We start from the raw sequence: 144179 nt of genomic DNA, 5'->3' as shown, positions 1-144179 counted from the left end.
AGTAAAAAGAGAAAGAATGTAACGTGAGTTTTGGCAGTTTTTTTGGGGTTGGGTTAAGTTAGAGTAGGAGGAAGAGTTACATTAGAATGGTTTAGTTGGGGTTTGTGGGGGAAATGGTGTTAAGTTTTAAAGTGTTGATGCAATATGTGAGCACTCAGTCAATGGGAACTGGTGACAATATGTAACAATGCTTTAATGTCAGAGGAGTAATGCCATTATCTCCAAAGTGTGCATGGCACCCAATTTTTAAATTGCACTACTCCAAGCTAAAGCAGTATGCAATATGTGAGCATGGGAGCTTGTAGCTGTGCATCAATAAAAGTAAGAGCTTTGCTTTATAGCGTTCAATTAATTAAATACACTAATTAAGTGCCATTATAATCAAATCTATACATAGAGAGAAAATTTGTGGCAAAGAATAAGAGAACAAAAGTATTAGGGGGCGAAAAAAAGGGGGATCTTCTATGTAGGCCAGGGGAGGAGGGGCGGCACTAGTAAAATGCCACAACTGGATTAGCCATAAAACTTAATTAGAATATATAGAACCTTGTATAAATTTTAAAAAAACCAAGATAAAAAGTGGGCAAAAGAAAAGACCATAAGTGTAAAAATTAAAAGAGGGGGGCGGGGGGAGGGAGTAAATTAAATTATTATTGTGTATTAGAATGTGTGTGTGTGTGTGCACGCGCGTGCGTGCGCGCATGTGTGTGTGATATCGAAAGGCTTCTTGCATTGGGCTACATTGCTCCCACTCTATGGCCAGTTTCTAGAAACAAGTTGGTTCATAACATCTTGGATGTTGTTCCCCCAAACCATTCCATGTTTATTTTAGCTAAAAGCAACATCACTATTATTGCCTTCTTTGTAGATAGTCAATCTTACAACCAGTTTATGGAGAATCCAGCTACAAATGTCACCAAAAAACAATATTTTAAGATCAGGTCACATAAGTACGGGGTGAACTTTATTTAAAAATTATAACTTTAAATAGAACTAGAAAAGGTTATGCAAGAAATGACAACACAACATGGTACACTCCCTAAACCATAGCAAATGTTCTCTTTTGATTTTGAGAAGCTCAAGGAGTGAACTTTTCAATGAAAGCTTACTTTCATGTATGCGTACGAAAAATTTTACTATGTTTTAAAAGAAATGTTAATATCCTATACAATATGGTACACACATGCAAAATAAGATTTTCAATAGTCTAATGATCTCATCTAGGAACAAATTCATAATGCTTTGTTCTATCTTGAAATGTGTATATTAGTTTAGATGACAAGTTTGTCAAATTGCATTCAGCAAAACATATAAGTTGTGGATTGAGTGAAGTACCAATCTGCAATATATTCCTAAGCCTTTAAAAAAAAGAGGACCTCTTTGCTTTCATAAAAGTATGTGGCATGGTTTTAATGAATTTATATAAATCCACTACTATGTATTTCCTTTATATAATATTTGAATTCACCATTTAAAAATCCACTACTATCATTCAAAGAGTTTAGTGGATTTTATAAAATCCCACCACAATTGTCCCATCAAAATTATCTACAAATTCTAAATATTCACCATGTTAATTAATTATCTAAAATTGATGGTATGGTTAAATGCATCTATAATTTTTTTAAGAGTTCTCGTATTGTGTCCCATCATGCGAAGGAACAACAATGTTCTAATAAAGATCTTCCTATTTGCATAGAAATCTCATTAAATTGGAAGAGAGATGCATTAACCTAATGACATAATCGTTAATTTCAAAGTATATTTGAAGAACATAAATTGTTAATATATTCTTTGAGCATGTCAAGCTTTGAACTAGGGCTTCCAAGCTTCTAGCAATATTCAGTGAGCACTAATCACAATGCACCTACGATTCCTAGGCACTTTTAACAATCTCAATAAATTGAAATTAGACCTTTGATTTGATATGGTTGTTACAATCCATTATGGTGTTTCTTGTCTTCCCTTCACTTAGCTCGATTTGTGTTGCTAGGATCTTAGTGTTCCTAAAAGTAAATTCACAAGGGATGGTAATGCTTTGTGAAATTTTAAAAAAAATTTTGTTGTAGGGGTCCCTTCACTTGAACACGTGAAGATAGAGAAACAAGGCACATTTAGATTTGAAAACAAGGAGATTTTGGCGTTAAGTCAATGCATCCACATATGTTTTGCAAACATAATGGATGAGGTCATTAGGACATGGCACACATTATGTGCACATGTGCATCTATGTGTGCTATTGCACTTGTAAGACAATGAGAGAGAGAGAGAGAGAGAGAGAGAGAGAGAGAGAGAGAGAAAGAGAGAGAGAGAGAGAGAGAGAGAGAGAGAGAGAGAGGCCTACTTGTAGCTTCCAATACATGAGCTTATTTCTATGCATGGGTTAGCATAAATAAAGTGTCCTAGGATAAGATATCAAAATGTGGTACCTACATTGAAAGATAGACAGAACAAAATCAACCTTGAATTAGATTTCTACCTTTGAACAAAATTAGTGCCTATGTAGATAAACATCATATTATATTTGAAAACATGTCAAAACAAGTGGAGTGGATGTGGAATATATAGGCTCATTATGAGTGAATATCTTTATTGTTCATGATCTTAAAAGCATGTTTATACAAAATGCATCATTTAGAAATGATCTTAACAAGTGGCAGGGTTGAATCGAGCAAGAGACACGTGGTTGACATGAAGTATGTTTTTATCCATGTGCATGTGTGCATGCAAGCATTTGTTTTAAACAAACACAAATTAGTTGATTCAATTATATAGCCGCTTGTTTGATACTATAAAGTGGTCCATGTTTTGTTATATTGTGTGATATGAACAAGTATTCATAAACACTTTCTCTAATAGGCTTGGATAGGATTGGACCTTCACATATTCCATGACAAACTTGCAAACTAAGTTTCAGCACTTAGACCCCCTTGGAGACTCTTTATTATCCTTCGATGCTAATTAATCCTAGGGATATTTAATAAGCCTTCAGTCAAAATGTCAAAAAGCATGAATCTGGCAAATATTTTAACAATGATTCATAGACCACCCTTAAAGACTCTTTCTTGTTATTCCTAGGGCTATTAAGTAACCCTTCAATATAAAAAGTCAAAAGGCATGATGGAATACATTTCAACAATGATACATAGACTCCACTTAGAGAGTCTTCCTTATTCTTCCTGGGGCTAACCCTTCAATAAAAAGTCAAAAAGCATGATGGTATACATCAATGGCTTCTTGTTGGCTATTTGTTTTAATTAAGTGATACATGTAAGGTGATTTGATGTTTTTTGAGGAGCCTATTTCTTTTAATGAATTGTTATGTGGAGATTGCTTAAAATTTTGATAGATAGTACCAAGATATGGACATGTAAGTATGGGTATACCTTCTTCTTTCCTTTACTTTCCAACTTCTTTTCAAGATTCTTCCAAGTTGATGAGATATACAATATGCAAGTCTAGAGGAATCGAATAACAAATCCACTTACAAATTTGGGTAGGGTATGTTGAGGAAGGGGGACTATTTACGCATTGAATGGATAAGGTTGTGAGACACCCTATACAATTGATAAAAAACATGAGGAGACGGGCTTCAAGAGATGTCACTTTCCAAAGAAGTGTGGAAAGTTGCTAGTATTTTTGAGGGAGATGGATGGAGACACATGGCAAGCTGAGAGCACCATGTGAAAGTTGTTAGAATAATATTCACTGAAATGGGGTTGTGTGAAACTCATGGTTGATGTCGAAAAGGCTCATAGTTTGATTGCTATGTGATCATGGTTTCTCTTAATGGATGACAAATTTATGCTTTGTGTAATCATGAGTAGTTTTTCTTAAAGTTATGAATGCTCTAGGTGAACATTGACTTGGCCTTGTAAGGAATGAAATGTTTGACTCAATCCAAGGAGGTCTTGGATACCGTATCAAACAATAAAGCTATATGACCACTTATGCGCCTTCTTTAATTCCAAACCCTTTTAAATCCTAAACCTGTAAATTATATTTGGAGAAAGAAAAGTAAAGGAGATAAGTGGGACTTTTCATTTCTAGACGACACAAAATTTAGCACCAATTGTAAAATGAATTTTGTGACACTTCAAGGTAACAATCACTCTACAAGCCCTATTAATATCTTGAGATCTTGAGAGGTCTTTGTCTAAAATAATGAATCCCATGCTTTGCTTTATACTCCTACAAAGGCACTCGTGGAGTGTAGGCTCGTGAGAGAAAGCAATCCCACCTCTGAGGAGCATGGGCCCTTTTTGGAACATATTTGGGATTTGTAGAAAGGTAAGGCATTGGAAACGATGCTCTGGCACTAACCAGACTCTTGAGGCCTTTGATGAGAATGCGTTTATGTTTAGCACCGTGAGGAAAAAACCCTTTAACATGCACCATAGAGAACATGAATTGATCCCATCATTAGACCTATTTTTGTGAAAGCCTATATAACCTTTTGGGTTTTCTTTTTTAATTTTTACTCACACTTATCAGATCGAAACTTGTTGGAGAGGGGGAATGTCTCAATTATCGAGGCCCGCCCTGATGCCTCCTAGAGAGCTTCATGGCACTACTGCATGCCTTATGGACCGTTCCTGTTAATAGGGAGGGAGCGATAGTCACGTGTAAGCCTTATGAAACTACTAGAGTTTGTAAGTGGAAGCAATATGTATATTGTGAGTTTTATGTAAGAGAGCTTTCTAGGGGCTCATAGGGTCTATTCTAAATCGCAAAGGTGGCTCAATCGGATGAGGCCACCTGGCAACAATCCAAGGGTGTGGGGACGACACGCGGCCCGATGTGACAAATTGACGGGCGGCGGCCAGCCAATAGAAGTTTGACACGCGCGCAGGATTCCCCGAAAAAAGGTCCGTTTTGTCTGCGCTTATTTTTAGCCTTATTTAAATTTAGAGGGGGCGTGGAGTGTCCACAGCCGTTCATTTCCGTGAATCTCGACCGTGCAGAACGGCCCACGTCATCCAGCCTTTTCGACCCACGCCGCCCCACGTGGAGCGCCGCGCCGTTTTCGGCCACGTCGGACGTTCCCGCCGCGCTGGACTGGCACGGGTGACGTGGATGTCCGCGTCAGGGGCCGAGGTGGCAGAAAATATCGGCGGTCGGCGGAGAGACTTTCGTGTTTCTCTCTCTAGGTTTCTCTCTCTTCCGCGTTGAGCACTTTCCGGGTGATTTACTCTGTTTTTGCATCTTTTTCAGTCTACCTTCGGCTTTTCGAAAGCTTCCCTCCTCCATCGCCTCAGCCTCACATACAGCTCCTCCCCCTCTCCATCGCTTGCTTTGCAGCCTCTATAGACCCTTCTCCCCCTCGCACCCTCCCCTTCCATCCCGATTAGCCTTCACCATTTCCTTGTTGCCTCCGTTTTTGATCCTGATTGATTTGCCTGCTTGATTCCTCTCGCGCTCACCTGTAGATCCCGCACGAATAGATCCGGACTAGTGTGTTGCGAATGCTTCCGCTGCTGCGGGGGACGTGCGGGGGTACAATTCTTGGTACCTCTACGCTAGAGCCTAAGGTCTAAACGCAAAAGGGCGGCCTCGATAGTGCTACGGATTGCACTGGCTTGCTGCCGCGCACCCATATTTGGAAAGGATGGCCTCGCACAATAAAAGCAGTTGGCCGTGAAGCACTTCAGGCAGGCGCGTATGAAGCTACTTGGCGCCTCGCACGGTTCCAAGCTATGGACTCAAAGAACTCCAAGTTCGGAAGGATCTGTGTCTTTTGCGGAAGCAGCAGCGGAAACAAGCGTGTGTATAGCGATGCGGCGCTGGACCTAGGAAAGGAGCTGGTACGGTTGCTCGCTCTTCTTTCTGTTACCAACATGCAAGAGTGTCGATGTTATATCTGGCGTAAGAGTGAATAAGTTTGTTGCTGCTCTCAGACGCATACGTTTGTTGTTAGTAAATGTTTATTTAAACACTCGCCAACAGTGCACAACGAAATCTAGCGGCCGATATTTGCGATTTGGGTCCTCGTAGCATCTACAGTGCACACGCCTCGCATTAAGTTCGAGGTTCGACTCGTATTATTTATGCACTCCGATCGAAGGGCGTCGATCTGCATACGCCCGAAGTGCCACGGATAATTCTTTTGACAAAACTTGTACACAAAGTATAGCAAACTATACTAATTGAAACCTGTATGGTCTAGTCGGATGAATGATCTGTGAGGTTGCTGTTGACTACCTTGAGCTTGCAGTGCCGGTAATATTGTCGATATTGAACGAGCGAGGACTGAAGGGTTTTCGTTGCAGGTGGAGAGGAAAATTAATTTGATCTATGGAGGTGGCAGTGTCGGTCTCATGGGGCTGGTGTCGAAAACAGTTTATGAAGGCGGATGCCATGTAGTGGGGTATGAACCCTGCTTTAATTGCATGTTATCATTCTGTTCAATAGTGATAGGAAACCTTAAGGCTGCCTTGAGGAGTGCTGAGGTTTTTAAAACGAAAACTTTTTATTTGCGAGGTATCCTGACCACATGGTTTTTCCTTCTTCCAATTGCAGGGTGATTCCGAAGGCCCTTATGCCTCGCGAGGTACCAAATCACCATATCGCAAGTCTCCGTGTGTATAATATAAGGGTCTGCACTGCTTGGCATTTCGCGGTTCTACATGTCACTCGTGACCCTGTGCTTCCACTGAAGCGTCTATCCCATTTCTGAGCTCAAATTTTTTGTCCCTTTAGTTCCTTGGTTATGGAGCTTTTCTTTAAGCTTTAATGTACAGCTATGTAGACCGAATAGAAAGCCAAGGACTTTTTTCCTCGTGGAGGACTTGGATGGGACTTTTTAATTGCTATCAATACTGGTACCACATCTTTTCAGCCAGCATGCACTGCTTAGCTGTTAGTCCTATCATCCAATCAAGTGCAAGAGTTTTCATTCACCCAGTCCAAGCATAACTCGGGGACTTCTGTAGTTATATTCCTAGGAATAGCTAATGTTTATATCCTCAGTTTATTATAAGCTAAGCGTTGAGTAGAGGTCAGCATGGGGCTTTTTGAAGTGGGTATCGTGGAAGCTGGGCATGCATAGTCTATAGATTTGAATGGCTTTGTTTTGCAGATTTCAGGTCAGACAGTCGGTGAACTTAGGGTCGTTGCAGACATGCATGAGCGCAAGGCCGAGATGGCTCGCCAGGCGGATGCCTTCATCGCCCTCCCAGGTGCTCTTAATCTAGGTGTGCAGCGTTTTCCATTGGAGATTGTGAGCGGGTGAAGGACGCAGAATTTGGATGCTCAAGGCCTGTTGCGCAAACCTTACATACTTGTACGCTTCTAAGCTTTGCGAGTCTCATTACAGGTGGCTACGGAACGTTAGAAGAGTTGCTCGAAATGACGACGTGGTGTCAACTTGGGATTCATGATAAGCCGGTCTGAATTTCAGTTCCTGGGTTTGTGAAGCTTATCATAGAGTTCTTGGAAGGAATGCAAAGCTTGACGACATGTTGAGTTATTATGCTATGAATGGTTTTATTCTCTGCAGGTTGGACTGCTGAATGTGGATGGATATTACAACGCATTACTGGCATTATTCGACAAAGGGGTTGAGGAAGGCTTCATCAAACCTGCCGCTCGGCATATAGTGGTGTCAGCTTCAAGTGCACGGGAAATTATTAGAAAGATGGAGGTAGAATTCGAAGCCCAAGTAGCTAGGATGTGTGTCTTGTATAATGGTTTGTGATCACATATGTCTAGCTGGCTGGCTACAGGAATTCGAACCAGTTCACGATCGGGTTGCTCCAAGACAAAGCTGGGAGCTTGCTCAGTTGGGATACCCTGCAACACACAAACGGTGACCAGAATCCCAAAAGGAGGAAGGTGATATTCGAAATCTCGACTGGGGTCTCGGAGATTGTCATAGCAACACCGCATTACGCGCAATTTTTGTAAATTAAATAACATGGTCACGTCAACGAAGAATGAGATTCTTCATGTATGGTCACAGCGACGAAGAATGAGATTCTTCTGTGCCCACTTGGGAAGGGAATAAGAAACGGGAGCTTTTTCATCTTACGGCGGCAAATTCTGCTGATGTGAACGCGCATTTTGTCTCTCCCTGTTTTGCCTTTGTTTTGTGGTGAAGCATCCTTCTCTTTGGACAGCTTTTTCTGGATCACTGTGTGGGCTCAAGGGTTATTCTGGATGGCAGCAATTCTCAGGAAATATGTAACATAAGCGTAATCTTGTGTGTCCTCTAGTTGTGTTGTACCTTCTGTTCTACGGGTTTCTTCTGTGAAGAAATCTTCAGAGGCTCACCATCGGGGAGGCGCCGCTCTTTTATCCCGCGGACTTACAATAAGCGCACCCAACAAGGAACGGATCAGCTGGCGAAAGGTTTGCCTGCGCCGAATTCAATGTGCAACGCTGGGGGAAGCAGATGAGTACCGCTGGAGCAGAATGAAAGTGGTCGATTATAGATATATACGAGCGCCAGCTTTTAGTACGTAAGAGGAGGGCAGCTTGGAGGCGCAGGCGCAAAAGGTACAGCAGCAGCAAGGAGGAGCAAAAGTGGTGCAAAAGAAAAGAGGCAGAAGGAAAACCAGCTCAGAAAGAGGCCGACGTTTCACGTGGGCGGCTGTGAGGGGCTGCTGGAACAGAATTGAAGGGTTGCCGTGCAATCGTTTGTGAGAGAGAGAGAGAGAGAGATCTGAGAGAGTAGTGACTGCAGAGTCTCGTGAGTAGGCATTTTCTAAATTCTGTGCGCTTGCCAGCATTACTTTGTTTACGGTCTCCCCCTCACCTCCTTTCGAGTCTCGTCCCCTTCCAACTTTCAAGTTCGCCGACTCCCACTTCCTAGTACCTGCTGTCTTGTTGCATTCAGCCTCGTAGTCTGTTGTAGTACATAGCTTTTGCACTTGCCTGGCACCAGGTCGTGGATCATCATTACACAGAATGGGAGAGAGCCACTGCTCCCATGCATTGTTTGTCATCATTCGCCTTCGTTCACACTACTCCCCACCCAAGCGTCCACGGGAGACTCCACCTCACCCAAGGCGTTGGACGAGGCTCCAAACCTCTTCCACCATTCTTGTTTCCCAAAGCCCGGCGACGGATTCTGAGCGCCAACTCCCAAGCCTCCTCAGCTACAGCCCTAGCACGCCCTTTGCTCTTCTAGCACACAAATGTTGTCGATCAAAACCACTGAACCAACAAAAAGTTTTGGCAGGTGGCGAAGTTTCACATGAAGCTATTGTCTATACTCTCGCATTAAATCATGGGAAACGAAGTTCACCCTATCTGCATGCAGACAACGGTGACAATGCTCCCAAAAGTAAAAATTTGTTACCACGTCTAAACCTGTCCTTAAATATTGAAAAGCCTTTAAATACCATATATGCATCCATTATCTGCTCACGCACTTAGGTGCACGCATATGTATGTATGTTAATGTATATGTATATTCATATGTATGTATATACATACATAAGCAGGATATATATAATAGAGAGAGAGAGAGAGAGAGAGAGAGAGAGAGAGAGCAAAGAAGCCCCACCAGAAAAGTGGGAGAACACATGAAAACAACACAAAGAGAAATGGTACAAAGGGAGAGCACTAGGGAAGTAGCACAAAGAGACTCAAGGAAGGGGGTTGGAGAGGCAAAGGATGTGTGTGTGTGTGTGTGAGAGAGAGAGAGAGAGAGCACATGCTTAACCCTCACATAGCACAAATATAGGATCAAATTAAGCTTTTAGTATGTCTTGCAAAATAGTATAACTTCAAGTTAAATTAATGGTAGTCTATATGCTAAATCCACAAACGCGACTAGGCGCACAACAGTGATTGGAAGGTAGGCCAAAACCTTTTAGTGTCTTAACAGCACAAGCAATCACACCTTATGATCCCAACACATTCATATTCAAAGACCACACAAGTTCTTGAAGTTTTGTCACCTAGTTTATAGACAATAAGCTCGTGATTCTTCTTAGTCAAGGTTTTAAAACTTGGAGACACCAACCTTCTAAGCTTCTAGGTTGATTTCAGCAAGAGCTTATGGTTGCCCTTGTGGTCCTACATGTGTGTACACAATAGGTATACTTGCCCTCTTGAGGACCCTACTTGTGCCAAATGCAAACTTTCACCTAGTCTATATGGTTGCCCTTGTGATATGTGCACTCAATAGCTATGCATGTCCCTATCTTTGAGGGTTTGAAGACCGTTCTAGCAAGAGCCTATAGTTGCCCTTTTGGTCCTATATGTGTACTTAATGGAGGACCCTTCGTCATTGATGAATGGGAGTGGGTAAAGCATGACCCCATCATGAAATTGGTGAGCAAAATGGGCGGATGAAGCTTACTCAAGCATTCACCAAAGAGAGATATTCTTAGACATCTTTAAGGCAAAGAACTCTTTCTTGATTGTGCCTTTGGATTTTTAATTCTAGACAAAACAAAGTCGCGACTGTGATATATTTGTCACTTGTAAACTTTGTCAAGTCGATATGGTGGTAATGCTTACTTCCAAGAGCTCTACCAAGAATTCGAAGAGCCTTCTCATTCTTTGCTTCCCAAGGTGAGCTCTTGTCAGCTGTCTTGTTCTTGCCTAATTTTTTCTCAAATCTAGTGGCAACTAACCAAAAGCCCTTTCCCACTTGATAGAGACAAAGTCTGAGCTACCATGAAGGAAAGTTAGAGCCATGAACTTTGTGAGTTAGTCGCCCCTTCATGTGTAGCATCCATTAGCTCGACTCTCATATCAAATGTCAGACCAAAATTGGTTCAGAAGATGAAATTCGTAGAGAGATAATCCTCCTCAAACATACAACTCTTGTGTGGAGGGCGGCATGGTAAACTATATGTGTGGTACTTACATCAGCTTTGAGCTATTACAAGATAGAAACGAAGTGAGAGTCATGGGCGATGGAGCATGAAACTAGTTGAAAGTTATAGAGATGTTCTTGCCCCAAATGAAGGACCCACAAACCACTAAGAGGTTCAACTAATTGAGTCAACCACCTCGTCTAATATCAACCATGAAAGCATGCAATTGCCACATCCTCTATTAACCCATTGGTTGTATTTTTATTGACCCTAGCAAAGTTTTCTCTTCTAGACACAATGCTTGTAAGTAAGGCTAGCATTTCACTAGAAAATACTATAATAGTCTCTAAAAGAAGGGGAAAATATGAAAGAAGAAAAGGATAAGAAGGGAAAATTGATGTTGACCACAAGGACAAAGCAATAGAACAGAGTGGTAAGAGATGATTGAAGTGTGCCAAAACCTATGAAGAAGGAAGTTGGTGTGTCTAGCAAAGAGACGGTTCATAATAATTATGACAATGCTTATGGCAAGGCGAAGACATTGCATGTTATGGAGGACTAAGGAAGTGAGAAACTAAGGGAGGAGAGTTAGCTTCTAATGAGATATATGCCTTGCAAAGTCTAGAATGCAACATTGAGTTATAGGCTACATGTAAGGGTAAGAGCCATGAAGTCAAGAGTGGCACTCCTCAAAAAAACTTGATAAAGTGGAAGAAACCCCTCTATTAGTCTAAGATATTGGAGTTGCGAGATGGGGAGGCATGGTTGAGAAGGTAAAGCTCATTTCCTAAAGCATGTGTGGTTGTTGCAATTTAGTGTCATATCAATTTAATTCTTCAGCAAAAAGTTGATAGCCACAAAGTTCCTTCACTCTAAGGTCATGGGTAGCCTGTGTGAGGGGTAATGGCATGGTAGAGAAGACAAGGTTCATTTCTTGGAAGTGTGGCTATCGCAATTGCATTAAATGACAAAGTTGCATCAATTTAGTGCTCAGGATTAACAATGATGTGTTGTGGGGTGCTTTCAATACTAAGAGAAAAAAAAGATTATTATTTGTAAGTTGTCTTTTAGATCCTTTTTTCTCATGGAATCCAACTTTGTTCGGTTGTTAAGGACTCCCATGGTCGTTTTTATGACATTGAAATCCTTCATAAGTTTTCTTTTTTAATGGCCTTGAAAACATTCATCAAAATGTATCAGTGATGGACACAAAATAAGGCATGTCTTACCTCAACACTTACGATAGAGGATCAAATTATAGGTGAAGAGGAAGCTTCTGGTGAGGTCAATGCATGAGCCGAAGAGTGCGAAGGAATAACTTGACTTCCCTCCCTCTCTACACGGGAGGTGCAGAGTGTAAAATTATTGACTCAGCATTTGATTGAGCGATTGATGTGATTTGCATAAAAAGCTATAGGTTGGAAATGAAATATATTAATGCAATCCAAAGCCATGTGGATGGTACAAAGGACTTGATGATGTTAGATACATATGATGAAAGAGCCTGTTAGGAGTTTGAACTGGCCTTATGTGTAAAAGTTTGTCTAAAGTTGAAAATTTTGACCTATTGAATGACATAAGTTACCAAATCATTCAGAAGATATTTATAGGAGAGAAAAGCTAAAGAGCGAGAAAAGAAATAAACATGGGAAACAAGCATTTAGTTTGGACTACATCAAGCCAATGGCCAAAAAGGCCCAAAGGAGGATAATACTTGACCTTCATCTGAACGCTATCACCCTTCCTTGACCTCAAGGGCTGGCTTGCCTATGAGTATAAACTATCTGAACATTGATTAGTTGTTGTTTCATGAATGTTCCATTTGGGTAATTTTTCCAAGGCTCCTAGTTAATTGCATGGTGTTGTGGAACACCTAATGAATTTGTTTGGGAATATTGAACAATGTACTAAAATGGCATGGATCCTTTGGGACCATGCCAATGAATATATGGATCATTCTCATGGATGCTATCATTATGGTATGCTTCAAAAGAAGGGGGGAAATGAAAGAAGAAACGAACGAAGAGGGTGACAATGAGGGCTCAAGTGCGTCGATTTCCAAATCCTATCAAGGAGAAAGTTGGTGTGTCTAGCAAAGAGATAGTATATAATGGTGATGACAAAGCTTAAGGCAAGGAGAATGTTATGGAGGTATAAGGTCCTATAGAGGGTGACATGTACAGATTGGTAAGAAAGAAAGTGCAAATTGCTCCATAATCTTGTGAAATACTAGACATGAGCAGGTTGGAACAATCATATAATAGATGGAGTGCAAAAGTGAGGGAGTGTCAAGAAGGAGTCTTCTTGGAGGATTGATACTCGTGCAAAGAGTAAGAGAAACGTCAAGTTACGGATGGCATCTGAAGTTGAAATCCATGAAGTCGAGTGGTGCATGTAAAGAATGAAGTCAAGAGTGACGCACACCTAAAGAAATGACTCAAGAATGGTGCACACCTAAAGAAAGCCTATTAAAGTGGAACAACACCTAAAGAAAGCCTATTAAAGTGGAACAACACATTTTCCTTTAGTCTGAGAGCTTGGGGCTTCAAGATGAGGATCTATGTGTGAATCATAAGAAAAGGTTGTTTGAGGAGAGTGAAATGGACAATAAGAGCTTGGCAAAGCCATGAACAAGGAAAGGTTTGGATGAGATAGAACCCAAGGTGGAACAAAAATGGGTCTCTCTAGAGAATTCTACAAAATGAAAAGAAAGCAGGTTTCATATCATTATATAATAGTTAGAGAACATGAATTGATGAGCCGACTTGTGGAAAAGGTCACTTATGGGATAGCATTAAAGCGCCGCTCATGCATTTCACGTATTCATTAAGGTCGTGTTCCAAATTTCTTAGTTTAACACGTGTACACGATGGATCTCTCTAACAACAGTTCCTCCACTGCACAAGATATTGCGCGAAAGTCTACACAGAACAAGCACAGCTATCTTGGAAATAAAATTTTCGACTTTTCAAAGAATCAAAATGTCCTGAGCTAGCATTCGTTACTGATCAGACGCACTCCAAGAGAAGCGATGGAAACGCAAAAAGTGCAAGGGGCCTTACTCTAAAGATCGTGGTCAAGTCGTCTGCTGGAGCAGGAGCGGCGGGCTGCTGGGGCTCAGCAACTACGTTAGCGACGGCGGGGAGGGGGAAGTGCTTGCAAGAGGCAAATCCATGGAAAGGAGGGGATCAAAAGGCGGAAAGAGAAGGAAGGGGAAAGCAAGCAAGAAGGGAATAAGAGGAGGAGGAAGAAGAAAACACAGGAGAAGAGGGCACATTAGTTGACACTACTCCCGCCCAAGGGTCCAAGGTAGACTCAACCCTCACCCAAGGCGACGACGGCAGGCTGAAAAAGTCTTTGACCTTTCTTATTTCTCAAAGAAAGACGGCGAATTTTGAGCGCCACCTCGCAGGCCTACTCAACAAGAGCCCTAGCCCGCCCTTTGCTCTAGCACACAAATGTTGTCAATCAAAACCAATGGCCCGACAAAAAAAAATTGGGCGGGTTGTGAAGTTTCACATGAAGCTATCATCTATACATTAAATAAGGGGAGACGAAGTTTCATCAAATATAAACCATGCAAGCATGCAATCACCACATGCTCTACTAACCCATTGGTTGTATTTTTATTGACCCTAGCAAAGTTTTCTCTTCAATGCTTGTAAGTAAGGCTAGCATTTCACTAGAAACTAGTTTAATAGTTTCAAAAAGAAGGGGAAAATATGAAAGAAGAAAAGGATAAGGAGAGAAAATTGATTTTGACCACAAGGACAAAGCAATAGAAAAGAGTGGTAAGAGATGATTGAAGTGCACCAAAGCCTATGAATAACAAATTTGGTGTAATGATGACAATGCTTATGGCCAGGCGAAGACATTGCATGTAGAACTAATGGAGAGCTAGACCAACCGTCGAGCGATGACAAGCAATAAATAGTTTCTTTTTCTTTTGTTTCTTCTAGGTTTTGGGTCAGATGCGTTGGTGAACTAAGGGAGGAGAGTTAGCTTCTGATGAGAGGAGGTTTCTTAGAGGATATATGCCTTGCAAAGCGTAGAATGCAACATTGAGTTATAGGCTACATCTAAGGGTAAGAGCCATGAAGTCAAGAGTGGCACTCCTAAAAAAATATTGATAAAGTGGAGGAACCCCCTCTATTAGTTTAAGATATTGGAGTTGCAAGATGAGGAGCTCGTAGATGTGAATCATAAGAAAAGGTTGGAGGGGAGTGAAACGAGCCAAAGATGTTGCTAGAAATGGGCTAATAGGAGAAGAAAGTAAGTTTCACTATCTCATTTATGGTTGCAAGAGTCCTTCACAAAAATATGTTGTGTAGTTTGTGTATGTCAATTAGGCAGTTTGGTTGCATGGTAGAGAAGGTAAATCTCATTTCCTAAAGCATGTGTGGTTGTTGCAATTCTAGTGTCATATCAATTAAATTGTTCAGCAAAAAGTTGATGGCCACAAAGTTCCTTCACTTTAAGGTCATGGGTAGCTTGTGTGGGGGGTTGATGGCATGGTAAAAAAGAGAAGGTTCATTTCTTGGAAGTGTGGCTAGATTACAATTGTGTTAAATGACAATGCTGCATCAATTTAATGCTCAGGATTAACAATGATGTGTTGTGGGGTGCTTTCAATACTATGAGAACAAAAAGATTATTATTTGTAAGATCATTTTTTTCATGGAATCCAGCTCTGTTCGGTTGTTAAGGATTCCCATGGTCGTTTTTATGACATTGAAATCCTTTATAAGTTTTAATGGCCTTGAAAACATTCATCAGAATGTATCGGTGATGGACACAAAATAAGGCATATCTTACCTCAACACTTATGATAGAGGATAAGAGAAAGCTTCTGGTGAGGTCAGTGCATGAGCTGAAGAGTGTGCATGAAAAACTTGACTTCCCTCCCTCTCTACATGGGAGGTGGGGAGTGTGAAAATATTGACTCAGAATTTGATTCAGCGATTGATGTGATTTGCTAGAAAGCTATAGGTTGGAAACGAAATATATTAAGAATGTTGCACCTAATGCAATCCAAAGCCATATGGATGGTACAAAGGACTTGATGATGTTGGATACCTATGATGAAAGAGCTTGTTAGGAGTTTTGGCTAGCCTTGTGTGTAGAAGTTTGTTTAAAGTGGGAAATTTTGACCTATTGAATGACATAAGTTACCAAATCATTCAGAAGATATTGATCTAAGGAGAGAAAAGCTAAAGAGCAAGAAAAGAAGTAAACATGGGAAACAAGCATTTAGTTTGGACTACGTCAAGGCAAGGGCTAAAAAGGCCTAGAGGAGGATAATACTTGTCCTTCATTCAGTGAACGCTATCACCCTTCCTTGAACTCAAGACCAGCTTGCCTATAAATGAGATGTTTGAATCAATTTATGAAGATTGAGAAGGTAAAGACATCTAGAATTGTAAAAGTAGCTCATCTTGTGACAAAGATCTAAACAATGCTACTTGGAAGGCATCTATTGGGGGCCAAGCACTTTGATTGCAATGTAGAATGAGACAAGGGCATCAATGGGTACATTGAGAGCCCAAAGCTATTGAAAGAATATATATTCCCTATGATGAATAAAGTAAACAGTATTTAGAGTAAAAAACTTGTTCTAAATTTTGCAAATATGTATTTGGGTACATGTTTGTGTAGCCTTTTCGAATTTACCACATAGATAAAGACCTAACCTATACTAGATTTGACTCCATTCTTGAAGAAATTATATCAAAGCTATTAATGTACAAATCCATGCATCATAGAACTTTGCTAGGGTAGGAAAACTTGTACTTTTGAAAAGTACTCTCCCATATAAACCATAAATTATATTTTCTTTATTCTATTTCTTCCTATATCATCCTATATTAGTCAAAAGTGTAATCCGATCCATTCGCCAATCCCATCTAGACTATCGAATGACAAAAATTGTATCACACATATGGTTCCAAACTATTTCACATGTAATAAAAAGTGCTCCTTGGTATCCATGATCACGGGTCTTAGAATCTAGGAATAAAGATTTTGGGTATGGATTTCAAGGAATATGGGTCCATGCTTAAGTGATACTCAATGGTATGACTACTTGAAAACCCTATATATCATGTGTGCTCAAGAACTATTTAAAACCCCTTATTTGTAGATCTTAAGCCTTTAAAATGACACCTTTTTCTATACAAAATTATGATTTTTCCAATATCCCAATCGCAAAACCCTTTTGTAAGTATGTATTTGTAAGAATTTGTTATTTGAAAGCACCTTTTATTGAGCCCATGGCTTATATTTACATAGGATGGCTGAAACCCAAGGGGTGAGACCACTAGGTTGCCTTTGCTAGTGTGACTTCTCAATGCCTTGACTCTTCCAAATGGCCAAGGGCCCCATTTCACCATAAACCATACTACATGCACATAAAATATGCTACAAACATCGACATGCATCATGTTAGTAGCATACATTGAAATGAATGTGAAAGTGGAGAGGGAGAGAGTGAGTGAGAGAGCACACCACAGGAACCTACAATATATAATTCTATTGAAATGAATGTAAAAGTGGATAGGGGGAGAGAGGTAGAGAGGACACCATAAGAACTTACAATATGCAACTTTATTGAAAAATAAAGACAAATGGCGTTATATACAACTTTACCCTTTGGGGCTAGGGTTAGAGTTAGGGTTTCTCCATGTCCTCTTTTAGGGTCCTCTTTAGACCTTAGTCAATGGTGCAATTTAAACCATTTTTAACAGCCCCTTGTAGATTTTACTTGTTGTCAATGGCGATATATGAAGACATTTCTTGAATTTTTAAAACAAAAAAGTTACATTATGGCATCAAAAAGTGTCTCAAGACCTTCATTGGTATAGGCTCACCTTGGAAGTACTACCTATAACGATGTTGCCCACAATCTAGAAAGCAAACCAAACCCCTATATTGAGAGTGAAAGAGAATGCAATCATCATTAGGACAAGCATGGATTGCATTATAGTTCAAGCATGGATTGCATTATAGTTCATGCCAACACTCGTTAACATCTTATTTGCTTCATCCCTTCATTTAGGCATGGTATTTGAAGCAAACTATAACAAATCAAAAAGCACTTTATGTTGAAAGTATGATTAAAATGGTTTGGTAAATTAGATTACAAAAGCACTTGTACGTAAAATGGAAGATGATTCTAGAATGCTAAATTAGAATTCCAAAGCACTCATGCTCACCTCAATAAAGGTGACATACGTGTTTAAGCATTCCATATGTTTTTTTTTTAATTTAGGATCGAAAGTTAACTCAAAGCTTTGAAATAGGTGCACCTTTATATAGGGCTATTGATTGCCAGTCCCTCATCGTGCTCTCTAACTCAAACATTACTGCACATGATTGGATGTGCCTTTGAAAATTGCATCCATCATGTTGTTCATTCCCTCATCTTGTATATCATGGTAGCTAGTTCATGATGCATGTTCACTAGGTCTTGTATACTATCCTACTCCATGCTGCTCTACCAATGGATATTTCTTTATACTTATGTATGATATATGTGAAAACAAGAAAATATGCATGCCTAGCCTTGCAAATGATATCTAATCCACATAAATACTTGTGAGCACATGGATACTAGTCTTATTTAAGCACCTAAAAGCATAATACCTAGCATATACATACACGTTTGGTAGAAGCCCAATGATGCATATTGTTAAACACATGCATATACATGGTGAAAAACAAGAAAGCATGCATGATGCAAAACCATGCAAATGGTACATGATCCACATTAAACTTTGTGAGAATATGATTATTACTCACATTAAGGCATATGTACATTATCACAACCATCAAATATATACACATTGTCATACCCATCGGATACATACACATATGGTGGGAGCCCATCGATGTATATTTTTTAACACATGCGTAACCATGCAAATGATGTGTAACCCACATCAAAATTTGTGATGCTAGGGATGTTACTCACATTAAGGCTTCTACAAAGTACATTCCCATTGGATGCAGACACATATGTGTTACTTCAGTATCGGGTTATCATGTAGGACCTAGGCTAAGGCACTTTTTACTCTTGGTGGAGGGGTTTCCCCCCCATCAATTTTTATGATTAGTAGCACACACCATGTGACATGGGTATGCTACTATATGTCTTTGTACTCGTGTATCTTTTGATGTGACTAGTTGTCACTTCATTCTATCCTATCTAATCTACTTCATAACTACTTCAAGGCTATCTACATTCTTGCTTCCACAGTCAAACAAGTGGTATCAAAGCAAAGCACTTGATGATCCCCCTCTGCCCTTCACTCCCATTGATTATTAATGGTGAAAACCTCGCTTTGTTGACATCCAACATTGGTCGACATTTTTTTGTAAGAGAAGCTGCCATTTCAAGGGGGTGCTCGTAATTTGGAAAGGAGAGAAATTGGCATGACAACCATCACCATCAGAGCTATATCTACCTCTTTGCTAGACAAACTAGTGCATTGTTGCCTATGTGTGGAGAAGGAACTACTAAAGCTACAACCATATTTGGAGACACTGTTAATTTTTTAGCCTATGATTTCAAAAGTATGCTACCTCTATCTACTATAGCCACTTTTTTTGTGGAGTTTCTTGTGGGGGTTAAAGGCCACTGTATCTTAACCCCGGTTATGTGCAATACTCAAACACATATATATATGGATGAAATAGAAGATTAGGGTGTTCTGTACCCACCAAAACTTGTGTCTCTCAAGCTCCCTCTCACCCTCTCAACTTCCGTTGTGTCCTCACAACTGGTATCAGAGCTTGGTAGTAGAGCCTGGCGGTAGTGTGAGTAGCCCGGTGCAACCTCTAGTTCGGAGAGAGAGTGATGCATCCCAAAGATCCTTGCTCAGCAGGAGGAGATGTAGATTTTGGAGAAAGGAGCAAAATCCTCTTGGGCATTTGTTTTGTTGGGTTGCAAAGTTGAAGGCACATGATATAAGCAAATCTTTTCAGATACACATATGTAGTGATGCAAATATCTGGAGTTAGAGATAGAATTTCGATTTGAAGTTTTCAAGGAAGTTGTAGATTAGATTGAGAGCTACATTTTCACTTTTAACATATCTATCATCCGAGTTTTCAGCGAAAAGTTACAGCTCTTGCAAAAAGTGACGAAATTCATTTCCTGCGAGGATTTCGTGTGTTGGATCTCCATATCCAGGCCACCATTTACAGTTCTGATACTCCCAGTGGATCCAAAGTGGTCCAAAACTTCTACTTGAGAAGTTGCTTCTGGTTCCATGAACTTTTGAAGCTATGGTGAATGTCTGTCTACTTTAACGTCTTCGTTTTGCCATTTCCTGTGTGAGTGGGATCTCAATATCTGAGCCTCCATTTGCAGACCTATCTATCCCGTTGGATACGAGACTACCTGAAACATATGTCTACAAAGCTGCTTGCCATTTCGTGAAGAATTGAGGGAGTTGTGATTCTCTGTGTTTTTCCATCATCTCTTTGAAGGAAATTTCTCAAAGTTTCCAAGACCTTCTCATTGATTACCATGTGGCATTTTGGCTAAGGTTAAGTTTTCTAAGGTTCATTTTTGCAAGTAAATGCAAGGGTTGACTGGCTCTTACTCCATCCTTGGATGAGATTTTGGAGTTGTGGCAGAAGAGAAATATTTGCAGATTGTCTTGTTGAGTTCGATTATGCAGTGACGCCCATGTTTTGAGACATCCCAGGTTCTAATTTCACTAGTGGTCATTGCCACCATAAGGTTGTGATTTCTTGGATATACCTTATACAGATCACTGTGGTTGTAGTCTGAGCCATGTATGCTCATTTGTGGTTTGCATTGGGTTGTAATGGATGCTTTATAGGCCATTTGGATGCATTGTGATCCTTGTTGGATGCACTAATAGGCCTAGATTGCCTTGTGGGATGCTTTATTAATGGACGTTTAGCACACAGATGCTATTTTATGTTGAGGGACAGCTTTGACATATTGCAGTGGATGCACAGGTTGTGCTATGATCTTTTGGATGAGACATTATTGATGCTTATGCCCATGGACGGTGTTTATGCTTGAGGCATTTGCTCTTATTGGCATTATATTTGCCATTGTTTGGTCATTGTGGGTTGACATTTTCTTTTGAGCCAGATTTGCTCATATGGATGCATAGTATATGCACATGAGTCAGATGCATTTTGATGCTTTGAGACTTGAGTTTTTGTGACACTATCCTTCATTAGAGTAGACATATTGGTGCACCTAGTATTTGGTGTGATTTCTCTTTTGCAAGTACTAGCATTTGGGATTTTGTTTCATTTGCATCATGGCATCCTCTTCCACGTCTGAAAAGGAGTTTTTCGATATTAAAAAGTTTGATGGGAAAAACTTTTCTTTGTGGAAAGAACAGATAAGGGATGTGCTTATTCAAAAGAAGCAGATTAAACACTTGGCAGGGATTGAAGCTCAGCCTGGAGATATGTCTGAGGATGATTGGAATGAGGTGGATGCATTAGCAAAGTCTACTATTAGACTTCATCTTGCAAAGTCATTTTACGTCAGAGTAGTAAATGAGTAAACTACGGAAGATTTGTGGAAGAAATTGTGTGCCACTTATGAGAAGGAAACTACCTCTAATAAAGTTTACCTCATGAAGAGGTTGTTTGAGCTATAGATGAAGGAAGGGGTCTCCATTACTTCTCACTTGAATGAATTCAATATTATTTTTAGCCAGCTTTAGGCTCAGAAGATGAATTTTAATGCGGAGACTAAGGCAATATTTATCTTATGTTCATTGCCATCCTCATGGGATACCTTTCGTACAGTTGTCAATAACTCTGCACGTGGAGTACTGAAGTTTAATGATGTTGTGGGTAGCTTGTTGGCCGATGAGACTAGATAGAAGTTTATGGATGGCAACAAGCATGATGCAACCTTAAATGTGCAAAGAGGCAGATCATAGTTCAAGGGGAAGTCCCAAGAAAGAGGGAAGTCTCGTAGTAAATCCAGGCAATGGAACATTGAGTGTTACCACTGTGGCAAGAAGGGCCATATGAAAAAGGATTGCTACAAGCTGAAAGAGAGCAAAAGGATAAGAAAAACAATGCAAATTGGGTGCAAATAAGAAGGAAGAGAGTCCAAGGGAGGACACAGGAAAAATGAAGATTGAGGAGATTAATGCAGTCACTGATGATAGTGACAATGACATTCTCTTCATGTCTAGTCTACCTGCAGACTTGCTCACCACTTCAGATGATGCATATTCCTAGGATTGGATTTTGGATTCTGGTGCTTCATTCCATGTTACTCCCCATAGGGAATGGTTCTCCACTTATGACAATGGAAAGATAGGTTGTGTGCATCTTGGAAATAACTATGCATTTGACATAGTGGGAGCAAGTGACATAAAGTTTTCTTTTGCAAATGGGTCTGCATTTGTTTTGAAAAATGTGAGACGTGTGCCTAAGTTGACCAAGAGTCTTATTTCAGCAAGTCAACTAAATGATGCTAGTTTTCAGACCACTTTTGGCTTTTAGAGTTGGAAATTTTAGAAGGGCTCTATGGTTTTGGCCAGGGGTGCCAAGTGTGGGACTTTGTATCCCTTACATGTATCAGGGGTGTTTGATCATGTTGTTGCAATAACCGAGCAGCCAACTACTTCTTTGTGTGGTGGCATTGCAGGTTTGGGCACATGAGCCAGAATGGAATGAAAATCTTATGCCATTTGGGTTATGTACCGCATTTGAGTTTTTTTTATTTTGAATTTTGTGAGCACTGTCTCTATGGGAAGCAGACTAAATTAGCCCATAAAAGAAGGGGAAAGAAAGAGCTTGAAAGGCTTGATTTGGTGCATTCAAACATATGTGGTCCCATGCCTACACAATCATTAGGCAGGGCTAAATACTATGTGACATTCATTGATGATGCAACTAGGAAAGTGTGGGCTTATGCTATAGCTCAAAAGAGCGATGTGTTCCAGATATTTCAAATATGGTTGGCTTTGGCTGAAAATTAGTCAAGTAGAATGCTTAAATGCCTACGGACTGATAATGGTAGAGAGTATATCTCATCTGACTTTCAGCATTTCTATGATACACATGGGATTAAGAGGGAGCTCATGTCCCCTCCTACTCCAGAGTAGAATCCAGTTGCGGAACAGATGAACCGCACCATTCGGTAAAGGTTTCAATGTATGCTTTCCAATGCAAGTCTTTCTTGTGGTTTTTGGGTTGAGGCAATGAAGACTCCAGTGTATGTGATCAATAGATCACCTAGCAGGAGTTTGGATGGTGGTATTCCTAAAGAGGCATGGAGTGGCAAGAAGCCCTCTTACTATCATTTGCGTATATTTGGGTGTGAGGAATATGCACATGTGCCGAAAGAAGCTAGATCCTAAGTCTAGGAAATGCATCTTTCTGGGTTATTATGAAAGTGGAGAGACGGGCTATCGTCTCTAGGATCCAAAAGCAAAGAAAATCATACGAAGCCATGATGTGGTCTTTGATGAGAAGAAGATGCATAAGACACCCATAAGGGATGTGGAAATGAGGAGAATCACTTTCTAGGATGTGAATCCACCCGCATATGTTGATAGACAGCAAGTTGTCCATGCACCAAATGTGCAAGAAATGGTCTTGCCAGGTACTCCCACAGGTACACAATCAAGGGCAGATGATGGATCGTCTATTGGTGGCAATGATGAGCCAAATGTGGCTAATATGCAAGTGGGACAGCAAGCTGAAATGCCCTTGAGAAGAACATCTAGAGTGTCTAGACCACCTGAGAGATTTGTTCCAAGGGTAGACTACTTATTGATTGCAGGGAGCCTTCTTACTACAGAGAGGCTATGATGCATGAGGATCAGCACAAGTGGGAGTATGCTATGCAATCACAGATGAGTTCACTCATTAAGAATAAGCCTTGGGACTTGGTTTCTTTGCCACATGGAAAGAAAGCATTGCCACGGAAATGGGTCTATAAGATGAAGGTCACAGGTGATGATGTGCCTAAGTACAAGGCCTGTTTGGTTGCTAAAGGGCTTAAGCAAGAGAAGGGTGTGGACTTTGATGAGATATTCTCTCCGGTTGTGAAGATGACCACACTTCAATGTGTATTTGGACTTGTGGCAATAGAGGATATGGAGCTTATGCAGATGGATGTCAAGACAGCTTTCTTGCATGGGGATTTGCATGAGGAAATTTACATGATATAGCCGAAAGGCTTTGAAGAAAAGGGCAAAGAGAATTTGGTTTGCAAGCTGAAAAAGAGTCTATATGGCCTTAAGCAAGCACCTAGAGAATGGTATCACAAGTTTGATGCTTTCATTCGGTCCCAAGGTTTCAAAAGAAGTGAGATTGATCACTGCCTCTACACTAAAAGGGCTCAGGGTAATAGCCTGATACTACTGGCACTTTATGTGGATGATATGTTATTGGCTAGCAAGAACACTTATTAGCTTGATGCATTGAAGGCCAAGTTGCATGAGGCCTTTGACATGAAGGATTTGGGACCTGTAGGTCATATTCTTGGTATGCGCATCACACATGACCAGAGTAAGAAACTCCTTTGGCTTTCATAGAAGGAGTATGTTACAAAAGTGTTGCAAATTTTCAATATGGAGGGGGGGAAGGCAGTAAGTACTCCATTACCTCCATATGTTATAGGGATATATTTCTTGATATTTCAATGGTAGGTAAGTAAAGCCAACGTTTTCTTGGTTATAATGGCCAGATCAGGCAGATAGTCCCAAATCAGATGAGGAGAGAGCCATGATGGCCAAGGTTCCTTATGCATCAGCGGTTGGGAGTCTTATGTATGCTATGATAGCTACTAGACCAGACATTGCATTTGTAATGGGAGTTGTTAGCCCCGGAATATGGCTAATCTAGGAAAGAGGCATTGGGAGGTAGTTAAATGCATCATGAGGTACATGAAGGGTACCAAGGAGGTGTGTATCTGCTTTGGCAGAGGAGAGATGTGTGTATTTGGGTACATAGATTCTGACTATGTAGGGCTTGTGGATAGCAAGAGATCCACTTTTGGTTATCTGTTCACCTTTGCAGGTGGTACAGTGTCGTGGATGTCTCGTGCACAAAAGTGCATTGCTTTGTCTACCACAGAGGCCAAGATTGTTGTAGCGACAAAGGGTTGCAAGGAGGCTATATGGCTTGATCAGCTAGTGAGATATTTGGGGATTCATACAGATGTACTGACATTGCATAGTGATTCCATGAGTGCTATTCAGCTAGCATGGAATCTGGTCTTTCATGCAAAGACCAAACACATTGAGGTCAGGTACCATTTTATCAGGGAGGTACTTGAGGACAAGCGCATAGAGCTTGTCAAGGTTCATACAGATGATAACCCTACAGACAAGTTGACAAAGAGTTTACCTAGTCAACGGTTTGAGTATTGTCGTGTATTAATGGGCATTGGATAGTATGCTTACTGGTTCTCCCTTAAAGGCACATTGGCCTTTAAGTAGGAGGTTGTGGGGGTTAAAGGCCACTGTACCTTAACCTCGGTTATGTACAGTACTCAAACACATATATATATGGATGAAATAGAAGATTAGGGTGTTCTACACCCACCAAAACTTGTGTCTCTCAAGCTCCCTTTCACCCTCTCAGCTTCCGTTGTGTCCTCACATTTCCCACTGCTAGAACAAGCCATCAATTTTTTCTTTTGGTGGCTCTATTTGCAATTGCCCCCTATCATCACCAAATTTAGAGGAGTTTCAAGGCTAGCTACTATCACCAACTTCTAAGAGGCACTACCACTTAGAAAGGGCAATTACATGGTGACTTACTTCCTAGACAATTACTTGGAGATGAACTGAATGAGGGCTTTTGGAGGGTTCTCCTAAAGTTATTCTTTCTTTCTTTTTTCAAAGAAAGATCTTGTATTAATTCTTGAAATATTTCATACAAGACAACAACCCCAAAGGTGCTAAGTATGGAAAAAAACCGAAAAAGGCTGAAAGAAAGAATCAGACTATTCCAGAGAAACCCAACTCACTACCTAGGGGATCTCTAGTACTAGGGAACACAGGCATTACCTGTTTTCCCACATGATGCCAAATTTGTTCTAACAAATGGTTTTCTATGATGGTGACAAGTAAGTCGACCCTAACCTTAGAGCTTGCACTACCTAACGGATTCGACACTTTTTGTACCAATTTTATACATAGTTCATGTACACCCATATAATGAAAATTTTATTGTCTACCACTATTTGATCTTTGTGTGCCATGTTGTTAAAAGTTTTTATTTTTTAACACACACATACACACGCATTTTTTACTTTTACACACATGCATTGTGCAATGATCCTATTTTATATAATACACCTACGTATATATTCACACATGCACACACACACACACACACACTCCTCCCCTAGATGGAAGTGGGTGTCAATTCAATAGATCAAGACCACTTCATAGCAATTAGTAGCATGAATAGTCAGGCAAGCACCTCACAATACTATGAAAGCCTTAGGGACCTGACTATTTCAAAAACTATACCAAGTAAAATGCAACAATAGCCATGCCTAGACCAATCAAAGAATTAAAGATCAAAGAGACAAAAGAACTAGGGCGAAACCCTAGTTTATGAGGGTCTGTCAAGACCAAAATTTGAATCCTGCCCTGGAAGGAGAAGAGGAAAAACATGTGTACCTCGACAAGCAACTCAATAAAGAGGAAGAAAAAGAACTAAAAGCTTTGCTAATGGAATACAGGGGTCAGATGGCTTGGTCCTATAAGGACATGAAAGGGATCTCCCTTGAAGTTGCAGTACACACCAGCTTCCCACAGAGGTTCTCCTTCCTCCCATAGAGCTACTGAGCTTCAAGCATTCATGCACGCTCAGCTAGATCACCCGGGCTCTGATACTAGTTGAGAGTGCTCTCAATGGAAGTAAGAACGGAAGAGGGAGAGAGAGAAACAGAGAGCCACATAAGTTTTGGTGGGTGCAGAACCACCCTAATCTTCTTTTTCATTCATTTATATATGTGTTTGAGTATTGTACATAATCGGGGTAAAGGCACAGTGACCTTTAACCCCCACAAGAAAATGCACAAACCAAAAACACATACCTCAGAAAGATAATTCTCAATAACCAACAGGAACAAATACTTAGAGTTCGGAGAACAATCCTACAACGGAGGAAGATGGCACACAAGCTGAAAATAGGTTCGAGCCACATCGCCCTCATGAACCCAAACTCTAGGACGGAAATCAGATTTTTGATATCAAGCTCACCACGTAATTCTTACTGAGATGCTCGTTATACCTACACAAGTTTAGAGCAATTAAAATACACACAAAGTAACCAAAATACAACCAACCAAACGAGATACAAATCTAGACAATACTCACATGACATACTCTCCCAGTTCATCGCTGTCATGACTAAAATCCAACCTCATAATAGAATGCAGCTCCTTACCACCTTGTATGCAAAACTGAGAAAGATAGTAAAATGCAAACTGACATTGCACCCCATGCAGATGAAACATAGAAAAGTCAATATCATCTAAAACTCACTACTCCTCAATGATTCCTACAACAGAATCATTCTCCTTCGACTTAGGACCAAGCATGTATGCATAGGAAAAACAAGGCCAAATCCGCAAGAGCAAACCTTGACCAGTAGAAAAAGAGAAAATCAACCTCAAGGTCCACACCTAGATCAACTACCCTTTTGACGAGTAGGTGCGAATGGTAAATGTGGGAGCGTCATACACACCATGCATACTCAGAAGTTATAAATAATGAGATCATGTATCTTGCCTAGATCTAACAATGCTTGTCTATAAGATGTGGCCCGCCTGTCAGTTAAGACTCTTAGCAAACCTACATCCTCTAGATCAATTTCCGGTAGCATAATAGAATCATGTCTAAAGTGGGGGAGTGGTACCTAACATTGTGTGTGTGTGTGTGCGCGCGCGCGCGCGTGTGTGTGTGTGTGTGTGTCTGTGTGTGTGTGAAAACAAAAGGTATGATGAACTTACTAAGAAACATGAATGGACACCTGAGTTGTTTGAGGTGTTTCAAAATTCAAAAAGCCAAGCTATAGCCATGCCAATTTTATTTTATTTTATGCAAAGAAAGAAAACTTCTATTTATGCTTGAAAGATTCCGTACAAAACAGCAACCTCGAAGGTGCTAAGTATGGGAAAAACTGGAAAGAGGCTAAAAGAAGAAAAAAACAGCCTATTTTAGAGAAACCAAGCTCACTCACTGCCTTGGGGATCTTTGGTACAAGGGCTAACAGCTGGGTGGAGGGACTATACAACCACTGAATACCTTGCGGAGTGAAAACATAGAACTCTTCCTCCTTTCTCTCCTTTTTGGTTACTGGGTCTTGTGTACTCTTTCCATCACTAGACCTTCTCTTTTTTCTCTGATTTCTAGTTCATCTTGGAACCTTTTCTAGTTTTTTCTCTTTTCCTTCTCCAGAACTTGTATTTTCTTCTCTCTAAATCCCTAAATATCTCTTTCCTCTTCTTCTCCTTGCAAATACACTATTTCCTTCTTCTTTGTGGGCTATTTTTCGGGACTGTTTTTTCTCTTTCATCACTTTACATGTACCCCCTTTTTGGGTTCCATCTTCTTCAGAAGACATGGCTGAATACTCTTATGAGAAAACTTTTCAAAAGGATCGATCGGCTCAATGCAAAAAGCAAAAGCAAGCTGAGGGTCAGCATGACCCCGTGCATGATTCTGTTGAAGCACAACTGGTGTATGATGTCATGCATGAAGGATTTGCAGACACAAGGAAAGAGTGGAAAGACTCTGCTCCATCAGTTGGTCTCATGGTTGAAGTGGATGAAATTGTGGATCCAATTAAAGAATATGCCCAAAATGCAGTCATTTTATTTTTCCTAGGTCCGATGCCACCTACTATAGAGGTAGGCAACTGGTTGACCCGAACACTAGCTGGCTCGTTTATTTGTAAGGTACACTATGTAGCCAGAGGCTTTTTTGAGGTCATTATGGTAGATGAGGTTCACCAACAAATTCTTTTGGAACATTCGCCACTCTTTTTTGCGCAACAAATGCTACACATTTTGCCATGCTCCCCCACAAGGGATTATCAGGCTCTAATTTGACATCAATGTCCAGTCTAGGTTGAAGTTGTAGACTTTACGCAATGCATGGCTTCACTCTTGCCTAAAATTGCAGCAACTTTAAGCAAAGTGGTTTGCCCACTGCGGCCTAACGGCAACTCTAATCGATTTTGCATTCTCTGGGATACTGATAATCCCACATCGGGTTCTTATTCAGTCATGGTGAACAATGTTGACATGGGAAGTGCATTTTATAAATTGAAATGGGGATTGTTTGCAGGGGCTTGTTTTGAATGTAAAAAATTTGGGCACATGGCTTCGCAGTGTCTAATGAGTCAGCATAAAATGCCTCCTGCTACTTTGCTTGCTCAGATGCCCAATAAGGATGCTCCTACCTCTATTGGGAATACAAATAAAGGTAATAGATAGCTTTTTGTGAATCAGGATAAAGGCAAAGCCCTAGTTGTTTAAAGGGGAATGCTTCTTCCCCTTCACTTCTTGCTATTCAACTTTTAGCAAAAGGACCAAAAACTCCAATTGATGAATGGCAAAGTCTAAGAAAAGTTATTTGTATTAAAAAACCTCCACCCCCTTGCACTTGGAATGGTGCATCTTCTAGTGGAAATTCTCCAGAGGTCAACTCAGGAATTGGAATCACATGAGCTGCAGTGACAGCTAGCAGAACCCTCTTCCCTGAAGAAGAGGTTGCTACATTGCTCTCCAATCCTCAGGCGGATGTTTCTTCTCGGGGAAGAGGCCCTAACACTGAGGCGGAAATGCAAGATTGACATCCTGAAGGTTGCTACTGTAGATAACTGTTTTTTCCTATAAATATCTGTAAATATGCTTGCTCATATCAAATGCCTTACCTTAAATGTTCAGGGGATGTGCAACAGTAGGAAATGAAAATTTGTGTGGCTGTATATCAATCAATTTCAACCTGATATAGTGGCTTCAAGGCGAGGTGTTTGAATTTTCTTCTGTATATGCACCTCAATCTTCTCGGGATAGAAGTGCAATTTGGGATGCCATGCACTGATATCCATGGAGATATCATACCTTTATATGTGGGGATTTCAATAATGCTCTGCAACAGGGTCACAATACATCAGGAAATACTCATATGTTAACCTCTAAAAGGCATGCATGGTCTCAATTATTGATTCATCTTGATTTGGTTAATCTTTGGAAGGAATTGAAACCTTTGTCACCTAGATACACTTTTCAATATAATGCCCTTTCTTCTTACCAAGCACATCTGGATCGCTATTATAGCGTAGCTCCGCAACGAAATGATGATTTCACATGCAAAATGTGGGTTGACTATGCCTTTCTGCATTCAAATCATGCACCGTTATGGTGGATTCATGATATGCCAGATGATAGACTGCCTCAAAGGCGACATCTGATTGTGAACAATAGCTATTTGCAGCTTGTTACTTTCAAGGCAATGGTTACTAATGCCTATCAATCTCTATCTTCTCAGAGACACTTTGATATTGATAATGCATGGGATTCTATTGTTTCCAAAATGCAAGTTGTAATTAGAGGTTATGGCAAGTCTTACATGAAGACTATGATGGAAATTGTTGCTCGGGCTAAATTGACTTGCCAAGACCTCACTAAACTCAATCAATTTTGTCCTTTGTTCTTGCATGAGCAAACAACACTATGCCAAGCTAAACATTGTCTCCAAATCAATGATCATAGGAAACTTGCCAAATGGGAGACCAAAGCAAGACAAAGAGCTTTCATAAATAAAGGATGTTCTTCCAAACAATTTTTTAAAAGCTTGCATCAAAAGAGATTAAACACAAACATTTGCAGGGTGGTTATGCCTAATGGTTCATGGACTACATCACGGCCACAGCTTGCTTCTGTTTGTGTACATCATTTCTCTTAGCAGTTTGGTTATGCAGATCCTCCTTCATAGCAGGTTTTGTCTACAAGAAATTTGTCTTTACATCATGTTTCTCCTATTATCTCCACTACTCAGGCTTTGGAATTGGAGGAACCTTTTACTGAAAGGGAATTGTCAGATGCAATCAAATCCTATGGTAGATGGAAATCTCTAGGATGGGATGGTGTTGCACTTGAGTTTTTCTTAGAATATTAGCCTCTTTTGAAGCATACTTTACTGCATATGGTGAATTCTGCTTGGCAAAATCAGAAAATGCCAGACACATGGAAGAGACGTCTTGTTAAACTCCTTCCAAAAAAGCAAATATGTAAATCTTTGGCTGATTGGAGACCTATCATGCTTATGCCAGTTATTTACAAATTTACTACCAAAATGATTGTTGATCGAATAAAAGGCTATTTGCATGATGGGTTGCATCCTACGCAATATGGTTTTGTTTCTCGTAGGCATATCATAGACAACATTGCTAATGCCTATGTTGGAATAGAATATGCCAAATATATGCAGCAGGATGTTTTGCTATTGCAAGTTGATATTGCCAAAGCTTTTGACACTATTCAGTGGGAAGGGACTTTATTTCAAAAACAATGCAGGCCTTGGGATTTGGCAAAAAAATGTAGCAAGTTATCAATTCGCTATATCAAGATAGTGAAGCTGCCTGCATACTTTCAGGGGATATTTCTACAACCTGGACTTTTGGTTGTTCTGTTCGGCAAGGCTGTCCCCTTAGTTCATCCAATGCTTCAATATATGGACCACCTTTTGGACACTGGCATGTTGCATGGATTGAAAATTCTTGGCAGCCACAGCATCATCGCTCAAGCATATGCTGATGATTCTTTCTTTACCCCGAAAAATACTCAGAGCGATCTCTCCTTAATTATGCTTGCTCTTTCCACATATGGCTTGGCTATTGGTTTTCATGTGAATTTTCAGAAATCCAACTCTTGCTGTTGCATGCTAAAGATTGGCATAGTCTTTTGTGGCATGGGGAAATTGTTCCACCTTCTCAATTGATTCAACATCTGGCTATCCTCTAGGTTGGGGGCTCACTCGTTCTCAACAAACTGATTGGGTGCTCACAAAGCTAAGAAAAATTTTTGAATATTGGAAGCTTGCAACTTGGCCACCATTACATGTTCGTTTGTGAATAACGCAATCCATTTTGATAGCATACACACAATTCTATCTACCCCTCATTATGTTTACTAAGGCAGATCTGGCTTTCTTTGTCTGCTATCATGGAGATTTTCTGGTGTTCGAAAAATGGCAAGAGAAGTCTCAAATTACTCTCTATGCATCGTCTCTATTCTCCAAAGATGCACGGGGGTTTGAACATACTCAATATTTAAGTGCATATACTTGCTCACAGGGGGAAAATGATGTTGCAGTTTATACAAGGGGATCAAACCTTAGGCTTTCATGATCCACTCTCTTTTGTTGCATATTCATACTTCTGCTTTTGGGCATTGGCAGCCTACATAGTGGGATTTTCTACTTGGCTCTATTCAAGGCAAGATCAGAGGCTGTCCTTTTGTCTCTTGTTTGTTTCTTAATTGGAAGCATATTTTATCCCACTTGGAATGGAATGGCAGGGATTCTTTGTTGGGAAATTCCTTAAGAGCTGAGAATATTTATTGGTTCAAAGTATTCCACCCTCCTTTGGCTATACAAGAACTTAGGCATTCTTATTTTATATCTTTCAAAGGTATTGCTTCTGTGGCGGATGTACTTCAGGATGATGGCACTCTTCTTTTTCTGCAACTGCTAGTAGCAAGTATGGTTTGGGAGCTCATTATCGTCCTTTATGGCACAAAATTTAAAAAATGCTTCAATCTTTCTTGCCGGTACCTCATTTGGAACTTCAGGATAGGCTTAAGGATTGGACTCTCCATTCTTCCTCTTCTTCAGTCCGTCCTTTGAAGCTGTCACATATCACAGTGCCTTCTCTGTATAAAGTGTTGTTACCTCCGTCTCGGGTTTCTGATAGAGCCAATTCTATTTGGCACATGGATCGCCCATCAAAGTGGTGGAGAAAGCGGCTACGTCTCCTTTGGCATTATAAAGTCCCTCTTCGGCAACAGGTTTTCCTCTAGTGAGTCCTTGGCATTTTTCCATCTGGGTAGTTACTCGCGCATAGACATATTGCCTCGGCTATTTGCCACTGATGTCTACATTCTACTAAATCTGTGCCTCATATTTTCTGGCACTGTCCACATACTTATGATTTCCTCGCTCTCATTTGTCAAGGGCTTCGAGCAAGATTTCCCACTGTTACTTTTGGCAGGTTCTTCTCGTTATTTGGATTTCATCTAGCGAGATAGGGTTTTGATTTATTTTTTGTTTGGGTGTGCTAATGGGCACTTTGGACTCTATGGATGGACAAAAATCATAGTCTTTGGTGATCCTACTTTTCCATCTTTTATTTTTTTCAAATGATCTCTACGGCAATCGTTTTATGATTTCTTTCAAACTCATTTGATTGACCATGATGTATATATGGCTTATACTGAGATTTTTGGTTAAGTAGTAGTTACTCCGCTTTTGGAGTACCTATGAATGTAATTATTTCACAACAATAAAATATTATTCTCACCAAAAAAAAATGTGTGTGTGTGTGTGTAAGAGTACTTTTTATGGCCACAGCCAAAGGAGACACCTTCTTATATACCAATAAGAAGTAACTCGCGTGGCTAGGTAGGGCCAACCAACCCTCTACAAATGTGCCCCCATCAAGGGGGTATTTATAGATTGGAAAGTTGGGGGGGGGGGCTTCTGTTTGGGTCTACCCAAATCCTACTACAATCGGCTATATTAAGGGGCAGACATCCAACCCTATAGAAAGGGGGCCTTGGGGCCTCATTCCACATCCACCAGAGCAACAATCAACCCAACAGATTGGAGTAGTAGTAGGGCCTACTTCTGGAGATCTACAGGAGGCTGAAGGACTGCAGATAGTAGGGCTGCACACCTAGGCTGACATTGAGGGCAGCAAGGTGCAGGGATCAGCACACGTTGACTAAGGACCTTATGTCATGGAAGGGAAATACTTAAGAAATAGCTATTTCTATTTCTATTATGCTGTGCAAATGCACCATAGGAAATAGAAGGGAAATAGGGTGGGACCAAGGGAAATAGCACTCCATGCTCTAGACCTCAAGGTGCTATTTCCCACACTCTTGAGAACCATTGATGTGACGTTTCCTTTATAGCATGTCTCATTTTCCCTTGGATTATTACGTCATGCATAATAGGAAAAACATCAAAATTAGGCTCTTCCAAGGGAAAAGCATCCAAAATAGCCATCATTATTCCCCCCCTTTTTCCCCTCCATGACATAAGCCCATAAGTCTACAATAAGGTCCACGAGTGATTCCTAGGATGCTCTTAAGTCTCCCGCTGTGGGATATCCTCTGTATAGGTTCATTTCTAACATCTAGCCTACTGCTCTTCTGTCTCCTCCTCTGGTCCTTTCTTTGGTTCAATAGAGCTCCTTCCTCCATTTCTTGGTTTTGGATGTGTAGCAACCTACAACACCTCCTGCAACTGCTCTGCTACACCCTCTCCCTCCAAGTAGCACACAATAGATCCACCCCTCCCCCCCCCCTTTGGCTTTCTCTCTCCCCTCTCCTTTCTTATGTTTCACACTCAGCACCCACCCTCTTACTTATTATGTGTGTCTTTCAGATGCTAGAGTTTCATCCTTGTTGTTTCTCTTGAGATGTAACTCAATTCATATTGGTTTTTATCTCCAGTAGATGTAACTCAATTCATATTGGTTTTTATCTCCAGTAGATGTACTACTACTCCATTGGTCTCTCTTTGTTTCTTCTTCCTAATAGCAAGCAACATCATCCATCCATTATCTATTGATTCAATTATGTGCAAGCATGGTGAGAAACATCTCCACATGACCGTGTAATGTTGTGGTCAGTTGTATGTTGCACAATACCATCCATTGGGTGAATGGATTACAACTTTAATGACAAGATAGTGAAGTCAATCTTGTAAGGGGCACAGAGAGGGTGTGCCACTAGGGCACCTCAATTCTGGACTAGAAGCCACCATACCGAATAGAGAAAACCACCCCTAGTCACAGGTGGAGATGGACATGGACGCAAGGTGCAAGCTGTGGGAGATGATCGATAGCATGGTCAACTAGCACATCTGGAAGGCCCATTTCTGGTAGGTTCTTGGTAGAGAGGTGACGCAAAGTCTCAAAGCTTGGTAGACATTGGGATGAGATTATCCATGCACTCAAGGGCCATTGGGACCTAATACAAGGTAGCTCACTAGCCAGACAAGATTGAAGCAAGAAACAAGGGATTGTATACTTATCTTTTCATGGTTTATAACACCCCGCACTCCAACATGCCGTTGAGCCCATACCTTTCTCCAAATTAAAAAAAACTCCTGCTCGAGCCTACGATTCTAAATCATGAGCTATCCTCATTTTCCACTTGGCCTTCAAACGTTGCAAAGAGCTCCTTTTACCAACTTTTTGCATTGATTAGGAGGTCTAAGAGAGCCTACAATAAGGTCGTATACAGAAAGACAAAATAACCAAACTAAGGTTGTATCCTTGCCAATTGGATGGCTATCCTCATCTCAACTAACTTCGAGGGGCTTATAGGTGGACGAATTCTAACCAAGGGCCAACCAACCATCCATAACAAGTCCTAGAAACGTGTTGGGATTAGATGGATATGCTTGGCCTACCTAAGTATCTTCTAGAATAATACTCAAGGTTTAACAAGATGAGCCTATGACACAATTGGCACAATGCTTTAGTAGCTTTATTAACAATATCAAAAATCTTTTTTTATCACCAGATAACTATCGAGAAGGAGCTTAAGATTTTTATTGATAGATAACTGAAATGCGGAATCATAACAATAGGAAACATGGAAATGCATGGTACAACATATTACATTATATATCACAATACTATAGGAGATAGAGAAATTAAAAAACATCAACTGAGAACCACAGGGTGCTTCTTACATATGAAGTTTAAAAAATGCCTCTGCAAAGAGTGAACTTCCTTACATACAAGTAAAGGTACCCCCTCGTTTACCTTACATAAAAGTAAAGATACCTCCTCGTTTACCTCGAATTCTAGACTATTTAGTAAAGAAGGCTAAAAGCCTGCAAGTCCTGCCTGTACCCTTGTCCATGGAGGACAAGATCCTTTTAGAAACACGTCAGTTAGCCTATATAGCATTTGAGTGGTGAGTTAACAAAGTATAAAGGAATGCAAAAGTCAAAATATCCACATATTGTAAGCATCGTCAAAGTTCATGGAATAAGACTCTTTCATGCACCAGATTCCACTTTCATAAAGCAAAAAAGAACAGACTCGAGAGAGTTATATCTAAATTGAGTTTTTTGATTGGAAACCTTTGAAACACAAAAACGTAGCCTCACAGACATTAGCACCTGTTCGTAACAGAGAAGCATTGAGATATGTACAACAATATCGAAGAACAAGACGTTGACACCATTATCGGCCCTATCTCTCAAATTGGTAAACTTAACACAAAGGAAGACTTGCAGGTCTGTGCAATCGTTTGGCAAAGAGGCACCCACGCTTTGCAAACTCCCAAGCAGTCAGAATAATCAATCAGAGCAATCACAGGCAAAGCCACAGGTTACATGAACCCTGCAACCTAGAGAGGCTTTTCCACCCTTCTAGGATTAGCTAGTTCTCAACAAGTGAGAACAATAGGACTGATCACAAGCTAAAGCCATAGTCGCACAATACCCTGTAGTCTGAAGGGCTTTTCCAATCTCTGTATTGTTATCTGTATTGTTAGCCTTCTATAGCTAGCTGTCAAAGTGGGAAGGCTTTCTTTTTCTTTTTTTGCGAAAAGAAAGCATATGTATTATGAGAATGAGAAAGTAATGTTACAAGACTACCTCTCTTCTTGCACGGTAGAGCAGGTTTTTCAGCAAACAGACAGATCCAGAAAAACTTTTTACAAAATTTATCCTTCCTACGAAGTGATCAAGAACTCTGAGAGGGAAGGCAGTCTTTTATAGATTAATATTTACAGCCATCTGGGCTTAACCACAGACAACCCAAGGTTTGCTTACTCAAAAAGGGTAGTTCAAAAAACTTATCCTTCCTCCAAAGTGATCAAGAACTGTAATTCTTCAGGGGCACCATCTGTAGAGTCATATTTAAGGCACAACATCCCATCTGGCCTCAACCAGAGCCAACCCAGGGTCTGCTTCCTCAAAAAAGCACGGCATCCCATCTGGCCTCAACCAGAGCCAACCCAAGGTCTGCTTCCTCAAAAAGGCATGTTTACAAAATCTATCCTTCCTACCAGAGTGATAGAGGGAAGGCATTGGCATTCTTTTCAGGGGCACCATCCGTAGATTCATACTTAAGGCACGGCATCCCATCTGGGCTCAACCACAGCCAACCCAGAGTTTAATTCTTGGTCCTCAATGCACGGTAAATGATGCCATAAATCAAGAGCCACATCATACAACAGGGGAGGCTCACAAAAACCAGTCATGCAAACGAGATTTTCACTCACAATAAGAAATCTGAGTTGGCAGGCGTGGACTTCGCAGGGGAGACGCCACCAGTGCTTCCTGGGCGTTTTGGTTTTGGTCAACTCTACCCAAATTCCTGTGTCACCAGCCCGTTGCCATTCCCAGACTTGGAAGCCTTGGATAGCTTTCTGACCAGGCCACAAAGCGGCTAAAAACAAGAGTCGACGGTTGCATTTGAGGACAGTCGGATAAGCAAAAGCCTGGTTCCATTCAGGGGCCTGCACCATACTCCACTCATCCACCTCTGAATTGTAGGCAAGCACCATCTGCCTGGCTTTATCCTGCACAACCATAAATACATCCCCATCCACCACTTCCTCAACAGCAGCGACTCTAAATGCTTCGATATCAGTCCCGTGCTTCCACGACTCTGTCCTCGAATCATAGACCTGCAGGTCGGGATGCCAGTTATCCTCCTTATAACATATCACCCGGTGGGGATGACACTTACTCTGGTGTTGATACCATATCACCCGGTAGGATCCTGTTGCACGGTCAGCTACCATTGCCATGCGTAAGAGTCGGAAATTCTGGCGGCATTTTGGAAGAGCCGGCGGGAACGGGAGCTCCGTTACAGCATTCGTGAGGGGATTGAACACGAATGTCAGCCTGGCGGTGGAGAACATGCTGCAGGAGACGAGCCCGCCCGCACTGCCCATAACTACCGGAAAACCCCATCGGTGCTCGTCGCAATCAACAGTGCTCCAGATTTGTGGAGACGGAAAAGGAAACAGGCGCTTCTGGGCGTGACAGAACGCAGTGTACTCCCATGCATTACCACGAAATCTGACCATGACGATCCACGAGAAGGCGCGACGGAACGATGGAGGGATGCCGGACCAAGTCTGGCGGAAGCCTGGCGAGAGGGGCAAGGAATGCCAGGACTTGGATACTGCTTGGAGCTCGAGAAGCTTGAGGGTGGGGAGGTGAGAGAGGATTTTCCATTGGAGCTCGTTGGGCAAGCTATGCCATGGCGAGGGCGAGTGCTGCTGCTGCTCCTCGTCGTTCTCCTCCTCGTCCTCCTCCTGCTCTGCCTGCCTTCTGCTGTTCGATCTCATCATCATCGCGTGCTGCTGTTGCTGCTGCTGCTCCTCCTCCTGCTGCTCTCCCTCGTCCTCGTCCCCGTCCTCCTCTTCCTCCTCCTGCTCCGCCTGCCTCCTGCTGTTCGATCTCATCATCGCGTGCTGTTATTGCTGCTGCTCCTCTTCCTCCTCCTCCGCCTGCTGCTGCTGCTCTCCCTCGTCCTCCTCCTCCTCTTCGATCTCATCATCGGCCTCGCCTCTGCCCCCCCTCCTCCTCCTCCTGCCTTCTTCCCACCCCTCCTTCCCGCTGACCACCTTCCTTCCACATCCTCCGCCACCCTTTCCCGCTCCCACCTTCTTCCCTTCCATCGACCTGCATCTGCCTCGAGCTGCCCACCGCTGCTACCATCAGCCTGGAGCTGCTCCCAATCGATTCAACGTCACACATTCGCGCTCATGCAACTGTCGATTCACACAACGCAAGCATGTTTTCTGATGATTACACTGTACAGATAAGGCATTCTTTCTTTTGGCGCGGGAAAAGGAAATGGTAACGGTAAGTTGTTTTTTTTTTTGGGCGCGCGAAAAGGAAATTCTATTATTAAAAGAAAGGATCTGAGATGGATTTTATAAAGTAAAACAACAGATGTAGTATGTGTGTGTGTGAACTAACAACAAGGAGCTTTCTATGCCGAAATACAATGTCCTTTCGATGTCACCAACCGCCAAATGACATATTGGTGTTCAATCAACAAGGAACTGTCTCCCAGGATTTGTGCCCATGCTAACCAGCCGATGAGGCTACGCCTAAGTGAGCTGGTGACTAGAAAGTTTTAAAATGAATGGAAATGGTTCTCCAAAGCCACACAGCAAAGACAACAAACTAAAGAAATGTGTTTCCATTTGTTGACACAATCCTTGGTAGGAAATTTGCACACCAAAGTCCTCCATACCATAAAGTTTAGCTTAAGGGATGATGTAGCCATCCAAACTCTGCAGAGTCTGCACCTTTACACTACCATCAAATCAAGGGGGGCGAAAGGCTTCCAAGCCTATCGGGTGTAATGAGCAATGACACCAACATCATGTGGCACAAGATAAGCCATCGTGGGGCAAGTAATTGCCTTTTCGCAATCCGTTACCCAGCCCTTGAAATCCACAAGCCACCACTCCACTAAAATGATGAGGTATTCTTGATGGAGAGTCTGGATAGAGTTGCATTCTTAAACCTCATAAGTTTAGATAGACTTATAAGTGAGCTTCAGTCTTAAACCTGATTCTTACCTTCCTTGGCTACTCTTGGAAGCTGAGTTGTATGGTGTTTTTCAAGCATTAATAGAAGCAAAGGTGCATTTTGTGATTCTTTTTTTTTGGCTAGAGAAAAAAAGGATTGAATGGAGTTTTAAAAAAGGAAAAATTACATCTCAACAACTGGCTTCTAAGCATTATATACAGCTTTAAAGGTAAGCCTAAAGTCATCATGCCATCAGCCATAGTAGCCAAGCTAATCGATTTAACTTCATGGTAAACGGAATCTTGAAAGTCAAAGGGCAACTATCATTGCTAAAAGAACAATTGAGTTCCTAAACTGCCAAATATGCTGAATGACAACCTCCCTAACCAGGCGCCAAACCCGATGCTAGACATCATCAGGAGCACCTTTATTGTCTAATAAGCAATCTTCTAGTTAAACGAAATATTGAAGTGCATTCTGTTCATCCAATTATAAATAGATCACCACAAAGGGCAAATGACCAACCATCCCGAAAAAAGGTGGTAGTGATCCTCGTGTTTATCTCTATATTTTTCTCTATCTCTATATTTTTTTCTCTATACTTTTAATTAAGAACATGCCATGTGGCAAGCAAAGGAAGACCCTTCCTTGCACTCTAAGATACTCCACGTGGCTCTCAAGAGAGGTGCCTATTTTTGGGTGCCATGGTTGCACGTTTTGAACTCACTATTTTTCCTGCCCAAAAAAACTTATCCTTTCCTACCGCTTCCATTCTTCTTCTTGCTGCTGCTTCTTTTCCAGTTGTGACTTTTCTGTTTGGGCACTGTACGCTATGTTGTGTTTGTCAAAGTTGTTTCTCATCCCTAAATTGATTCTCCTTTTCCACTGCAGCAATAAGCTGGCCTCACGTTCACTTCATTGCTACTCTTTCTTCCTCTATTTAGTTGGTCTCCTCATGGTCTTCCTCTGTCTTTTGTTTCTTCTTGCTACAAGTTAATATAGAAGATCGATCTCTGTACAATAAGCAAAAAGCATGTGTAAAGTATATGTTTGAGACGCTTTGGACTAGAGAACGATGGCAATGGCATATAAAAAGCCACGAAAAGGAAGGTTCGAAAAAGAGAGCTGAACTAGAGTTGTAACATATGTGGAAAGGCGACTAAATCAGAACATAGCGTGCAATAGAGCTTCAAAGTAGTGTTGTCAACTATGATGCCTTGGAGCTAGAGCAATAATAGGGTCGAGAATGAGAGAAGGGCATAAACATTGGGAGAGTTCTACATTCTTGTAGCACACCCGGAAGTTGCTCCTCATGTGAAGTCCATGGAGTCTTTGAATGGCTCGGAGGTTTAGAAATTCGTGTACAAAGTTGTATGTTCCTTTTCCCTCCTCAAGGAGAGACGCGATTTTTGCAATCCCACTATCTCCCTTTACATCGCAACTCATGAAAAAGCTGAAGCTCGAGAGCTCATAGTGATCCGTTATGTGGACGCTTATCTGGTGATGCTCTCATAGTCCATAGAGGTAATCAGTTAGTACCTTGTGGGAATCAAGTTCACTGGGCAATCACTAAAATGCAAAGGCTAAGCAAAAGGCACTTTGGATGCTCAAATCAAGTTTTTAGCAACCATGCTTGATAGAAAACTGGCCAGATTCACGCATGTGAATTTGAAGGTGTCGGAAGAATCTCTAGTAAGCTTTTGGAAATATTACAGGCTACTAGTATGATCTACTCGGAAGGAGACATTTGGAGTATGCCCGGAGCCTACTACTCCAAAAAGCAATGATGATGACTTGGACGAACTGGAGGAGTAAGACCTCTGAGGGAGGAGTCAGTGGTGGACGAAGAAGCAAAGGTGGAGATTGAAGCAGAGGTCAAGGTGGCAATGTTTCGCAATAATCGATGTGCATGGAGGGGGATAGAGATGTAAGCAAGGGAAGGGTTTCCCAAACTCGAAAGAGTGGGAGGGGGGGTTTTGTCGATATTACAAGTTGTGGCCAATGGAGATGGGGAGGAGGGATAGGGGACGGTAGGGTACATGCTCATCAGGAGGGATGAGCATACACAGTAGCTAGGGAACACTAATAGTATTGATAATGGCAAGAGTCAAGAGCAAGCTGGCAGTAGGAGTGTAGCACAGTCAGCTCCCATGAAGGTTTTGGATTGGGGGAAGGTGATGAAGGGCAACAAAGCAACATAGTAGTAGAGAAAGATGATCACGGAGATAATGACAATGAGGAGCTACCTCACACGAGATGTTAGCTTACGAGTGTGCCAAGGGTCAATAAGGGGCAGGCCCATGAGGCAAGCTAGGCAACGAAGTGTGGAGGCAAACTAGCTAGAAATAAAATTTCATAGTTTCTATTCGCTTTTGATCGTATTGCTTCAATTCTCTTCAAGGGAGGAAGAGGAGGAACAAGGTAACCCCAGCCGTCTTCAGCTTTGGGAGTGCCCTCTTCAATAAGCATGAGCTTCGCCTCCTTGGAAGAGAGCTATTACAACAATCAATGGTTGTACATATGGGAGGAGGATCTGGAAGAGATGAAGAAAAGGGGAAACATCCCCAAAAACTTGACAAACGAGCTCAATACGACATTATATGCAATCACATCTAAGTAAATTGGGAGGCTTGGGAGAAGTTACTCCAATAGATGCAACAGAAAATGTGTGATTCTTTGTAAGAAGTGCATGATTCTTTCAAGGTGTCCCAAGCCCATCAAAGATGGGTATGCTACTTGTATGTTGCAAAACTAAAAAATTGGAGAAATATATTTCCATTTGCATGGCGGTCTTTTGTGGAAAGCTTGCATATCAGCTACCACCATAGTGTAAATTTGATAGGTTGAGGGCATGGTAGACCAAATCCTACTCAACAGTAATGCCCATATTTCATATGAATCAAAGGGTGCTTATTACCGCCGCTACACATTCATCGGGGGATATTAGCTAAATGTTAGAAATGGGAAGTGAGATGGCTTAGCAGTTCACTTTGTGAATTTATCCATCCTTGTAGATCAACCAAGAGAGAACTGGGCTTGCTAGCCAAGACAGGCATAATCTATTTAATATAGAACATATGAACCTTTTTTCTCTCTCTCTTATAGCTGATAAAGAGCTATAAGGTTGCAAATGCCAATCCAGTGGTTTTGCCTGTGATTCAGAAACAAGACCAACTACAAATCACTTTGTCATTCAGGCATTTATAAATTCTTGGGCTAATCTCATTGGGAGTCACATTGTTAACAAAGGACCATCAATTCATCCATATGTTCATGTCGGAATATTGTTGGTCACGTCCCCACTTGTGAATAAGGGGAGCAAAGGGGGGTGAACCATAGAGGGTGACAAGGCTGCCACATGGGCAAGATCTAGACTGCCATGTGGGCAGCATATACACAAAAGAGTGGCTGCATCATGGCGACATATGATGGACCTAGAAGAGGTGTTATACGATAGGCAGGGATGGTGGCCTTGGATGGCCAGCCACATGGTGTACCCAAGTATGGGGCCCAATATGGGCTAAACTTGGTGCGTGGTAGGAGAGGAAGCCAGCTAAATCAATCAATAGGTCGACTGGGTAGGGGCTACTAGTCAGCTAAGTAGCCTGCGATGTCTCGGCCAGGTGGGGTAGTTCATATCCCCTTGCTAGTTAGAATTTTTGGAGGACCTAGGCCCTATAAAAGGGAGCTTGGCCTCATACATCACTTGTAGTAGCCTTCAGAGAGCAGTAAGGAGAAGCAAACCAACCATCTTTTTTTCCTATGTCTAGGAGGAGAAAAGTAAGTTGGGGAGCTATAGACTAAGCTCAAAGAAGGTGCCCACCTAGGTTGGCTTTCCAGACATATGAATGGGTGTGAAGTACACACATAGTTATGAAGCTTGATTCCATAGTGAAACACTTTTGCGTGTAATTACTAGGCTTATCTATCAGTCTTCTGCCTACCCTTTGGTGGAATTCCATTTCTAACATGGTATCAAAGCTCTGATGAAAACTCTTGGAAGTGGAGCTTGAAGGCAAGGACCTTGTTGGAGGATGACCTTGATTTATTGCTCAGAGGAATTAGCTTGGTGTTTGAAGGATTGTACCTAGGTGAGAGGCTTAGGTTTAGGCAAGCACTTTGAAGGATTATACCCAGGTGGGAGGCTCACGTTCAGACAGGTGTATGACACTCTAAAACTCTTTATCTCTTTCAGTCCATTATCATGGCCAATAGATACCAGATCCCAAATTTTGGTGAGACATGCAAGCTCGATGGGACCAACTACCCATTGTGGGCTTAAAGCCATTTGATGTTGAGAGAATCAGGGGGGGTTGCAATCGGGATGGAGCTAATACCTCAGGACACCGTAACGACTCCAACCACATCATCCTCGATGGCAGTGGCTAGCAGACGCTATATTAGTGTAGATCCAAGATGCAAAAGCCGTGGCTATCATTGTGGGAATGACGGAAGATATGATGTTACCTCATATTCAGATGGCAAACACTTCTTTTGAGGCATGTACGACATTGAGGGCTATGTATGAGCTCAACAATCAGGCAAGAATCTTGGACCTCGAGACAAAGTTACGCAATATGAGGATGGATGAAGGGGGATTGGTATAGGAACAAATCACCAAGCTGAAGGTAGTTCAGGATTAGCTGCCAATAGTTGGTCAAAGGATGAGCATGACCAGGATGGCAAGACTGTTATTGGGAATGCTCCCCTAGAGCTATAGTAGTTTTATGACCGTAGGGCACAGGGAGGCATTGTTGACATTCGAGGAGCTGGTTCCATAACGCTACAGCAAGAAGCTCGGGAAAAGAGGTACAATGGTATGGATAAGGATGACAAGGCCCTAATAGCTCAAGACAGAAGCAAAGGCAAGGGCAAGGAAGCCTGGTAAAGGCAAGCCCAAATCTGATGATGAAGAGGACTCTTCAAATGAAGAAAACAAGAAAAAGAGAAAGAAAGAGAGGAAGCGATGAGCTAGGAAATTTTGTGAAAGATTGCAAAAAGAAGAAGGCTAATAAGAAGAAGAGGAGTGCTAGCTCCGGAGTTAAAGGAGTCAGCTCATCTGGCGGTAGGATAGCTTTTCTTGGTGCCAACTCTCACTGCTACTGAGAATAGATATGTGGACCCCGGTGTGATTGTTAGAATGTTAGACATTGAGGATTGGTCACAAGAGGAGTCATGATCCTTTGTGAAGGTGATGGACAATGACAAGTGCCTGGAGTCATCTGGGTGCTTGACTGGTGTTAGTGAAGTAGAGGGGGATTCTTCAACAAGACCTGGAGACTCTAGGTCAGATGGAGACCACTGTGACTTAGAGGGGGACAACAACATAGAGCCATAGTTGGAGCTTGACGGTCCAAGTAATCTGGCTTTGTGCCTTGGAATATGATGTCTCGGGTATGTTGTTTGGTTGCAAACCTAGCCAAACAGAGAATGGGTTGAAATAGACCCTAAGAGCTTGGTCCCAGGGTGTGTGGCTACCGACATTCTGGTAGTCCTATGGAACGTGCATGAGTTCATCAGAGTATCCTATCAAATTCAATTATCACCTAAATTACGGGGGGTGGTCCGCCAACATTGTATAAAAGATTCTTAAAAGAGGGGGTTAGTATGTATCAAAGGGTGAGAAACAATATATGTGTATGTGTGTTGGATTGTGAGTAAATGAATAAAAGGGGGGCTTTATATGAATAAGGAATTGAAATATATTAATTAATGCAGGGGGGTAGTCCACATCCCTAAAATTCAATTAAGGGCCAAACAATTTTATCAAATTAGATATGTCAAGAAAACATCACCCTTGTTAATAAAAAATCCATGGGGGGTAGTCCATGCCCTTAGGTAGACGCACAAATACCATCTAAATAATAAGGTTAAGGTGAAATTCACGTATATGCTAAAATATAGAATTATAAGACGACATCAAATGGTCCATGATACATGCTTGCCTAAGTTTTATGCTTAACAAAACTCCTACATGAATGAACTCCTTTTTTAAATGGAATTAAGTGAGAAAGGAGGGTTATTTTGGCCATAGAGAGAGAACAAGTTATAAAACTTGGTCAGCTTAGGATAAGGTTGGGGAGATGGGAAGGTCTATCTATGTGTGTGTGTGCACGTGTGTATACGCACGCATACATAGAGAGAGAGAGAGAGAGAGAGAGAGTGAGTAGTATGTGCAGGAGTTTTGTGTGTGGAGAAAAAAAGGGGGAAGGAATATAACACTAAATTATAATATCACCATCAAGAGGACAGGGAGCGGGGTTGTAGCTGATAAGTGTCAGTATGTTAGACCACTTGGATCCCATCATCATATTCCAAACTCTTTCTCGCAAGGATATGATTCCATAATTAATCCATCAACCCATTAAGTGTGGTTGTAACCATGTGAAAATGAGGTGGCTATAAGTCTCCATGTCATGTACACTATAAAAAAACTTTGAGGTACAGTCCATTAAACAATATGCCACAATGATAAGGTTAAATGGTTTATATGCATGCAATTCTTACCACAAGCAAGGGGAGGTTTGGGTAACATGGTGGTTAGGTATGTGTGTGTGTGAGTAGTGTAAACAAAGGGGTGTGAAAAAGAGAATGTGTGTGTGTGTGTGAGAGGGGGGAGGGGGATACTTGTAAAATAAAAAGAGTAAAACTTGTGTCTATGTGTGTGTGGAAGATAATACAAAAACCCCTTTTGCATAGTGACATGACAAAAGAGAAAGGACAAAGAAAAAGAGAGAGAATTTTATAGAGTTATGGAAGAGTTTGAGTAAGTAGGTAAAACACCTACTAAATTTTATAAAAAGTACATAAGAGCTTTGGTAAGAAAGGACAAAATGTTTTTGCAAAAAATTTGAGCGTGTAGAAGTCCTGGCAAGCGTCACTTTTATTGAAGAGGAGAGTCTGCATACCTGCCACCATCCAATAAGAAAACATGATAAGAACCAGCTTAACCTTAGTTGGGAAGTCAGGTGTCATAAACACTCCTCCCTTGTTTTCAACTTCACAATAAAATGGAGGCTTAACAAAAAATTTAAGCAGCTCGGTGTAAAAGTACGAGTTTAAGTAGATGTGTTTAGAAAGAGTGAGGTGGTATAGATCTATGAGTGAATGAGATTTTTCAATGTGGGGGAAAGAAGGAAAAAATGGTTGAGATAGTGAATGAAGGAGACTCATGGAGACAAGTGATAGGAATAAGAGGGGCAAAAGAAGCTAGAAGGAATAAGAGAATGTGAAGTGTGGAAGAGGCTCGGGAAGGAAGCAAGCACAGGTACGTGCGACAGGGATTAATGAGTAAGCACCAACATAGTCACAGAGTGTAGAAGTGTAGGGGCAAGAGGAGAGCACGCAGTGCAAATTGCGAGCTAGACAGTATAGGTAACCGAATGGCAAAAAGAGCTTTAGGTTGAAGAGTTTGAGGTGGGGAAGGGGTAATAAATAGTCACGGGTGCTTTAGTTGGGAGGGAAGGGAGAGGGAAAATAGGTTGGAAGGTGGGTAGTCAAGGAGCTTGGTAAGGATAATTGGTTGAGGAAGGGTGATACATGGGTGCATGTGCAGGGTTAGGGGTAGGACTAGGTGAGCATGCATGCGTGCGTGAATGTGCATGCGTGTGTGTGTACATAAATATATTACATAAAATAAGGTCATTACACAGTGTAACAAAGCTCTTGACTAGTTTCTAAGACAACAACCTCAAATTCAATTTCTTTTTGAAGGGATTTCATTTTGGTAGAGAAGGCCAAGTTGATAGGTGACGTGTTGGACAAGAAAACTTCATTTTTTGCTTTGACACAAATTTGGGCCTCTAGACATTCTCTAGAGGTCCAAATTCTTGCCATAGTGGGAAATGATATTTTGTTGCTACTCAAAATGTCATCTATATTATCTTTTTCTTCTACACTAAAGTCAATTTCCTTCATCCTAACCATGAAAATTCACTTGCATATTAAGCCTCCAACTATAAGGTACCTATTTGAGATGTCTTTGAATGGTGCCATGAGTAGATAGAAAGTGCAAAGAGACTATAGAGGGCATATAATAGTGCAACAAAACAGAGGAAATAGAAGATAAGAATGGGTGCCAAGATGAGATCGAGGTAGGAAATGGAGGAGAAAAGGAAGCAATCAATAGGTGAAGGCTAGATGTAGCACACAAGAGAGAGAAGGAAGAACACAGGTTAGAAGGTGGTAGAGGGAGGACTCAGAGGTGTGTGCCAAGAGGGAGGAGAAATAGAATTGTGGAAGCAAGAGTATGGCAGGAGGGAGGAGCAGGAGGCATGTGACAAGAGAAAGAAGGAAGCGGAGGATGGTGCCAAAGGGAGCAGAAGGAGGAGGGCCAAGAGGAGGAGGAAGGGATTGTGGAGGGAGGGAGGGATGGTGGAAGGAGGGAGTGACTCATTGAAAATTCAAAATTCAAATTTTGAATTTGGAAGGAGTGCCCCCTCTGATAGTGATCTATAAGATTGGCAGATGGTGGGTTCAATAGGTGGGCTTAACTCACAAAGTAATGCTTCTTGATGCCCCCAAAAAGGGCAAACAATGAGGCCTAAAACGTTTGGAAAAACTAAAAAGAAAAATAGCATGCTAGTGTGTATGATGTTGTGGATTATTACATTCAATCATCCTTGACATGTTCTATGGCCCCCATTGCAAGCAATTGCAATGGAATGCAAAATGATAAATAATGCTAGATATATTCAAAGAGCATTATACATCTCTAAATTAGATATTTTATTTTATGCTCAATTTAGGGTGACTTAACTATGAATATCACCAAACATCAATATTTTAAGACCACCATGTAGTAGCTCCATATGATACCTCCTTAATATCAAGATAATTGTCCCATTTTCTTATGGGGTGCAAATGAAGTTTTAAAAATAATTGTCTGTGAATCGATTTGCTGAATTTTGGATGTCTACGACAATGATATTTTTTGGTTTTTGTGCATATTCTAATTGAAAGACAAAAAATAGTGAATTGTGAATGAGATAGCATATTTCAATGAAAAAGTAGATTTTGGTACATATTTCGGTCCAAAGTATCTCATAGATATATATATATATATATATATATATATATATATATATATATATATATAGAGAGAGAGAGAGAGAGAGAGAGAGAGAGAGAGAGAGAGAGAGAGAGAGAGAGAGAGAGGAGTGAGAGAGAGAGAGAGAGAGAGAGAGAGAGAGAGAGAGAGAGAGAGAGAGGGAGGGGGGTGGAGAGAGAGAGAGAGAGATAGAGAGAGAGAGAGAGAGAGAGGGAGGGAGGGACTTTTGTCAACATAATCATCAATATTAACATGTTAGCAATAGGCACAAGTAGCAATATTACCATCGTTTTCTAAGACTCCGATAACAAGGGAGGGGTATTTATGGCACCTGTCTTCCCAATTAAGGTTAAGTTGGTTCTCACCATGTGTTTCTTGTTGGATGGTTGCAGGTATGCAAACTCCCCTCTTCAGTAAAAGTGAAGCATGCTACGACTTGTCAAAGCTCAACTTTTTGTACATTTATGCATTTTGCAAATCTGCAAAATGTTCAACACTTGCCTGGAACCTTTTTAATACATTTCAGTCTTCTCTTGTCCACTATTCTAATTGTTTTCATTTCACCATGAAAAGGGGTGTTGCAAAATGAAATGTAAACACTCACACACACACACACACACACACACGTTCCTTTGGGGACCCTTGTGTGCTTCAGGCTTGCCAACATACTGATGGCCCATTAAGATAGGGAATCATACTGAAATATTTCATAAAGAACATGATGTTCCAATTATTCACAAGCTCCGGGGAGGTTATTGCATCCTCTAGAACTTGACAAGGCCTTTTATTATTGTTTTCTCCATAATGCTTTTTATTATCGAACATAGATAGAGTTTGGAGCACTACTTAGAGCCTAGGAGGTCTTCTATTTACTACTTGGATTACTTAAAGAATATAATGGGAACTTTTTAGAATGCCCTCCTATTATTTACATTGAGAATTATCTATGTTCACTTGAAAGTGATGGCGCATGTTAGTTACTTTACATTCGTTCGGACTATGAGTGGTTGACCCAATATATCCCTTGGACCACCACTTGGACCCAAGATATCTCTTGGACCACAACTTAGTAAGTTGACACTTATTGGATTTGGACCACTAAGTCCATCTACTTAGTTAGGTGATGAACTTAGAATGATTTTCTCACCTTACAAAGCATTTATGGCCCTTCTATTGGAGATAATGTGCAACTAAGTATGATGAGGGACCTATGGATTCAAAAGGATATATTGTAGAGAATCTAGAGAAGTGACACAGGGATGATATTCTAATTGGCATTTGGGATTTATCTATTAATGGCATCAATACAGTATCCTCCCTGCCACTATGATAAGAAAGTAAACAACAAGGTGGAAGGAATCCCATGGAGGGGATTTAATGAACGATTGCTCATAAAAGTCAATACATGCAATAACCCAATAAGTAATTGATTGATTGCTCGAGTTAGAGGTTATCTAATCTATATATCTGATGGGCACATGATGTGTGTGTAAAGGTGAAGACTTTACAACCCCAAGGTTGTATGCCCACTAGATACAATAATGACTATGGGAGGGGCTTGGACCATACCCACAAGGAAATGGGAAGAATGGACTTTTAATGCAAAGGGAGTACGCAAACTCCTGCCAAGAGAAGGAATCCCCAATCATCGGGAATGTTTACAAGCCCATTGGAATAGGGGATGGTGAGCTCTCCACCACCTCCTTCCACCACTATGCACAAGTTTTGAGGTGACTAATTTCCTACGGGCTAGCCTGAGAGACAGGACCATGGACGGACGACATTCCAGGTTCTTTTCTAATTTTCATAATTCGACTTGAGTCTACTCTCTGTTCTAAACTATTTCAGTTGCCCTTTTACCGCTCGTCTACTCCACCAAGGATAGATTAAGAGACCATGAGTCAATCCAAGTATATGTCGAGATTATCTCCTCTGGGAATAAATGTCCCAAACCTGCATTTCTAGTGTTGTTTGTCATGTATATGTAGTGTTAGTTCTATGGAGACCTTCTTCTGAGGGACCAAGGCTCTAGGGTAGATTTTGGTTAATCAGCAAAGCCTACACAATTAGAACCATTTAGAGATTTGATGAATGAACGGATACTACGTAGTCACTTGCCCAGACTTGTTGATCTAGCTACTTATATGTGCATATATCTCATGATATGAGAGTCTTCTACAGACTATGGCCTTATAGCTTATGAAAAATCTCTAGTTCCACCCATTTCTTCACCATGTTCTGCTCTACCAAAAACTATAAGATCTCTCTTTTGCCAAAAATCCATGAAAGGCTCACTGCCAAATGACGCTGTATCTCGCCATGCTATAGATCATCTTCCCTCGAGTCCCTGGCTTGTTTGTTGACTCTCCCACCATGCATCTATTAGCCGGTTGGAACTATTCAGGTTGATTATAGAAGGAGCTCTCTATGCTCCACGAATTCTTACTTCACCTTTTTTCTTAGAGGTCTTTCAACCTATTTACATGCTTCAACCCTGTTCACCAGTTGGAAATCCTTCACGGAGTAATGATAAGCCTAATAGTAAGAGCCTTCGATATTTCAAGCTAGAGATGCCACAGTGGCAATGTGCAAGGAATAGCCATGCTGAAGGAACAGCCATAGAGGGTGGTTCTCTATAAAGTTAAAAGGCATTCAATCGTCTTGGACTCCCTGAACTGTAGCCATGACCACACATAAATAATGTAGGATCTATGCATGAAATAGCCAATCTATTCTACGAATTTTTCTGCCCTATGCTCTACGTTTAATGTTCAACAGCACAAGGCGCAAAAAGACTGGGAATAAACACATTAGAGGGAAAACGTTCAACTAGTATTCACCATCTTTAAGCCATCTGGGTAACGGTTTGCCATTCACTAGAAAAGTATGTAAACTGAGAGAATATCCGAGATTTGGTTGCCAAAGTGTGTGACAACGTCCCACATTGTTTTGCATAGAGTGGCTCTAGAGACTACTGGGATGGCAATATTCACTTCGGCATTGAGGCTTCTTCTTCACGTGAAGAAAGTCATCACATTAAGGCATCAAGATAGGCTAATTTATATTCTAATTCCTTGATTGAGGAGTTTAGTCTATTGAGATCCGTGTATGCAACTCCCGCCATGAGTGCCAAACACACCGTGACTATGTCCTGGCAACTTCATTGTTCTAGTAATTGTGGAAGAAACAAAGTAATAGTCCCATATTAAAACCCTCTAAGTTTGCAGCTCACATATTCCCTTGGGGCATATGACTATGTTCTACATTTAGTCATAGATAGATTGAGAAGATTTTCTACATTTGGCCTTGTGATACTTAAGCCTAGAAACCCTAAACAAGCTAGATATACATTTTAATGGAGATTGACACTCGACATTGGAGGTCAAAGTCCGTGTCATGACCATATACTTTTGTTTGCTTTGGAAGCTTGTACTTACTGGTTAGAAAAACCACTTTTCATTAGCAGACTACTTTATAACCTTCTATTATACCTCAGGATAGATATTCTACAACCTTCTACTGTACTATAAATAAGCATGTGAGCTTAATTTGTAGGTTGTGGAGCTTAGGATGCAGTTTAAAGTTGTCCTTTACTTTGAAGTTTACTAAGACTTTACTCTATTATTCGTGGAAAAAGAAAAGAAAATGAGAGAATTTCCATGCGAATAGTTATTAAATTTCTTATTAAGTGTGGATTATTTTAAGAGGATTAAAGGAAGCTTGTGACTTAAAGAGGAGATGCTTATTGGAATCTAATTGTCTTATACTCGAAAGGATTTTTTTCATGACTTGGTATTTCAAGTAGAGTAGATACTAGATAAAGTCTAATGGCCCAACAAAAGAAAATTTCATTGTTTGCATTTCAGGACCATAACTTGGTTCCATGGATTGAATTAAATTTATTTCATGGATATATGTTAGAATATATTCATTTACATACTTGAGCAATGCCCAGTGTATGGGGGAATGCCCCAATATAAGAGAGGGATTTAGTTATAGATTGTTTTCACCTGGAAAGAATGATTCATGACCATGATTGTGTAAATGGTAATTGCCAACATTGGATAGAGACATTGGAATTGAAATTCATGACCTTGTTTAGAACAAGGAAAATACCCATGGACCACTATACTATCACTCCTTTATTGCCTACAGAGAAGGAAACTCTTCAATAGACTCTTAATGATCATGGGGTACTATTGATCTTTCAATGTAATGGACATGTCGTTATTTTATCATTTATCTTGAGTATACTGGAATTTCATTGGATACTGACTTATGAATATTATGGAAAAATTCCCATTTAATTTCATTATATTCATTCACATTTAGGATGTTCTTGGCATATTTGATGTGTACATACATTTAATAGTGATACTGATAAGTGGAAAGTCCCAATAGGAGATCAAAGAAAGGTATGAGTATATTGAGGTTATATTTGGATTTTTTGATCTTGGGAATTCCCTTGGACGTGGTTGGAATACCCAAATTTATGGTTTACTTGAGATTCCCACTTATTACTTGGATTTCAGTAACATTTTATATGCCTTTCTTCATATCTTTAATTGCCCACCTTTGATTACTATTGAATAGTAAAATGCCAAGATTTGATTATGCTAATCTAGATCGAGTGACACGGATAACAACTGTGTGCTGGCATTGAAGCGTGCAGTCCCACAATTCATAATGTACATGTTCTAATGTGCTATGTTTGTGGATGGATGCAGGCGAGTCGACATAGCTCTCCATTAGGTTTGCATTAGAAAATCTAAGGCATGAAGACACGGTGTTGGCAACTTCGAGGAGCACTCTACAGCGGATTTTCTCCAAGTATGCTAAATAAGATTGAACTCTCTATTGGAGACTAATCATCATTATCATTGTACTTGCTGAAATGTACTGATATAAATGTGAGTATAATATTTGACCATCACTTTGACACCTTGTTAAGAGGAATGGTATGATATGGATTATTCTCACTTATGCAGTATTGAGAAGTTGGTTATTAATGGACTACTCTCACTAAGTGTTTGAAAAGGGCAATAGTAGATGTTTGCAATTTGTTTACTATGACATTGAAAACTGGTCCAGTAGTATAGTAGGATAGATGTGTGATAGGAAAAACACACACTAGTATATCCATTGTAAGATAAGAAAAATCTTACGAGACTGATGCCTATACTTGGATTGACTTGTTTTGGATGATTGAAGTTTCAGGCCTGATTGTGGCACGACTCACGAGGATTATGGGACCACCAACCCATTTCCTTAATTGCTGCTACGTCGTGATGCTTGGAGAAAAATCAATTTATCGGATGCATCCATTGCCCATGATATGGAAGATTTACAAGGAGATGCTATTCCTCTTCACATATTTGATATACACAAGAAGCCTCCATATGGCAAAGGTAATCTATCTAGAAGCTCAAAGTGCTAATTATCATTAGAAGCATGTTACTTTGATACTTCGGGCTGATACCCTTGACCAATTGGTCGAGCGCCTTTCACTTGATACACTCTATGAATGTCCCCGATCTACTAGTCTAAGGACTCTTCCATGACTATGGAAATTTGACCACCCTCCACCGACTGGTTAGAGAGGATTGACACTTTTACCTACTTTTCACTTATTGGTTAGAGAGGATTGAGACACTAGTATATTTAAGTTTAAGCTTATGACTCGATCTAGGGCAGTAGTCCAACCCAATCCATTGCGATGGGCGGACTGTTGCCCTCACTTGGATTGTGATCTGCGAGAATGTGGTTGGTTTGAAACTTTCCACACACACACACATCCCTTTGGGGACCCTTGTGTGCTTCAGGCTTGTCAACATACTGATGGCCCATGAAGATAGGGAATCATACTGAAACATTTCATAAAGAACATAATGTTCCAATTATGCACAGGCTCTTCCTGGGGAGGTTATTGCATCCTCTAGAACTTGACAAGGCCTTTTATTATTGTTTTCTCCATAATGCTTTTTACTATCGAATATAGATAGAGTTTGGAGCACTACTTAGAGCCTAGGAGGTCTTCTATTTACTACTTGGGTTACTTAAAGAATATAATGGGAACTTTTTAGAATGCCCTCCTATTATTTACATTGAGAATTATCTATGTTCACTTGAAGTGATGGCGCATGTTAGTTACTTTACATTGGTTCGAATTATGAGTGGTCGACCCAATATATCCCTTGGACCACCACTTGGACCCAAGATATCTCTTGGACCATAACTAACTAAGTTGACACTTATTAGACTTGGACCACTAAGTCCATTTACTTAGTCAAATGATGAACTTAGAATGATTTTCTCACCTTACAAAGCATTTATGGCCCTTCTATTGGAGATAATGGGCAACTGAGTATGATGAGGGACCTATGGATTCAGAAGGATATACCGATAGTCTAATTGGAATTTGGGATTTATATATTAATGGCATCAATACAATACCCTCCCTGCCACTATGATAAGAAAGTAGACAGTGAGGTGGAAGGAATCCCATGGAGGGGATTTAATGAACGATTGCTCATAAAAGTCAATACGTGCAATAACCCAATAAGTAATTGAGTGACTGCTCGAGTTAGAGGTTATCTAATCTATATATCCAATGGGCACATGATATGTGTGTAAAGGTGAAGACTTTACATCCCCAAGGTTGTATGCCCACTAGATACAACAATGACTATGGGAGGGGCTTGGACCACACCCATGAGGAAATGGCAGGAATGGACTTTTAATGCAAAGGGAGTATGCAAACTCCTGACAAGATAAGGAATCCCCAATCATCGGGAATGTTTACAAGCCCATTGGAATAGGGGATGGTGAGCTCTCCACCACCTCCTTCCACCACTATGGAGGTGACTAATTTCCTATGAGCTGGCCCGAGAGACGGGACCATGGACAAACGACATTCCAGGTTCTTTTTTGATTTTTGTAATTCGACTTGAGTATACTCTCTATTCTGAACTATTCCAACTACCCTTTCGCTGCTCCTCTACTCCACCAGGGATAGATTAAGAGACCATGAGTCAATCCAAGTATATGTCGAGATTATCTCCTTTGGGCATAAATGTCCCGAACCTACATTTCTAGTGCTATTTGTCATGTATACGTAGTGTTAGTTCTATGGAGACCTTCTTCTGAGGGCCGAGGCTCTAGGGTAGATTTTGGTTGATCAGCAAAGTCTACACAGTCAAAACCATTCAGAGATTTGATGAATGAAGGGATACTACATAGTCACTTGCCCAGACCGGTCGATCTAGCTAGTTATAACTATATGGGCGTATATCTTATGATATATGAGTCTTCTACAGACTGCGGCCTTATAGCTTACGAAAAATCTCTAGTTCCATGCATATCTTCACGATGTTCTGCTCTACCGAAAACTATAAGATCTCTCTTTTGCCAAAAATCCACAAAAGGCTCACTACCAAATGACGCTGTAGCTTGCCATGCTATAGATCATCTTCCCTCAAGTCGCTTACTCGTTTAGTGACTCTCCCACCATGCATCTATTAGCTGGTTGGAACTATTCAGGTTGATTATAGAAGGAGCTATGAACATCTCTACGGTTCATGAATTCTTGGTTCACCTTTTTTCTTAGAGGTCTTTCAACCTATTTACATGCTTCAACCCTATTCACCTGTTGGAAATCCTTCACGGAGTAATGATAAGTCTAATAGAAAGAGCCTTTGAGATTTCCAGCCAGAGATGCCAAAGTGGCAACGTGCAAGGAATAGCCATGCTGAAGGAACAGCCATAGAGGGTGGTTCTCTTTAAAGTTAAAAGGTGTTCAACCATCTTGGACTCCCTGAACTATAGCCATGACCACACGTAAATAATATAGGATCTACGCAATGAAATAGCTAGTCTACTCTATGAATATTCAGTTTACATACCTTTCTAGTGAATGGCGAACCGTTACCCAGATGGCTAAAAGATGGTGAATACCCACATCCGAGATCTGGTTGCCAAAGTGTGTGACAACGTCCCACACTGTTCTGCATAGAGCGGCTCCAAAGACGGCTGGGATAGTGATATTCACTTCAGCATTGAGGCTTCTTCTTCACGTGAAGAAAGTCATCAAGATAGGCTAATTTATATTCTAATTCCTTGATTGAGGAGTTTAGTTTGTTGAGATCCATGTATGCAACTCCCTCCATGAATGCCAGACACACCATGACTATGTCCTGGTAGCTTCACTATTCTAGTAATTGTGGAAGAAACAAAGTTATAGTCCTAGATTAAGACCCTCTAAGTTTGCGGCTCCCTTATTCCCTTGCGGCATATGACTATGTTCTACATTTAGTCATAGATAGATTGAGAAGATTTTCTACATTTGGCCTTGTGACACTTAAGCCTAGAAACCCTAAACAAACTAGATATACATTTTAATGGAGATTGACACTCGACATTGGAGGTCAAACTCCGTGTCATGACCATATACTTTTGTTTGCTTTGAAAGCTTGTACTTATTGGTTAGAAAAACCACTTTCCATTAGCAGACTACTTTATAACCTTCTATTGTACCTCTAGATAGATATTCTAAAACCTTCTACTGTACTATAAATAAGCACGCGAGCTTAATTCGCAGGTTGTGGAGCTTAGGATGAAGTTTAAAGTTGTCCTTTACTTTGAAGTTTACTAGGACTTTACTCTACTATTCATGGAAAAAGAAAAGAAAATGAGAGAATTTCCATGAGAATAGTTATTAAATTTCTTATTAAGTGTGGATTATTTTAAGAGGATTAAAGGAAGCTTGTGACCTAAAGAGGAGATTCTTATTGGAATCTAATTAAGTGTCTTATACTCGGAAGGATTTCTTTCATGACTTGGTATTTCAAGTAGAGTAGATACTAGATAAAGTCTAATGGCCCAACAAAAGAAAATTTCATTGTTTGCATTTCGAGACCATAGCTTGCTTCCATGGATTGAATTAAATTCATTTCATGGATATATGTCAGAATATATTCATTTACATACTTGAGCAATGCCCAATGTATGGGGGAATGCCCTCACATAAGAGAGGGATTCAGTTATAGACTCTTTTCCCTTGGAAAGAATGATTCATGACCATGATTGTGTAAATGGTAATTGCCAACATTGGATAGAGACATTGGCATTGAAATTCATGACCTTGTTTAGAACAAGGAAAATACCCATGGACCACTATACTATCACTACTTTACTCCCTACAAAGAAGGAAACTCTTTAGTAGACTCTTAATGATCATGGGGTATTATTGATCTTTCAAAGTAATGGACATGTCGTTAAGTATACTAGAATTTCATTGGATACTGACTTATGAATATTATGGGGAAATTCCTATTTAATTTCATTATATTCATTCACATTTAGGATGTTCTTGGCATATTTGATGTGTACATACATTTAATAGTGATACTGATAAGTGGAAAGTGCCAACAGGAGATCGAAGAAAGGTATTAGTATATTGAGGTTATATTTGGATTTTTTGACCTTGGGAATTCTCTTGGACTTGGTTGGAATACCCAAATTTATGGTTTACTTGAGATTCCCAGTTATTACTTGGATTTCACTATTATTTTATATGCATTTCTTCATATCTTTAATTCCCCACCTCTGATTACTATTGAATAGTAAAATGCCAAGATTTGATTATGCTAGATCGAGTGACACGGATAACAACTGTGTGCCGGCATTGAAGCGTGCAGTCCCACAATTCATAATGTACATGTTCTAATGTGCTATGTTTGTGGATGGATGTAGGCGAGTCGGCATACCTGTCCATCATGTTTGCATTAGAAAATCTAAGGCATGAAGACACGGTGTTGGTGGCAACTTCGAGGAGCACTCTACAACGGAATTTCTCCAAGTACTGCTAAATAAGATTGAACTCTCTATTGGAGACTAATCATCAATATTGTTGTACTTTCTTAAATGTACTGGTATAAATGTGAGTATAATATTTGACTATCACTTTGACACCTTGTTAAGAGGAATGGTATGATATGGATTATTCTCACTTATGCGGTATTGAGAAGTTGGTTATTAACGGACTACTCTCGCTAGGTGTTTGAAAAGGGCAAGAGTAGGTGTTTGCAATTTGTTTACTATGACATTGAAAACTGGTCCAATAGTATAGTAGGATAGATGTCTGATAGGAAACACACACACACACACCATACACACACATAGAGCAACATCTACTTATGATCTCATGTGATGATCAACTCATCCGCATAAATGACAACCACAACATACGTTCCAACGAGCTTAGTAACATACACTTTAGCATGAGAAGTACTTTTCCAATAGACATTAAAATTTTATCTATTCATTGCTACCATGCCCTTGAGGCCTGTTTCAGCCTGTACAATGCCTTATGCTTGCAAATCGTGTTCTCTGAATTAGGCACCTCAAAACCTAGTGGTTGAGACAAGTATACCTCCTCCTTGAGGTGCTCGTTCAAGAACGCTGATTTTGCATCCATTGAAAGATCTGCCACTTCGTATGAGTGGTTGAGTCCTCCTTGAGTGAACGTTCAAGAACGGTTTTTTTGCTCTAATAGCAAGGATGACTACTTTTCAGGTAGTACTATCCCTGGCTACTCATACAAAGTGTTAGAATCATACGCAGTAAGAGTCTGTTGACACTTTGTATGAGTAGCCAAGGCTAATACTACTCTTTATGAGTCTAACACTTTGTATGAGTAGCCAAGGCTAGTCATCGTAAGTGCTATTGGAGGAAGCGTTTCCTCAAATCAAAGCCTTCAACCTGTGAGTGGCCTTGCACAATAAGTTGAGCCTTGTCCTTTTCCAAAGATCCATCATAGTTGTACTTGGCATTCCATACCCATTTAGTGCCAATAATTTTCCTTTCCATGGGCCTATCAACCAAGTCCCAAGTTTAGTTTTTGGTTTTCCCGTCATGAAACATTTTTATTGAAGAGCTAGGATTGGCTTTCTACCAACCCTAGCCATTAACAAGTAAACAAAATCGGCAAAGTAGCTTCTCCTAGCAAACGGTCAAGGGGGGGGGACCTTTTAGAGAATCCCACATATATCCACAAGATTATGATAGTAAAAGAATGGCAATCGGTAATGAAACTTCTCGTAAGGGGGGACCTTTCCAAGGATCCCTTTGGAATCCACCAAAGATTCACGAATACTTGAATCTAGTGTTAGAGTTACCTCAAATGTCCATCTCTATATTCGAGTGTCCAATGTTGTAAGGCCCACATATGAGAAGAAGCCATGATGCACACTATTTATTGGGAGGGTCCTAGTCTAGACATTGAAAGGGATCCTAGTTTGTAGACCAGATAATTATGAGATGGCCTATGGACTTGACAATTAGTCGAGTGGGATAGAGCTCTGATACAAAGAAAATAAATGGTACGCAACAGAAGATAACAACAAAACGCAAGTACACAATAGAAAATGGGAGAGATTAAAATTTTAGATATACCAAAATTGTTGATACAACTGATGGTTGTGCTATCCGACCGTGCACTCTCAAAAGAGAGATTTGATGGTGATCTGGACAAATGCTAGTTGGAGGACTATTGAGATACACGATTTTTCAAGACAAGAGGGACTATTGTTATATAATGCACCGTGTGGGTTTGATCGATTGGCCAACTACAGAGCCTTTAGAAGTCATATTGTCAAGCCCACCCAAAGCCCAAGGGTTGCCACCCCCCAAACCCCCCCACTTCTTAGAGGAGCATGGGTGTTTTTTTTTTTGGGATAAGGATGTACCTCTTGGAAAGTTTAAAGAGTAGCACACGATAGTGGAGAATAAAAGTAAGCTAAAGGTGAAAAAGCTCTGGACAGACAGAGGAGGCGAGTTTGTCTCAAAGAAGTTTGATAGGTACCTGAAGGAGAATGGCGTTCAATGCCAACTCACATTACACATACACCTCAACAAAGTGCTGTTGTGGAATGTCGCAACAAAACTATCATGGAGATGGCATAGTGCATACCACAAGGGAAAGAATGGCCTAAAAGTCCTTTTTGGCCGAGGTGGTCAACACTATAGTCTATCTTCTCAACTGGATTTACGCAAAGGCTCTAAGAAGCAAGACACCATTGGTGGCTTGCTTAGGTAAATGTTAATCGATGACATTACAAACAATGATTAAAAATGACCGACTCATGGCCGCTTGAATGAAAGCCCAATGAATAAAAGAGACCTATGCTCGTGGTGCATCTTTTTTGGACCATAAATTCAATATATTAATCCAGCGACATACGGATCAAGCCTGCTCATCGTAAATAGATGCTCGCCACGTGTCATCCCGATGCCGCCTTCTCGAGCTGTTGTCTCTTCTCCGATTGTCGACGGTCTGTGGTCGAAAACTAGCGAAGTTGGATCCCGACCTTCTTGGGACTCTCTTGAAGATGATTCCCTACGAACAACGTGCAGACGTATCCATTAGATCTTGGAATCGCAGATGTGCACCACGTGTCACGCTATCGCCACCTCCCCGAGCTATTGACGGCTGAGAATCCGCACTTTTTTTTTTTTGGGCGTTGTGCTGAAATTGAAAGTGCATAGAGGACCAGCACATACACACTGGAGAAACTCGTAAAACTGGCCCGACCAATTCCTCTGGGGAATGGCGTCCCGAAGACGATTCCCTGCTGTGAATGTGAAAAACGGGGCAACCCACGGCACCATAGCTGCACTTGCATGTTTTCTGTAAAACAAGTTTAGGGTTGCCCCTTTGTATGAGCAAATCGGACCGACATCTTGAAATCCTTCACCATCTTGAAATCCTTCACGATTTTTTTCATCAATCATCTCCTTGATTTATAGACCACTCAGCTGGTGTTAGCTTATGCTATGTAAATCTAAAGCCCGGAGCACAGTTGCAATTCATCTTCTTGCCTGTCTTGTTACCATGAGGCGATTTCCTAGAGCAAGCCAGCCTGAAGTTATGCGCGCGGCAGAGAAAGACGAACATTACGCCTCCCATCTCTGCGATGCTTGCTATGAAGCTTTTCGGCATGCTTTCGGTAAGTACCATCATGATACGTAAAATCGGAATAATTAATGTTTTCGATTCAAGATAAGAGGCCACTTATCGATGCGCCTTTCACATTTAAAAACGTGTGCAATTACGCCTCCCATCTCTGCGATGCTTGCTATGAAGCTTTTCTGCATGCTTTCGGTAAGTACCATCATGATACGTAAAATCGGAATAATTAATGTTTTCGATTCAAGATAAGAGGCCACTTATCGATGCGCCTTTCACATTTAAAAACGCGTGCAATACAATTGCAAATTTTTAGTGAACTATCTTTAGGTGACTGAATTATGACTTGTAGAAAGTTCTCATTGTTATTGCATCTCTTACAAAATTACTGTTAGAGCAGCTCAGAATTTGTTGTTTTTAGAATTCAACGTGCTGCACCTACGGGACAGTGACATGGATTTGGTAGATGATAAAATTGGATTTTGGGCTGCATGAATAATGTGATGTGCATTTATGTTGTTGCGTCTGTAGCTCTTTTTCATTTTGTATTTTTTATGCAGGAACAAGATTGGCTATGGCCTATGAGAATGAGGTATTGATATATGGCAGGTCATCTTTTGCCAAGTGTAATTGGGGCAAAACTTTTATTGCTTGTGGAAATCGAGAGGAAAGATGGATAATTTACTTGCTGATTCCTAGGTGAATTTATCTTGAAACTGCAGACGAGGCTTGCTGGTTCCGTGTTGTATTATCTTTTGACAACGGGTTCAGGACTTCAAACATTGGGAGAAGAGTACTGCGATATATCTCAGGTTTGAGATGGCCCTTTTCCCCCTTAGAGATTACAGTGAAGAAATTGGTTGAGAGCAGGGAAATGAATAAAGGTGTATAAAGCAGAATCGTTGTTGTTTCTGGCTTGTTAATCATAAAGCACTTAAATCTGATAAGTTAAGCAGCATTGCAGCTTCGTGATTGGACGGCCTGGTAAAAAGGGTAGCACTCTACAGTGTTGAGTTTAACTCTGTACACAAGAGGGGGCGTCTAGTTAACACATCTGTTCATAATAATTCTATATTCTAAGAGGCAGAGTCTAATTTACACAGCTCTTCGTGATGATTTTACTCATAATTCTCAGTGATATTAGATGTTTACTCTGGCTTCTGCGTTGTAAGTCATTTTGTGCTGTTTGGTCCAGATTCAGCATATTTGCTGTACTAGGTCCAATTTAAACCTGATACTGAAGTCTCAAGGTGTTAGAAATCAACCAACAGAGGGTACGCACAGCGGAAGACTGATAGAATAGCCCAGGAGCTCACACAGTGTGTGGTGGATGGAATCACAAACTTCTTAACTTATGTGCTTCAAGGGGCCTTATATAGGCCTCCCTTGAGGCCTGGCAGCAGCCCAAAAGGGGCTGGCCAGGCCAGTCAGCAAACCCACCTACAGGTCGGCCAAGTAGCCCTGCAAAAGGGCCTCAAAAGGAGAGCCCCCCAGTCGGTTTTGGGGGGCAGCAAAGTCAGCCAGTAGGGCCGTGACCAGTTGGCTATTTTGGGGTCCTTGTGGCCTACAAAAGGAGGCATTCAGCCTCATTCATCTCATCCTCTTGGAGCAGCAGATCCTTAGCGTAAAGGAGCAGCAGGGAGCCTTTCCTTGGGCCTCAACACCAGAGGTGACCATTGGCTGCAGGCTTAGCTAAAGGTGCTGCCCACCTAGGCTGGTATTCAGATAGTAAGGTGGAATGGATTTGGACGGAGAGTCTACACACGCTCGTGCGGGCTCAGTGTTCTAGAGATATCCGGTAGATAGTAGAAGTACCTTTTGGTAAGATCAAAGGACCATGATTTGGTGGAACTTTTGATCTCTCTCTTTTGTATTATGTCCATAGCTTTGGACGGAAATATAGTGCTGCCCAAGTGGCAGCCCCCTCTCTCTTTCTTCTTTGGGCATATCCTGCCCTAGGTCTCCCTTTCCCACACTCTCCTCATTTGGGGGCTTACATATGGGAGGTGACCTTTCCAACACAAGGGGATTAAAGGATAGCTACATACTGGAGATGACTTCTTTTATATCATCCATGACGAATGGAAACAATTCTGCTATTCGGAGGCTACCTGTTTGTGTTAGATATCAATGCTCCACTCTCGTGTAACTACGCGGGAACTAGCTAACTCTACTTGTAAGCCCCCCATATGAGGAGAAGGCATTTGAGTATCTCGGTTATCCGGTAGGTCCTGGTTTGGACACCAGATGGGGCCATGTGTGGCTTGATGGCTGGACGGCTTCAGATAGAGTTGGCACACCGCCAACTAGGCTACATGCAAGTGCGGGAAGGCATCCCTTGACTGACTGCACTGAGGGTAGACGGAGCATTTCCTGAGGCAGCCCACTCTCGGGTTGCGGGGCCCATTTGGAGCTTCAGATGATCTCGGATGGTTGTGGGCCGAACGGACACCGCAGGTGAGTTGTTATGTTTTGCGCACTGGTTCTATCGTATGGTTGGTGGCCTATTTCGGGACCGATCCCCAGTCGACCGTTTTGGGCGGACTCGGTCGGCCATCCAATTGAGCCTCACCGACTACGACTGGTGGCTATATAAGAGCAAGCCTGTGAAGCCCATTTCATCACTGGCTACAACAACCTTGATTCCTTAGCATTCAGCCTCCGTCTTCTACTGTTTTCAGCACGCCATCGAACCTTCTTCAGAGGAGCGTACGATTGGGAGGCAGCGCCATCTATTGTATCAGTTCTACAGTAATCAAATTTTTGATTCTCCATACTATCTTGTTTTCTCTCTTGCTTACGAGATCCTGTTATTTGTTGAGTACAGACGTTGTATTATTTTCTTACATGGTATCAGAGCGTGGACTCTAGCAAGAAGATTTGGTAGTGTGTTTCTGTTTGCGAGCAGATTGTGAGAGATGGCCCAGCCCGCAAGACTGCGAATCCCAACGTTCGGCGAAAGCGGAAAGTTAGACGGCTCTAACTATCCACTCTGGAAGTTCAAGATGAAGACCATCCTAAGCGCATATGAGCTTTGGGACACTGCTACTGGGGTGGACGTGAGGCCGGTTCCGAGATCGGATCCAGCGAATGCAGGACAATAGATAGTACCAACTGCGGATGAGATTCTCGCGCGGAGAAGAAATGCAGATGTGCTGTGTTCTATTGTCTGTAGTGTTAGTGATTCCGTCATGGCGTTAATTCAACATGTCACCACAGTGAAGGAGGCATGGACGGTCTTGAAAAATCAGTTCGAGACCACGAGTTAGACGCGGATTTAGAATCTGGAGACTCAACTCGCGAATGAGAAGTTGTTTGAGTCTGAAGCAGCAAAGAAGTTCATCACCAGGGTGAAGAATCTGCGCGATCAGATGACTGCGATTGGCATCACCATCACCAGCGAGAATCTAGCACGAAGGTGCATACGGATTCTCCCATCAAAGTACGACGGTCTTGTTACGGCGCTGAATACGCAGAACAGAAATCCGTCATTCAACTTTGAGAATTTCAGCGCGATGCTTTTGGAGGAGATGCGTCAAAAGACGAGGACTGGAGAAGATTCGGCTTTCTGGACCGGATCAAAGAAAGGTAAGGGTAAGGACTCTGGTAACCCATCTTCTTCTGATGATAAAAAGCGAAAGAAGAAGATCAAGTGCTTCTATTGCAACAAGGCAGGGCACAAGCAGAATGAGTGCCGCAAGAAGATTGCAGATGAGAAGAACGGAGTAAAGAAAGAGTCCAACAACAACGCGCAGGCAGTACCAATAGAGCTGTTCGTCGCAATTGAGGAGATTTGCACGGAGGCAGTTCATGTATCTGCGGATGAACCTTGGATCATTGACAGTGGTGCATTGTGCCACATGACCAGTCGGAAGGATTGGTATATCTCTCTACAGTCGGTAGGGAATGACATCATGGTAGCAGTCGGCAATGATGCAAAATGTCCAGCAAAAGGAATTGCTCTTAAGTCAGATGGAGTTGTAAAATAGTTGCCCGATGTTCTTTATGTGCCAGATATCAAGAGGAACTTGTTCGTTTCTGCGATCACGGATCGGGACCTTAAAGTTCAATTCGATAAGAATGGTGCACAGATCCTGGATCTTCAAGGAAAGGTCGTTGGTAAAGGTACACGGCGCAACAACATTTACGAACTCTCAGCTTTCAGTGCTCGAGCGGATGTGAAGAACACTAAGCTGTGGCATGAGAGGTTTGGTCATCTAAACCTTAGTTCTTTGAAGGAGATGCGTAAAAGTGGAATGATTGCAGACCTACCAGAAATTTTAGATATGCCCGATGTATGTGAAGCTTGCATGATGAGCAAGCAGCATCGGCAGCCCTTTCCTAAAGAGGCCAGTAGAGCAAAGGCTCCTCTAGAGCTCGTTCACACGGATCTCTGCGGAAAGATGGAGACGGAAGCTTTGGGTGGTTCCTTCTACTTCATGACGCTGATCGATGACTACAGTAGAAGGATATGGATATACTTCTTGAAGATGAAAGACAAGGCTTTCAGTAGGTTCAAGGAATGGCATGTAATGGTTGAGAAAGAATCGGGGAGGAAGGTGAAGAAGTTGAGATCAGACAGAGAATCGGGGAGAAAGGTGAAGAAGTTGAGATCAGAGAGAGGTGGAGAGTTCACATCGACTGAATTCGAAAGTTTCTGCAAAAGTCACGGAATTAAAAGGCAGAAATCCCCGTCACATACATCACAGCAAAATGGAGTAGCAGAACGCAAGATGCGCGTCATCTGCAAAATGGACCGGAGTATGATGAAAGGGAAAGATTTGCCAAAGACTTTTTGGGCTAAAGTATGTAACACTGCAGTTTACATCCTCAATCGTAGCTACATGAAGGCTGTGAACAGGATGACTCCACTGCAAGCCTTTTCTGGTAAGAAACCTTCAGCTGCACATTTCAGAGTTTTTGGATGTGACTGTTTTGTGCATGTCCCTGATGCTACGAGGACCAAATGGGAAGCGAAGAGCCGGAAGTGTATTTTCTTGGGCTACAATGAAGAGGTGAAGGATTACCGTCTCTATAACCCTATTACCAAGAAGGTAATTGTAAGTCGCGACAGCAGATCGAACTCCCCCAACGGTACTTAGGAGGATTCAAGACAAACAAGCTGAAGTAGAGCCTGTAGAACCACAATGGCAACGGCCATTCCCGAAGTGGGTAAAGCAGCTTTTGGACAGCAGAGAACCTCCAGCCATTGAGGAGAAACCATCCGAATACCGCCGGTCCAAGAGATTAGAGAAGCAAAGAAGGGTGCAGGAACACTTGGTTAACTATGCTTTGATGACAGAAGTGATCCGTGTTGATGAATCCAAGTGTCTTGAGGAGGCACAAGGCGACGATAGGTGGATGGAGGCTATGGAGTCGGAGTATGGCTCCATAATGAAGAACAACACTTGGGACCCTATGGATCGACCACCAAAGCGCAAGGTAATCGGAACCAAGTAGGTGTACAAGATCAAGTACAAGTCCGACGGCACGTTGGATAAGTACAAGGCTCGGCTCGTGGCAAAAGGATTTGCACAGGTACATGGTTTTGCTTCCACAGCTCGACTAACCACAATTCGCAGTGTTTTGGCTTTAGCTGCCCAGGAAAGTTGGCCCGTGTTTCAGATGGATGTGAAATCCGCCTTTCTGAATGGAGATCTCAAGGAGGAGGTATACATGGAACAAGCACCAGGTTTTGAGATCCCTAGTTCAGAAGGTGAAGTCTGCAAACTGAAGAAGGTACTTTACGGGTTCAAACGGGTCCCACGAGCGTGGTACCAGTGAATTGATGCCTACTTTTTGCAAAACGGGCTCAGGAGGAGCCCATCTGATGCAAATTTGTATATCTTTAGAGAAGGAGGCAGGTGTATGATCGTAGTCCTTTATGTGGACGACCGTGTCATAACAAGGAACCATAAAGAGAAGATGTCGCAGACGAAGCATTTGCTAGGAAGAGAGTTTGAAATGATAGACCTCGGACTGATGCATTTTTGTTTGGGGATTGAAGTTTGGCAGAAGCCGAAACAGATCTTCATTTCACAGCTGAAGTATGCTGGAGAGATACTGAAGGCATTTGGCATGGTTGAGTGCAAGATAGTTGGTACCCCTATGGAGGTTGACGCGAAGCTCTCAAATGAGGATTCATCACCACCGGTGGACGAAGCGAACAGTTTTGCGACTGGTGTACTAAGTAGGTTTTTCAATAAGCCCCGGGAGAACCATTGGAGAGCAGGGATGCGGGTGCTGAAATACATCAAAGGCACACTTGATTATGGCATCACCTATACAAAGGGCAACATCTTGATCGGATTTTGTGACTCGGATTGGGCAGGAGACGTGGACAGTAGGAGATCAGTGACAGGGTACTGTTTCTCACTTGGATTTAGAGTTGTGTCATGGGTCAGCAAGAAGCAACCCACAATTGCTCTTTCTTCTACCGAGGCCGAGTACAGGCAGTGTGGTTGAGGAGGATTTTGGGGGACATGGGTGCAGTGCAGAACAAGCCTACGCAGTTATCATGTGACAATCAGAGTTGCATGGCGATTGCAAAGACCCCGGTGTTCCACACTCGCACAAAACACATTGAGATTCAATATCACTTTGTACGCGAGCTGATCATGGATGGAGAGGTGGACTTGGTATACTTTCCGACTACAGAGAATGCTACGGACATCTTCACGAAGGCTCTTGGAAGAGACTTGCTGGAGAGGCATCTTCATCGACTTGGCATTGGGCCGAAAAAGTAAGTTCACTTGCGGGTGGACATTGAGGGGGGGTGTTAGATATCAATGCTCCACTCTCGTGTAACTACGCGGGAACCAGCCAACTCTACTTGTAAACTCCCCATATGAGGAGAAGGCATTTGAGTAGCTTGGTTATCCGGTAGGTCCTGGTTTAGACACCAGATGGGAGCCATGCTTGGCCTGATGGTTGGACGGCTTCAGATAGAGTTGGCACACCGCCAACTAGGCTACATGCAAGTGTGGGAAGGCATCCCTTGACTGACTGCATTGAGGGTAGACAGAGCATTTCCCGGGGCAACCCACTCTCGAGTTGTGGGGCCCGTTTGGAGCCTCAGATGATCCCAGAGGGCTGTGGGCTGAACGGAAACCGTAGGTCAGTTGCTCTGTTTTGCGCACCGGTTCTATCCTATGGTCGGTGGCCTATTTTGGGACCGACCCCCAGTCGACCGTTTTGGGCGGACTGGGTCGGCCACTCAATTGAGCCTAACCGACTACGATGGTGGCTATATAAGAGCAAACCCGTGAAGCCCATTTCATCACTGGCTACAACAACCTTGATTCCTTAGCAGTCAGCCTCCGTCTTCTACTGTTTTCAGCACGCCATCGAAGCTTCTTTCATAGGAGCGCACGGCTGGGAGGCAGCGCCATCTGTTGTATCAGTTCTACAGTAATTAAAATTTTGATTCTCCATACTATCTTGTTTTCTCTCTTGCTTACAAGATCCTGTTATCTGTTGAGCACAGACGTTGTATTATTTTCTTACAGTTTGTGCTCTGATGGGTGAGCAGAATGGATAGGGGCGGTCTTTTTCCTTTTTATGCTGTCTGGAAAACTTTATGGGGAGGGTAAAGTTAACGCTGTCCTAACAACTCCCTTTAAATATATGCTCACATGAAGCTAGCAATTCTCCAAGGGAAAAGTGCAACGCCAGGCTGATGAGCTACACGGAGGAACATAGCTGGCAGTTCTTCACAGGTGCAATTCTCCATATTTACAGAGGCTATGTGTGTATGACAAATTATGGAAGCCCATTTCTCTCCATATGGGGGCTCATATATTGGGGAGTTTACCTTTATTCTCCAACAACTCTATAATAGTAGAGTATGTGTCCCAAATGATAAATAATTAAGGCTCCAAATACTTTTTTTATGTCATGATGTAGGACACTCAAGTATTCAGAAGACGAATGCACTCTTGAAGGCATAGCAACTATGAGTAAATATGTCCAAGATTATGTAATAAACTTATACTAAGTGCCAATAAATAAAGTAGAGCATCTTAAGCGAGGCGGCTTGCTTCATCCTTTAGAGATCCACACACACACATTTTTTTGGGGTGAAATTATTGAAGATTATACTACAAGAAGCCCCAAAAGTTAGGACCTCAGTTACAATCATAAGAAGATTTCATTATATGACAAGAAAGCGGGTTTAGACAATCATAAAGAGGTTGCTGTAGAGATGCCCGGAAGAACTGATATGTAGCACGAGTGGGATCACCAAAGATCTGATGGTTGCGGTCCTTCCAAAGGGTCTAGAGAGCCCAAGAGCGAACCCAATAAAGCTGATAGGATGAAATCCAAACAACCAAAAATGCTTTCCAAAAGCACTTGGGAAACGAGCTTGAAGCCGTTGTAGCAGAAGCAAGAAATCCCGTGACTTAGCGCAATGCCAAAAAAGATGAGGCATAGATTCCCTCAAGTATAGACATCGTCTGCAAGTGACAAGTGCTATGTGACGACGAGCTAAGAGCTGCCCAAAAGGAAGAACCCCAATCGAAACTCACCAAAAGAAAACCTTTGCCGAATCGGGAGTTTCGAATCTGATATATGCTGCAATCTTTTCTGCCACCATCGAGAGGTGCATGCCATGGACCATATACGATTAGCATGAAGGGAAACCCAAGGAGGAGGCAGCAAAACTTTGTACAGAGATGCAACCGTGATGTCAGCTGTCAATAGCCCATGATGAACACGATTATCTGAATGAAGAAACCACTCTTTGAGGCGATCACCAACCTAGATGACCATACTAGTAGAGTCAACCACATCATTCACATGGGAAATTCCTTTCGAACAAAGAGTATAAGAACGACGGGGTCATTGCAAGGTCAAAGGGGCCGATGAAGGCAATGAAGGCTCTCAGCTCGCAAGGAGTTTCTTGCAAGTGTATCCTATACCATTCCATTTAAGGTGGGAAAGTTATATGCTTCCAATCAGAAAGTAAGCACGTAACAAACGGACAATCCAATCAGAAAGTAAGCACGCAACAAACGGACAACCCTTTTACTCTGCCTTCAATATGGCCAAATAGAAAGTCCCATTGAGTAGGTTGCGAGTGACCAAACGCAGAAGAAGATGAGTGTGACATTAAATGCCGTATCATATTAATCCATGGCTGATCACCCTGCATAAATTGCAGCATCAGTTTGCCTTTGTGAGTCAGAATATGCATGTGAATATTGAGGATATGCATTTTAGGAGAGCAAAGGTGATCCACTGAAAGCAACCTGAGGGCTTTGTGACGAAAGCGTGTCTTCCAAGAAATCTCTGTAATATTGGACATAAAGGAAGCAATGTCTTTCTTGGTAAACATCATCAAAGGCAAATAAAATTAAATATATATGCCACCAGAATGGATTGAACAATGCGATAGCGTACATGTAAAGGCGAAATGGCCAACTTCCAATATTCCAGCGTCTTTTTAAGCATATCAAGGACCCAGCCCATCTGTTGACGACGAGTGATTGTCCATCCCAATGGGTAGCCAAGGTGGCATGCTATTCCGGTTGATAAAAGCCTACACGGGCTGAAGGTAATGTTTCAGTAGAATTACCCCTTCAGAATAGGAGTTATCCCCTGCATAGAAAATATCATAGCCAGCAAAATGCCCTATCTAGCCAGCATAGCCATGCTGGTTATGCTCTTGCAAGGCCACTATATCAGGTTGCAGCCTTTTGATATAATCCGAAACAATCTTCCATTTTCCTAGATCGCATTAACCTTGTACATTATATGTCAGACATTGTAGTTTTGGCAACATTTTTACAGGTTTACATGTATGTACATATCATCGCACCACCAGATAGCAATCAAGATTGCATGTCTGCTTCAAGATCCAAAGTATGATCCTGAGAGGCAGGGGATGAGAGAGCAGCCTCATCTTTTGGAAATAGAGTACGACTTGCAGTTACAACAGCCCAAGGAATACCCATTCTAGAGTTTTCAGCGGGAGTATGCCCAGTAGAGGAGGCACCTGAGGGTGGCCTCTGCACCGAAACAAATTTTCTTGGTGATTGCCAACCATCATTTGAAGACTTTTACTTTACTTGAGCCACTGGGAGTGTTTGGGAAGTCCCATTGTTAACGGGAGTAATTTTAGCCTTCCCTTATCTTGAGTAACGGAAAGAGGCTTATTGATTTTACCTTTAATACCAGAAGTTCCAGGGGCACCCTTATTGTGTACTGGAGCAGGCGTAACCCCGGAGGCATTTTATGTAAGGCTAGAGGACATTGCAAAGCCATATGCCCAAACTTCTTGCATTCAAAACAAGCTCTTGCAAAAAGGCCCTATTTGAGCTTTAGAATGCACTTACCATTGCTACATTGTTCACTATGATTGAATACGATTTTGGCATAGGAACATTTGTATACCAAAGAATGCAAATTTCCATTGTGCTTAGGTGGACACACCACCTTGCCTAAAGAGGCTGCAATTTTCGGCAATAGTTTTTCTAGACATTGAGGGAAATCCACCACCTCAACTCAAACCGGGTAGTGATGCCTAATCAGAGAGGGATAATCCCTTGTGGGAGACCAAGGCAAAACGTGCACCATTTGCTGCCCATAATAAACGAGGGAATGCTCAAGAAGCATATGCTTGTGTTATTCATCCGTCATGATCTTGTAAAGAACCCCAAACTCTTTAAAGAATTTGCTGAATTCCAGAAATGGAAGGAACTTGAAGCGGGTACCCGCACACCTCGTGCCTCTACCTCTCCACGGTTCTCTCGGATACGTCAACAAGGACCTCTATTCAACTCAGAAGAAGCTAAGCAACATCTCAAGTTCGGTGCTAACGAAGAACAAGTATACCCTGACGAAAGAGGACAGGTCGGCATGAGAACATTGGGTTATTCGACAGTGCCTATCCCACAAGAATCAGTGCAAGGTATGTTGCCCTATTCCCTTAGTGCAACTCCATCTGTTATGCAAGGCATAGGAACAAGTAATCACGAGGACACAGATCCATACATGCATGTGAACACGCGCAGACCAGAAAGGAGAAATGCGTCTGACAATGAGTTTGCTTTCGGTTCACATTCTTCCCTCCCTCCCATCCCTCTCATATCTTCCGCTGCCATCTTTCCTCCAGTGGCTTCTCATCCTCCTCCTTCTCCCATGCCACTGGATTCCTATAGTTTATTTCCCTCTATCTCTCCCGCTGTCTCTTTTTCACCTCTCATGTCTTATCCCGCCTCTCATATTCATCCCTCCCCCTCAGGACCTTTTCCAAATTCTTTTATTCCTCCGATAGTGCCGCCTCTCCCTTCATTTTTTTTTTTTTTGGCCGAAAAAACAGTGCTAATTATATTACTTCGAGAACAAGATACAAGAGGTCAGCTTATAGCTGACGGGCTGCGTTCACAAACCGGACGCAGCCCAAAAGGTAGCATAACAGATCATACTCTCACGGAGGGATATGCTGAGTGTGAATGAACAGCCATCGGGGTGGTGAGTAGTGCCACCGAAGGCCGTGCGTAGTCTGCTCGAAGAAGAGGCTCTGTGTGTCCCAAGCCTGGAGGAAGCGTCTCCGCTTCTCCTGACCGGCCCGGGAGTCTCCCTGAATCTGGTCCCACTGGCCTCTGAGGGTATGAATAATCTCACTCCAAATCTCCGCCATGATCTGGGCAGTCGATAAGGAGGTGCCACCGAGGATCTGCGCGCAGCGCGAGGTCCAGATGTGCCATCCTGTAATGCTGCTGATAATTTCCCAGACTGGCTGCCGCTCCCGAACTCCTGTATCAGCCTCTGCTAGGTGCTGTGGGATACCCTCGAGCGGCCCCCACGTCCCCTGTGTGATAAGGAAAGTGGGGTCCTGCTGGCATGCCTCGAACAAGTGATGAAGACCAGGTGCGGTGCTGCACCAACAGAACGCGCCCCAAGTGATCACTCCTAGCTCTGGTGCTGCACGAGCAAGAAGCCCGAAAGTCCACCTCCACACTTCCTGGGCGCGCGTGCAGCTCCACAGGCAGTGTTTTGGTGACTCCTCATCCGCATGGCAAATCTGACAGCAACCGTCCTGGCCTATCTGCCTCAACCAGCTCCCCACTGGAAGACCTTTGTGGGTAAGAAGCCACAGGAAGTATGAGATCTTCCGCGGCCGCCAGCTCTCCCACAAGGCCTTCCAGAATGCCTGCAAAAAGAACCTGGAAATACCCTGTGCGTACCAGCTAGGACGCTGGGTGGGGGGGCGGCTCTGCATCCTCCCGAGAACTCGCCTGCCCAGAGTCGTGCTGTAAGCGAAGAAGGAAGTCGGCCCCTGTCCTGTCACAATCTCTGGCCACCACCACTCTCCTGGGTCCCACTCAAGTTCTGACAAGGCCCGCCCCTCCCAGAGCCAAAGACGCCAAAGCTGCAACTGGTCCTGCTCGATACTAGGGTCGGTATGCCAGACCTTCCCCAGAAGGCCTACGACCCTAGCCCTCTGCCACGGGAGTAGGGGGTCGATGAGCGCATCCTCTCTCCTGAGTCGTCCATCCCCTGAAACCGCGAAGAAGGCGATAGAGGAGTCATCCAAACGTCCTGCGACCACCAGTGGGATGCCACGGGGGGTGAACTGTCCCAGCCAGTGGGTGTCTCCAGGCATGAGGACATGAGGCTCAGGTGGAGCCAACCAAGCGGCTGGGATCGCACCGTCGATCTCCGTGCGTCTCGCCTGGACTCCGCGTGCACCTCCAGCTGCGTCTGCAAGATCGGCCATCTCCAGATGTCTGTACGTATCCCTCCAAACTCGAAGGGACCGGGTTGGCCCCCTCATCCAGCCGCCCCACCTGATATGTGATCTCTCCCCCAACTGAAGGCCCTCGGCGTCTCTGACCTGCCCATTCCAGACGAGCGGCTGGCGATCGATCTCCTCCTGACAGCTGGGCTGGGACTGAATGAGACTGAGACGGAGCCGCCTCCAAACCATGAGGAGGCTACGAACGAGTGGGGAGCGGGGCTGAGTGAGCGGGGCGGAAGTGAAGATCCACCTGAAGGACGGTAGCCACTCTCCACCTCGGCGCGGGACACAAGAGCCGACTCCCTGCTGAAGTAACATCTTCCACGTCTGCCCCCCTGGGGTCAAACCGCGGATGATAAGCTTGCCTAACAAGGCCTGACTCTGAAGCTCTGGATCAATGACCCCCAGACCACCCTCAGCCTGCGGAAGAATGACTGTCTGCCAAGCAACCCTGGCTCTGGTATCTCTATGCCCATCCTCCCCAGACCAAAGAAAGTTCCGAACCAACCTCCTGAGCTGTGCCACGCTGGATCTCGAGAAGCACCAACAGGAAGCCACATACCAAGCCGTGGCTAGAAGGACCTAGTTAACTACCAAAGCACGACCTGCAAGGGAAAGCTTAGCAGTGCTCCAGAAAGCCAGCTTCCGTCGGATGGAATCTAGCACCGGGAGAAACTGCTGAGCTGGCGTAATGTCTAGGCCAACCTGGAAGCCAAGGTATCTAGCTGTCTGTCCACGTGGAATCCATCTGAAGCCCAGAAATCGCCCCCACTGAGAACACGCCCCCGGGTCTGTGAGAAAACCAACTGATTTGTTCCAGTTGATTTTCGCACCAGCGGCCGAGCAGAAAACCTCCAGGGCCATCCGCACCCTCTCTAGCATCCTCTCATCGTCCTGGACATAAAGGGCTGTATCATCTGCGTACTCTGAGTCCAGAAGCTCCGTGTCCTCCCGGAGTGGAAGGCGAACACCCCTGAGCCCTGTGGACCTCGCCCGAAGGTAGTAAGTCATGGCCTCGGCGAAGAAGAGAAACAGATAAGGAGCCAGGGGACAGCCCTGACGTACTGATCTCTCCAAGCTGAATCGCTCACCCATCCTGCCTCCAATGATGACTCTGCTGGACGCTGTCCTGTACAAAGCTGAGATACCCTGAATCCAGCCTGCCGGGAAACCTAGCCGCTCCAGAGTCCCCTCCAAAAAGGACCAATCCACGCGATCGTAGGCCTTCTCGAAGTCGAGAAGTAAAATGGCAAGGTGTGATCCGCTGTACTGAGCCCACTCCGCCGCCTCTGAAAAGGTGAAGACATTATCCAGGATACTGCGATCCTGGACAAAGCCTGTCTGAGTGTCATGGACGAGGTCTGGAAGTAGAGGTCGAACTCTGGCACTGATCATCTTGGCGAGGATTTTGTAGGCAGTGGTAAGGAGAGTGATCGGACGCCACTGGCGGATCTCCTGTCTATCTCCTCCCTTCGGGATGAGGCAAATCAGTCCCGAGGAAAGGCTCTCTGGCATCTGACCGCTGCTGAAAATCCCCTGCAGAGCTGCAAGGAGGGGCTGATGGATCTGGTCCCAAAAGGAGGTGAAGAAAGCTCGGGATAGCCCATCCTCCCCTGGGCATTTCTGCCCATCAATGGCCATCAAGGCCTCCAACATCTCATCCGAGGTGAACGGCGCCAACAACGTCGCCTGCATGCTAGGCTGGACAAGGGATGGAATGTGCCTCCACACCTCCTCACGGTCACGACTAGCACGAGGGGCAAGTGGCTCCTGCTGGAAGAGGGTCCTGTAGAAGTCAGTGGCCAACCCCAGGACCTCCCCCGGGTCCGTAACAATGTGACCATCCGCTGTCCTGAGACTCCGTAGCTGATCCCCTGCAGCTCTCTGGCCGTGTGTCCTGAAGAACTCCCTGCACATCCGGTCACCCTTCCGGGCCCAGAAGGAGAGAGAGGCGTGATAGGAGAACTCGGAGCGACGCTGGAGGGTCTCCTCCAAGAGGGCTCTGGCTCGAAGGGCCTGGATCCGAAGCTCCTCCGAGCCCGGGGAAGACTGCTGAAGTCGCTGAATGGAGGCGAGGTCCCTCCGAAGAGCTCTCTCTCTGTCCCACCAATCCTGTCGAACCTGTAGGGCTGCGAGCTGGCAGATCTGGCTGGACTCCTGCAGAGCCTGCGCGACCGAGTCTACCAGATCCACGCCCTCCCCCCAGTCTCTGTCCCAAAGACTGCAAATGCTGCTACGGACGTCCACCCTCGAGAAGATGGAATCGGGAATCCTGCATGATCGGGGGGGGAGAGTCTGGGCTGCCGAAACTAATGAAAGGAGCACAGGCACATGGTCGGAGAGTGTCGTCCCTGGAACAATGCCCGCCTGGCCACCTATGCTGATGGCCCAATCACTGACATAAAACCTATCAAGCCGCTCCAGGAGTCTGCCTCCTTCCCTGCGGAAGCCCCAAGAGAAGTCCAGGCTCCCGTGCCAACGCCGGAAGGACGGGTCTCTCCAACTGTCCCTCCCTCCTGTCGCGAAGATGAAAGAGTCCCAAGCTGACTGCTCTGCCTGAGCCATACCTGTGAACTCCGGATCTCTACCCTGCTGGTCCTCCAAGGTCTCCAGATTGTTGAAGTCTCCTCCAACAATCCAGGAATCCATGTCTGGAAGAATCCCTGTAAGTGTCCTCCAGAAGGTGGCTCTGCAACGGAGGTCTGTGGGAGCATAAATGTTGAGGATTCCTATCTTGGAACCCTCCAAATTCAGGCCTACCCAAAGGGCTCGGCCTGGGATCAACGTGCCGTGACCGAAAACTATCTGAGCTAACTGCTCGCACACGGAGGTACAGACCCCCCCGCTCCTCCCCTGTGCGCCGATCGAAGGCTCCCAATAAGTGTAGGAGCGTCCAGGGAGAACCTTCCCGCAGCTGCGGGCATGAGCCGCAGAAAGCTTGTGCTCCTGGAGCAGCAGGACATCCAATCGACCAATCACTGCAGGCTGAAGTTCCTGACGCAAAATGAGCTTCCTGGGACCACGGGTGCTCGAAGAGTGAAACCCGTTCACATTCCAGGATACGAGGTGTAGGCTCATGGAGAGGGATGGGGGGCTGCGAACAGCTGTCTGCTCGCAGTCGAAGTCGAAGAAGAATCAGACATATCGGAGTGGAGGCGCTGCCGCTTGTGAGAAGGTTTGGAGGGGGAGACGGGATCGTCCTGCCCGTTCTTCAACACCTTCAGCAATGGCGAGAGGCCTCTAGTGCCATGAGCAAATGCTTTCTCGAGCCAGCTCGAGATCTCTGAAGTGGTCATCCCGTAGAAGGTTCGGAGTTTCTGTTGGGACCAAGCTCTGACATCCTGGGGAAGAGGCCATGCCAGGGGGGGTCTGAGGATCACGATCAATCGGAAACGTTTGGCAGCGCAACGCCACCGCAAGCGCACATCGCCCTCGGACCACTGAGTCTCGAGGAGCTGCCCACCGGACGGGCCTATCCAGGAGCAACTCTGGGCGTGTGTCTGCTCTCTGAGAGCCTCCCACACCGAGTCGTCTGTCCAGGTCTCGGTGCCATCGCTGAGGAACGTGAAGGCGAAGCTAGGGCCGTCCCTGGGAGCCAAGGCAGCAATCTTCCCATCCGCCCCTTTGCGGAGCATGAAGATACTAATGTCGAGACAAGCCGGGAAGGTCCCAAGGTCGGCCACATCCAGGTAGTCCCAGGGGCCAGACCTGTAAAAGTCTCGAGGGAGCTCTCTCTCCTGGAGCTGAGACCCAGCTGAGTCTGCCACTGAGGGGCTAGCGGGAAGGGAAACCTGCTCCACTGGTGGTACAGACTCCGGGTGTCCTACAAGCGGGGGGGGAGGGGGAGGAGGCTGCGGGATAGGCGACTCGGGCTCTACGGAGGCGACTGGCGGAGAAGGTGGAGGAGGTGGAACGGAGGCTGCACTCGGCTGGGAAGGCGACGGTGCAGCTAACTCTGTAGGAGGGGCGAGGGGAGCAGGGGGGGGAGGGGGATGGGGATGCATCTGGAACTGGGGCTGAGGGGGAGGGGGAGGGGGAGGGGACTGAGGGAAAGGAGGCGGGGGCTGAAACTGCGGGGCGGGCGAAGGGGGGGGAAACTGGGGAGAAGGCGGGGGGGTGGGAGAGGAGGATCTGAGGCTGTGGAGGGCGGGCTGCCGTCGAAGAAGAAGCTCTCCCAGGTCCCTGGGGCATCTGCCTGTCAGGTCTCTGGAGTGCTGCTGCAGGAAGGGTGACCTCTGCCTCCTTGCCTTTATCCGAAATCTTCTTATTCTTTCCTCTTTTCCTTCGAACCTCGGTCCAACCGCCCACTACCTCTGGCCCAGGCTCCGACTGCCTCGGCTCCTCCTGACGTGGCTGTCCGGGGGGGGGAGGTGGGGGCGGAGGGGGCGGGGGCGGGGAGGGTCGAGACGAGCTGGCAAAGCGTGGACAAGCAGCCGCCAAGTGCCCAAAGCCGTGGCACCGCAGGCACTGACCTGGCTGTCCGGTGACTATCATGCTCTGGGTGATACTGCCGGCACCTGTCACGATCTCGATCACTGCAGGGAGAGTCGCAGGATCCGCCACAGCCACACGGACTCGGGGAGCTCCTGCCGTGGTCACCGCGTCGGCAAAGGTGTCGTGCATAACCCAGCCAAAATGGGAGCCCAAGTCCCTGACAATCGGCCGCAGCTCAGTAGCAAGCCCTGGAAAAACTAGTGTCACTGGGTGGCGAGGTATATGGAACCGAGTATCGAAATCCGCTGCGCTGAAACCACGGTACCACGGGACTATCATGATGATCTTCCCATCCACCGATGTGGGGGAACCGGCAATCAGATTGCTCGCAGCTTTCTCACTGGAGAGTTTGAGCCAGAAGATGCCCCTTCCCATAAGGGCCACCTCCTCAATGTGGCCATCCTCTAGCAAGAGAGTGGACTGGAGCCAGTCCCTGATGGTGGACCTGGAGGGGGAGTGTCCAATGACTCTGCCGTAAACAGAGGTACGAGCAAAGTCACTGGCTACCGCCTGAACACGGGATGATTGTTTCTCGGTCAGGATAACGCGGTAGGCATCTGGAGAGGGAGGGTCCGACTGGGCCTCCGGATCCGGGCTGGGGGCCGCCATACCGCCAAGACTAACTGCAAGCTTCCGATGAAGAAAAACAGGCTGCCACCCAAGAAGGGGATGAAGCGGCGGTGGAGCCTGGGGGTGAGGCGGGCGAGGCGAAATGAAGGGTCGGAGGGGTCGAAGCGGAGGGCGGGGCGAAGGCTGCGGGATGGGGGGAGTACGGAAGGGGGCGAGAGGGGGGGGGTGAAGTTGGAATGGCGGGGGTGGAGGGGTGAAGCGGGGGGGCGAGGGGAGCGGAATGAGGCGGAGGCGGGTGAAGCGAGGGGGTGAAGGAGCAGCGAGGGGGCGGGTTGGAGCGGGGTGGATGGCGAGGGAGCAGCGAGGGGCGGAATGGAACGGAGGCGGGGCGAGGGCGAGGCGGGCTGAAAAAAAAAAAAAAGGCGGCGGTTGGAGCGGCGGCGTTGGAGCGGGGGCGGGGGGCGGGTTGGAGCGAGGGGGCGGGATGGAGCGGAGGTAAGGGGGCGGGATGGAGCGAGGGGGCGGGTTGGAGCGAGGGGGCGAGGGACGAGGGGCGGGTTGGAGCGAGGGGCGGGTTGGAGCGAGGGGGCGAGGGGCGGGTTGGAGCGAGGGGGCGGGATGGAGCGGAGGCAAGGGGGCGGGATGGAGCGAGGGGGTGGGATGGAGCGAGGGGCGGCTGGAGCGGAGGTGAGGCGAGGGGTAGCGGGGTGCCGGCGGGGGGGGAGGAGAGGGGACGGGGGTCGAGGGCGGACGGGAGGAGTGGAGGTGGTCGCGGCGAGGGGGGGGGGGGAGCGAGGGGGGAGGTAGGGGCTAACGGCGAGGGGGGGAGGGGAAGCTCGCAGGAGCGCTGCAAGGGATCAGCACGACGCGATCCTCTCCCTTCATTTCACTCTGCTTCTGTTCCAAATTCTCTTCTGCCTCCACTGGTTGCTTCTCCCTATCATTCTCTTTCTTCCCCTCACCTTGTCTCTGCCACAACCAAACATGCTTTCACTGATATGACTCGTTTTAACGGGTCTAATTATACCACATGGTCAAATCTCATGCGCCATGTGCTTGATTCTCAAGACCTATGGGAACTCGTTCAAGGTACTGAATCGCCACCTGATCCTCATGTTTATCCTCCTCAGGTAGTTTGTTCGTGGCGACATCATAATGCCATTGCCATTGTCGAAATTATGCAAGGACTTTTACCTGAATTTCACTCTCAATTACAGCATTTTGATCTTGCCTCTGAGCGATGGGTACATCTCACTGACCGCTATGCAGCTCGAGATCGTACTCGTTGCATCAATCTTGACCATGATCTCCAACAATTCCAGATTCTTGCCGACGATGATCTCAAGGTTAAACTAGCAGATTACCGTCGGTTAGTTGCTGAATTTGCCACAACTGGTCCTCCCAAATCCGAGGATGACCAAGTTACTTTCTTTTTAAATAAACTTCCGCCCAAGTATTTCAGTTTTATGCAACAAATCATTTCTCAACCTTCTCTTCCTACTTTTTATGAGTTCGAACGTCAACTTTTGCGTTATGCTCGTCTTTACTCTCAGGTCCACCAAAAACATAGCGTTCCTGCTTCAGAGGGGGCTCTTCTCTCCGGGATTCAAAAAGATCAACCCAGCTTCGGGAAGCCCTCTCCTACTCCTAACTCCAATAACTCCTCTAGTAGTAAACCTGCCTGGCACACCCTTCCCAAAAAGAATAGGTTTTGTCAGCATTGCAAGAGAGTTGGGCATATTGACGATGAATGTCACTCCAAAGCCAAAGGTCTTCTTCCTCAGCCCCCCACCACGACTTCTCAACCACCCCGTAGGACTCCACAGCCCCCTACCACGACTCCTCAGCCACCTCGTTGGCGTCCTAGGAGTGGTCCTCCTCCTCCTCTGAACACTGGTCTTTGGAGACCCCAGGGCCATGTCACTAATCAATTCACTCCATCTCCTCCCTTTATAACTCCTGAAGGTCTGTCTGACTGGTCCACCGGAGATTCTCTAGACTTCAACTCTCAAGCCTTGATCCATATCAGCGAGCTTGACTCCTCCCCTTCCTTATCTGGGTCAGCTTTTCATACTCTTCCATGTGGCTCTAAATCTTCTTGGATTGTGGATAGTGGAGCCACTCATCATATGACTCCTCATCATGATCTCTTCATTTCTCGCCAACCGGCAACAGGGGGAGTCCGTTGTGGCAATAACTCCGTTGCTACTATTCATGGTGTTGGTTTAATAACTTTTGATACTGACAAAGGCCCCAATCTTGCTCAATTGGATCAAGTGTTTTATGTCCCCCAATTAGGGGTCAATCTTCTTTCTGTTCATCAACTTTGCCTTCTTGGTCGCACAGTGCTATTTACAAAGATGCATGTTGACATCATAGATGAGACCTCGGGACTCCTTCTAGCTCGAGGCGATGCTCAACCTAATGGTCTGTACTTCATAACTCAATTTCTTGCGACGCCCTCCCATAGCGGTTCTGAGTTTCATCGGCTTTATGGTATTGCTACCCTAAAAGATCCAACTGACACAGAACGATTATGGCATTATCGTCTGGGACATTTGTCCTATGACTCTTTATATGAAATGTCTCGGGATCATCTAGTTGATGGCCTACCTAAATTATCGCGAGCCAAAGATATTTGTCATCCCTGTCAATTAGGTAAACAAAGCCGAACTCCTTTTCCTTCTCATTCCACTTCTCAAGCCAGTGAGATATTGCGTCTAATTCACCTCGATATTAGTGGCAAATCTCCTATTCCTTCCCTCAATGGTTCACAATATTTCTTCTTAATTGTGGATGATTACTCTCGATATCAATGGGTGTTTTTCATGAAAGAGAAATTCGACACTTTTTCTTTCTTTGCTACTTGGGCTCGCTTGGTTATGAACCAAACGGGAAAGTCTATTGGGATTGCTCGTAGTGATAATGGTGGTGAATTCATTTCCCATGAATTCACTCAATTCCTTCACGAGCATGGTATCCAACGCCATCTTACATCTCCAAATTCGCCTTCCCAAAATGCTCGTGTCGAATGGAGACAACGCACAGTCATGAACATGGCCCGTTCCATGCTTTTTGCAGCCGAGTTGCCTGAATGTCTCTGGTCAGAAGCTGTGAATACTTCTGTCTATATCCTTAATCGCTGCCCTACTCAACCCATCCTAAACATGATGCCTTTTGAGGCCTTCTATGGCTACCGACCTTCTATTTCTCATATTCGCATCTTTGGCTGCCGCGCGTACACTCATACTCCCAATGATACTCGCGGTAAACTCGAACCTTGTGCTGAACTTTTTCTTCTAGTTGGCTACTCGGCAGAAGCCAAAGCTTATCGATTATTTGATCCTCGCATAAACAAAGTTTTGGTTCGCTGAGATGTGGTCTTCGATGAAAGAGAAGTTCTAAAAAATTCCTCTATTCTCTCTCCTGATGACGTATCTACTCCTGTTCCCTCCGACAATTCTCCACCCGAAATTCCTTCCTCTCCTTCCGAAACCTCTCTCTCCCCACCCGTTGCTTCTCCTCACGACCCGTTGCCACGCTGGTATCGCCAAACTATGAAGGATTCCGGGATTATTCCCGTAGAACTTCCTCCTTCCGGTCCTCGCCGCTCTACTCGAACAACTTCTTCTACTACCATTGCCTCTTTTTTTACCACGGCCTATATCATACATTCTGAACCTGCCACTTGGCAAGAAGTAGTTAAAAATCCTGCATGGCATCGTGCCATGGAACAGGAGCTTGAAAGTATTGATCGCAATCAGACCTGGATCTTGGTCAATCGACCCACTCACAAAAAGGTCATCGGAACCAAGTGGATCTTCCGAACAAAACTCAAAGCCGATGGAACACTGGACAAGTACAAAGCTCGCTTAGTAGTGTAAGGATTCCGCCAAAAACATGGTATCGATTATGAGGAAACCTTTGCTCCTACTGCTTGATTAACTTCCTTTCGTCTTCTTCTCGCCCTAGCTGCTCATCACCACTGGTCTATCTATCAAATGGATGTCAAGAGTGCCTTTCTTAATGGCTACCTTGATGAAGAAGTCTATGTGACTCCCCCACCCGGTTTTTCTCCTCCTGGCCATGAAAATAAGGTTTTCCGTCTCCGCAAAGCTCTTTATGGGCTTAAACAAGCACCTCGATCATGGTTCCACCGGATAGACACCTTCCTCAAAACTAATGGTTTTCATTCTACTCCCTTTGATCCAAATTTATATATCCATCATTCGCCAGAGGGGGTCTGCTTTATTTTACTCTATGTAGATGATCTTTTGCTTTTAGGCTCTACTCCCACTACACTTCAATTCATTAAAACTCAACTCAGTACCACTTTTGAAATGATTGATCTCGGTCTGCTCTCCTATTTCTTAGGCATGGAAGTTGTTCAACATTCTGGTGGTATTTTTGTTTCTCAACAGAAATATGCTCTTCAACTCCTTGATCAAATCATTGCCCATGAGCCTAAGCTCGCTGCCACTCCCTTAGATCCCACAGTAAAGCTCTCAAAAGACTTGGAGTCTCCTCCCTTTGATGAACATCTCTATCGACAGGTTGTTGGCAAACTCCTCTGGCTCCTTCACACTCGTCTTGATCTTGCTTACTCCGTTACTATTCTCAGTCAGTATTTTAATGAACCCAAGCTCACTCATTGGCATGCATGTATTCGTATCTTGCGGTTCATACGTGATACTTACTCTTATGGTTTACATTTCAGACCAGGACTAACCCTACAGGGATACACTGATTCCGACTGGGCTGGTGACCCGGACAATCGTCGTTCTCATGGCGGCTATATTTTCTCGTTTCTTGGTCTAGCCGTAAACAAGAAACTGTTGCTGGTTCTTCTACTGAGGCTGAATACCGGGCCTTGTATGATTGTACCATAGAGGCCATATATCTCCGACAATTTTTGGCAGAGCTACACTTTCCTTGTACTGAACCAATGATCCTCTACGTCGACAACAAAAGTGCCATCGCTCTCGCCGGCAATCCCATTTTTTCCAACCGCACCAAACATGTCGGTGTTCACTTTCATTTTACTTGCGAGCAAGTGGAATTAGGTACTATTCGATTGATCTATGTTCCAGCTGCCGATAATCATGCTGATATTCTTACCAAGCCGGTTAATCGCCCTACTCTTGAGCATCTCTGCCCACGGTTGGGGATTGGTTTACCTCCTCCTTCTTCTTAGCAGTTTTTTGTGTACTTTAGGAAGTGAATAAATCCCCTGCGAGGGCACTCCTTCAAGTATTTCTTTTTTGTACCATCATCTGGGCATTTAGTGAAGATGAAAACCTACTTTGTAGGCATCTCCATCTAAATGAAAACCCTTTATTAAAAAAAAAAAAAGGGCTGATGAAGAAGATAGATCACTCATGGAACACCTCTTTGCTTCTCCTGTCTACATTGGACATTGAGAGGGGGTGTTAAGCCAGGCAATATCCAATTCTAGAGGACAGGATAAAACTGGTGCAAAAGTCCGATCACTTACAGGTAAAAACACCACAGGTGACTCTCCGTCAGGACAAAATTCGACAACCAAAGCCCTATCAAAGAGCCCCGGGAAACTGAGATGGCAGCTTATGTGTTGGTACTGATGAGAAGCGTACATTTGGGTACTAATTTTTTTAATTTTCTGCTCTCATCCCGTTCCTCTCCATCTCTCTGTCTGTCCGTCTGTCTCATTGTTTTTCTGTTTGTTTGTCAACAAAATTGTAATTTGAAAGATTGGATATATTCTTAAATGTCAACTGTTGGCTTACCCGATCACATGCTGCATCTTCAAAGGACAGCAGGTAGATGTCATGTTCATTTAGATTTACCATGGGTCTAGAATTTTGTAGAATTGAAGGATGGTCAAGTCTACAATACTTTTGTCTAATATCTCAAGAGAGTACCAGTGATTTTCTGAATTGGCATCTTGAATTTCTTGGAAGGGGGATTGCAAGCTTCAAACGGCTGGATTTGTCTGATATAGTGTTGGGACTTTTTTAAAAAACAAGTACAGGTAGCAGGTGCATCTGGGCTTCCTTTGTCTCCAGCAAGGCGAACTCTACTGGTCTTTTTCCAAACCGTCCTTCCTTATCTTGCTGAGCGGCTAAGGTAGAGTGTTGTACCCTCTAAAATTTGAATCATCTATCAGCTCTAGGTGATTATTCCCTGCATCTTTGGAGTCGATGAAGCTAATGGTGTACCATCTTTTGATGGATGCTATGTAATTTGACCTTGTGGATGCGAAGTACCCAGACCCCTGACATTTGTGATTGTATGTAGAACTAGTCATGAAGTCCTAAATGAGGGATTCAGTTTCTCGAAGATTATTATACTTATCAGGTATCTGAATTTGTTTGCAGTGCTAAAGCTGCTGCAAGAGGAGTCTTCCTGTCTGCCGAAAGTGCAGAGGACTCTGAAGGAAATGATGCTAGGCTTGATTACATGCAGATGAATGGAAGCAGCTCAAGACAAAATGAACTGTTGACAACTGCGCAGTCTAACAGTCCAGTTGGTAGTAGTCAAGGTGATGAGATATATTCAAGGGGTCCTCGATTACAACGAATGCAGAAACTATGGTTTGCAGCACTCCAACGATGGCCCAGGGTATGCCTGGCATTTTTTTCCCTTCTACATATTCTTGCAGTTAAGGCAGCCATCTCCTCTTATAATTGAAGAGTTTTGTTGTTGACAGGTGCTTCCTTATGTGCGAGACGCTTTTCTTCTAGCTGTGCGAGGGAATCTGATGTTTTTTTATTTTGAGGGTAATCTATCAATACTGTTTTATTTGCAGCTGCAAAAAATTCCCCTCTCCTGAAAACCCCTCTGCTGCCTCTCTCCCCCTCCCTCAACCAAAATATGAAACAGAAGAGGATGCAGTTAGCAAATGTATATCTGGTTCTTGCAGGTGTGTACTTTCATTTAGCCAAACGAGCTGCTGGAGTGCAATATGTCCACATGGGAAAAATGTTTTACAAAAAACCCAGGTAATTTGATGGGTGGTATTGGCTTTTCTTCATGGTCTGTGGCACGGACAATATGTTTTGTTAAACCTGTTTGAGAGAGCCTTTCATGTGGGCTTGGGCAAAGGACGATAGCACAACAATTGGTTGTCCTAGTGATATGGATTTTAACATGGATTTTATCTTGCGCCCCTCCCTTTTTTTAATGACTAATGTTTTTTCTCCTTACTAGAACAATACAGGGAACACTTTCTAATGAAAAGTATAGGGCAGCATATGAACACATTTCAATGCTTTTGTTAAATGATGACCTCATTTGTAAATTTTCAGGCTGATTGCGTGTTTTCCAATTCCTGAAAGTGAAAAGAAGAGCAGATGATTAACTTCTCAGTGCATTTAAAATACAAACTTCTTGTACTCAACAAACCGATAAGTACTATCTTTATTCACTTCCCTGAGCAAAGAGTCTCCACTCACAAGCCTAGAAGCATAACCTAGGCTATGGCAGTTTCCTGTTGCCACACTTGATGTCTCTATGAGGTTGTCCTTGCTAGAGCTTTGTCACCATTACCTTGGAATTTGATATCAACATTTCACAACAGACTCAGCTACAGTGTTGGTCTCTCATGTTATTTTAGTGGAAATAGAAAAACTATTTATATTTGACCCTAGTCTGGTATCCCCTTAACCCTATTTAGCTTCAATTTTACTCGGTTAGGGGCCTATGTTGTTAGTTTACAGATGAAGCTTGCCTATGGACCCTCCCTCCTCCCTTTATCCAGGCTCTTTTATTGCTCAAATGGAGATACAAGACCAAGGCGCAATGCACCTTATGAACTTGGACTCAAACTCTTGAGAGAGAGGACATAGACATGACTGCAGGAAAAGAATGCTCATGTTGAGCTATATACAAGGAATGACTTAAAAAAAGCTGGAAGTAGTGAGAATCGGAGGCCAGGGCACCTCAATCCACAAGGAAGATGCCTGCATGATCACCTCTTCATCCCACAGTAGTTGCATGCACTAGATCTCTAGAAAAGAGGAAATTTCAATGCAGAAAATGTATTGCAAGTAGATAATTCTCAGATTCAATCTTCCCTTCCACTTGTGGTCCCCTGGTTATGGAAGAAAAAGTGATGCGGGGAGAGGAGAGAAGGACTTAGAGTGGAGTAATGGAATGGAGAGAGAGTGCTGCTGCTACTGCCAGATAGGGGGGACAGAAAGGGGTGCTGCTGCTGCTGCAGAGGTGAAGAAAGGGGCAGATTTCTGCAGAGAGAGAAACTTGAACTATAGAGAGAGAAAGTGTATGCTGTAGAGAGAGAATCCTTGCAGAGGAGAGAGAAGAAAGCTGCACCACCAAGGGGCCTGAGAGGGAGGCTGGCTGCACCAAGATGGGGAAGGGAGGTGGGCTGCTGCACCAAGGAGGGAGGGGGATGTTGTGTGGCCCTTCTTTCATAGGCCCAGCCCACCATCTGTCCAAGTCTCAAGATGACAAGTTTTTGGGGGCTGGGCTGGCCCAATTTGGCATCTTCTTCAGCCCATTAAATGGTGGGCTGACCCCTACACTTGCTCCTCTCCTCTTTGCCACTTGTCCCCTCCTATCGCCAAGTGGCTGGGCCAGCTGGCCCTGCTGCCAGCTCAGCCCTAAAAATTCAAACTTGTTAGAATTGAATTCTGACTTCATCGACGGGTTCCTAGCAGGTAGACATTGACCTATTCTAGTATTTTTGAGTTTGATTGACCTTAACTAAGAGGTTTATTCATTTGTCATCTTATCTTGTATCTCCATGCCTCTGGGTATTTTTCTTGGCTCACACCCAAGGCCGTGAGAACATTCTCTTGGATGGTTGCTAGGTCGGTTTGCAATTTGTGCATTTGATTGGTCCCAGAAATGGGCACTCAGGTGGGGTGTGATTTTTTGATATTCCTGTCAAGGAGAAGGGCATCACTCTTGTGGGTCACTAATGCCCATAACCCCAAGCAAGGGGGTCCACCTCAAATGCTAGACCTAGCCCCCATGACATGTAGGAATTCTTTTGCAAAGCATGTTCTCGTAAATATTTTGAGAATTCAAAAGAAAAATTACCAAGCAAGTGGATAGAGTTTGAAAGAAGAGTGACATTTGTGCGACTTACATCTTTCGTACGGATAAAGCAATACAAGACACATATGTTAGTGTGGTATCTATGGCTGGTCCTTTAGTACAAAGAGATCCTTGGGTGTAGATACATCAGTGCTCCTCCCTCTCTTCTGGAGTGCACAGTCTATGGATAGTGCAATTGCTTTGGGTTTGTGTAACACTTTGCTTATACTCTACACTTTCTTGCATGGGAATACATCTCCAACATTCATGCACTGTATTATTTAGGGCTCTTTACATATTTTGCAATGACTGTGATTAAGCACTGTACAATTTACAGATTAGAGAATTTTATGTCGTGATATGAACTGTACCATTTTTGTTGTATGGTTCACACATCACATGGTAGGCGTACGAGGAATATGTTATAATATGTTACGTTGTATGGAACAGTTTATTAAGTGCTCCATATTTCTTCATATTTGTATGACTACCATGTCCGTGCTTGGGCACTCAAATGGTTCTAATGGTTCTTGCAAGGTCAATTTTACGTGAATGTATTGTTTTCCTTTCTCCTTGGTTTGGGGGGCACGCCCTCGTGGATCGTTGGTGGAGCATAGAAAATGCTGTTTGCTAGGAGAAGAAAGAAAGAAAGATAGATATATTAACGTTTGCAAAAGCCCTCATAGGACTATGAGACAAAGCACACACAAAGGATAAACACCAACATTAGTTATAGACTGAGAGTCTCTTGGAAGTGCATATACCACTCCCAAAGTTATTATAGATTAGCTACGATATACTATGAGAGATAATTAGCCCCTGCAATACATCAGTTTAAGACTGAGAGTCCTTGGGTTTGGATTTGAAATCTTTTATAAGTGCTTTTCCATCTCTATAGACAGCCCATTTTACTTCTTTGTGAGCATCCTTAACTTTGTTCAATTCTATGGCTTTCATCTTGAGCTGAGTCAGAGTGAGCTCCTCCGAGATCCATATCTTGGTACCTCTCAGGTTATTTGTTTGCATGAGAATCTTGCTTTTTGTCCTCCTATTGTTGAGGACCACTTTGATGTGTGTCCCAATGGAGATAGCAGAAGCTATGTCCTTTAAGTCCCACTCAAGTTCAGGGGTTACTGCTATGATATTATCCATTTGTGTTGCCAGGCTCCCTTCATGCCAATCTTCAGGGCGTTCTCCAATGCGTGGACACCGGGCATTAGTAGCCCTCTTTTCCTATTCTTGTACTTCTCGATATACTTTGCTTTTGTTGATTTTGTTGTCCATTGTTGCTGAAATTTCCTCTTTTATCGACTTGACCTGATTGGTAACCATATCCTGGACTTTCGTCACCAACTGTGGTGCAGGTGCTGCTTCACTGTGTATCTATAATACCTCCTGTATGATCTCTTTCTTGCCATTGCTTTCCATCTCCTTTACTTTCTTCCCAAGGGCTGCAACCATAGTTACCAGCCGAAACGGAAACGGAAGAAACGGAAACGGAAGAAACGGAGTTTCCGGGCCCTGTCGAAACGGAAACGGAAGAAACGGCAATATGATACAATTTATGTATAAAAATTTATTTTTTATACATAATATAATTATCAATAGAGTGCAAATCATACATAATACAAATTACAATTATCTATACTTGAAGGCTGAAGCTTCAGGCTTCAGTCTTCAAGCATCAATGCATCATTCATGATTCATGCCTCTATGATTCTAAATTCTTGAATGATGCTTCAATAATCTGAAATCAACATGTATCATGAGTCATGACTAACAAGTTTGGCATTACAAGAATCTGAAATTTAGAAGTTTGAAGTACTTAAAAGTTTAAACTTAGCACACAAGTTGAAACTTGAAACTTGAAACTTGAAAGTATTCAATGTCCAGACTCCATAGATGATCATGATTCATGGTCCACAAATTTCATGATCATGATTCATGACTCATGACTCATGAGTCATGCAAGACTCAAAATAAAAGCACTCATGGATGATATAAAAAAACAGCAGGACTACTGATCATCTGCATCATCCATGGCCTCCTCGTCATCGTCATCCTCTGCATCCTCAGATAAGTTCGAGGCATCTGTGTCACTGTCTGAAGAAGAATCATCAACACCAGGATCAGGACCATCGGGTGCAACTGAAGTACTAGCACCATCTCGAGATGGTTGAGTGTATGATCGTGTGTGGTGTGCTGGTGCTGACAGCTCCTCATACAACATGGTGTATATGTCCAGCTCCTCTCGTGGGATATCTGGTATGACCTCCATCTTCTCCACGTCCACCTTGTCTACATTCACTTGGCGAGGTTCGGGGCAGCCGGCGGTGAACTCAAGGAGACGGAGGTTGCAATGACAAAACACCAACCGCTCCAATTGAGCCGTGCTCAATCTGTTCCTCTTCTTTGTGTGAAAGAGGGCCCAAGTGCTCCAGTTCCTCTCACAAGGACCGGAACTGCAGTCCTGTGAGAGAACACGTATAGCAAGGCGTTTCTGCCATAAGCCAATTAAGCCGAGATAAGTATCAGGAACTTGATAACTTTAAACATATTTGTAGTAGATAAAACTTCAAATTACTTAATGACTAAGCTCCAACTAGTGGCGTTGGAACTTGTCTCTTAGACTCTTACCAAAGTAGGAGTACAGTTGCCATATTTCTCCCACCAGGAGACAGGTTGCAACTGTGTCTCTCGGAGCCTAGCTGTAGGTCGACCAAAGGAGAGGCTATGATTGCGGAACAATAGAAGTTCATCCTCCAGTCTTCGTTGCATCTCCAAGTCACCACCCGTCCAATTTTGTAGATACTGTTGCATCCCCTCCTCCAACTCGTCATTCTCATATTGCTCTTGACTGCGCCAGAGCGGATGCAATACATGTGCCACCGCATGGATTGGGCGGTGGAACCAATTCCACCGCTTATTCCATATAGCACGGATGGACTCAACCCTAAATCATGCCACAAGAAATTAGAATGCATTATGCATGCAAAATTCATAGACTATAGATAATAGTACATACATAATATATATCTGAAAATTCCAGGCTTCATGATAACAAATTGCCATTTAGTAACTGCAATAATTATACATATTATGTTGGGGTAAAGGCACATTGCCAACCCTTCATTAAAAGATAGGACACCTATGACTGTCTTAAGACAGTCATAGGGTAAACCTAATCCTAATAAAACACAAGTGAGTTTGTGGTGTGGCTCATCATTCTTCACACCCGCATCTTGAGTGTCTCTCTCTCACTCTCACACTCTTGCTCTTCTTTCCCCTTCACTCCCTTTAAACTGGTATCAGAGACATTCCCCTCCACTCCCTAGCCTACCCAACCCCCTTCCGTACGGACGTACGTCGAGCTCCGTACGGCCGTACGTCATCCGTACAGTCGTACGGAACGCCGACATTGCACGGGCGGCGGCGCATTGGCGAAGGCGGGCTGCAGGGCGACAGCGTGGGCGCAGGCGCGGGCGCGGGCTGTGGCGTGGACGCGGGCGCGGGCGCGGGCTGTGGCGTGGGAACGAGCGGCGACGCGGGTCGCGGGCCTCTTTGCATAGCAGCTGCTAGCTGCAGCTCGAGGCGCCGCATCAAGCAAGCAGCCAGCAGCTGCTACTAGCTGCTAAGCCTCTCGAGGCGTCGCACAGCCTACTCCGAGGGCAGCCGTACGGACTGCCGTACAGTCGTACGGACTGTCGTACAGCTGTACGGACGAAGCCGCCACACTTGCAGGGAGTTACATCAGAGCTGTTTTTCGTTTTTGTGCAGCCGGGAGGTACATTTTTCGTTTTTCGGGATCTGTGTCAGAAGAAGTTTGTTCTCCTTGGATCTGTGTCAGAAGAAGTTTGTTCTCCTTGGATCTGGCTGCTGCACAAGTACAGCAAGTACGAAAGTACAAAAGTTACATTCTTGTTTGGGGAAGAAAGAGAGGTGAAACAGCATTCTGCTCTTCATTCCTCTTGCTTAAGGATCATTTTTCAGTTCACAGAACTGTGTTATCTTGAAAAGTACAGCAAGTACTTTCATTCATCTCGTGCTTGAGGTGAAGAGAACCACAGTGTGTGGTTGATTGCACAGCTATTTTGTTCTGGGAAGGTAATGCCTTGATTTTGCAAGAGGACATATGCTTTTACTGGGTTTGAATCTCAGTTTACAGGTGAGCAGATCATAGGGCTTTTGCTCGGAAGGTGATGCATTGTATGCCTTGAGGCAGTGTGGTGCCAGAGAGCACACATTTGTCTTGATTTCCGCAGTGTCGAGGTGACATTTTCTTGCAGGTCACATTTCTTGTGCCACACTCAGAGAACCTCAGTTGAGCCACGCTTGGCCAGGGCGCATCGAGTTTACTCGGTCCCTAACTGTCCATCGTTGACAGTGCTCAAAAGGTTCCTCATTGAGTGTTTGTACGTTGGGATCTGTGTATGTCATTTCTACACAGGGCAGTATATGCATTATACTGGTGGATTTTTTTGTCAGAGAGATTTTCATATTGCATGCTACCTCAGTGTTGAGGTGTTCTCCACTTGATTCAGGTGTCAGATCAAGGGGCTTTTGCCCAGACTTTGTTTGACAGCACTTGGGTTACCGACAGAGATCTTCAGATGCATTTTCTCCCCTTGGTATAAGGGTGATTGCTTGGGATTTATCCCATTTACTGTTGCAGGTTTTGTGACAGGCTGAAGTGTCATTTTTTTTGGGTGTTTGCCAAGTGGTTTCTGCAATTTAACTCAGTGCAATACCTCATCTGAGGTGGGAGAAGTGATCAGTACAGTCAGTACAGCAGTGTTTACAGCAGTGTTTGTGGTTTGTCAGATGATTATGCACTGTTAAGCACTTGTTGAGCAGCTGCAGCAGTCTGAAATTACTGTTTTTTATGCCTCTTTGAGCACAGTACAGTGTGTCAGAAGGTACAGTATTTGCAGGGTCATTTACTGTTTTGCTGCAGATTTTCCTGACAGTAAAAACAGCACCATTGAGAGTGCTTCTGGCTCTTGAATAGAGCAGGTTTTTTTCTGAGAAATCAGAGTTTTTATTCAGTCTTTTTTACTTCCAGGGAGTCAGGTACTTTCCTTATCTGATATGGCATCAGGGGGAAGTGATTCTTCGATTCTGAACATAAAGAAACTGGAAGGAGCACACAACTATGCATTATGGGCAGAACAGTGCTTGAATGTACTTCTGTTAAAGAAGATTGCTAAGCCCATAAGGGTGAAGGGTGTCAAGCCATCTGACATGGCAGCTGATGGTTGGGAAGAGCTTGATTTGTCTGCGAGGGCAGCTATCATGCTCACTATTTCAGACACTCTTGTGTTCAATGTACAGGCTGAAAAGACCTCTTATGGTCTATGGCAAAGACTAGAAGAACTGTATGCCCAAAAGAGCTCAGCCAGTAAGGTTTATTGGCTGAAGAAGCTGGTCGATCTTCGCATGAAGGAAGGTACAGCTATGACCTCACACTTGAGTGAGTTCAATGCCATCTTTACACAGCTGATTGCACAGGGGTTGAACCTTGATAAGGAGTTCAAGGCTACTTTCTTGCTGTGTACCCTCCCCGAGAGTTGGGACACTTTCAAGACCACCCTGTCAAACTCGAATGTCACTCTTATTTATGCTGATGTAGAGAGCTCTCTCCTTATGGAGGAGATGAGCAGGAAGAATAATGCGGGCAACAAGTCTTCAAATGCTTTGCAGGTACAGGATAGAGGCAGGACTCAGCAGAAGGGGAGATCTGCTAGTAAGTCCAAATCCCGCAGTCAGTCCCGTGGCAAAAAGGACATTGAATGCTTTTATTGTGGCAAGAAGGGACATGTGAAGTCTAAGTGCTTCAAGTTCATACGGGATCAAAAAGCCAAGAAGGCTGAAACAAAGGATGCAGGAAATGCAAGCAAAGGCAAGGGCAAGGCCAAGGCAGATGACTTGGATGCAGTGAATGTTGCAGCAGAGGACAGTGACAGTGACATACATGATGTTTTATGCTCTTCTGCTGTAATAGCACATGCTTTGGTTATTGATGGCCATGACATGCACACCTGGCTCTTGGATTCAGGTGCCTCTTTTCATGTTACTCCTCATAGGGAGTGGTTTACTTCCTACACAGGTACTCATGGAGTTGTTCATCTTGGGAACAACTATGCATGTCAGATTGCAGGGATTGGCAGTATACAGATAGTATTTCCTGATGGACGGTCATTTATGCTTGATGGTGTTCGCCATGTGCCGCAAATCAAGAAAAATCTGATTAGCACTGGCTTATTGGATGACAGTGGTTACCACACCACATTTGGGGATTCCAAATGGGTGATTACTGATGGCCAGACTGTAGTGGCTGAGGGTTTTAAGAGTGACACCTTGTACCCTCTTTATGTTTCCAGTGTGGGTAATCATGTTGTTGCCATAACCGAGCTGCCAAAGGTTTCATTGTGGCATAGCCGGTTGGGACACATGTCTGTTAAAGGAATGCAAGAACTGTCACTGCCGCCTCTTTCTTTTTCAGATTTGCCTACTTGTGATCATTGTATATTTGGCAAGCACTCTGTCACTCCTCATAAGAGGAGAACTCCCCAGAATAGAGCACCACTTGATCTAGTGTACACTGATTTGTGTGAGATGCCACAGTTATCACTAGGGGGTGCAAAATATTTTATTACTTTCATTGATGATGCCACACGTAAGGTGTGGGTCTATTTCTTGAAGCATAAGGGAGATGCCTTAGATGCTTTCAAGAAGTTTGTTGCTCAGGTTGAGAATCGGACAGGACGCAGGCTGAAATGCCTCAGGTCCGATAATGGGGGTGAGTACTTGTCACATGCTTTTGTGCAGTTTTGCCAAGCTAAGGGCATCAAACAGGAACTCACAGCCCCTCATAATGCATCTCAAAATGGTGCAAGTGAGCGTATGAATCGAACTATTCAGGAGAAGGTTCGATGTATGTTGTCTTATGCTACATTACCCCATGGCTTTTGGGCAGAAGCCGTGCAAACAGCAGTTCACATTATTAACAGGTCGCCAAACAAGGCTTTGGAGTTGAAAGTGCCAGAGGAGGTGTGGTCTGGCAAGCCACCTTCATATAAGCACTTACGTGTATTTGGCTGCGAGTGCTTTGCTCATGTACGCAAAGAACTACGCACCAAACTGGATCCAAAGTCTATCAGATGCATCTTTATGGGTTATGGTGACGAAGGTGAAATGGGGTACAGGTTATGGGATCCCGTTAAACGGAAGATTATACGCAGCAATGATGTCATCTTTAAGGAGGATAGTGTACACAAGGAACCCGTGCAACCTGTGGAATACAGGAGGGTTATTTATGATGATGTTGGACAGCGAAGAATGCCCATTTATATGCAGCAGCAGGCTGCTGCAGATCACCCTGTTCAAGAGGGTATACAGGCTGAAAATCAGCCAGATAATTTTGCCAATGATGCACCACTAGATATGCCAGCAGATGGGGCTGTAGAACAGCCAGATATGGTGGTACAGCCACCCGTTATGCATGAAGAACAGGCTGGACAGCAGCCTAATCCAGAACATCTTGTTAGGAGGAGCACCCGTGCACAACGGCCTCCTGCCAGGTTTGTTCCAGGAGCCAATAATGTGGCTGATTTTATCATGCTGACAGATTGTGGTGAGCCTTCCAGCTTCAAGGAAGCTATGGGAAGAACAGAGAAAAAGAAGTGGGAGAAAGCCATGCAGTCAGAAATGGACTCCCTACTTCAGAATGATACATGGGACTTGGTGCAGTTACCTGCAGGCAGAAAGGTTTTGCCATGCAAGTGGGTCTACAAAGTCAAAGTGGATTCAAATGCTTTACCTAGGTATAAGGCCAGATTGGTTGCCAAGGGATTTAAGCAGGAGAAAGGCATTGACTTTGATGAGATCTTTTCCCCTGTAGTCAAGATGACTACTTTGAGAGCAGTGTTGGCTCTTGTTGCTCATGATGACATGGATTTATGTCAGATGGATGTGAAGACAGCCTTTCTTCACGGAGATCTCCATGATGAGATCTATATGAGTCAGCCAGAGGGATATGCTGTTAAAGGGAAAGAGCAGCTTGTGTGTAAGCTCAAGAGGAGCTTGTATGGACTCAAGCAGGCGCCAAGGGAATGGTACAAGAAGTTTGATGCCTTCATGCAGTCCCAAGGGTATCATCGGTGTGAGACCGATCATTGCTTGTACACCAAACGGGCAAAGGATGGCAGTTTGATGCTACTCATTCTATATGTGGATGACATGCTTATTGCCAGTAAATCTCAGCATGAGATTAGTGCTTTGAAGAAACAACTGCATAAGTCTTTTGATATGAAAGACTTGGGTGATGCAAATCATATTCTTGGCATGAGGATTACTCGTGACAGGTCCAAGGGACTTTTGTTTCTGTCACAAAAGGAGTATATTGACAAAGTACTGCAGAGGTTTAAAATGGAGGGGGGGAAGTCTATTAGTACCCCGTTGCCTCCACATTTAAAACTCAGCAGTAAGGACAGCCCCAGATCAGATGATGATAAGGCTGAAATGGCCAAGGTTCCGTATGCATCTGCAGTTGGATCTTTGATGTATGCCATGGTTGCCACTCGTCCGGATATTGCTTTTGCGGTGGGAGTCATCAGCAGGTATATGGCAAATCCAGGCAAGCGGCATTGGGAAGCAGTGAAAGGTGTCTTGAGGTATCTCAAGGGTACCAAAGACTTGTGCATATGCTATGGTAGGCAGGATGCATTGGTGCATGGTTTTACAGATTCAGACTATGCAGGGAATGCAGATAACCGGAAGTCTACTACCGGTTATATTTTCACATTTGCAGGAGGTGCTATATCATGGGTGTCTCGGTTGCAGAAATGCGTTGCACTGTCAACCACAGAAGCTGAATATGTTGCAGCCACTGAGGCCTGCAAGGAAGCAATATGGCTTACTCGGCTGGTGGGAGATTTGGGCATTACAGGAGATATGCCAGTTTTGCATTGTGATAGTCAGAGTGCTATCATGTTGGCAAAGGATCCGGTCTTTCATCAGAAGACCAAGCACATAGAAGTGAAATATCATTTCATCAGGGAGGTACTGGAAGACAAGCGACTTGAGCTTGTGAAAGTGCATACTGATGATAATCCTGCAGATTTGCTCACTAAGAGCTTGCCTACAGAGCGGTTTGCACATTGCCGCCACATCATGGGATTAGGATGAGACCATTCTTACTTTATGGTCTTGTATACAGTAACTGTATATTGCTGTAATTTTTATTCTTTTCTCCCCTTTAGGCACATTGGCCTTTAGGTGGGAGGTTGTTGGGGTAAAGGCACATTGCCAACCCTTCATTAAAAGATAGGACACCTATGACTGTCTTAAGACAGTCATAGGGTAAACCTAATCCTAATAAAATACAAGTGAGTTTGTGGTGTGGCTCATCATTCTTCACACCCACATCTTGAGTGTCTCTCTCTCACTCTCACACTCTTGCTCTTCTTCCCCCTTCACTCCCTTTAATATTACAAAAGTAAAAAGTCTTACTTATCAGGCGATAGGGAAGTGTTTCTGTTGAGGGCCTCTCCAATCTTGTCCATTAACTCGTACAAGAGCCCTAATGTGCTTCCCTCCATGTCTGTGATGCGAAGCACCGTGTAGATAGGATTAATCGATTTGATTAATGCCTCCGCCTCATTCCACCAAGACTCATCCATGATCATGCGAAAAAATTTGATAGACTTTGCTTGGCCTCTATCATCCCAATCTCCCCACTCCCGAGATACAACCGTGCGCAACAAGCCCTGGCGCACTCGCACAAGCCTCTCCACCACTATGAACATGTAAGCAAACCTTGTGGTTGGAGGTTTCAATAGCTCAAGGTCACTGTAAGCCCGATAGATGCTGAGGACTTTGGGTCTCTTCGTGACAAACTTCACGATACTGCGGGCTGTGGAGAAGATGGCATCAATCCAAGGTATCTTCCCTAGGTCCTCGATCAAAAGATCAAGGCAATGTGAGGCACAGGGTGTCCACACAATCTTAGGGAACTCATCTTCTAACATGGCACCCATTGACACACAATTGCTGCCATTATCTGTCACCACCTGCACCACATACTCAACACCTATCTCCATAATGGCTGCCCGTAAATGCTCCCAAATATACAGCCCTGTAATCACTGTACCTGCAGTGGAAGCGTCTATGGCTCTCAAGAACATGGTTCCCTTGCAAGAAGATACTAAAATATTGTACACATTCCTCTTGCGTGCATCTGACCATCCATCGCATAAGAGTGTGCATCCATATTTTTTCCAAGTCTCTTTCAAGGGCTTCATTTGGTCTTCCACACATTCCCTCTCTCTTGTTAGCTCTCTTGTCCGCAAGGCCTCATATGTAGGCCCTTCCCATTCATACCCAATGCGGCTTACGGCTCTCATGGTCTTCCTCCATCGTGTAGTCTTCGCCACATGAAAGGGTATTGCACATTGTATGAAGAGCTTTGTGAGCTCACTAGTGGCCTCCTTCACTGCTTGCTTTTGCAAGCGTGCTTGAATGCTAGACCTTTGCAGTGATCCTCTTTTCCCCGCACTAGCATCCACACTAATTGATCCATGTGGCAAGGGTGTTCTTGTGGCACTAGGACCTGCGCTCGATGTAGTTGATGCCCCTCTACTTCTCTTTGCAGAACCCAATGTGCTGGCATCATCCAATGGCTCAGTGTCAGCAGCCTCTTCTTCATCTTGCAGCCCTTGTCCTCCACTTTTTGCAGCCAAGGCTGCCATACGCGCACGCTTCCATTCTGCTAGGCCACCTTTCACTGCAGTAGGCACGAACTCACAAGGTCCTACATCCTTGCAGGGAACACCTGCTAGATGGTCTTTCACCCGTGTGACAGACCCCGTCTTGCTTATGCCGCAATAGTTGCATCTCCACTTCTTGGAGCCACCGCCTCCTTTATAACTATCCAGGAGGGAGACATGGACCCAATAAGCATCTCTCGGCATTGAGGAGGATGGAGAGGTGAGAAGGAGGATGGAGAGGTCACAAGTGACTCGTGAGAAAGGATGGGAGGTAGACTGTAGAAGGAGGATGGAGAGATAGAGGTAAAAGAGGATGGAGAGGATGGAGAGGTAGAAGTGAAGGAGAATGGAGAGGAGGAGGATGGAGAGGTAGAAGGTAAGATTAAAGAGAGGATGGAGAGAAGAAGGATGGAGGGATGGAGTCAGGAGAGCAGGCTGCCAAGGATGGAGAAGATGGAGCAAAGGATGAAGAGGATGGAGAGAGCTCAGAGAAGGATGGAGGTGAGGGCAGGTCCAAGAGCAAAGGATGGGATGGAGAGAGCTTGAAGGATGCTGAAAGGATGCTGGAAGGAGGCTGGATTCTGGAAGGAGGCTGAAAGAAAGCGGGAGGCGGCGAAAAACGGAGCAGGCCGCGGCGAAATTCTGAGAGAAAACAGAGAAAACCCGTTTTTAGGGTTTTTGGGAAAAACAGCAAAAACGAAACGCCGTTTCTTGACGAAACGGCGTTTCCGTTTCCTGTCACGAAACGTGCGTTTCGTGCAACTATGGCTGCAACCATGAGTATGAGATTCTCTTACTTCTTGTCGTAGATAGTAAATCTGCTCATGTGGATCGGTGCCAATCCTTCGCTTAAAGGTCAATGCATATGGGCTGGGTGTCGCTGCAATATCAGAATATGATGGCTTGCTGGTTGGGGTAGGGGCGAAGAGTTTTGTTTTGGGAAATTCCATATCGATCGTCAACTGAACTGAAACCCCTTTGCTAAGGCTAACCTCCAAGTTGGGCCAAGGGTTCAGCCCAGCCTGGTGTGATTGGACCCCTCGACCGGACCCTGTGGCCTGTTGCTGTGCGATACCTTGCTGCGTGACCTGCCTGAGTTGACGGAGGTTACGGGAGAGCTTGCGATGGGCTGAGTAGAGAGTTGATGGGATGAGAGGATGGCTGAGTGACGGGCTGAGCGATGGCCCAAACGATGGCCTGAGTGACGGGCTGAGCGACGACTTGAGTAACGGGCTGGAGAGTAATGCTTCGTCTGCCATACTTCTGCTGTACCATGCACCGTTGCACTCTTGGTGCTTATTAGTGCATCTTGACTTACATTATCCCCATGATATCCCAACTTGTATTTGCAGTACATATTTCCATGACAATGACAACTCAGATAGTACTGAGAAAAGGGTTGTGAAAATATCATGTTTAACCATTTCTTTAAGTTGATATTCAAGCGTATAGGTGGGCTTATTGCCCATCTAGACAACCAAACTAGATGGACCCAATAGAGCTAGATGGACTTGTTTCCATTGTAATCAAACTAGATTGATTTAGTTCCCATCCAAACAAACTAGGTGAACTAGATCTAGCTTTCCAAGTCAAAAGGTCTAGTCTTCAATTCATAAACTAAGGGTTTTCCTTCACGTTGAACTTTTACTTGATTATCCCTTCACATGTAATTATCAATGGTTCCCTTTTCTCATAATTGTGTCCTTTGGCAAGCTAGGCTATTAGTGTCTCCCAAAGCCTTGGCACAGATTTGGTGTAGCATTAAACAAATGATTTTCCTTCTAGAATTTGGCTAGGATTCAGCTTAACTTAGAACTCATAAGAATATAGATCTTTAATATCAATTCGTTGCTTACTAGGGATATGCCGTCATCTACCTTTGCCTAGAGATATGGCCAATGCATGTCCTAACATGGATCATGCCTTACAGATGCAATATGATGAACTAAAACTTAGTCTCACTCTTTATATCTATTTAGAGAAAATTTATATCATCAAGTACCCATCGTGGCATTTCATAGCAGCATTCCTGTTGCATATATAGATGCTCATTCTAGTTGCATATGGTTGTCATGATAGTCATGCCAGCATATGAGTTGCATATGGTCCTCATTAACCTCGTTAAGCTATTATCTTGAGTGAGCTCATCCATAGAAGTTTCCTTACCTTTTATGTTATCCAAATCTAACTAGGTCTTTTGGAGGTTAGTGGTTCATAAGGACAAACATGCCCATCCACTTACATTGATCAAATCCGTAGTAGTTCATAAGGAGAAACATACCCATCCACTTAATGGATCAAATTTTGCGTAGGTAGGTTAAATGAGCAAAACATAACCCCTTGACCTAGGATGGCTGGTTTAGGCTAAAGTACATTGTTAACACATGGGGCTTGTAATGACCTACTAAACGTGAGTCATGATACCGATTTGACTTTTATGAGTGAAGTTTGTTTTTTCTTGACGAAGTGTAATTTTAGACCATAAAAAAGATTTCACACTAGATAAATATACAAACGTCACATTTATCATCTTTGACTGAGTTCAACTTTGAATACTAAAAGAAATTACTGTGGTGTGTAATATCTTTTGCTTATATGCATCATCTAATCTTTATTGTGAGTGACTAAGCTCCTCAGCTTTGGAGCTAGCATACATGTATCTCAGGTTTACCAATGGGCAGAGTTCAAAGCTGAACAGTCGAGAGTAGAATAATGCATATACACGCATTTTTGCTACCCTTATCTTGTCTAGGTGCCACTTTTTTTGTCAATATTATACTCGCTTACTGCTAAGGCTTTAAGAAAGTGGATTTACCGAAAGAAATTACAATTGTGCCATACTCAAATCTGAACTGTCAAGAGTAGAGTAATGGATATGTGCGTATAGCTGCCATAATTGGCTGTTTAGGTGCCACTTTGCAGAACAACAAAAAATCTAAATTTGTATGATTGGACATATTCTAGTCTTACAAAGGTATATATATATATATATATATATATATATATATATAATTGCTAAGGTCTTTAAGATAGTGGATTGCTTATGTTTTTGGATTACTCATGGTTTTATGCATCATCGTGGGACAAAATTTTAAGAGTTTTGGTATTTTTATTGGCTGACTATTGAGTTTGCACATGGAAATAGCAGGCATGTGCATGCCACTAACCTACTTCTAAAAAATGCTGATGCATGTGCTTCTATGTATTGAGTATGTATGCATCCATGTTCCTGCTGTGGGATATCAAGCATGTCTTGTTGTGAATCAACACATCATCTAATCATTATATGTTACTTCGTGAGTAGGTACCACATGCTAGGCATGTTCTTGTTGATCCAACTTGGAATTGTGGCCGGTGATTGGCTGCGGCGGAGTGCTCTCCCAGCCTTGGCAGATTCTATGAGAACACGGGCAATGGATCAAACTCCTTTATCTAGTGGTAATGAGACGACAAAAGAAAGATCATCCAAAAAGATTTTGTACTACTTAAATCTGTTCGAGAAGCCAGTTGACTCTGTCTCTAGCTCAATAAGATACTTACAGTGTCAGCTTATGCATTACATGGAAATGATCTATTGTTGGATGCCAGGTCAAAGATGTGCCCTGATCCTGGATGAAGATGGTAATCAGATGAGGGGATCTTCAGAGAATTATGGATTGGCATTGTCGACTAATTCTGCGGTATTAATGGTGCTTTTTATGTGAGCTTTGTTTACGCTTGCCCAATGCTGGTTTTCACTGTTTAAGGACTAATTAAATCCTTCTTCAGGCTGTCGGCTCCAGCAAATGCTCTCTTTGCCTGAGTTCTAGACAGCATCCAACTGCAACGCCTTGTGGTCATGTCTTCTGCTGGTCAGTTTATCATTATATTTTACTGCTGCTTTGATGCATCTGTCTTCAGTCAATAGCTGGTCTTCAGGTAGTTAGGCAGATAAATATCTGCATTATTCTTACGCAGGGAAATTAGTGTCTTAATCAGGTTGAGGGTATTTTTATCTTCCAGATATTACCTTGTATTCATGTTTCGGTTAGGTACAAATGAGAGGAGTATGTGGAAATCGGGGATTCACTGACGAAGGTGCATCTGTACTCGTGTTTGCAGGTATTGTATTGCGGAATGGTGCAATAAAAAGACAGAGTGCCCTTTATGTCGTTCACCAGTGTCACACTCTGATTTTGTTTGCATTTATCACACGGATTTCTAAGTGCCTGATTCATAAACTAAAATCCTCAGTAGGTGCACAGAGAATCAACAAAAATAAATTGTAAATCTACTTAAGAGGCAGGCTGCTGTTGTACGAAAATGCCATCTCTTAGCAGCTGGAGTCTGGAACTGTGATACATCTACAAATAGATGCAGAATTTCCCAGCTACCAGTAAATTTGTGGAATGGTAGAAAGGATAGATCGTGCATGGAAAACACAAATCAGCTGCAGTGTATTGAGCAAGCTCCCACAACAGATTACAAGGCCAAGCTCACAAGACCCAATGGAAGTGTTGTATTATGAATGGCTGCGATACGAGAAAAGTTGACATGAATGAATAAATGTGTTTTTATAGGTGTTGTCCAGAGCAGTAAAGTTTGACAACCCTTTAGGCTGGTTGGTTATAACATTTTTAATTCATTGACTTCTATCTCTCTTTTGCCAATTTAGTGACATTAGAATCGTAAACATAACCTCTACACCAAGGGATCAATACATTCTTCTCTTGTTTTGGTCCTGACGATGGTAAGGAAAGGATGTACTGCAGAGTATTGCTCTGTTGCTTTAAAGAGATGGAAAAGATTGTTCTTATAGTGCTGACCACCCTCTTCATCTAGTTAAGTTTGGAGCATTCAAATTTGTCTGTGTGATCATGCGAGGATATGAAGCCAGTTTTATTGTGTAGATCATAGTTGGAACCGTATGTGCACGGCTGTCCATACTGTATGGATTCCATATGTCCGTATGATACGCGTACGGTGCGGTATTCCGAACATGTTTTTTCTTTTAGGGGGCCCCAAAAAGGGGCAAAACAGTGAGGCTCCATACATTTTTTACTTTTCGACCCTCTCTGCCCATACGCATCTACGCCGCACTGCCGTGGCCAGTGGCTCCGTACACCATACACCTTCAAAGTTCAGGCTTCAGCCAGCCTTACAGCCAGCCAGCCAGCCAGCCTTCCTTCAAGAGACTTCAAAGCTCAGCAGCCAGCTCTATGAGTCGTGATGCCGGACGGTGTGACCTCAGGGATTGATTGAAATTTGAAGCACTCCCTCTTATCTCTCCCATGTCTGTTGAAACTTGAATCTTGGAGTCTTGAAGTTTTCTTCTCAGTCCAAATTTCTGATTTTTATCTCGCTCTCTCTCTCTCTCTCTCTCTTTCTCGTAGATGGGAAGAAAGAAAAGGAGAAGAATGGGAATTTGTGGAGACATTGAAGCCTTTGAGAAAGAGGCAATTCACTTGTAAATGTAAGTACTGCCCTCACAAATGAAATAGAGGACCTACTCGCATAAGAGCATACTTTCTTGGGCTGACAGGCCTTGGGGTTGACCCTTGCTTCTTCCCACTTGTAGAAGTTGCAAGCAAAGGTAAGTAAAAATAAATTTGCAGAAGAGCTTGATGCAGATGTGGTTGATTTGGGAATTGCTTGGAAGAGTGGTGCTGCAAGTGCAAGTGCAAGTGCAATTGCAATTGCATTTGAACTGAAACATAGGAAACAAAAGGTTTCAAAGGGAGCCTTGGCCAAGGCATGTGAGTCCTAGGCTCGAAAGAATGCCTACATTGATCTTCGGCGCTTTTTCTTTGTAGAGGACATTCCTCATTGGAAGGTGAGGAGTCCATATTTTTTGGAAATGATCTGTGCAATTAGTCAAGTTGGGCCTACCTTAAAGCCTCCATCTTATAAATTCTTGTGCACTTTGGAGCTGAAAAATGAGGTGGTATGCATAGATCGAGAGGAGTTGCTATTTCGAGAGAAATGGAGAAAGTATGGATGCAGCGTAGTGTGTGATGGTTGGTCTAACACTCGGCGTAGGCCTATCATTAATATTATGGTCTCATGCAATTTTGTCTCAGTATCCTTGAAGTTTGTGGATAGTAGTGGATAGTGTAAATCATGGGAATAAATTTTTTAAAAATTAAAAGATGTCATTCTTAATGTTGGGCTAGATAATGTGGTGTAGGTTTGCATGGATAATGCATCTAACTGTGTGCAAGCAAGAGAATTGGTAGAAGAGCGACTATACTAGATGCACACGTCATTGCCTTGATCTCTTGTTTGAGAACATTGGACAACTTGCTTGGGGGAAACCAGTGTTAGCACATGCCAACATGATTGCGATGTTTGTTACTCGGAAGTACACTGTGTTAGCATTATATAGAACTTTCAGTAAAGCATTATATAGAACTTTCAGTAAGAAGGAATTAATGAAACTTGCACAGGCTCGGTTTGCTTTACATGTTTATCGTGTTAGCAAACTTGTTGGATGATAGAGTCTACAATGGTTTGCATTGTACGGTTGTGAGTGATGAGTACTACAGGAAGAAAGTATCACACATTGTGAAAGTAGCACGTGTCTTTCATCGTATTGAGTGTCTCATTCTAGTAGGAAGCAAGGTCCATAGTGAAGATATGCGTACCTATTCTCAAGATCCTTCATTTGGCTGATAGAAAAGGGGCTACCATGGGACTTGTATATGAGCTCACTGATCAAATGGTGGAGAAGATACAGACTATAGATGGCATAGACGACTACAAGTTGGTTGATGTCAGAGCCTTGTGTGTTAATAGGTGGGATATGATGCACTCTCCTTTACATTCAACAGCTTTTGTTCTCCACCCTATGTGGAGAGAAAAATCTAGATGGTGATAAGGAGGTGCATGATGGGTGGATGGATGTCATTGAGCGGTACACAAAATATGATCTTGAGAGGTAGGGCATCTTATTTGATGAGTTTGATGTTTATAAGTACATGTCAGGCACATTTGCTCCGGCAATTGTGAAGGATGATAAGAAGATGCACTAAGAGGTGAAGTGGTGGAAGACATTTGGGGCTCACACTCCAAATTTGCAGCAGTTAGCTATTCGAGTGCTCTCGCAAGGGACATGTTCTTCTCCTTGTGAGTGGAACTGGAGCACGTTGTCTCTTATACATACTAAAAGAAAGAATAGACTGCTTTCAAAGAATACAGAACAATTAGTATATATCCATACTAATTCACAACTGATCTTCAAAATCAAGGAAAGGGGATTTGAGAAGATAGAAGTGACCTTGGAAACAATTAATAAGGAGAAGGATGATGAGGGGTTGCTTGCTTTGCAAGAGACTACAGATGGAGAAGAGGAGATTCCAATTGGTGGAACTGGAGCACGTTGTCTCTTATACATATTAAAAGAAGGAATAGACTCCTTTCAAAGAATACAGAACAATTAGTATACATCCATACTAATTCGCAACTGATCTTCAAAATCAAGGAAAGGGGATTTGAGAAGAAAGAAGTGACCTTGGAAACAATTAATAAGGAGAAGGATGATGAGGGGTTGCTTGCTTTGCAAGAGACTACAGATGGAGAAGAGGAGATTCCAATCGGACCAGTCCCTCTTGTTACAGGAAGGATGAATGTTGCTGCAGCTTCAAGTAGCTCTAGTATTTTGGAGTCCCATGACGAAGCAGATAAGATTGACAATGATGAGGATGAGGATGATGATGATGAGGAGGATGGCACTGATGTTGATGATGATGAGGATGAGGCACAGGATGAGGATGCACCTTGAGGCTTGAGCCTCATCAGTTGTGATGCATTTTAGTTTTGTTTCCTGGCTATGGCAGCCTGCAGGCTGGCAGCCTTTTTAGTTTGTTATATGATGTTTTCTAGCTTGCCTTTGATGTAGTACCTGCAGCCTACATGCTTCTTTTACTTTTCTAGTATCTACTACCTGCTACCTTTGATGATTGATCATGATGTTTTGGTGTCTCGCTATGTATCATATGATAGAATCCAATCCTTGGACTCTAATCATGAATCATGATTTTAAAATCAATAAAAGTCTCAAGTAAATGTGTACAATGCATATTTTTCTAGTTTTTTTGGGGTAAGATTAGGGTCACATATGATTCAGCCCCCGGGGTTGAACTATACTCCAATCATACTTCCATACCCATATGATGTATGCGTATGGTAACATATGGAAAAAACTATGGTATAGATTGATGGGCATGCATGCAGTTATTAGATGTTCTTGTGGCTTCTAACAAGGAATACTTGCTCCCTTGTGGTCTAATGAAAGGAAAGGGATGAACATGAGATTATGTCTTTAATGTCATAATGATCGCTTTCATGACAGGTTGGATCTTTGAATATTTGACATCATAGGCTTTTTTCTCATTATAATGATAATTGTAGGAATGTAGATTGGTCCCTACTATCCGTGATGGAGTTTATGGTTTTCTACCTTATGAGTGACTATCATGAGATTGAAACTACACTATGTTGTGTTTTTAGAGTATCAGTTTGGGCATGTTCCTAGATTCAACTAGATATATGCTTATGCTGTATTAGCGGACATGCAAATTTCTCCTTGTGAAGTTTTTGTCCATGTTGCGGCCTGCTGGTATTGCAATAATTCTTTCTATCTTAAATGCTGTGTTGCCCTATCAACTAGATTTACATGCTCATCTGCGAGAGACTAAAATAAAATGGTTTAGTCTTCACTAGCAGTTGTAGCTTGAATGAAGACTACTTTTTGATTAGCCTTCTCCTTTAGTGCTAGCCTTCGTCATGGCTGAGTCTACCCTTCACCTCCAGAGTGCCGACAGAAACTTAGTACAAGTAGCTAGTCCCTGCTATGTGTGATGGATTTTATGGTTTTCAACCTTATGAGTGATTATGATGAGATTGAAATTGCACTATGTGGTGTTTTTAGAGGATGAGTTTCGACATGTTCCTAGATTCATATAGATATATGCAGATTGGTCCAATCAAGAGTTAGTATTTTCCCTGCCATGTTTTTGGTTTGAAAGATGTTCCTTGGAAGGTGTCATCATTGGATGCTTATTTGGATCTCTTATATAGAATTACTTCTCTTTTTAATGCTGTATTTTCTTATACATCCATCATTGGATCCCTCATTTAGATCTCTTATAACATTACTTGTATTTTCTTACACTTCTTGTAATAGATTATAAACAAGTATTATAAACAAGTTGTGTTAAGAAATATAATCAAATACAAGCAAGTAAAAATATTTTTTTGGAATGGCAATTATTAGTTTTGCAAAGAGCAATAAAGATCTCTATATCCTTTAATATGCTCTCGGACACACATTATCGCCTTCAAACTTGGTAGACTAAGTCATGATTTTGTATTTACCTTTGACTCACCCCCCACTATTACTCAACGTTATTGGATCCCTCAAAATTGAGCTTATTAAAATTACATGCTTTTTTTGTGTTCATGAACAACGGATAAGACGAAATGTTAAAAAACCATAGAAAGCAATAAACCAGAAAATAATTACATGATTGTATTCGCAAAGTATATCCTTTGTGGCAACTTTGAATTCAAGCATTCTAATTAGCCTTTTTTCCTACCAAAGCGTGGTGGATGCAAATTATAATTAGTGTAAGGCATGAGTTCAAGGATGGTTTTGGTTATGAAATTATCAGGAGAGTTGCACAAATTCAAAACGTTGCAACTCAGTGAGACTAGCTTCAAAGATGATTTTTGTTCATAGAACTATCTTGGGAGCTACATCAATTCAAGATCTTTCTATGGATAACCATTCAACACGTTAGCAATTCTTATTACTTCATTGATGATGTGGGTGCCTGCTTCGGCTTTAACCCACTTGGTGAAGTAATTTGCGGCCAGAATGATATAGTAGGCATGTGTTGCCTTAATACTTGCATGTTTGGGTCCCATTGAATCAAACTTCCAATTTTCAAATGGCTTTTGTGTACAACTATTGTCAAGGGGTTGAAATTTTGGCATACATCACACTCCTTTGCCACCAATATCCTACCAAGAGGATTTTTCTCGTTGTGGATCATTAGCAAATTGTCCTCTTGCTATGTCCTCATGACCTTCTCAGATGATTGGCATGATCTCATGCAGCATAAGAAATCTTCTTAGGCTCTAATCTTTGCCTATTTTGTCTTGTTGACCTGCAATGAGTTGGTAGGGGGTAGCTTTTAGGATTAACAATTCTCTTTCATTAATTGGTATTAATTTTAGAGATGGTCCTCTTTAAATAACCAATGACATCTGCACACTAGTCAAGGACCATCTATTTGAAACAATGCACCATCTAGCAAATCATATCTACTCTGATTGCCTCTTCTCATGTCAACCACGACAATTGATCTGCTATGTCATGGAGGGCTCCTGTTTGCACCCCCACTATTTTGAAGTTGAATTCTTGTAGTAGTAGAATCCATCTGGTTATTTTACAAGTGATATATGGTCGATTAACTAGATACAACAAGGCTTGATTTTACATATGGTATATGGTCGATTAACTAGATACAACATCATTTAGTTGCTTTGCTTGCAAAGTATATAGGGTAGTCTTTCTTGTATTTCCCAAGTTAACGTAATTGCATAGTTGAAACCATAAATATATATGTACACCTCAATGTTTTAATTTGGATCCATTAAAAAGGGGTTGTCGATCTCCACTAGAGGATTTCAAATGCCTCTTCACATTCTTCTATCCATGTATAGAAATTTTGCAATCACGTCATACCTTAGGGTAAATCTTCTATAGTATCCTATGTTGAGAGTTCACGCTCAACATCATGTGATCACGTGTGCATAGCACCATCATGTGATCATATGTGCATAGCACTAACCCAATAGAGTGCTATAAAGGAAAGGGTTAGATCCCCTAACCCTAACCCTAAATGGGTTTGTATATATTCTACATTTTCAATTAAATCTAGTGTACAGTTATTCATTTGTGGTGAGCTCTCTAGCTGTGCCCTCTCTCCTCATCTCCACTCTTCTCCTCTCCCCCCTTCATATTTTGTCATGGTATTAGAGCATGGTTCTGCCTTCCATTGAGGCGCCATCCTCCTTGTGAGAGTGAGATAATGATCGAGAGATTGAGTGTTCCATTCCGATTCGGTAGAGTGAGAGATAATTTCCGTTCATTGGAGGAAATTTCCGTCCACTATTCTTTTTTTGAGTGAGAGAGAGAGTTCTTTCTATTATTTTGTGAGAGAAATCTTCTAAAAGGAGAGACTTTACTTTGACAGAGAGACAGAGAGTCTCTTTCAAGGTCCTATCTTGCACTTCGACTTATTCAATTGACAAATAAGCTACAGCTGAGATATCCAAGGCATCTACAACAATCGACCTCTACAACAAGCTTCTACTCACGCTTCTCAGCGACGGCTTGATCGCCATCAACAACTCCTCAAGCACCTGAACGAGCCGACTCTTTCAGGACTGCAGCTCCACAGAATGCCTCCGTACTAACGAGCTCTCTCTACAACTCAAAGAACACTTCCAAGATTCTCACACTGAGAAAGCAAATCAACCAGAGTTTTTGCAACAGCAGCGAAATCGGTCATGCTTACGTACTCATGATAAAAGACTACAACAATCAAATCGCAGCAGCAGGAGAGACTATGAACCCCGCAGAAATAGTTCAAGTCATCTTGAATGGAATAGGAGAAGGATACAGGAATCTAGGCTGGAGTATTGCCATCCAACGGCAAATTCTGACATTGGAAGACCTTCAGTCAGTCCTACTTAGTGAAGTACTTAGGACGCAAACCATTCAAGCTCAAAAAGGTCATTCTAATGATCAGGCATTCACAGCTTCAGACAAAAGTAGAGGCAGATCATTCCAAAAAAGTGGTCATCATCAGCAATAGAATCATCAGCAAAATTAGCATCAGCATCATCCTAAGCAACATCAGCATCAGCAAAGAGGAAATCATTCCAATGGAGAAACATTCCAAGGACGAGGGAATGCATCCACCAATGTGTCAAACATCTAGTGCAACTATTGTCAAAAGTTTGGACACTATGAAAGAGATTGCTGCAAGAAGCAGTATGACCAAGGCCGTCAATCCAGCAGTAATCGAGGGAATTTTTGCGGCAGAGAAAATCATCGTGTTGGACATTCTAGTCACAGTCATTTTGCTAATGAACATGAGAATATGTTTCTTGAAAGCGAGGAAATGCAACAAACTGATACAGTGTACTTAGATGTACTTAGACACTGATTTCAATCCAAAAGAGGATTTCAGCTCTATCAAGTCAACCAAGTAAAACAGGATCCTTGGTACATCGACAGTGGTGCATCATCTCACATGACAAGTCATCAGGAATGGTTCACAGAGATGAAACCATTAGAAGGTCAGAAATGTCATCTACACAGCAGATAATACACCAAATCTAGCTAAAGGGACAGGTGTTATCCCTATGAACAATTTCACTGGTATGAAAGGATTGGTGAAAGATGTACTTTATGTTCCGAAGCTTAGCAAGAACCTCTTGTCAGTAGGTCAAATGACGGAACACAACTATAGAATCATCTTTGATAGAGATGAATGCACTATCAGAGATAAATCCAAAAGATGTCCAGCTAGTAGAAAAGGTGTCAAGGAAGGATGCTTGTACAGAATGCTAGCTACAGTACTAGAGAAGCATGCCATGTTAGCTCAATCGCAACAGATGCCACTATCTACAAAATGGCACAAGAGATATGGTCATGTCAATTTCAAGTACTTGTTAGATTTCAAGAATCAAAATATGGCAATTGGGATTCCAAAGCTACAGTTTCTTGGAGAAGTTTGCGAAGCATGCTGCTTTGACAAACAAAAGCGAACCAAATTTGGCAGAAGTACCTCTCGTGCATGAGGCATTCTTGATTTGATACATACAAATGTATGGGGTTATGCCCAGACCCACAGCATCAATGGTTCACTTTACTACTTGACTTTCATCAACGACTACAAGAAATATTGTTGGGTCTACTTTCTGAAAGAGAAATATGCAATGTTTTCCAGATTTCAAGAATTCAAAGCCATGGTAGAAAATGAGACAGGAAGAAAGATCAAAGTCATGAGATTAGATAGAGGAGGTGAATACATGTCTTCAGCATTCATGAACTTTTGTAGAAGTCACGACATTTGAAGACAATTCACATGTGCAGATACTCCTCAGCAGAATGCAAGAGCTGAAAGGAAGAATGGTGCTTTAGCAGACAGTGCTAGAGCAATGCTTAGTGAAAAGCATCTTTCGAATTAGTATTGGGCAGAAGCAATAGCCACTGCAAACTACTTGCTTACTCGGCTTCCTACCAAACTGATAGAGGGTATGACTCCTTATGAAGCATTCACTGGACATAAGTCACACATTGGGCATCTCCGCATATTTGGTTGCATAACATATGCCCACATACATGATGATCATTGCAGGAAATTGGATGCGAAGTCATGCAAATGCATCATGATTGGTTATAGTGAAGAAAGCAAAGCATATAAGTTGTATGATCCCATCAACCACAAAGTCATTATCTCCAAAGATGTAATCTTTGATGAGGAATCAGAATGGATAACCTCAAATACACAGGAGATGGAAGCATCGACTTCTCAGTCTACATAAAAGGTTGATGAAGAAGAGGAAGAATTGCCAGAAACACCCCAAGTAGAGCCACAACAGCTCAAACGGTCTACTAGGGAAAGCAGAAACTAGCCAGATTAACATATGCTTGGAATGTATACCAGCTCAATGTCAAGAATGCATCTCTCAATGGTTATCTAGACGAGGAAGTCTACATGCAACAACTAGTAGGTTATGTTGAACCAGGAAAGGAGAATAAGGTTTGCCATCTCAAGAAAAGTCTCTACGACTTAAAGCAAGCACCCAGAAGTTGGTATAGCAGAATCAACAAGTATTTTGCTGATCTAGGATACATGAAGTCCAATGCAAATCATACTCTCTACTACAAAGTTCAAGGGGAAGACATTACTATTGCACTTTTGTACATAGATGATCTGATTGTGACAAGAAGCAAGGATAGCTTCATCAAAAAACTAAAACAAGACTTATCTACAAAGTTCAACATGAAAGATCTTAGACTTATGCATTATTGTCTTGGAATTGAGTCCTTGAGAGATTCAGATAGCACATTCATGAGTCAGCTCAAGTACGTTGACGGTCTCCTGAAGAAGTTTCATATGGCAGATTGCAAGATTGTAGCCACTCCCATGAAATAGAGTTTGAAACTTACTAAAGACTCAGAAAAGCCTACAGTCAATGGCAGATACTACAGGTAGCTCATTGGATCTCTTATATATATGACTATCACTCGGCCAGATATTTGTTATGCAATAAGCTCACTAGCACATTTTATGGCAAATCCAAACCAAAACAGTATCACTGGAATGCAACCAAAAGAGTCTTGAGATACATCAGAGGTACAAGATAGTTTGGGATAGAATATAGAGGAAGGCATGCATGGTTGCATGGATATTGTGACACTAACTATGCCAGAGATCATGAGAGTAGGAGATCGACATAGGGGTATGCATTTTTCCTCAGTCAAGGTGCTATATCATGGTTGTCAAACAAACAGCCAACTTTTTCTTTGTCTTCACTGAAGCAGAATATAGAGCACTCACTATAGGTGCATGTGAGGCTATATGGCTTAGAAGACTATTGTCAGAAACAGATTACTTTGATGAGTCAAAGCCAACAACAATATACTGTGATAATCAATTGGATCAAGCATTGGCCAAGAATCCATTATATCACTCTAGGACAAAGCCCATTGATGTCAAAGAGCACTTGATTAGAGAAACAATGTTACTTGACATCACGCAACATTGTGATAGCAAAGAGAATGTTGCAGACATCTTTACCAAACCACTCGGTAAAGAGCTTTTTGAGAAACATCGACTAGCTCTTGGTTGACGCAAAGGAAGGACATTCCCATTAAAGGGGTGTGATGGAATGTAATGCTCAGTCCTTCTTCGATTTCCGAGAATCATTATCTTGAGGGAATGCCTACTTCATGATGTTGATCTTGAGGGAAGGTGTTGAGAGTTCACGCTCAACATCATGTGATCACGTGTGCATAGCACCATCATGTGATCATATGTGCATAGCACTAACCAAATAGAGTGCTATAAAGGAAAGGGTTAGATCCCCTAACCCTAACCCTAAATGGGTTTGTATATATTCTACATTTTCAACTAAATTTAGGGTATAGTTAGTCATTTGTGGTGTGCTCTCTAGCTGTGCCCTCTCTCCTCATCTCCACTCTTCTCCTCTCCCTTGTTCATATTTTGTCATCCTATGTGCCCATGAATAGTTGTATACCCTTAGCATTATGTGGGGTGATAATTCCATGATTACTTATATTTTTTCCATGTTGATAGCAATCCCATGTCTAAAGACTATGTGACCTAAGACAAGTCTATGTATGACTAACAAATGCCAGTTTTAGGGGTTTGAGGAGATGCACTACTATCTGCAACTTTTCAATACCACATCAAGGAATTTGAGGAGATTCTTTTACTTAAATAAATCTTGCAGAAAATACTTGAGCACTGTCTTGAAGGCAGTATACATATATTGTTGAAAGGTGATTAAAGCATTACGACTTAGATGGCATGACTTTGTATGCAGAAATTCTCAAATTTGTGGCAAATGCTATCTTTGAGTGATCTTCAAGAGCAATTTGTACTTGATTATACCTAGTGACCATCCAAGAAGCGATAGTCTTCAGATCTAGCTATCTATTCCAAAGTTGTTCCTATCAGTGGTAGGGCATAGTGATCTCTAATTGTAGCTATTTTGATGTTTTTGAAATTAACACATATTATTAGATTCAATTTCTTTTTGGAAGGATCACAATTAGAGACACCCAATTTGTGCTCTCAATTTCATAAATGAAACCAAGCTTCCAATAAATTTAATATTTCCTCATGCACCATGGTGCCATACTTTTAAAGGGTTGACATACCTTAGGATTGGTACCTTCCCTAATAGGTATGTGTACCACAACTTTGGGAGAAATATAGGAAAAATCTATACAATCCTTCTATCCCATTAGTAATGCTTTTAATTCCATTTCTTTCTCTTATGTGAGTTGATCATTAATGTATATAAGTCTTTCTTCTTCTCCCTCTAAACAAGATTTGAATTTATTATCTTGGCTAGCTCCTTATAAATTGGGGTTTTTCCTAGGCTATCTATTTCTTAAGTTTTGACTCTCTTACTACCTTGGGCATTATATATTCATGTTTTCCCTTGTATAGTTTTTGAACTAATTAGGTGCTTCTCTTTAGCCCTCATAGGAATGTGAGAGTTAGGGCATTGTTATATTCGTGTTTTTCCTTGTATATATTTTGAACTAATTAGCTGCTTCTCTTCAATCCTCATAGGAATGTGAGATACTTGCCTAAATTTTGCTACTACTAGTGGTTGATGATGCTCGACGTATTGCTTTGGTGATCTCTATATCTTCTTTTTAGTTTATAGCTTCTCTTTCAATCTTCAATCTCACATTGGGTTTGAACTTTCAAAATTTCTTACTTGTGAGAATGCCGATGGATTCTCTATGGGAGTCTGGTTCCCAAGTAATGGCTCCTTACCATGCATGCTCCTTCAAGACCCTTTGGATCCCAATTAAAGTTAGGTGTTTTAGGTTTCTTGTATGGGTTTTGTCAAGCACAGTTCCACCACCTTGGCATGTACTCTTTCAACATCATGACTCATTGAAGTGTTTTGCCTTGGATTTCTGGCACTGCACATATTCTCTATTTTCCCTTGATCACCTGAGCTCTACTACCATTAGTGCTTAAAGGATTGCCAAATCATTGGCATTGGTAGCTTTTGTTTCTATGTCCCAATCAAAATCTCCATGATAGCTATCGACTATATCCAGTTTTGCATCAATAACATGATTATGTGCTTGCCATGAATATCGGTACTTCTAACACTTTAGTTCTTCATGCCAGATTAGTGGTTCTAGTTGCATCATTTATGCATCCATGTCTGGCAACATGGATGTGCTGTCTTGCAGTAATGCATGTATCCAAAATTTTATGTCACTTTGTGTATTAATTTCTGTTGACTTGAGCTCTTACAAATTTACCAAAAGGGATCTGTGGTGGTTGGTGGAAGATGTCCAATATCCCTAGGTATAGTGAGTTTGATTGCTCCTATTCCTAGGTTTATTTAGAACATTCTGATTGTGATCGCATTTGTGGCCCAATCATGGGGTACTGATGCTTTTCTTATCCATGGACTTCCCAACAAAATTCATTATGCTATTGATTCTTTGGGAAGATTCAATAGGGTGAATTGTATGGCAAGCTCGACCATAACAATTTTGGTTAGTACATTATCACAATTCCCAAAAACATCTTGGTGGATCATCTAGCCATACGTTGATTGTTGCCATCCTCATAGGTGATAGTTTCCATTCCTTATACACTTCCTTTACTAGAATGTTCAATCCTAACCCACAAGCCATTATTCTAGAACATTGTCCATAGGCTATATAGTCCCATCACTGAGTTTAACCAAAATATCCTTGTGTTCTTCTTCTGGTTGTGGAGAACCTTGTGCAAATTCAATCCATCCCTTGAAACTTCCCCACATTTGGAAGGCTATGGTACACCCTTTGGTTGGGGAGAGGTTCAATCACTGTTTCTATTGTAGTACACCCTTTGGTTAGGGAGAGGTTCAATCATTGTTTCTATAGTAGGTGGCAATGGTGTCCTAGCCTTTTCCTTTATTATCTTGTTTGCCTCAAAAAATTCATATTTTGTTCGCTTGAGCTATTTTTTTGGTCTCATCATTGTTCCTATTACCCATTGCCTCAAGGCTTGAGACTAGGTTTTTTCCACTTTTGCATTGGGGAAAGCCTATCTTTTTCTTGCTCTAAACTAGGGGTTGATGTGATTCATGGTGCTTTGATTTGTTGGGGGATGGGCAAGGGTTATTTATCTCTTAAGATTTTTTGTTTTTGAGCAAGCGAAAAGCATGAGATAGGTATGAACCTTGAATGAAGGGCCAAAATATGGAAATTTCAACAAAGGTTCCCTCTTCTTTAAAAAAAAGGGGGTACAAGGTTAAGTTAGACTGATGTAAGTCTAACCTATAGTTGTTAAGGATTGTGACAAGAGGATTTCTTTAAAGGAGAAGGGCTGAATCAAGGTTGCAAAGTGCTAACCACGAGGATATCTCTTCTGTTTTGGATCTTTTCATGGTCTAACCTACACGAGGTTCCTCATTAATAGCTTGAACCAAACAAGATCAAGTCTAAGTACAAATTTTATAATCCATGAAGATGAAATCTTATAAGCTACCTATTGTATACCTACTACCCCCAAACCTCGTTCCTCCTTAGGCAATTTGAAGAAGGACCACTTGACTAGTGAAATCTATTTTATGGATGTTGCTACCTGATTAAAAAAACCTATTGTACCCAATAAAATTCTCTAGCCAAGATTCAAGAGTGATCTCTTCAGCAAACTGGTGGTTGACTAGATGCTTCCCTCAAAAAAGTTCAAGGCCACTAATTTTGCCTTCATCTACTTGTTAATGGGTGGATGACCGAGCCTAGAGAATCAATTGCTATGGCCAATAGGAGGGGATCTTTTGAGGAGAAACTATTGTGTCATTTCTCCCTTGATACACACCTTAGTAGTAGTAGCATTTGTGAAAAGTATCTCAACATAAGAAACAAAAATAGGACCAAGCACACATCCAAAAAGATTGGATTAGCAAATACTATTCCAGCCTATCATGAGCTTTGTCAAAGTCAATCTTAAGGAATCATTTGTTATAATGTTTTTGTTTTGCATTCTCACATCCTTTCCAAATATAGATAATGGATTCGAGAAGATGTCTTCCCTTAATCAAGCCTTTTTGTTCTTTTTGTTCTTTGAATCCTTAGAGCTAAAGCTTTTTCAAAGATCTTAAAATTATATTTGATCATTGTAATGGATCTCCAATTTTGCTCTTAGTGGCAAGCCTTTCTATGCTTGTAGGATCAAGTGTCCTTTGAATCCTTATAAATAAAGCTTTTGTAAAGATCTTATAATTATTGAGCATAGTAAGGGGTCTTTATTTTTGAGCTCCTCTTTGTTTCCTTCTTTGGGAATAAGATTAATAATGCCACCATTTCAATGACAAGGCAACTGCCACTCTAGGACACTCTCCTTTCATAAATGAGAAAAGGTAAGGGCCTAAAAATAATAGGGATCATATCCTCGCCAAGTGCTTTACCCTTAGCCATGATATCCACTTCCTCTTGGAACCTTTTTAAAGCTAAAGGAGTTTCAAGGTAAAAGTTGTCAAACTTTTGAATAGTCCTTGTTCTTGCCTTTTAGCATATTTCCTAGCTCTCATTGGTCTCCATAGAAGTAAAGAGCCAATTCTAAAAATGTTGAAGCACCACTTGTGAAGTAGATAGTAGGTAATTCTGAAAATGTTGAAGCACTATTTGTGAAGTAGATAGTAGATTTGAAAATTTTGAGGTAGAAAGCACATTTTGAAAATGTAGATGCAATAGAAGAGGCCTCTCTCTCTCCCTCTCTCTCTCTCTCTCTCTCTCTCTCTCTCTCTCTCCCCCTTCCCTTTGTACTTGCTAGCCACTTGTGTACATTGTGTGTGGACATGCACTATGTCTGTGTGCATTTGCTATATTTCTAGCCTGGTGAGCTTAGGGTTAGGTGTATTGGGCTAGGTAGATAGGCTTTGCTAGCTCAAGTTCATAGTTTGATTTGTGTGTGTGTGTGTGCGCGTGCGTGCGCACATGTGTAAGCTAGATTATAACAACAACCTTTTGATTGTAGGACTACATGAGTCAATAAAGAGCTCCAGTTGTTATCAATGTCACTTATATTAAATGCAATATCACATCAAATCAAAATCAAATCAATATCCTTAGCATGAGGTACATATAAGGCACTTAAATGTGTGATTCATTAGTCTCCAAATGTTCCAAACAACCATAATGATTTTTTACTACTGATGTGTAAGCTATATAATTTTAAAAATCCATTTATGACTACTGATATGTTTGTGCTCATGTGACCACTCGAAAAAAGTAGCATGCACACCTTTTTAGTTTGGACAATCCTATGCATATTTTGCAAAGCTTGTTGTTTAGGAACTGTTTTATTTCAGAATACTAATAGCATGCCCAAGAAAGCATCAATAGCTATAGTAAATGGTTGTCAATAGCCATAGTAAACACACCAACTACCAACATATAAACATAAAGTAAGTACCACCCAGGAAAATCATGGTTAAAGACTAGGTAAGAGAGTGGTGAGATGAATCCTTTCACACAATGTATAGGGAGGGTGGCAAATACCTGGACTTTCCCATAGTAAATACTCATCAAGTTTATACCCGTAGAGCTTAATCCCATATAAAGGAATAATACCATGCCTATAGCATTTAGTCAACCATGGAATAAGTATGGTTTCTGACATAGCGTGTCAAAAAAATGCACTCTATTTTTGAGACACATTGTATAATAATATGTGTCGCATGTCACATAACGATCACACATGTGTGTGTGTTTGTGAAGAGAGCATTGCGTCATCCCATTGAACAAGTGTAGTTCCTTTCATAATTGTATAAGTCATCGAGACATGCACCATAATAGATCACATCATGTCTTGTTAGGTATGCTTCTCAAGAGAAGTTATCATAATTTTTGGAGCATTAATTGCAAATGTCATTGTGCGTGTATCATTGGAACATCTATTACACATGTCATTGTGCTTGTACCAATACCACATAGCGATTACATGTGTATATGTGTGTGCTCGTGCGTGTGTGTGTGCGAGAGAGAGAGAGAGAGAGAGAGAGAGAGAGAGAGAGAGAGAAAATTCTTGGGTGGGTTTGTTGTGTGGGCGTTTGGTGTGAACTTATGTGTGTTTGATGTAAATTACCTTTCTTAGTGCTCTTCATGCATTATCTAGCCTTAAACACTAAAAGGCAGACCCATTATGGGAGAGAGAAATAATCTGCATATTATGGTAAGAGATTGCAATGCATGATATATGAAGACATATGAATTACATCTCAAAGGTGTTCGAAAATTGAGAGTACATAGATTTGCTTGGAAAAAGGAAATATGGGTAAGGCCCGAGGTGAGACGGTTATATACCAATCTTAACGATAACTAGTCACGTACACTATTGCTCACATAACAGTTACTCTCACTCAACTAGCGTCCTTCAAGCTTCTCCTGCTCAGCTCCCATCTATCACACTCCATTCTGCCCAACCATCTTTCCGTAAATCTAACACCCCTTGCTCCCCATCCAACTGATTCCCAATTAACTACCTCGAATGGGCGTTGCCAGATCACTGAACCAGCAACAATGTTGGCGCACGCAGTCTGATAAGGGGAGCCCCCAGCGAGTAGAAGCCGCCGCTTTGGATGATGACAGTATCCTTGCTCTTTCAGGTAAGCTGTCCTCCCTCAAGAACGAGATCAAGTCTTTTTGGGAGGGAGTTCATTCCCCAAGGCAGCATATGGAGTCTGTGAGACGGAGGCATGAATCTACCCAGGAGCGCATACAATCGTTGGAAGAAAGTCAGCGCTGCTTAACCGATAGGATTAGCTCCCTGGAACAGAAAAGTAGAGAGAAAAACGAGTCGTTGGAAAGGATGAAGCAAGAGAGAATCCGTTCTCTAAAGCAGGCTAGGGAAATTTGTCCAGACTCCAAGGAAAATTTCGTAAAGCAAAGAGTTAAGGTACTTGCCGATCTTGGAGAGCACAGTTCCCCGGAAAATAGTGTTGGCGATCAGGTACAAGAAATGAGGGCAATTACAAAGTTCTGGAGGGAGAACAACTGCGACTTCCATGTCGACAGAATCGTTCATTCTCTAAGGCAGATAGCCGCATATGAGATATTGGAGTTCTCCCACAATCGCCTAACCAGTCACTTGATTGGCCACATTTACGAGACGGCAAAAGACTTGACCGATGGGTCAAAGAGGCGATCGTACCTGAGAATGTTCGGGGTGACGGACGAGGAAGGAAGGTGGGGGGAGGATTCGAAGCCACTACTGTCGTTTCTGTTCACAGGAACGTATGCAGAGCTACTGGATTTCGTGCAGCGGGAGGTGAGCAAGGGAAAGAGAGTGCGGAAAGAGTTCGTGGGTGCCATAAAAGCTGCAGAGAAGGGGTTGATAGAGGAAGCAGAAGGGGAAGGGTACAAGGCAAAGGAAGTGGGGGACATAAGGTGGCAAATGACTGGGTTCATGATGTTGGAGAAGAAGTTCAGCAGCCAAAGCAGGCCAAAGGTGGCAGAAATATCACAAGGAGAAGGAGGAGGAGATGTTGTAGAGGATATCAGAAGAGCAACTGAGGATGGTGATCTTGGGGTGCTAGAAAGAGCTTCCAAGCTCATTAAGCTGGGTTGCTACTTCCTCCAGAGGCAGCACATCAGAAATACAACAACACCCACTTATTCATGCAACCTTAACAACACCATTAATCTTAGAATGCAGCAGGAAGCTGAAGCTGATCAGGAGGTGGATTTGATCCTTCGTATGATAGATCAAGAAAAGCTCCCAGAATAGAAGCATTGCATTGTTTTTCATGGGCACATACGCAGCCCTTTCATACACTTCTCTAAGTTTACACTGCCTTGTTCATGATGTAACTCAAGTAATCTTTAATTATCATTTTAAAGTATGTACTATACACGTTTTTAAGTATGTACTCTACAACTATCATTTTCAAGTACGTACTGTACACGTTTTTTTGTTTTGGAAGCTTAATATTGCTACCCATCATGTACACTGCCTCATGCTTTTTTGCCTATTTGAGCTTTTTTATGTTATCATGCTTGAAAACTAAAGCTAATGCCCTCAAGATCACTTTCTTCTATCTTCGTGAAATGAAATTTGTCATTGCTATTTAATTACTTAATGTTTTCTAAACAGAATGTATCTTGAAGGCTCCTTGAAGGCTTGCACCATTAAGACCTAGGCTGATTTGAACTATGCAAGCAAAGTTTGGAATATTTTCTAGATTTCTTTAACTGTCTACGAATTTTCAAACATAAAGAAGACCAAAAATGTTTGGAGTAGGAGTCAAGAAACTATGTAAGTTTAGTTCACTAGCTACAAGCCATAAGTAGAGTAGAAATTGTGCAAAGATATAGAGATTGCTTTCATGTTAAATATTGTTTGATATGCCTCTATTTGGGCTTTTGTTATCACGTAATTTTTCATGTCGTTTAACCATGCAAAGCTCACAATCCTCTTCACTCCTAAATATGTCATGTTTAATGTGTACAAAATGCTCTCTTTAGAACTTCAAATACATGGAGTGCACATAATTGCAATTTTTTAACATACATTTATGAGCTTTTTGGCAAGATATAATAGGATAGCACAAAGTTTTTAGGATTTTATAATCTCCAAATTTACATTGCAAAAGTTGAAGTGGAATTTTTATAGTTGACTTATGGCTTGACACACGCTACAACCATTGACTCCATTATTGATGCTTTTTTCTACAAAAATTACATTGGAAAAAAATTTCAAACTCTCGAAAGTATCGTGGTTTGTGTCGATATAAGCGTCAATAAGAGAACGTGGGAAATCAACACCATGTTGTAAAGAAAATCGTATAATGCCCATCTATCAACATATGGGTCATGTGGCCATTTTTTATAACATGTACAGATATGCCCATCTATGGCCATCATATACCATTATGCATTTAAAGAATGGCTTGTCGGACACATGGAAGATGGGTCCTCTAGATAAATTTTAATAACATGGAGATATATTCCCATCATATACCACCATGCTTTTAAAAAATGTCCATAGAAAGGTTGATAGATGTGTTCTATTCAATTTTGTAAAGCATGGCAGTAAATGACTAAGACATCAATGACAATGACCAACCATGCCTTAAAAAAACGGGGAGAGGTCCCATCCATCCTATGCTATTTTTTCCCAATGAATTTTCTAGACACTTTGTCTACTCTAGCTGATTCATATTGTCTCCCCTACCTTCTATTTGTTCTTAGACTCTCCCCATCACCTCTTGCCATAACTTGGATGACTACAAAACTATCAAAAGGGCTTCCTTGGAGAAGATTCCCATTTTCAACTACTTGAGGAAATGCATCCTCAGGAATGTCAAGGTCAATGGTCATGTGATTAATGAAGGGGTCGACGCGACTAACTTTGTCTTTGCCAAGAGACAACGGTTGATCAAGAAGGTTCTTTGCACCATAGAGCCTTAGAAAACGAATGTCTACTTTTGAAGCTCAAAGATTGAATTGACAAGTAATCTCACTCTTCTCTCACACCTTGGTTGAGATTGTAGCTAACCCATCATGCATACATGTTAAAATCCAACCTCATTTTCCTAGCTTGCTTTGATTGAACGAAATGAATTGAGGTAGCATTTGTTTCCTAGCTTGATTTTAATTGAACAAAATGCATTGACATGGCATTTCTACTATTGGGAAGTGATCATGGTAGCATTCACGTCAATAAATGTGGTTGCTATATTGATACTCTATTGATAGGCCTTACTTCCACCAAGTTTGCCATGAAATTGGAGGAGCATTGGAAGTAAGATCAACAGCATATTCTATCTACTTTACTAGAACTACCATCAAGAATTCTCTGCCTCGATGTGTCCAAATTAGAACTATTTCCCAAGTTTTTTCCTCCCTTGAAGGCATTGTAATGGGCACTTTGTAGAGCACTCATTGGAAGATCCGTAGCACAAGCTTCGTATAATGAAATGGGTCTTGCATACCCATGGGCTGCCCTCATGTTATGATGTTTTTGTCGTCTTTGATAGATTACTAGTTGAAACAAATCTAGAGTTTTTGTGTTACTGCAAAAACATCCATCCCAAATGAGCCCTCCCACATGTAACCAAGCCAACTAACTTTCAAGAGTAGGTAGCTCACCTTCCTTCAAATGGCCAAAATTCCAAAATCTCTCCACTCACTGCTTGTAGAAAGTTACAGTAGACATATGGGTTGGATAGCTTGCACTTTCTCCATAACACCTTATGTTTTCAAAACTTTATAGTTAACATAGGGTTGGATAGCTTGCACTTTCTCCATAACACCTTATGTTTTCAAAACTTTATAGTTAACATAGGGTTGGATAGCTTACATTCATAGTAGACACAAGGTTGGATAGCTTGCACTTTTTGCATAACATCTTATGCCCTTCGTGGAATTGAGGTAGAACACACCTTCTTGTATGCTAAACAATGTCATATCCCAATGGAAACCACATGTTCTTTCTCTACCTTCCATCACATTCTTTGGGCCACCATTGTAAAAATAGGAAGCCAACTGTCCCCTACTACATTTGCCAATGAACCCTCAAAACTCTTGTTTTGCAAAGCCATTTTCCCCATCGGTTTATACAACAACTCCCAAAATTGCACCATGCACTTGTGTCCATCTTGACTCGCAATGCCTAATGTTACAAACTATCTAATTAAGGGATCAGATACACAATCTCCCATGTTTGACCATGCCATAACATGATGGACATGATCGAAGTACACATTAAGAACCTGACTTCCTCCTAGTGGCATTCTATTATCAAGGTCTACACTAGATCCAGAACCAATGGTGGACATTTTAAAAAGATAAGGTTGATGCTATTCTTATAATTGTCTAAGAAAAAAATATAAATTTCCACTATGGATATCTATAACATCTCTTCAACTCAAGAAAAAAATCCATTAACTTGTCTCCCCTTCTCAGTTCATTCCATGCATTTTACACTCATTTTACATTACTCTTTGCATTCTATCCTTTGTGTCAATGGTGTGATAGATTTCAATTTTCAGCCCCTCCAAGATCTTGTGGTCATCAAGTGGGTTCATTTACAGCCCCATACTTCTCAAGCAACATATCCATCAAGAGATCTTGAGTCACAACCACCACAAAAACCATGTCTTGCCAATTTCATTTCCTACAACTACTGTTTCCTTACATAGTCGTCATGGATTCCCTGGTGAATTGCACCTTTGATTATGTTCACTCAATCATGATAGTAGCAAATTATCATAGTACAAAGGAGAACACACTTTGGAATCTTGGAATAGTGTTTGTAGACTAAGGATAGACTAGTGATCCCAAAGCTGGATCAAAAGGAACCAACACAAAGGAGACTTTCTAAGCTACCCTTTCCATTGCATATCATTCACAAGACCTATAAGAAAGTGATGATCAACATCATGACATTTAAGGTATCCAAAATCTCTACTCATCCTTACAACTCCCTTAAAACAATCTTGTGAATAAGTTGTGTATTTGGTCCACACACGTCCATTCCAGACATTGGCGAGCCATTTGACATTGGTGGCAACACAAATTCTATGTAGTTATTGTAGATTGGTAGAAGATCATTGAGTTTCTCAATTTGTAATGCAGAGGATAGTGCAACATCATGAAGCAAACTCTTCAAAGTCATATTTTCAATAATTGAAATAAAATTAATCTCCTCACTATTTTGCAACTCAATTGATGTACCTATTTTTGGTATTCTTTCCAACTTGATAAAGGAGTGTTTTCTACCATTGATGTCCTATCCCTTTCCACCCTCCAAATCCATCAAAGGGAGCACAATGATAATGCCATCAACTCCAATTTATTGACAATGAGATATTTTTGCATCTGACAAACCAAAAATCTCCCTTAATTATTCCTCAATCAAAATTTCCAATGTGGGGCATCAAAGCAAACTGACGAAGTTAGATTATAGTTCCATATCTAATCACATAGGTAGGCATGTTCTAGAAAGAGAAGGAGAGGGAAGCAAGGGCTAAGGAATGAAAGAAAGGTAAAGGGTGGAGACTGAGAGAAAATCAAAAGATGGAGACAAAGGAGCTATAAGCAAAGGCTAAGGAATGGAACAAAGGTAAAGGGGAGACTGAGAGAAAAGCTGGGGACAAAGGAGTTGGAAGCAAAGGCTAAGAAATGAAACAAAGGTAAAGGGTGGGGGTTGAGAGAAGAGCAAACCATAGGGACAAAGAAGAAAAACTATAGGACTTAGAAAGAAAAACGATAGTAGCATTAGAGTGGTGATAGCAAAAGTGATTAAATGTTGGTGCACGACAATATTACCACCCCCAAACCTAGATCCATCACTTTTTGAAAATTTAGATTCTTGTTCATAGTAGCTTGCTATGCTAGGAGGAAACTATTATTGCCAAACCATCACTCTTTGTACTAATTGCAAGCTCTTTATGATAAACTTAACCCTTTTTGTATCATTACCTCCTAGCCCATATACTTGTCTCTCCAAGCAATACATCCTTGCAAAAGCAATAATTGTGAAAACATACTATCGAGAACTATCACATTCCTTATCCCCTTAAAAACCATCATAACATATTAGTGCAAATTAAGGGGGCCTCATATTATGTTGCAAATCACAAGTAGATTCTTTTAGTATTTCCATTCATTCTAATGTAGACCCTTTTCCTAGCCATGTCCAAAATGTATTCCTAGACCCTAAACACATAGCATGTCAACATGCTGTTCAAGTGACATATACAAACTCTCAAATTCCCCTATTTTGATGCCTCAAGATTACTTTTCCTCAACTGCGTCTAAAACGCCTTTAAAGTCCTAAAATCTACACTATGTCAACATGCTGTTGAGCTCCAAAAATTGACTCTAGAAAAATCCCTTCTCATCGGAATTGATCATTCTCAAATATGTCAAAAACACCTGTTGACACCCAAAAACCATAGAGTAACATTGTCTAAAAGGAAGGATAAACTTGGAAGTTCAATGTTTCAAGGGGAGTGCTCATCTCATTCCACTCTAAACATGCATTAATGGATAATCAAACTCTCTCTCTCTCTCTCTCTCTCTCTCTCTCTCTCTCTCTCTTGCAGAATCACCATCTGATAAAGAAATAGACAAAAAGTGCAGAAAAATGTGGAAAGGGAGTCCACAACTTTCATATTATCAAAAAATAAACATAGCTTTGGAATCTCAGATATCTAAGAGAGATCCTCTCTTATGCACCGTGTGTGGGTATCCTCTCAGCCATAAGTTATTCCAAGTAGTTACAACTTTTTATCTGAGAACTATCTTATGATAAACATATTTCCAAATACTAATTCGGCATCATAATATGGCCAATTAACATTGGGCACATCCTTGTGGCTAGGCCTTGAGATGTAATCTAAAGGAAAGGAGTCTTTGAGATGTAATCTATGTAATATGTGTGTAATCTATTGAATTATTAATTTTCTCCAGAGTTTAATTGGGAAATATATTTGTTTTAGGATAACACCAGCATGATGGTTTGCTTCTATTATTACAAGGATATTAACTTAACTACTAGTAGTGCAGTGGTGGTGAGCACGGTGGTTGGTTGCACACTAGGAATATAACTACCACTAGCATGATGATTTGCTTCTATTATTATTATACAAGACAAGATGAATGACATACAATTCATTTGTTAAGGAATTGTGGATTAGTTATGGGATTTCATATTTCTCAATGTAAGAAGTGCAGTTGTTAAGATATATCTATAGATCTCTTATCATGGGAGTTGAGCATGGCTTGCTCCTCTTATCATGGGAGTTGAGGAGGGAGTGCCCTTGGCATATATATACACCTATTGCAAATCTATGACATACCCAAAAGAATTTGGAATGCTCATGTTCTATCTGAGAACAATGTTGGATGACCTCCTCATAGAAATAGACCCGGAGAAGAGGGAGGAAAATAGCTACAAGGAGGACATGCTTCGCAATTGGGTGTATGACTTGGAGTCAGCAAAGATGGTGAATATCAATTTCCGTGGCTATCATTTTTCCTGCTCCTTTAAGGTACTTGTCAAGCTCATGATGTAGGTTTCTTTTGGCAGGACATGATGATGGCACAAAGTTATATACAATGCCAATACCAAGATGAAGAGGACCCCAAGCAAAAGGATGAGTTACTATGGGCGAACAAGTCGGCAGAGGCAAGCAAGCAGTTGGTGGTCTGAGTGTGCAATAAGGTCTGTGATTGCTCATCAAACTAGCCTAAAGAGCTGGGAGATGCTTGCTATAGAGAGGTTGATAAGATAGTTGGGAGTTTGGAATTTCCTTGAGCTGCAAAATGTCTTCATATTTTTGAAAAAGTAAAAATCTTGCAGGTGTTTCTTGGACTTGTAGACTTTCGCAGACTACCATCATCCATGATCTATGGTGCTCGTAATACCTGATTTTGTGTCAACCTACTTCCATGTTAATACTTAAATGTTTTAAGTAGCCTGGTGGTTGAAATATGACAATTAAAGATAACCAATATAAAGGGGACTGCTCTAGTATAGCACTGTGCAACAAATTTTAGGATTGCATGGCAGTAGTGTAGGGTAAGTGGTCACCAGCATGGTGGTTGGTTGCACACTAGGATATTAATAGCCGCTCGTGTAGTGGTTTGCTTCTATTATTACAAGATGAATGGATTTGTGGATGTGTGGATTTGTTATGTATTGTCTCTGTGCCAACATGGACTTAGGTAGCATAAAATGTGTGTGTAGAGTAGCAGCAAAGCTCTGCTTGAACTTGCATAAGGCTAGGAATAATCTCCCTTAGGAATCCTCAACATGCAAGTTCTACTTACAACTCCTACATGCCATGCGAGTGTTGGAGTTGCAAGAAGGATTGAGCAAGTGAAGCAAAAGAGAGAGCATTTATTGAAGAGAGACATGCCCAATATATAGGCTCCAGTTACATCTAGTAGTGACATCACATGTGAGCTCAATAGAGCATCTAGATCCACAAATCTCTCAATCAGCTCCATGATTCTCTCACATACCACACACCTAGATTCACTAAATCACACCTACTGACACCTATCCAGGCATACCATCACACACTCACAACCTTAGACCTTAGGACTCTAGATCCCATTACATCAATTTGTCCTTCATTCCCCCCCCACAAATTGATGACCTCAACCGTATCAGTAGTCCATGGGAAACTTCATGGCTTTCCCACCTCTAGTGGCAAGCCACCTCTAGTGGTAATACACATGATCCACAACCTGGTACTCACTCTAGTTGCATCAGCAGTAGACTCATTTGGGCATCCTCATCCCAACATGATCTCACTCTAACTTTGGTTTGTTGGTTTACAATTGGGAGATAGACAATGACTATGCATGGGAATACCCTTAGAACCAACAATGTAACACATAAGACTAACAATCATTTGAGGTGGACATCCCAAGGTAGAGAACCTTATTGACCACACACACAAAAATATTCTCAGTGGAAGATGTGGGGAAATACCACCCTTTGATGGCATATCTTGTCCTTTTCCTTCTTCTCTTCCAAGCTATCATAGTGTGAGGTACATTGTCATTGGAGAGGTTCTTGGTGTAGCTCTTTTGTAACTCCTTGCCCTTTGATCTTTCTTCCATCCTTCTTCTTCATATCTTCTCTCTTAATGAGGTATGCTACCAAATGAGTAGCTTCAAGCAAGTTGACTTCAAGTACATAACACATGCATCCCATATGCCTTCATATAAATCAAATATGAAGAGGGTCTTACCAATTGTTAGTAAAACAAGGGCAGTGTCTACTCTTGTACATAGAAGCTCATGAATGTATGGCTTAATGCAATCATATAAATGTAAACACACTTCATTCATTATGCTAGGTACCATAATCATCTTTGAATTAGCTTCAAACATCAAGTAAGCACCATTATAGTGGTCAAACTTAGTCAACATATATATGCATAAGCATCAAATGCTACAATTCTAATAGCATAAACTCCAAAATCTCTCAAAATCTGTTATAGAAAAGTTCCAAACTTGGAGCACTCATATCTCCCTAACCATAGATCCAAATAAGGGGCTTTTAAAACTAAATTGAAGCTTGTATATATTACTACTCACATAATAGAGGGTTGGTGCAATTTCATGTCAGAACGTTAGAGAGAGATGCTCCATTTTCAACTAGTTTTTCATTTATTTCTCCTTCTTGTGTGGACCAAATGCGCTCAAACTTGAACAGCGGCTAGCTCATAAGGTTGTCCAGCCTCCCCTAAGAGAAATTGATGAAATTCAGCTCCAGCAAGTCGCATTGCATGAAAAGGTGCAGATTGTAGATGTGTCGGCACGGGTAGAGGAAGTGACTATTCACTGATTCCTCCTAACCAAGAATTCATCCCATCATGGAGATGCTTGACTCAAAGGGCATTGACAATGGCTTAGAGAATGAGGAGAACAAGCCTAAGGAAAAAACATGGGAAGAGAGGGAAGAAATCCTTCATTTTGGAAGAAGATGATGACATGGCACTCAAAGAGGGCTCAAGTAGGGTGAACATGGCTCTGATACCACATGTTGGAGTTGCAAGAAGGATTGAGCAAGTGAAGCAAAAGAGAGAGTATTTATTCAAGAGAGGCAAGCCCAATATATAGGCTCCAGTTACATCCAGTAGTGACATCACATGTGAGCTCATTAGAGCATCTAGATCCACAAATCTCTAAATCAGTTCCATGATTCTCTCACATACCACACACCTAGATTCATTCAATCACACCTACTGACACCTATCCATGCACACCATCACACACTCAACCTTAGACCTTAGGACTCTAGATCCCATTACATCAATTTGTCCTTCAACGAGTTCTACATGCAACATGCAACTCCTACATGCAACGTGCGAGTTCTACATGCAACTCCTATATGCAACATGTAACTCCTACATGCAACTTGTAACTCCTACATGCAACATGCGAGTTATACATGCAACTTGCAACTCCTACATGCAACTTCTATATGCAAGTTCTACATGTAGAGAGAGAATGTCTTACAATTCCTACATGCAGAGAGAGAAGCTCTCCAACTTGTATAAATACTCCGTAATGGAATGAAGCCCACACTCTTTGGGACATTGTGTTGAGTTCTACTTTGGTATTCCAAGCAATTGTCTCCAAGTGTCCATGATTCCTTGCACTCCATGGCCAAAAGCATGTCCTAACCTTGCAACTCCTCCTCCCCTCTCCTCCAACCTTGCAACCCATCCTCTTCCTCTCCTCCTCCCCCCTCCTCCTCCTCCTACTCCCTCCTCCCTCCTCCTCCTCCCTCCTCCTCCTCATTTCTCCCCCCTCCCTCCTCCCTCCTCCTCCTCCTCCTCCTTTCTCCTCCTCCTTCTCCTTTCTCCTCCCTTCTCCTCCCTCCTCCCTCCTCCTCCTCCTCCTCCCTCCTCCTCCTCCCTCCTCCCTCGTTCTCCTCCTCCCTCCTCCTCCCTTCTCCTCTCTCTCCTTCCCCCCATGCTCTTACACCTTCTTCCTCTCCCACTCCTATGCTCCCTCTAAACCCTTAGTCCCTCAACCCTTGACCTCCATGAACTATTAGGGAGACGAGTTCTCCACCATGTACTCTACCTCAAACCCTAGATCGTCCTTCTAACCCTTAAACCCCTTTTAAACCATGGAACCTCTTCTAAACTTTGGAACCTCTCTCTAAACCTTGGAACCTCCTTCTAAACCATGAACCTCCTTCTAACAGTTAAACTCCTCTTAAACCCTTCAACCCCCAACGAAAGCATTTATTACCCCAATCGTGATGATGCACGTCCCTTTCACACATGCATGCACCATGTTTACTTACCACACTTAAGCCTACGTCTCTCACCAGAATACGACCTGAGGTCCTAAGCTACACTTATACTACAAATGACAACATCAAAATATCTGTAGGTGACAAAAAGCCTTGGAACCCTGCATAATGAGAATACCTTGCTCTTCCTATGGAAGTCATGGGAAAGAGCCAACATTATGGGATTTGATAAAACCAATGCGGTGGTTGTTTGGGATATACTAAAAACAAGAATGGGATTTATCATTTGGGATTTACAAAAACAATTTAATAAAACCAATGCTATGGTTGTTTGGGATGTACTTAAAACAAGTTATGGGATTTAATAAAACCAATGCGGTGGTTGTTTGGGATCTACTAAAACACGCATGGGATTTATCGTTTGGGATTCACAAAAATAATTTAATAAAATTACAATGGTGGTTGTTTGGTATATACTAAAAACAAGCATGGGATTTATCATTTGGGATTTACAAAAACAAGTGTGGTGGTTAGTTTGGGATTTACTAAAAGAAGCATAGTCTCAACTACATTTTTCATTTTCCAAGATAAGTGGAATATTGTTTCCTTGCAATGAGACTACATTTTCTTAGTACTATCTTAGTCATCCTCGTCCACCACTCCAATATGTGCTCATGCATGTCTAAATCCAATTTGAAGACCCTCTTGCCCTTGTTTTGTTGTGGCACAGGTTGCATCTAGAACTTAATAGCTCTTACTAGATGAGAGGACACAAATGTTTGTGGACTCTTATGTAGTAGTTTGTAATTGCGGCGTCTCTTGGATGTTTTTTGTACCAAAAAGCTCTGACTACTACATCCCAATTCTCATAGGCTGTTCCCCAATTATCCTTAAATGCTAGCTCAACCTTGTGCTTAGGTTTTGTGCACTGTAACACAAAGTATGGGTCATCTTCCTCATTCTCCCTAGAGGTAGCGACAAGTGCAAAGTTATCTCCCTCTTCTAGATAGTCAGTGAGGTCATCAAAACTCTCCCCAAACTATGGCAAGTCATCGTTTGTCTCTCCATCCTTTGTCACTCCATTTGAACATAGAGGGAAACTTGAACTCGCTCCCAGGTCTTCATAGTTGCAATGCTCATAATCCCCTGTGATGCATGCCCTGCAAAAACAAGAAACTTTTCTTGTTTTAATCAGTTGGTTGTTTGAAAATTCCCATATGCTGTGCACACCACGAACTCCTTTAATTTTCTTGCAATTGTGCTGGCTTCTCCTTCACACTTCATCCACTTTGACTTCATGGAACACTCTATGTACTACACTATTCTTAAGGCTTTGTTTACTTTATATTGAATGCATGCTTGTGGAGAGGTTGGCTGTAAGCCATGTTACAACATCATGGGCATCATTGAGTTTTTCTTGAGGGCATGTTAATTGGTGTTTAAATAGGGATTGCTTACTAACAACACCACATCCATCATGTTCATCTTGCCATGGCTAGTCCACGTCATGTCTAGGCCGAGGGATTAAACCTTGAGACAAAGTAGAACCCACGGGCTGATTTAAATTGAGAGGCAGCACCATCTGACCACACCCAATGTTGTTTTATTTTTTTTGCATGGGGATTTTCCCTTTTCAGCCATTCCCAATGGAGTAGAAAAGCATGCTACACAAATAAGGTGTCATGTTCCCTATCATCTAACATGTAGAAATGGTATGTGTGTTGCACTAACTTGGACTCCTAAGAGTCAGCAAGAAGATTGGCATCAATCGTAGAAGAATCAAGCAAATGACTGTATGTGATATGCACAAGACTTGCTATCTGCTTGTTGTACCAGTGATGAGTACTTTGTATCTCATCTTGTTCTTGAAATGAATAATTTTCAGCAAAATCTATAACAAAGATAATAGTGTCTTGGGAAAATTCGACAAGGCATGTCCTGAACTACTTATCTTGCCAGCTTCCCATGAAATTATGAAGCACATATTTTGGGATGGATTGAACCACATGACCTATAAGCTCCCTCAGCTGATTGCTCTTATGTGATAGTAGCCATCTCTTTTTATCGGATCCTTTAACATTGACACTTTCAAATCTCCTCCATTTTAGAGCAACATGGTTGTCTTCCCTTAGTTCATTTGGATAGACATGAAATGTTTTCTTCTTCAGCTTCAGACTATAATGTTTGCATGTGCCATGAATGCATTCAATGCGGTGCCACTCACGGTCTCCCTTTGGACTAACCACTGGCTCCCACAGAGACCATAGGGTACAAAACTTGCTCTCCCTTGCAACACATAATGAGGATCCCAGGTGGCCTACAGAGTGCACTTTCATTGGGGAGCCATGGGCATGCTATTTCTCCTTTGTTTTAGGGGACACCAACATAGCTAATGTCACCCTCTTCAAAGCTAGTTGATCTAAGCTGTGCACCCCTTTCACTTTTTATAGGCTATTTCTCATGCTAGAGAGCATTGTCTCTTGGGCATGCATCTCCTAAGGTGTTGGTAGGGTTGTTACTCTATGAATTTTAGGATGCAGGCTAAAGCTTTTAAAGACTCAAGATTCATATTCACCTTAATGGCCTGATGTTGCTGCCTCGAATGCTCCCACCAATTGTGACACCACCGATCGTGTTCTTCGCTATGATGGCAATGATCGAATGCATGCATCTGCAACTACTTCCTGCTGCTACTTTGCAACAAGGAGTCTTCTTTCTTCTCGCTATTTCTCCCTTTGTAGATGTTGCAAAAGTGTCTTCTATTTCCATTTTGATACCTGCCATCGCTTTGTTCGACCCACAATCTATTCCTTGTGCCTTGACCATGCTTTTCAACTTTCTTATCTGGCAGCCTCTATCTACTTCTCGTGCAAGCCATGGTGAGCTACATGTTTCCATTGATGCCATGGACATGATCGGTCCTGAATAGACCCAGAAAAGCTAGCTAGTGAGGTAAGCAAAGAATAGAATACAACTTACCCTAAAGAAGACAATGCCAAACCAAAGCTGAGTAGGTCACATCGAGGTGCTTGGGGGTTGTAGACATGTTGAGGTGCACGGGGGTTGCAGGACATTTGCAGCACGAGGGTAGGTTGCAAGTACTTAATCTTCCAAGATTTGATGGGCGAGAGGTGTGAAAATTCAAAATTCATGGGAGTAGCAAAATTTTCAACCACTACTTTTTCCCCTCCAATGATACACGTTAACAAAATTGGATATCCCAAACAAGTGGAATGTGGCCTAAAATGCTTCAAAACACAAATAGAACAAAGGGCATGCTATCAGGTTTGATGCTATGTATTATGAAATGCAATGATCTTCGGCATGCTTATGAGCCATATAGCAAGCAAGTGCATGGAGAAAGAGACAATGCAAAATTGTAAATAGTGTTGGATTTATTAAAAGATCTTTGGACATGCATAAATTACAAATTTTCAACTTCTTCCATTTTAGGGTGAATCTAGATACCAATACCAACAACTATCAATGTTTTTAAACCACCATGTAGTAGTCCCACTAGTTCGGATTCCAAATTTTCATCCGTTTTATTTTTCAACAAATCAAAAAAAAGTTATGGAGCTTGCCCTCAAATGGGTGTGCAGCACTTTAGCACAACATTGGAGGCCCATTAATCCATGCCTAATGTTCTCATTTAGGTGTGTCCTTGGGATGAGGAGAAGCTCACATAGTGCACTTTTGAATGATTACTTAGTTGCATGTATGTACAGAATAAAATTTTGATATTTTTGAATAAATTGCGATAACCTATAGCCTTTAGGATGCATGCTTCACATGTAACATAGTGCTTGTAATGATTTAACGGTCTTGTTTCAAATCCTTATTCCATAATTTTTTGGTCTCATGTTCAAGTTTGGAATTTGTACTACAACTTAAAGACAAACTTTGCCGAATTCCATTGAGCAATGCATAAGTTATGGGTCATGCAAGATACCTATATACAAAAAGTCCATGAACCTCACCAAAAATGGCTACACCTAAGCAAACAATGATCTTGGGGCCTCCAAATAATCATGAGGGAGCCACCATTCTGGTGAGGGGTAATTAAGTGGTGATGATTAAATTGCATGCATGCTGGTGGCTAGCACACCTTGGACACCACCCATAGATCATGGATGGTGCAAGATTGCCCTTGATGTGGAGCAAGATTGCCCACATCGCAGATGCAATCAATGCACCCTTAGATTGCATGCAAGATTAGTGGGTGATCACCAAATAATCATGAAGGAGTTGCCATGGTGGTGGATGGTAATTAAGTGGTAATTAAATTGCATGCAAGTCCGATCATGCCATCACTATCGCATTTGACTAATCAAAATTCTAGCTACCGATTTCTCACATGCCACCCATTCAAATAGTCATGACGGAGCCACCGCATTGGCTGGTAATTAAATGCACTCTACTTAATTGCACGCACGCTATTTTTTTTCGTTGAAGAAGACTTATGGTTTAGCCCACCAATTCTAGCCTTAGCCAACCACTGTAGTGGCCCTCGCTTGAGCCAGACCACTGCGATGGTCTGCACTCTACTTAAGCCTCCACTATTCCATCTCATTCACAATTTCCAACTCCTTTCACTATTTTATCTTAATTTTTTTTCCTAGACCATAATTACTCCATTTCCAACTCCCGCCACCATTATCTCTTGACCTTTCTCTATTGCACTCTTTTGCCAACTTCAATTCCCTTTCACAGTGGATCCCCTTGGACACACTGAGCTCTCAAATGTGTCATCCTACTCCTCCATATCTGCACAGTCTGATGACATCTCACATAAATTTTCCTCCCCCTCTATAGAGTACAAGAGCATCTTGCACAATCTTTCCTCCACTAGTCTTAAAATCATTGCATGCAAGATCTCCCCACACAATTGTACCTCCCTGATCTTGAAGTCATGACATACAAGAGCTCCTCACACAATCTTAAAAAGCTCAATTTTGACTCTCACTCCAACTGCATCAAGTTGATCGATAAAGTGAACGTGAAAATATGTACATTGTTTGTCAAAGTTAGAAGATCAACATAAGTGAAAACATGAGTTAAAAGATGCCATGCATTTCTAAAGGCAATTTTCAAGCACAATTCTTGGAGAAATCATGGAAGAAAAATGATACTTTAGATTTATACCCCATCACTTAGATTAGTGTAGATGGTGCAGTCAAGGTTTCGAGCTTGCCAACACACGTTTTGGATGTGTGAAATAGACAAGGTAGTACATTCTTAATATGAGAGAAACCGTGAAGTTCTGGCATGTTTAAATAGTAGCAGATCAATTGAGTAGACATATAGTCTCTTTCTCAAAGACAATCTCCAAGAGCATGATGACTACTTGAAGAAATGCAAGGAGGGCAAATCTAAATTGTCATCTAAGTCAATAGGAGATGCTATGGTCTTGATGGGGACTTCCCTCAAATTAGTTTTTGAGGCATATGATAGGAAGAAAAGTTTTCTACATATGAAAGCCACCGATGCAACAAAGACAATGCTACATGAGAGAATGCTAAGAAAGGGTGTAGAAGCCAAGGTGGAGGAGGCAAAAATGAAGGCCTTGCAGGAGCAAGAGAAAACTGAGGTCATAATAAAATGGATGAGATGGAAAGGCATAGAAAATAAGAGTAGAGAAGGACATCAAGCTGCTATATTGTAGCTTGAAGATGTTAGAATGGATGGGGACAAAGTCAAGCAAGAGCTAACAAGGATGAGAAAAGTTCTTGAAGATCAAAGTAAAAAAGGAAGCTCTTTACCCACAGCTCTACAAAATGCAAAATTCAATGAACATCGATAAGGAGGAAATGATAGAGCATTGGAAAAGGGAAAATGTAGAAACCAGAGCATTGATGCAAGAGTTGCAAGAAAGCTTCAAGGCAAGGAAGGATGTAGATTAGGTAGAGAACAACCCTAGCGGGGAAGATAAAGAGAATGTGCAATTTTGGCATGATTTGTACAATTCTCTAAAATTGGATTATACTAGGTCTCTATGTGAGATTTCCATGGCTCTTGAAAGTTTTGAAAAGCATTCCTCCATTTAGACTAAGGCCAACATAGAGTGGATCTCTTGGAAGAGGCCTACATAGATGCTTTTAGACAATTGCATGAGTTTCAAGTGTAGCTGATAGAATTAGATAGAGCTATTGTAGTGAGGGAGCAGTAAGTGGAGGTGATATAGGAGAATGTTTGCACCCTAAAGATGATGAAATAAGGAAACAATAAACATCTTAGTGATGTACATGGTTAGACTATGGTATTGACAACTGCAATAGTCAAACCAAATGACTATCCTCTTGAGATGTAGTAGGGTAAGACATGCATGGTCTACCACCTGCACATCATAGATGAGTGTATGATCTGATGGCTTGAATGTGGCCACCCTTTTTCTTTGGGGTGTTTGTGGATGCAGCCTCAAAATGCAAAGGACCTGATTGTAATATGCCACTGTCTAGGTTGTGGAAACATAAATTGTGCCTACCTACTACAACAAGAAAGTAGATGATGTAAGAGAAATGGCCAAGTGGGCCTACAAGGAAACAAGAAAGGCCTTGAAGGAAACAACCAGCACCATGAAAGAAAGGAGCCTGAAGAGAAGAAGCTCGACCTTTAGGAAGAAAGTCCAATCCCCCCATCAGGGCTGAGATCCTCCCATCAAGGAGTGGGTGTAGCCCAAAGGGTGCAAAGCGACTTGGTGAAGGGAGCTCAAAGCCAAAAGTGAAATATGGAACTAGCCCCCTGAAGGAAATGAGAAAGAAGGGACCATCCTCCAAGTGACCGAATGTACCTGAAAGACCTCCAAGCAACTGGTGTAGCTGAAAGATCTCAATGTATGATATGTATCTGTTTAATTATTAATGAAACCACTCTTTAATTATTGCTAGACTTGTCAAATTTTTGTAGCCATTTGAATACAAGTTCCCTTTATATAAAAATGCTGTTTGTAGTAATTTTTTCAATTGGTTTTGGTTTTCAACAAAATACAAAAAATTTATGGAGCATGCCCATGAAGGGGTGTGCATAATTTAGCACAATATTGAAGTCCCATTAAACCACATCCAAGATTCTCAATTAGGTGTGTCCTTTAGTTGAGGATAAGCTCACGTAGTGTACCTTTGAATGATTTCTTGGCTCTTTCTTGGTTGCATGTATCTATAGAATAAAATTTTGCCTTTTTTTTGAATAAATTGCTATATCCTATACTTTGCAAGATGCATGCTTCACATGCAACATAGCAATTGTAATGCTTTAACGGTCTTGTTTCAAATCTTTATTTCATCATTTTTGGTCTCATGTTTAAGATTGGAATGTGTCTACAATTTGAAGATAATTTTTGTTGAATTTCATTGAGCAATGCATGCATTATGGGTCACGCATATACCTATATGCAAAAAATGCCCTAGACCTCACAAAAAATGGTTACACCCAAGAAAACATTGACCCATGTGTTTGATCATCAAGTGAAAAGATTGAATGGGTTTCAAAGGGGAGATAGGTCTTATTGAAAAGGTTTCTTACTCCTCATGTTGAAGCTGCTATGCACCTTCTTGCAAGAATGAATTTGTCATCCCTAAACTTTCTACTACCGGAGTTTTTGATTTGAGTAGATAAACCTCCTTCTATAACTCTTGAATCTTCTTTTGCAATAAAAAATTGGAGATACCATCCTTCTAATGCTCCTATTCCTGCAAGGGTTCTCTCTCAAGATGAAGCAACCTATTTTGAATCTAGGACCAAAGATTTGTGATATGTTCTATCACCATTGCCTTTAAAGCCTCCAAGTCCACATCCAACATGAATGTTCTTGCAATGTCAGATTCCTACTCAACCATGGACTTTAACTTATCTTCTACGCTTGCTACTTGCTCCTTTAGCATAATATTTGCCACCTCCAGCATCTTATTCTATGTAGTAAGATGCTCAAATTCAACTGACATGTTTTTTTGGATATCTACAACTCAGGCCTCCAACTTGGCCTCCATTTTAACTTTCTATTGTAGTCTCTTTTTGCAATCTTGAGTTGACTTTTACAAGGCATCTTTCTTCTCCATGAAGTCTTCCCCCATTATTTTCTATTCCTCTAGTTTAAAGGCCAATTATTTCTTTAGGAAATCAATTTGGTGCTACAAAAGGTCATTATCATATCTCAACTTGCTACCATTCTTCATATATTTTCTGCATTCCAATCTGATCTCATCTTGCTGATTGAATTTTTGTGAAAATGGAGGACATGGTTTGAACCACCAAGGTGGTAACTACATCCTCAAAAGGTTGATCCTCTAATAGGTATTTTGATTCCTCTCCTCCTTCTTTGCCTTCTTCAGGTGGTGGGGATTTAACCTCTGGAGTTCCAAAGGATGGGATGAACTTGTTTATGCTACTGATCTAGTGATACCACTATGGTGTGTTGCTCTAGGTTTGGTGTTTGCTATATCACCTTTTCCTATTGTGGGACTTCATTTTGATTTAGATTCTAGACTACATCTTCTTTGGGTTCCTTATTGTCCCTTTGTGCCAGTATTATTGGTGTTGTTTCGACTTTTACTATTTTTCCAGTCTTATTCTTCTTTGCGGTACTCTCCTCTTTGGTGTTGTTTTGACTCTTACTATTTTTCCAATCTTCTTCTTTGGGGTACTCTCCTCTTTATCTATCTTGACTGTGTCCATCAAGCTCAATGGATTGTTCAAGACTTTTTTTGATCTACTAATGCCACTGCAATCTCTTTTGCTATATGCCCAACCACTTTATAGGCATGCTTTATTTCCTTCTTTGAACCCCCCTAGAGTGCTTTGGCCTCTGTTGCAGCCTTATCCCTCCCTTATCCTCAAATGATTTGGGAATATACTGTCTAAACCCCAGTGCATTGGGAACATGCACAAAGAGTTCAAACAAAATTGATCTAAGTTTGTTGTGAACTAGGGCCCCTACATTTGTCCTTATTGTTGACCTCTCCCATGATCCTGTGACAAAACAACTACGCCCAATTGATCGGGTGACCAGTTTCTACATAATGCATTAAAGCATAGTTGTCCTAAGAAATCTTTTTGTGGTTCATCAAAAGGAAAACCCTATCAACAATACAATAACAAAATTTCTTTCTCTTATTTTCTTGAGCCTCTTTACTAAAAAATATCCCTTTTTTTGAGCAAATGGAACGAATTCCTTCACCATCACCTCCTTTAGATATCTCCATGGTGCTTTGGCTGAGGCATTCGGATCCAAGGGAAACTACAAAATTCTTAGCCACCAGCTCCATTGTGATCGGCATTTGAGGCATCAAATAACCTTTTGTGTCCTTAAAAATATGAAATTGAGTCTCCCCCTCCATGTTCATAGCACGTCCCACCAGGGAAATTTATTATTCTGAGGTATTGGACTCCCACTTCAACGGTTTACTAAATCTATGATTGAACCAGTCATGATTCTCCCCTTGAAGCATTACGATGAGTGCAGCTCTATGTGCAAGATCATCCCTTCTGGGTGCTTGCTGTAGGCCATAGAGACTTTTATTGAGATGCAAACCTGATGCTCTTTCCCTGGTTCAACATACCGTGCTGGTTGGAATATATTTAAAGGCTTGGGTAGAGTGTATCGAGTAGTCAGAATGTACCCTGACCCAAATCCTCAATGGTTTTAAATGGACCATCAGAGGGACCATCATATCTTAGCTTTAACTTTCCCAAAAAATTTCCCAACTTGGAATTGACATTAACACCCAATCTCCTTCCTTGAACATCTTGGACTTGATATTCATGTTTACCCATGCTTGTCTATGTTCCCGAATGATCTATGTTGTGTATCAAATTTGCAATCGATCTTCTTCTAGTTGGGCAAGCTAATTCAATCAAAGTTCCACTGACTCCTCAAGACTCAATCACTCTATAGTGATCTATAAGCTACAAGCAATGAATTCCATAGTTACGATTGGTTCCAATCCATAAAATTGCTTGAATGGGGTCATTTTGGTGCTAACTTGGATCCAGTCTGAAATGTTCATAAAGCAAAATCTAGTTTGGTGTCCCAATCTGTCTTGTTTTCTGACATAACTCTTTTTATTGATCTATTTGTGATTTCCCACCTTCTCATTGCATTGTGGATGATGAGTGGATGCCTTTTTGTGGACAATCATATCTACTATAGTCAACTTCTTCAGTGCTCTACCTAGAAAATGATCACCCTTGATCTAACACCAACTTGATTGGGCATCCAAAATAGTTATGATATTCTGATAATGGAACTTTGTTTAATTTTTGCATAATTATTTAGTATAACAGCCCATGGTTGCCAAAATGTCTTTATTTCTAGTGTGCCTCGTAGTTGGCTTAAATGGTCCCATAAATCTAGCTCCGTTTTGTGGGATGGCTCTAGCGAAAGCATCAAATTCAAAAGAATTAGATTGAAATCTCTAGGTTTTCCATCCATTTGGAAATACCGACATTTTGTTGTGAACCCTTGCGCATTTTAATTACCATCGACACCACCAAAATCCTACCTAGATTTTTTTTTCAAAAAAGTCACCCATGACACAAGGGCCTACGTGTGCAAGTTGCTGAAGAGGTGATGAAGGACTTCAAGGATATTGTGGATGCAAAGGAGATGCTTGTAGCTTGTGATATTGCTGGTGTAAGTCGTGAAGCTTACACATTTGTTTTTAAAATTTTCAAGTCTGCTATTTTGGGAAAGTATAAAAAGTCTATAGTGCCCCTACCCACACCTTGGTTTGTGAGATGTGCACAGCGAGAAACAAACCAATGTGCAAGAGAAATGCTTGGAGGGTACCATTGCGTAAGAGGCACAATGACTTGGAAGAGTAAAATGAAATCTGGCTTGCAAACCTTTGAGATGAATGCTTTCAACAATGTCTACTTAGATGTTGAAAAATTGCAACAAGCAATGGTCAAATTCTATGGCATGAGAGAAGATGGTAAGAGGAAATCCATTATAGCATTGCACTTTACTTAGTTCATTTCCTATATTATGTTTATCCTAACAATTTCTCTCTTTTGTTGTATAGATTGCAATGGAAAGCTCATATTTGTCATCAAAATGGATGAAGATCAATTGGTGAAAGAACACAAGTTAGAGAGGGTGAGCATTTGCATTATGAATAAAGCCTTAGCCTTTGTTCAAGGGAACGAGGAAGTAGAGCAATATTTCTTAGTACAATCAGAGAAAGATATATGGTGGCTTGTAGCATTTGAGACTCCAAAAGAGTGCCATGAGACATTGAAGTGGGTTCTAGATAGAACAGGAATCCCATCAACGATCCAAAGACAAGAGGAAGGGCAAATACTAATAGTCGATGGCCATGGAACATTTCGAGTTGAATGGCATCTTGGTGGTGATTTGAAAACCCTCAAGTGCTTGCATGGTTGTGATACAGGGGCAAATGCAATGAACACATGCCTTTATTGCATGTGTTCGCAATGTAAGAAAAAGGCTAGCTTACAATGGGAGAATGGCATTCTATCTTGTAGCCAAACCCAAGCTCTCAATCGTGACAAGAAGGATCCAAAGTGGGATTCCATCTTGCCCATCCCACTTGAGAGAGTATACATATGTTCTTTACATGCAGAACTATGCGTACTTGATAAGTTGTTGTATTTGCATCTTGTTTATGCTTGGAATTTAATTTCGCAAGAAGTATTCGCACGGTGGCATTGCAGAAGCTGAGAAGTTACTGTCAGAGATGGGATTCCATGGTGGACATGTCAAACTTAAGGAGGATAAGAAAATGTCTGGGGCAACATAGAATCTTCCTGCAACAGTGTCCATGGGTGGAGGGAAGGCAAGGAGATTCCTATCAAACCACAATCTCGACAAAGACAAACATACATTGTCTCAAAGCAGTTTGGGCTGGGAATACTGGAAAGCATTGTGTGAATGCACGACCAATAAGGCTTCTCATCCTCAAGTAGCAACTTTGAGAGCTAAAGTATGGACAAAGGTAGATGCATTAATAAAATTTTCTTCACAAGGTTCAAATTAATGAGATGTATTATGAAAGGTTCAGGATGGCTGTGAAAGAGTTTATGCAATTAATGTGGTGAAAGCATGGGGGAGTCGCACATTACACATTACATGATAATCTTAGCACCATTATAATATTTAGCACTTGCTTTATAAAAAGTTTTTGTTGCTAAAATGATGCTTATCATGTCAGATTTGAAAGTATCTTCAACTAGTAAGACCTTTTACAATGGCAATACGCACCCCAACTATTGAGAAGTTCACTGGGAAGCTGGTCTACACAAATGAGGTATCTCTTGATGCATCAAAACCTTTGGAAGACTGTAAAAGAAGACATACCCCCACTGCACAAAATGATGCCTGGAAGGAAAAAGATGAAGCAGCACTATCCTTGGAGTCTACATGATGAATTATGTTTGGACCCGTGCAAACCAATGCAATTC

At 42.3% G+C, this 144179-nt stretch overlaps 2 protein-coding genes and 1 pseudogene across 4 annotated transcripts; all 3 read left to right on the top strand.

The window, feature by feature from the left end:
* The first annotated feature begins 5211 nt into the window (after nt 1-5211).
* On the top strand, nt 5212-8025 carry LOC147901909 (cytokinin riboside 5'-monophosphate phosphoribohydrolase LOG1-like). Of its 2 annotated transcripts, none has more exons than XM_087374558.1 (7): nt 5212-5804; nt 6270-6367; nt 6520-6550; nt 7079-7178; nt 7316-7386; nt 7499-7642; nt 7725-8025. In XM_087374558.1, the coding sequence occupies exons 1-7, from the start codon at nt 5697-5699 to the stop codon at nt 7809-7811; spliced, it is 639 nt and encodes a 212-aa protein (XP_087230684.1). In that variant the 5' UTR covers nt 5212-5696; the 3' UTR covers nt 7812-8025. The 2 variants fall into 2 exon arrangements, with proteins under 2 accessions (XP_087230684.1, XP_087230683.1); XM_087374557.1 differs by having other exon boundaries at nt 7079-7193.
* Nucleotides 8026-61391: 53366 nt separating this feature from the next.
* On the top strand, nt 61392-103858 carry LOC147901908 (peroxisome biogenesis factor 10-like). 2 transcript variants are annotated; one of them, XM_087374555.1, is made up of 11 exons: nt 61392-61621; nt 62142-62173; nt 62304-62393; nt 85401-85495; nt 85747-85990; nt 86079-86148; nt 86292-86370; nt 102500-102633; nt 102784-102884; nt 102964-103046; nt 103297-103858. In XM_087374555.1, the coding sequence occupies exons 1-11, from the start codon at nt 61444-61446 to the stop codon at nt 103397-103399; spliced, it is 1209 nt and encodes a 402-aa protein (XP_087230681.1). In that variant the 5' UTR covers nt 61392-61443; the 3' UTR covers nt 103400-103858. The 2 variants fall into 2 exon arrangements, with proteins under 2 accessions (XP_087230681.1, XP_087230682.1); XM_087374556.1 differs by having other exon boundaries at nt 102784-102875; nt 103297-103855.
* A 2034-nt stretch (nt 103859-105892) lies between these two features.
* LOC147901907 (uncharacterized) lies at nt 105893-106613 on the top strand (annotated as a pseudogene).
* Nucleotides 106614-144179: the final 37566 nt, after the last annotated feature.

Source organism: Dipteris shenzhenensis, chromosome 5 (assembly GCF_047967505.1).
Source record: "Dipteris shenzhenensis isolate YYH24624 ecotype China chromosome 5, Dip_SZ_1.0, whole genome shotgun sequence".
In the NCBI taxonomy this organism is placed as follows: Eukaryota; Viridiplantae; Streptophyta; class Polypodiopsida; order Gleicheniales; family Dipteridaceae; genus Dipteris; species Dipteris shenzhenensis.
This window is presented reverse-complemented; position numbering and strand designations above follow the sequence as displayed.

What these genes read in the sequence shown, in the direction of transcription:
- LOC147901909 (XM_087374557.1), top strand. Translation starts at nt 5,697, where the DNA reads ATGGACTCAAAGAACTCCAAGTTCGGAAGGATCTGTGTCTTTTGCGGA. An exon ending in CCCAGGTGCTCTTAATCTAG is followed by an intron (nt 7,194 to 7,315) that starts GTGTGCAGCGTT and finishes GTCTCATTACAG; the next exon opens with GTGGCTACGGAACGTTAGAA. An exon ending in AAATTATTAGAAAGATGGAG is followed by an intron (nt 7,643 to 7,724) that starts GTAGAATTCGAA and finishes GGCTGGCTACAG; the next exon opens with GAATTCGAACCAGTTCACGA.
- LOC147901908 (XM_087374555.1), top strand. Translation starts at nt 61,444, where the DNA reads ATGCTATGTAAATCTAAAGCCCGGAGCACAGTTGCAATTCATCTTCTT. An exon ending in GATGTTTTTTTATTTTGAGG is followed by an intron (nt 86,149 to 86,291) that starts GTAATCTATCAA and finishes TGGTTCTTGCAG; the next exon opens with GTGTGTACTTTCATTTAGCC. An exon ending in TCAAACTCCTTTATCTAGTG is followed by an intron (nt 102,634 to 102,783) that starts GTAATGAGACGA and finishes GTTGGATGCCAG; the next exon opens with GTCAAAGATGTGCCCTGATC.